This window comes from Anomalospiza imberbis, chromosome 2 (genome assembly GCF_031753505.1).
Source record: "Anomalospiza imberbis isolate Cuckoo-Finch-1a 21T00152 chromosome 2, ASM3175350v1, whole genome shotgun sequence".
Classification (NCBI taxonomy): Eukaryota; Metazoa; Chordata; class Aves; order Passeriformes; family Viduidae; genus Anomalospiza; species Anomalospiza imberbis.
This window is the reverse complement of record NC_089682.1, coordinates 7,862,927-7,974,954: the sequence shown is the minus strand read 5'-3', so window position 1 is coordinate 7,974,954 and position 112,028 is coordinate 7,862,927. Positions and strand designations below refer to the sequence as shown.

At 38.7% G+C, this 112,028-nt stretch overlaps 1 protein-coding gene across 3 annotated transcripts; it reads left to right on the top strand.

Moving 5' to 3' along the window:
- Positions 1–14,525: 14,525 nt before the first annotated feature.
- USP9X (ubiquitin specific peptidase 9 X-linked) lies at positions 14,526–111,174 on the top strand. Of its 3 annotated transcripts, none has more exons than XM_068179728.1 (45): positions 14,526–15,167; positions 38,682–38,935; positions 42,550–42,695; positions 43,000–43,079; positions 47,084–47,196; positions 47,533–47,751; positions 48,981–49,096; positions 49,346–49,597; positions 49,675–49,813; positions 51,280–51,432; positions 55,215–55,319; positions 56,816–57,022; positions 57,858–57,994; positions 63,130–63,263; positions 67,542–67,629; positions 69,214–69,556; positions 70,973–71,068; positions 72,673–72,884; positions 74,383–74,623; positions 74,822–74,971; positions 75,074–75,194; positions 75,670–75,800; positions 76,069–76,347; positions 79,621–79,746; positions 81,732–81,857; positions 84,510–84,676; positions 87,867–87,975; positions 88,590–88,736; positions 88,885–89,031; positions 89,833–90,040; positions 92,351–92,571; positions 92,970–93,160; positions 93,598–93,771; positions 95,645–95,786; positions 95,962–96,712; positions 97,219–97,342; positions 98,540–98,765; positions 99,565–99,694; positions 101,320–101,505; positions 103,137–103,357; positions 104,409–104,497; positions 106,837–106,993; positions 107,390–107,602; positions 108,048–108,143; positions 109,586–111,174. In XM_068179728.1, exons 2-45 carry the CDS (start codon positions 38,840–38,842, stop codon positions 109,718–109,720), a joined length of 7,644 nt encoding a protein of 2,547 aa, XP_068035829.1. In that variant the 5' UTR covers positions 14,526–15,167; positions 38,682–38,839; the 3' UTR covers positions 109,721–111,174. The 3 variants fall into 3 exon arrangements, with proteins under 3 accessions (XP_068035829.1, XP_068035830.1, XP_068035828.1); XM_068179727.1 differs by having other exon boundaries at positions 14,527–15,167; positions 89,833–90,055; XM_068179729.1 differs by lacking the exon at positions 79,621–79,746 and having other exon boundaries at positions 89,833–90,055.
- Positions 111,175–112,028: the final 854 nt, after the last annotated feature.

Below are 112,028 nucleotides of genomic sequence, written 5' to 3'. Positions count from 1 at the left end.
GAAGAGGAGACTATGCAGGAAGAATTAGGTGATGAGATCTCCTTGGAAAGACAAGCGTGGTTTTTGGGTAGTGGCTTTCACGGCACTCTGGGAGAGATTCACAGCTCCTTGACCTGCACTCACATCCAGTGGCTGATGCTGCCTTGGCAGTACAAATCTACGTGTCCTGAGTAGTGACTCTTGCTTCTGGGCAGCAAAGAAGCTCAGAAGATGTTGCTGCTCACGCTGAGGGCTTTGGCACTGGCAGGAGCTGTTGCCATGTGCATGTGCAAAGGTCCCCACCTCCAGCAGCACCCGAGCACACCAGGAACTCGACCGAGCCGAGGCAGCCAGGTGCACACCTGCCTACAACATGTGATGGCCACTGCTAACAATTCTGTAGCTCATTGAGACAGCCCCTTCCCGTTCTGCTGTGCACTGTGCACTGGGGGGAAAGCTCCCAGCACACCCATTTCATTCACGTTCGTAACGGGAGATTATAATTTTCAAATATTTGTCAAGAATTATCAAGAGCTATGCCGGAAATTATTTGTACATCAGAGTCACTTATAAAGTGCAGGAGAATGCCTGGAGAAGCTGAGGTTTAGATTGCAAATAATGTGGTATCATGACAGCTTTTCGCTGAGAGTTGCAGCACGTGCGTTTGCACTTCTATTATAAAACCTTATTCAGCTGCTGAAGGGGCTAAAGCCATTCTTAGGTTCTCTAAAAGATCTTTTTAATTTTCAGCTCTCCCTGTGGGAGGCTGGAGGCCAGCTATTCTTTCCACTTGAAGAGTAGGTACCTACAATTCTTGACAAGCAAAGTTCTTTGTAGGCAGACAAAAGTAGGCTAAAAGCAAAGATGCCTGTTTGGAGTTTTTCACCACATACAGAAACTGAGAATTGTTGGTTCTTAGCCTAACTTGTCACCCCATTTCTAACATATGCTAAAGATGGTTATTCTTGAAGAAAAGACTTTTATCAAAAGAAAAATACCCGTATTTATATTGCTCATAACAGAGAGTATAAAATGTCACTAATAAAACTATTCAGCAAAGGACAATAACATGTTTAAGTGCTCACCTATGACAATTTAAAAGATTCACTCATTCATGTGCCAGTGGATGAAAAGTAACCGCTCTAGAACAAGTTTGTAACAATCTTCTCCTGGTTTTGTGTCAATGGTGTTCTCAGGTATGTCCTGCACGTGGCTGGTAGATTTGAAAGGCAGCATGGTCCTGATGCGGAACCCAAACCTTTGTCCTCTGGATTGTACTCAGGAAGTCACATCTGAAGATCAAAGCAGTTGAAGTCCCGAAGAGCCAGGGACTTAGCTCGGCCATCATTGCAGTGCTAAGCTTCCTACAAAAACCTCTGAAATGTCCAGCCTCCAAAGAGAATAACAATATTCAATAAAGCATCAGAAAACTACCATTCTATACCTTTAACACAAACACTATTATACTTTTAAATACATCTGATTTTGGTTTAGTAGACAGAGTTTGTTCCTCAGTGACTAATTTTATCTTGGGAGACTTAATTGCCTAAATCAATATTTACTGCAATGATTCAGTAAAACCACCAAATATGACATGTTATAGAATCACAGCATCTTAATATTGTATTTTAAAAGACATTGGTTTTAAGAACTGGGATGTATGAAATGTAAGCCTGGAATTATCCACCCTAATTTTTGTGCACTAGGTAAAGTTTATTTCCATAAATGAATGCCTGTATAGCAAGACACAATTTTTATCATCCCTTTAAATGTTAGATTAACAGATTAGGAATCATTCAGCACGTGTCAGATAATAATATGGGGTTTAGGTTATAATAAAAAGAGGATTAATAGCACCAACATTATCCACATGATATATTCCTTATGCCACCAGCTCTCCACTACCTACGACAGCCTGGGCCTGACACCACAGACAGGAAAACCCAGTGGCAGGACTATTGCAGACTCAAGAGTCACTCTGGCTTCCCTGTAGCACATTCCAGTTTTTGCAAGTGCTCATGAGTCGAGCTGGCTCCTTACAGATAAGATATGAAAACAGTGACACAGTCCACTCATGGCTGAATAATCTTCCCATGGGCTTTGGGGACTGAATAATCATAGAAGACTCTCAGAAACCAAATTTTCCAGGTCTTAGACAATGTTCTTGATATCCTCCTTGTCAAAAGAGAAGAAAAAAATGAACCCTTTCTTTTCTAGATATTTTTCTTTATTTAACAGCTTTTCCCAACGTAACATTTTAAACTGGCCTTTAAGGATGAGAAACATCTTCATGTATACAACAGCCTTCCTAGAGGCAATTAGTGAATCCAGAGAATGATTTTTAAAAAAAAAATTATAACTATTATTTCAATTTGATTTCATGATCTGTTTGTTGCACATTTGTTGAAGACTGTTTGAATTTTTGTTTAAACTGGAATGCACTCCTAACACAGCATAAAATATTAAACATTTATATTTTCATAATACTATTCCCCTTTCCAAGCCAGATCCCATCTGTTATGACTTCTCAGATCTTTCAAATGTTCATCCACTTTCAAACCAAGGTTCTCAGAGTCCTGCTCCAGCATATAGAGGCATGCTGTGGGTTTTTTGTTTGCTTGTTCTTCAGTTCCTCTCTAGTACACAACATTTTGAGCTTTTATGTTTTAAGAAAGGCAATTTTGTAATCTACAAGTCCATCACATTATGCTTTTTTAATGCTTTTATTAATAAAAAGGCAAAACCTGGTGCATTTTCTTTTATGATCTAGGAATGAATTTTCCAGGATAAAGAAAAATGAAACAAACCTTGCTGGTTGCATTAGAGATATTTACCCTTGTCATTGCTTACTTATTATGAGCTTTTCTCCTGCATTATCTCATTTCTTATTGGGAAGGTGAACTTTTTCATGTTACTTTTTCCATGTTACATAATGTTCTCATAAGTTTTACCACTGACAAAAATACAGCAGGACTGAAGCTGGTGGTTTTGAGCAAACTCCTGTTTTACTTTCACTCTCAAGCAGAAATAGCTTTTTAAAGTAATAAGTTTTATTTTAAAGAGACACTCAGTGTGAGGACTTCTGACTGTTGCATACCTTGCCTTCTAATCTATGCAGAAAATCATTAAGTTTTAACATTCCTTAGAGTAGAAGCTTTTACTTGGTAAGATGGACAGAGCTGTCCATCCTTGCCTTCAAACCATTCTTCATTCCCACCAGGGTGACAGGGTGTGAGCAGAAGAAAACTCACAGTCTAAAGTAAACCAGTCACATCCAGACTGCACCCAGGCAAACAATGTGGAACTCAGCAATTCCTGCCCATCACCACTGCAGAGGAAATACCAACTACAGCAGAACAGTCTTGGATCCTATCCCTGAGTGCCCAAGAATGTGACATGTTTCCTCCAGTGCATGACTGAGAGAAAGTCAAGTAAATAACATTGTGACTCAGGAAGAATTCACACAAAATGCCCATAGGGGAAGAAACACCTGCTTGGCAGTCAGTGGTTGTTTCTCAAAAGGGTCATTTTGCCCTAATCCTTCAGTCTGGACCCTCAGGGGGAGCTTCCTGAGGATGAGCCTGGTAACTATGGACTCATTTATAACTCTTAAACCCATTTATAACTCTTAAACCTATTTATAACTTTTAAACCCAGAAATAAGAGGATTTTCAGAGATATATTTTTGACATTTTATAAACTCTCTTGTCCACTGCTAACCTCTCCATGCTGTACAGGTTACAGGGTACAAGTCTCTCTATTTTCTTTGTCCCAGGAGGGAGCAAGCCTGAAATTTCCCCATATCTCATGCATCCTCCTCTCTCCTGCAGTGAGGAGCCTCATTCTTCACAGGGACCCATCACCTGCACTATTAAGCACTACAACTAACCCAAGTAATCAAATTGGTACATGCCCATCTAAGCCCTGAACCATCATCCTCCATTCATCTTTATCTTACAGACTCAAAGAATCATGGAATAGTTTGTGTTGGAAGGGGTCTTTAAAGATCATCCAGTCCAACCCCCAGATCTTTGAAATCTGTTGCTTTTATTTCAGAACAATGGCTTTGTGTGTCTGAGGTACTTTCTGAATTCTTCAACTATGACATGTTAGAAAATTATTTCCTGTCCCTACAAGCCTCATAGCTGCAGCAAAATAACCCACACTACCTCTATCTGATGTTCCACAATCAATATACCTATGTCTTGTTAAGGTGCTAGAAAAGCCATGCCATACTTTACAGTTATTTCTTAGTTTTCAATTAAGCATGCCCAATATGTCCATCATTTAATAATTCACTGCATACACATGTATGACAGGGAGGCACTGAAGGCTGTGTGGGTTTTTCATATTTATTCCTACGTGAACAGATGTGTGGTTGTACCACTGCATTAAACACTCCTGGATATTTATTTAATACTTCTGATTAAAATTGACATGGACAGCTCATCTTTTGATTATCATAGGATAGATCTTTTTACTGTAATTTGCCTGTACAAAAGAACAGAAATTACAGATTAGTTCATCTTGCAGTGCTAGGGATCTCTATGAAGTCCAAGTTCTCTGCATACATGGAAGGAATAGCAAGTCAAAGCTAATTAGTGCAGTGAGACCCTGGGAGGAGAAGTTGCTTCGTGTCTTTGAAATTCTCCACATCTTGGGTGAGCTGATCAGGCAGTGAGTGCTTTGTGACAAGCTGCAAGGCAGATTACACACTTTGGTTTGCTATGTGTTTTAAATGATATTTCCACACTAATATGCAGTTTTTTCCTAAGTGAATATGTGATGTTTACTTAGGCAAGAAAAATACTCTTTTTTGTGTGTACAAGACAGTTGGCTTTAAAATTTTGCATTCATAGAAGGTGAGTAATGCACTTAATGGTAAGTAATTTTTTCCCTTTACTCCCCAGTAGGTTTTAGTGAGAGAAGCTTCCTTAAGAGATGTGTCAGAAGAGAGGAAAATATGCTGGTGTATTACAGCTATGTGGGAAACACTTATGTAGGTAATTGTAATATTTATTAAGCTTCAGATTTTATATAAGCTACAACTTTTAGCTTGTATTTTTCTTTCATCAGATAAAGAAATCAGGGATTTAGCAAGAATAACAGAGCTTTCTAGCACATTCAAAATTCAGCCTGTCATGTCATGGTGTATGAAATTGGAGATATTCCAAACAATATTCATTGAAAACCAGCAATTTTTTCTTACTTCACATTTTGTATCCAGCCAATATGAGTGTAAATATTATTTATCATAAATTTAGATGGTCTTTGAAGAACACAAGAAAGGGAAATGAGGAAGGAAGCAATGCCTTCCTTCTTGTTTCTCTGCTTCTGTTGCTGTCTCTGTATAATATGAAGACATTAAGTCTGTAAATGTGCTCCAAGTTAACTTCAGTAGTGTCACAAAAGCAATCTTCTATTTCTCACCTCCCATTTTGGTCTTTCACTGTGAGATTAAATAGTTAGGAAACAATATTCCTTCCAGAAAACAAAGAAATAGAGATCGAGAAAACTCTTTTCCAGAGGGTTTTGAATTAATCAGGTACTTAAACCAGATAATAAGATATAGTGGCATGACTTAAAATACTTGATACTAAATTTTGCCTTTGAGAGCATCTGTATAACTTTGAAGGATGACCTTTGCACACCATTAAAGGGATGCAAAAACTGTTCAGTCACATGTAGAAATTGAAAAAACCACAGGTATGATCTTGATGAATTCTTCACATATATGAGACAGAGACAATCCGTGATTTATTTGCTCTTGCAAGCACCTTTAGCATCTAAATTTAGCATTCTTAGGGCAACTCCAAGATTCTACACATGAAAAATGTGTGCAGTGTGATAAGCCCTGCATTTCCAGAGTGCACATGAAAATTTTTAAGCAATTCTTTGAAGAATAAATTTATGTGTGGCTCCCGAGAACAATTTGGACACAAAATTTTCAATCTACACATGAACCAATGATTGTCTTGTAATTTCTACTCCCTGATAAAATGAATTAATTTCAAGGAGGGAAATGAACAATAGTGAAGTTGAGCAGTGAGGATCTTCATGTGCAGGACAGACACCCACCTTGGAAGATCAGCCAGAAGAACAGCTGACCAAAGCTGGAATCACACAAATGTCCACAAACACTAAGCAAAGGGCATAAATGTGGTTCAGTCAACAGCTGTTTGCTATTAGAATGAGGGTTTTCAAGTACTATGTAGGTAATACTTGGACAGTGTAGCCCATTGTTTAGGATAAGTTAAAGACACCGTTCCTGGAAAGAATTGTTTGTGGTCAGACTCTCATTATCACATCTCTTTTCTCAGCCCATCTTTCTCTCTCACTGGCTGCCGTGCCACCTCATCTATGTCTGGTGAAACAGATGAGTGGTTGTCATGAAGCCCACTACAGGCAGCAGTCATTCCATGTGCCCCCTGAGCACCTTTGATGCTTGGGCAGCGCATTTCTCTTCCTGTGACCCAGGCACTTTGTGACCCACTTGCTGTGTGTGGCTGCCTGGGGGAAACTGTGGTGGCCTCACCCTGCCTGGGTGCCAGGTGCCCACCAAAGCCACTCTGTCACTCCTCTCATCAGCTGGGCAGGGCAGAGGAAATACACCAGAAGGCTCTGTGTGAGATGAGGACAGGGAGAGGTCACTCACAGGCAAAACAGGCTCAACTTCAGGAAATTAATTTATCACCAATCAAATCAGAGTAGGGTAATGAGAAATAAACCCAAAACTTAAAAAGCACTTTCACCCCACCCCTCCCTTCTTCCTGGGCTCAGCTTCACTCCTGATCTTCTCTACCTCCTCCCCTAGGCAGTGCAGAGGGCTGGGAAATGGGGACTGCAGTCAGTTCACTGCACATTTTCTCTACCACTTCTTCCTCCTCTGAGGGAAGATTCTCAAACTCTCCCCTGCTCCAACATGGGTTTTTCCCACAGGCTGCAGTTCTTCATTAATTGCTCCAGTGTGAGTACCTCCCTTGGGGCGCAGTCCTTTGGGAACAGTCTGCTCCAACATAGGTCCCCCATGGGGTCACAAGTCCTGCCAGCAAACCTGCTCCAGCGTGGACGCCTATCTCCATGGGGTCACAGCTTCTGCCAGGAGCCTGCTCCAGTGCACCTTCCCATGGGGTCTCAGCCTCCTCTGGGTATCCACCTTTCCAGCATGGGATCCTCCACGGGCTGCAGGTGGATCTCTGCATCCCTGTGCCCTCCATGGGCTGCAGGGGAATCCCAGCTCCAGCCTCTGGAGCAGCTCCTGGCCCTCCCTCTGCACTGACCTTGGTGTCTGCAGGGCTGTTGCTCTCACATCTCCTCACTCCTCTCTTTGGCTGCTGTTGAGCTACAGGGCTTTTTCCCCCTCTCTTAACTAAGTTATGCCAGAGGTGCTCCCACCATTGCTGATGGGCTCAGCCCTGGCCCGCTGGTCTGTCTCAGAGCTGGTTTTGACTCCGCAGGACACAGGGGAAGCTTCCAGCAACTTCTCACAGAAGGCACCCCTGTAGCCCCTCGGTACCAAAACCTGGCCCCACAAACACAGGGTTCTTCCCGGCTGTGTGGCCATTGCTCATCTTGCTTGCAGCTGCAGAACTCACTTCTGGGCAGACACCCCACTTGTTGAGAATCCAAATTTCATTCCACCTAACATTGCCAGGCTGAAAGTTATGTAGCCATTCACTTTTTCTCTGCACCTACTGGGGAAAGGAAAGCAGCTGTGGAGGGCGAAGGTGGAATGGGGCAAGCTGTGCTCAGGGAGTGCTGCCTTTCCCCATGGTCTGCCCAGAGATGCCAGGGAGCCACCTCTGACGAGGTGCCCTGTAGGTAGGTGGTTACAACCCAGCAAGATGGATACAGCTGAAATGAGTATTATTTACCATGTTAGGAGCCTCACTGTCCTTTGAACTAGAGACAGACTTATGATGGATTTAGCCCACTAAGTAGAGGCCGGAGCTGTGCAGTCGGCCGCAGTCTTTCAGCCATATGGTTTTGATACTCATAACATTCCTCGAATTAAGGTTCAAGGAAAACTTCAAAGTCTACTTTTACTTGGCGAAATTAATACTATTAGAGGCATTAATCTGTGGACTTCAGTTGGATTCTCCACCTGAGAAGAATAAGGAATTAGTCTTTTGTATTGATGTGTAGTCACAAATTAAAATCCTTAAGAACTGTTGGCCATTTGGTCCATCTTCTTCAGAGGGGAAAAAAGAGCACAAACATGGGTGACTTTAGATTTTTTCCTGTCATTTCATAAAGTAAAGGAATAATTACCTAGTCTCTGGGAAGTTAAAATGCATTATTTTGTCCATTTTTGTTTTGTTTTCTATTTCTGTTAAATATGTTAAGATTTTCTGTTATAGATTTAAAAAAAACAGAGGTATGTCTAACCATGTCTTACTATATCTGCATCTAAAAGTACAAACACAAGGAAAAAGCAGATAATTAAAGGGATGTTATGATATTAAATTTGATTCTCATTTAACCTGGGAAATAACCAGCAATAAGTTTAAAAGCAGAAGAACTCCAGAACTATAGTAGTTTAGTTTTCAAAAAGAAAATTAACTTATAGATATCAGATTTGTCCATTTGGTCTCAATTTGTAACTGAAAGCAGTGCAAACTACAGAAGTAGTGACAAGTCAATTGAACTTCTAAAGAGCATTTGCTTGATATTCAAAAAAGTCAAACCACAGAAATAATGCTCTGTTTACAGCATAAACTTTAGCTTTTGTCTGTTGATGTTATTTCCACATATTTAGATTCTGAATTATACTTACCTTCCCAAAATAATGGCATAGAAAAAAATAACTGGAAAAGAACTAGTGCGCTGAAAAAAGCAGATTGCCTCTGGATGATAAAAGATCTACTTAAATATTGTTTCAGTAGACCAACTGATATGTCTAGTAAAAACAGACAAGCTTTGATGCATACAAGCCTGTTTTCAGATCTAATAGAAGATACTACCCTCTTTACAAGTTCTGGCTTGCTTACTGCCTTATACCATCCTGGCTACAAAGACACAGCTATTGCTCAAACATTATTGCTGCTGGAACCTTCCAGCCAAAATAACACTACTGCTGCAGAAGTCCTAGTAGGAGTTACTTCACATTTATCCAACATATTTTAATGTAATCTCTCAGAAAGGCTACATAAAATACAGCATGGCATGCAGTTAATCTGCATTATGTTCTGAAGTGGCCTGTCACAGAGACATGATGGAAGAGCAATAGCAGTTATCAAAATTCAGTCCTTACAAATCATCCATGTAAACTGTCTTTTGCTTACTATATCATTTAATCAAAAGAGAAATAATGATTTTTTTGGACCATGGGAATTATTTTTGCAGGGAACTGGCAATAAAACAGATAGCTGAGAAAAACTTCTGGACAAAGTAAAAAAATGAAAGAGTGGAGTGAAAGCACATAACTAAAGGTTCCAAAATCCTACTAGTCTGCATGCTACTGTATGAAATCTCTCTTTAGACTGAAGAAAGAAAATCTTTAGTCACATGAAAAAAAAACAAAACCCTAGCTTTACAAAATTGCAAACTTTCTTCCTGTAAATATTTTTAGATTTAAGCCTTTCTCAGAAGCTATTTTTATAAAGCTCAGATAAAACTATTGATACAAGATGTGAAATGGATCTGTGTTTCTGTTCAAATCATGTTTGCATGTTTGTTTCCAAATCTGTGGTTTACTCTGAAATAATTTTTTCCCTATTGTTTCTGATCACACAGGTATTTTTATTTTTTCCATTCCAAATGTGTAGTGGCAACCCTTCTTCTTTCAGACTACCCTGTTTCGAAGTTTTGAAACTTCTCATGGTTCCTTAATGACACTGGTTTCACATGATCCCATTGTCTGGCTCTGCCTCTGCCTGTTGGTTCCCCTTGATTCTTTCAGCCAGTTTCAGTAAACCCTGAATGAGGAAAAAGGGCTTTCAAAGAGATACTAATTCCTACAAAATCTTAGGACGAAGAGGAAGAAATGCCAAAGAAACGCTTACTGTAGGAAAGGGAAGTACAACTCAGTTATTATTCCTCCTTCTTGCTATTAGCTAATTAAGCTCCTGCCTAACCCAGCATATCCCACATGAACGAGGCACTCCAGCACATGAGGGATGTAATTCGGGGTTGAAGGGAGATCAGGGCTGGAAGGGAGTAGGATGCTCAGCCCTAGGAAAAGAAGCTGCTTCCCTTCTGCTGCGCCCATAGCAACGCTCGTGTTTACAAACCCTGCTGGGGAGAAAATGGCCATGACGTGTGGTGGATGGGGTTTGTGAACAACAGGCTCCCTCAAATCCCCACCAGTTCAATGCCAAACACTCTGTGTGCAGAGAGGCTTTCAGAAAAGCTGAGGAAATTGCAGTACTTCACAAATCGACAGAATTTCTTGCTGTTTTTTTGAACAATGTCCTCATCTAGCACATTTAGGAACAACATTGACAAGTTTTAAGAACAGTTTCCCTTCTTCCCTCACTCTCCTCTTAAGTCTGGAAGGAAGTCAAACTTCTTCAAGGTTCATGTGGATGAAGAGGACCATATGGCTGTCAAATCAATTTTTTGAACTCTGTCCAAGTCCTGCGAGACGGATGCTTCTCACATGGACACCACATGGTTTATCTGAGGACAGATCAGCTAGGAATGAACTAGACAGGAAAAAAATTTTGAATTGCTCCCTCCCCAAAAGATAGGCGAGATACTCTTTTAGGCCTATAAACAGACTTTTTGACAAATGGTCTCTGCAACATCTTCTGAGCATTTGGTAGGCACACTGAGAATTTCTGTTCATGATGTTCTTTTAACCCATAAGTGCACAACTAAATGAATAACATCAAAATGCCACACCATGTTTCTCCATCACAAGAACTGTTCCTAATCAGATAACATCCTTTCCTCAATGTGAGAGACCGTAGGTCCCTACAAAATCATTTTCTTATAAAATTTCTATGATTCCTGCCTAAGCAACCATTCTTTTGTACCTGTAAGTATGGAGCACAAACTGGATTTAACTGCTTCTATGAGTCTTAAGAGTGACACAAACTGGATTTAACTGCTTCTATGAGTCTTAAGAGTGACACAAACTGGATTTAACTGCTTCTATGAGTCTTTTAAGAGTGACATTATGCCCATCACTGTTAATATCTCTTACAATCAGAAAACAGAAGTTGAAAGATGGAAAGTGAGTGATTACTATGAAGAGAAGTCTTACTCTGATGTGAGGAATGGTAATTAAAGCAGTCACATCAGGAGAAACTAAAATGAAATGTCTAGACTTGACCTTTATTTGCAACAGGAAAGAGATAGAGCATCACCCCAGGAGAGTTTTTACAACTTTTTGATACATCATTATCATGGGATTTTTTCCCTAATTTTGAATGTTAATTTATATGTAGAGTAAGTACTGTCACACAACCTGTTGTTTTCTGAGCGTTGGTGGGCAATGTGTGATGCAGCATCCAAGGGGCTGAACCGGAAAAAAAAGATCTTTTGTGGGTCTGTGGTAAAATTCTGCTTTCTCCCATCTGTTATTCCTCCTTTTGGTACCCCACTGCAAAACTCCACAGCTTTACTCTGCATCAGCAGCATTGTAAGTTTCATTTTTGTCTACTCATGGAGCAGTGCAGCATCAACCAGAGTTTAAGAACTGGGCATAAACACACCCATTAACATAGAGATTTTCTAAATTCTGAGTAATTCCCTCAGCAGAGTGTTTTGGTTTTCATTTTCAGCTAGTTCACAACTGGTTTCACTTTTTGTTTGATGGGCTAGCTGCAGTGCTGGAGCAGGGAAGCCTTCAGGGAAATGCTTCCCTTCCCCACATTTTCACACTGAATTAAAGATGTCATAAAAGCATTTCTAATCACACCAACAATTTCTAATCATACCAACAGTTGTGTACAGCGGGGAATTAACCAGAATTCTGTCACAGAATTTGGAGCACTTAGTCAGATTTGTGAATTCCTACTGACTGCTGTCTTCATCTCATGGGTATTCTTTAATCAGCAATTTATCTCACTTGTATTCTTTTGTTTCCACAGCTGCTGCACAAAGACAAACTGGTAACATTTATTTGTAGTGTTGCGGTGTGTGAACCTTTTCAGGCAGAAGAGTGTAGCACAAGGTGAGCCACAGCAATGCCCTCAGAAGCCTGAGCAAAGAGGGGCAGGCACAGATTCTTGTCTGGGGAGGAAGAGTTCCCCAGCCAGAAGTCCGTGTGCAGATTGCTGGTACAGGAACCAGACAGGGTCATTGCAGACCCAATACCTTCTTTTATTTGGTGCCATAAATAGCCATGTGCTTCAGCCTATCCTGACCTTTGATGAGCACGGCTTCAAGCAGCTGCTGGTCTGTCAAGGCACTCCAGAATACACCTTTAAAGCAGGCAGGAGGTCAGATATTAACAGTAGTTTTGGTTTTTTCCCCATGCAAGTGCAAAATTCCTCTAGTATTGCTGTGCTTCTGCAAACTGTACATAAAGTAGAATCTAAAACCTGAAAAGTACCACCAAAGGTCCCGGGGAGCTGTAGAGGAATCAGTTCTTCATAAGGCTTCAATTAAAAAAATCAAAGCTTCCACTCTTTCTCTTGGCTGAAGGAATGCTTCTTCACAAGAGGGAATTCTTGCTACAAGTTGTACCACCATTGTTTCCACAATTGCTGTTCATATCTTTGTTGTTGTTGTTGTTGTTGCTGACTTTTATGTGAACTGACAGTCAATTTATTGGTGGACAATTGCCCACATTATAAAAATCCACTGATGTGTCACTCTTTGGCTCTGCCAAAAAAAGCCATGGTACTCAGAAGGAACACAGTATTTGGCCTGTCATTAAAACAAGGGTCTACTTAACAATAAAAAAAATGACCATCAACAAACACAGCAGTTTACTGTTAAAGGTAAGTGCCAAAATATAGGCAACTACAGTTGTCTGAGGTGTCACCATGCCTCTGTATGTTATCATAAACAGTGAAAGGCTTGAGGGAGAATACTGTGGTAGCAAGGGAAGGTACAAGCATTGTAGGTGCAGCTATTTTAAATGCTCTCCTTGGAAAATAAAGTGGATAAATGGGAAATAGGAGGAAAAGCAGAAAGTAGTTGATAAGGGACAAAAAAGGGACGCCACAGTAACACGCCCAGAAGCATGAAAATCACACAGATAAAAGGGCTGTTTTGATAAGATTACATGTATTTTAACCCAAACACGAAAGACTTACACTTGCAAACTTTCACCATGGTTATGGCTTGTTTTTATTGTTGAAGAAAATGCACATACAGCTATTCCTTCAGTAAACAAAGTGTTGCATTTGTACAGTGATGAAGCAGCTGCATCCCTTGCTTTGTTTACTGAGGGGCTACCGCAGCAACATACTTCAGATTTCCATCCCAAATAATGCCATCTAATGATCAGCAAAAAAACTAATAACTCTGCTAAATTAGGAAGTATCAGAACTTATCACTGCTTGATTTTGAGCTCTAGCTTTTTACTGAAAAACACCAACCCAATGTTGTTCCATCTCTTGCAATGAGCAATTGTTTTTTTAGTTGTCACTGCGTGGTCCAAAAGATAAAACATTTTGCACTAAAGTAAAGGTTGTTGGCCTGAAACTCTTGAACAAATTCCAACCTGGGGAGCCTAAATTCCTCCAGTGCTTTCAGCTCAATATCGTATCTTTCACTTCCTGCTCTGAATTCTTGAATGATGTTAAAATGAGACTTCGATCTTGGAATACAGACTAACAAAACTTTAAGCACCACTTCAGGTATTCCTGAAGTCAAAGTTCGCCGTATCTGCCAAACTCCTGTCCTGCCACAAGGCATCCTTTCCCTTTTTTCCAGGTTTTAAAACCAGGCTTGCAGTCCTCCCGGTCGCTCTATGAAGCACACACGGGCTGCGGTTCTACCGATCTCATACTGTGGCCATATAAACGCAGACGTGTCAAAAAAGGAAAAAGAACCAAAGAATCGCAGACTATTCGGAGCTGGAAGGGACCCATGGAGCCCTCCCTGCGCAGGACACCCTAAGAGTCACCCCACGCGCCCTGCGTGCGTTGTCCCAACGCATCCCGAGCGCTGCCAGGCTCGGAGCTGTGACCGCTGTCCTGGGGAGCCTGCAAGAGGAACGAAAGCTCCGTTCAGCTTTTAAAAAGCGCCGGTGTCCCCGAGCCGGGTGGCAGCTCTGCGGGCCGTGAGGGACGGACCCGGACCCGGACCCGGGTCCCGGGTCCCGGAGCCGCCGCCGCCCGCGCTCCCACCGCGCTCCCACCGCGGTCCCGTCGCGGCGGGAGGCGGCCGCGCTGACGTCACCATCGTCACCGCCCTGACGTCATCATCCGGGCCCCGGCGCGCGCCCGGCGGAGCGGCGCGGGCCACAATGGAGAGCGCGCGCGCGCCCAACTGACGCGGAACAGGCCTCGCGCGCGCCCGCGCGCCGCTGGCCGTGCGTGTGCGTGTGTGTGAGTGTGTGTGTGAGTGTGTGTCCCACAGTCCCCGTCCTTCCCCTCACCGCCGCCCCCGCCCCGCACACGGACACACGCCGGGGCGCCGGCCGGGCACACGGGCAGCGCGTCACCGCCGCGCTCGGGTGGCCGAGCCGCCGCCGCGCTGGGCCGGGTGCGGAAGGCGCTGCCGGCGCCGCCATCTTGCCCACGGGGCCCCGCCAGACGCGGCTGCGCCGCCGCCGCCGGGAGCGCGAGGAGCCGCCGCCGCTGCCGCCTCCCTCCGCGCTGCCTCCCCCGCACCGCCGAGCCCTGAGCCCGGAGCTCCCGCCGCCCGGCCCGGCCCCGCTGCCCCCGCCCGGCCGAGCCCCGGGCGCGCGTCCGCCCACCCCCCCCGCGTGCGCCCGGTGCCCGGACGGGGCGGAGCGGAGCGCGCAGGCCCCGGCCCAGCCCCAGCCCGAGCCCAGGCAGGGCCGCCGCCGCCGCCGGGCAGCAGCTGGTGACGCAGGAAAAACGCCCCAGAGAGAGAGAAGCGCTCAGGGCCGGCACCCGGAGCGCGGGCAGCGGCGCCGGATTTGCCCTCCCGCTTCCCGCCGCAGCGCAGCCGAGTGGGAACCGGGGGAAGCGGAGCCGCCCCCTCAGAGCCGCGGCCTGGCATGAGACCGTGCCCCACCGGCCGCCGGGCATGAGGCAGCGCCCAGGAGGGCTCCGGGCCGCCGCAGCAGCCGCCGCGGGACGAGGGGAAGCGGTGCGGGGGTGAGTGCGGAGCGGTGCCCGGGCGGGGCCGGGCAGCTGTTTGTGCTCCCCGGGGATGGGGCTCCGCGGGCCGGGGCGCGGCTGGGGGCGAGGACGGAGCTCCCCGGGACCCGCGGGGCGTGAGGCGGCGGCAGCGCCTCCCTCGGAGCCCCGGCGTGTCGGCCCCGCACCGCCGTGTTTTGGAGGGTGAGGGAAAATGGCTGACGGCTCCTCATCCCCGGCTGCCGGCGGGGGGGAGCGCCCGGCGCCCTCGGGGGACTCTGGCCGCCTCTCCGGGGCCCCTCTGGCCGGACCCCCCCGGTGAGGAGGGCCCGGTGCGTCCCCGCAGCGCTGCACCGGCATCGCCTCCCCTGGCTCTCGCTTCCCTTCGGCCCGAACGCCATTACTGAGGTGGAGTGATTGGGGCCGCGTAGGCCCGGGCGACGCCTGGAAATCAGGCCCTGCCGAGGCGCTTTCCCGACGGTCTCAATGAAATCCGCCAGCAGCAGCTCGTTCACGCCCGCTGTAAACACTGTTAACACGTAGGCCACTCCTCTGGCCTCGGCTTCCAGCGCCCCGGCTTCCATGTACGAAAAACGTTCGTGGCTTTTTCATCTGTTTCCTACAGTTCACCGCGCCGCTTCTCCTCGGAGTTGTGTCTTAGGGCTCGTCTGTAGCGATTTATTTTAGGCAGGACAGTCCTCTTCCCTTGCCCGACGTGTACGGCAGAGGTAGTTGCGTGTAGTTTGGCCGCAGATACTCACTGTTATTGTCCTCGAGAAAACGGGCTTTCTCCAGTTAGATGGGTTGTTGGGCTTTTTGTGTGCTGGTTACCTCTGTGTTAACATGTGCCGTCCCACTTTGTGTAGCTTTGTTTGTGTACAGTGGGAATAGCTTTTGAAAATTACTTATTTTGATCTTGAGTGATTTTTTTTTCCTTGTAGAGGTATCCAGAAATGTTGGGGTAGTTTTAAAGATGCCATATTTAATTTTCAGCTTGCTCCCTCAGAAGTCCAGTTAGGTATTTTGAAGATTTGCAGTAGCTCGCAGCTGTAGAGGAAAAAAAGAACCTTTCAGAAAAGAGTTGTTCTAATTAAATGTTCAAAGGACTCCCAGGCTCGCTGCAGACATATTGTGTCTGTCTCAGCTGTTTTCATGTTATCTGTGCACCTCGGTTTATATTCGCAGTTTTGCAGCTGTGTTCATATCACCGGACCTTTGTATCAGCCCAAAGACCCTCTGAAGTCGCCGGCTCAAAGCCAGCACAAGGCCTGCTTTTGCTGACCTACTTGCAGAACTGGGGCCTGTATTTTTTTAAAAAGTTGTTGAATTGAGATACTGATATGCGTTCTTCAGTGTATTGTGGCAATACTTGCTATGACAGATCATGTAACCTGCGTTTTTCAGCAGCTACTCAGAGGCCTGACAAATGGGTGGTGAAATTGTTACATTTAGGAAGGGGCTATTGATAGGTGTTTGGGGGATTGACCTTTATTGATTATGGAATAGAAACAGTGTCCCTAGTTGGAGTTAGGGGTGAGTGAAAGCTGTAGACAGCTAACTTTATTATTCATATTGTACCTGGGATTTTTTTTTTCATATTTTACTTGAGAAATTGTCAGGCCTCCCCACCAAAAATGTTGCTGATAAAGTTGCATATTTATTTCAGCACAACCCAAGTCATACATGAGGGAGTTGGTTTGTTTGGGCTTTTTTTGTGTTTTGTTTTCTAAAACAGTGCTTTTAATTCTTGGAGTTGAAGTAATGTTTATTCTTTGAATCAACAAACTACAGTAGCTGATACCAGGAATTTCAGGGAGGCATACAGAATACATGTATTGATTATTCTGTTGCAATACACCGGACAACAGTGATGCTTAATGATAGCTGTGTACAAAACCCAAAAACATAATCATAAAGCTGCAGTGGAAGAAACTCAATTTATCATCATGTTTATGGGGAGGGAGTTAACTAGAAATAAATGTAAGATTGTATCATAGTAACTTTTCTCTCTCCAGGGGGTCTTGTACTTTTCTTCTGTGTAGTTTGTCTTCAGGGTGTTTCTTTTGAGAAGCTTCTGTCTTAATCTTGCCTGGCTGTTGCTTCATGCCTTGCAGAATTTGCCTTTGTGGCAATTTCTCTGCCCATGGAATTGACAGGAAGACTGCATCTGGAGGTGGTAATCAATAAAGATAGTGGTAGCAAAACTGTTTTCCATCTCTGTGGAACACTGTCACCCTTACATAAACATTTTATTTCCGACATTGTGGTGGTGCCTTTGTGCTCAGACCAGTGCAACTACTCTGTGTTCTAAAGGCACACTTTTAGGTTTATGCATTTTATTAATATGCTGAAATTCGTAGATGAGAGACTCAAAATAAACAAAAATAGTGATTAATGTCTGTTTTGCAGAATTAAATAGACTTCTGAGAAAATAAAGGCACCTGTAGTACCTTTGCTCGAAGACATCTTATATTTGAAATTAAAATTAGTTTAGGACCTTCCAGTGTGAATACAGCCTTGGGTAAGAGTGGATAGGAATTAATTTATTTATTAGTTTGAACAATTTATTTTTAAATGGCTTTGAAATTCTGTTTTTGTCAGGTGTGTATTGAAAATATATTAAATTCCATGGAAAATATTTCTGCCATTCCTGCTCTGGTTTAGACAAGTTCATAACTTATTTCAGATATTTGAATGGAAAGTACCTTTGTGTTAGGCAGTACTCTGAGTGTAGAGATATATCTGTATACGTGTATATAAATATATATGTTATGTGTGTATGTATTTACTCACCTTTTTTTTAAAGAAATACTATTTTATCTGTTCTAAGAGATCAAAAGTAGGTATATTTTGAAAACATCCAGATCAAGATAGCCTCATTTGTGAAATAAATGAATCAAAGGTGTCTCTTTCTGTTTTTAACTTAAAGCAGGATTTTATTTTTTTAAAAGGCAATCCAAACCCTGCAAAACCCTTGAAACTATAGTACTTACTTTAATTCTTTCTCTTGTAATCACAAGAGCCTTGCTTATCCAGCACTTGCAGAGACCAGTGTGAAGATGTAAGAAACTTTGCTGGATTTTGTGTTAATTTGAAAAGTTGTAAATGTGTAGGCTTTTGTGTGCTGTAGGCAGTTGTTTGCTGGGTGTGAGCATTAATAGGAATCTGGATGTGGATTCTCTTGTGCAGGTATCCCAAATTTTTCTTACATGGATGTGTCTTCATCCTCTGTGTAGCTTAAATAAATAAAACCCAGTTTTATTGTCCATATCACCTCTGTTTAAAGTCAGAATTCCAAGTTTAAAGCTGTACTTCAGGGTATGTTTTGGGAACACAGCTTGGTAGTCTTTCTTTGTAGTCCTTGTCTTTTGCAAAGCTGGCAGCATTGTGTGCTGTTCCTATAAGTCTGTCTCATATCACACATGTTATCTGTGATCTGTAAATACACAACATTACCTTTATTTTTTAACATAACTGAGCGTTGTTCTGATATTCCAGAGCAGAGTCCAAGAAAGTCTTCTATTAGCACATAGTTGCATGCAGGGAGACTCGAATTTTTCTATCTGGGAAGTTTGAGCTACTTCAGATTCTGTGTTAGAAAAACACTGTGACTTTTTCCCAGGTATTAAATCTTGGTTTTTTTCTCCTACTAATGTAGGAACATCTGAGAGTTCTCACACGCTTATTATGAAGGCCGTAATTCATTATGAGTTCCCTTTTTAGAACAGTTATGCTGTATTGGCCGGTTCTCTTTTGCTTAAGGCTAGAACATGACTTGAGAATACGGTTAACAGAGATTTCCTCTACACTTGGGGATCTAGATGTTTTGTGTAGAGTCTTCAGTAGATAGACATGGCAGAAAACTGTTGTGTCATTACCTTGCACCCTCAAGATGTCAACTGCTGCCTTTCTGATACGTTACAGTGCCCACCTCTGCCCCTTGGTGTTGAGCATGTTCTGTAGATCTGGGTTGGTAAAGTAATTTAAAATGGGGTGTTGGTAACATTGCAGGAGAGCTGTTAATAACTCTCCTCACTGTAGAGGATGGGAGGAAAGTAAATAAGGTCTTAATGTAGCCAGTTGTGACCTAGTATTAAATCTTTGTGCTTCTTTTTCGGTTTTTGGTGGTTGTTTTTTTTTTTTTTTTCTTGAGGGAGCTGAACAACCAGATTCTTCTACATTTTCTGTTGTGAATTTTCTAGTATTTGCTTTGTTTTATAAGAAACCATTAGTTGCTCATTTTATTTGAGAGTTGAATTCATTCTGCTTGTTATGAAGGCTTTTTGGTTGCTAGTTGCTGACATGTTTTCAAATAAAAATTACAATGCTTGAAATAAAAACCACTGGGATATAGGTATGTTCCCAGGCTTGCTTTTTAAAAGAACATTGTTGATACATGATTTTCTTAAAGGTTTAGTTACTCTTGACTGTGAGAGTGATTACTTGCTTTTGGTTGACTTTGTGTCAGTACAGCTCTGAAAGAGGTCCATGGGATGTAGATTTAAGATCTAGGTGTATTTTGAAAGCTGGTATTATCAACTCTTTTTCATGAAGTCAGATTGAAGATGCTTTGGAAGTAATGGGTAACTAGCAGGAATGTTACTGTGGGAAGCTTTTATTTGTAGCATCCTTGATCTGCTTACAAAACCACTAAGTAACCCTGTTTAGTGACTTTGTTTTCCTTACGCATGTAACTGCTAACAGAAAAATGTGATTTTCTTGCACTTAAAACTTTGCATGGACATTTCAGCAAGTCCTACTGTTTGGTAGTTGGCATTTAGCTGTGGATTTACTCAGAAGAGGGGAATTCCACATTGCATCATTCCTTAGAGATGTGCTTTTTTTTCCAAATTGTGTTTTTCAGCTAGGATTCAAGACTGTGTGGAAGGCAAGACATCCTTGTTGCATGAGTTTCCTCATATCCTCTCTGTTACAAATTGCAAAAGACTTCTTTTTTTTAACAGAAGTGTTCAAATGACAGCTTCAAAGTAATGAAAAATATGTGGAGGGAATTTCAGGGCTGTCTTTTCATTAAGCTTTCATGTAAAATACCCAAAACTCAAGTAATAGAAAATTGTTCCTAGAAGAACCTTTAAGACAAGTAGCACATTTTTGTAACAGTCAAATGGCACATGAAATGACAGAAAAATGCATGTTCCAAATTCCATAGGGTTCAGTCCTTAAGTAATTTAACTGTTGCTTAGCTTTTTCTCAGCTTCAGCAGGACTGGGTGTGGGAAGAGGAAAAGGTTTGGTTTGTCTTAGCTGTAGCAACATGAAATGGTGAAAGAAGGAATAAAGGTTTGTTTCGAAATGTGTTCAGTAAGAAAAATCAGTAGTGATGTGTGTCAGTTACGATCTCTCTGTTACCAGAGAGGCTTTTTTGGTTGGAGGAGGGTGTCAATGCTGTCACTGTGCTGTGGGACAGTGGGGACAGGCCTGTGTTGGCTGTGGGTGGAACTTCAGTTTTCTTGTCCAGAAATAAATTTGACAGTGGGGTGAAGAAAAGTATCTTTTCAAATATAAGATAGGAATGAACATTGTTGTCAAAACATACTGGCATCTTGGTAAATGAGCCTTGAGTTGTTTATGGTTTATGTTTTTCTGTTGCTTTAGCAATAAAGTACTTCAGTGTGTTTTTTAGTACATTTCAACAGGACAAGTTCATGAGTTTGAAAGTTAAATGAGAAAGATGTTTAACTTAATTTTTAAGTAAATATGTTGATGTAATACTGAAATTTTGATAAGCCAAAACATTAAAATATAGTTTAAACTATATTTTAGGCTTTGTGGATTTCTGATTTGGAATTAGAATATTAATTGTTTGATAATTTCTGATGTTTTCTTTGAATGTGTTTTCCTGAATCCTTTAGCTGTGAGGATTTCCTTTTTTTTACTCTTGAATTGTGACATAAATCCTCTGGAGGTTGAAGATATAACTCAAGTGGCTGGTTCTACAGTTTCAGGTTGCAGATTTGCACAGCTCTCTATGTGTGTTGACCTGTCTTTCAGACAGTGTTTTATTAACCACAGTGGGACCTTAAAATCCCAGGTGCTTTTCCTTGAATACTTATAGTGGTGTGTGTGTATATAGACACATGTGTACAGACACTCATACAGTGGGACTTTTTCTAGGATGATGTACTGACTTTTTTTCTTAGGTGAGGTGGTAATGTCAGATTTCTGAAGTGCTTTACACTTCTCTTGCTGTGCCAGGATGTCTTTGTGATAGTTTTGGTAATTAGGCAGGAACACTGTGAAAATTCGTACAGTGTGTGTTCTTGTAGCAGTTCAGCCAGGTTGCTGTGGTTGACAGTTTGTCACATGTCTAGTGAAGATGCAGCTGAAAACATGAATTCCCTTTGTGCCATTTGGGAAGCTTTTTTTTTTTTTTTTTTTGATTGGAAAAACGAGGGGTTTTTGTTGTTGTTTTTTTGAATGGATGCAGCACCCATTGGTTGAGTGATGATCAGTGAGTTCAGTGCTAGTGAAACCTTGCTGTAAGCTAATGTGTTATGAAAAAACCCCACTCAGTCCCAGCCTCTGGTTAGCAGGTGTATGGCTGGAATTTTCCACTTATCTGCACCCTTCTGAGATTTTTGACTAGATGAAGGAGGGTTTGGTAATTCATCCTGTCATGAATGTTCCTTTTATTTTCTATCACTTTCCTGATGGTATGAATATTTAGGACCCCTAGAACTCAGGATATGTTGCCTGGAGGCAGCTGGAGGAGGAGACAGTGGTTAGTTTAGTTTCATTGTTGGCAAGTGAGAGCCAATATAAGAATTTAATTTGGAGGTTCCACTGCGCTGTGTTGGTTGATCCTTAGATGGTACTTCAGAAGATCATTTTTTTCTGAAGATGAAGTAGTTCTGATACTCGATGCACTCTTTGTGTCACATTTACCCAGATACAGATATCACCTTGAAGGCTGAGGTGTTGTGCATGTTATGGACTCATGCAGGCCAGCAGTGAGTAACTCAACAGTTGAGAGCAGAGGATCAGACTCTCTCCTGCTTTGTGCTCTCAGGCATGTGCTTACGCTGTGCCACACCTGAAACACACTTTGAGGATTTGGTAGTGTTGAGGAGTCACTGCAGTTCTTTGTGGGTGTGAAAATACAATAAATAAGCAGTAGTTTATGCTTAAAATGAAGACTAACCCTGTAGTTCTATTTTCAGTTAATCTAACAGCAAAATTTGCTTTAAATGTGAGTTTATCATTGTATGTCACTTAAGTTCTAAATTGCAGTTGTCCACTAGAATTCTTTATTTCATGTATTTGACATAATCAGTTTCTCTAGTGTGTTTCATCAATTTAAATTCTTGTCTTAGAACTTCCTTCCAGAAATGGAAGTGGGAGGGGAGAAGCCTGAACAACCATGTTGACATTTAAACAGTTCAGTTGCAATGATTTTTCCTTTGATAGGAATTGTGAAGAAATTCCTTTGGGGATACATTTCTGTAGGTATAAAAAAACTTTGCTTCTTACATAGCCTGCTGAAGTGTTTGTTTTCTCTTAAGCTATTTTAATGATTTTTGTGATGATTTTCTCTTAATAAGAAAATATTGTTAAAATCTTTGTAGTTTGCTTCTACTTGCCAGTTTGGTCAGGTGTTAGTAATCTGCTTTCAAGGAGGGTTGTCTTGTCTCTACTGAATAGCTGATGTTCTGTTTCCCCAGAAGTGGTGATGCTGGGGGTATACTTTGGAGACACTTTCTAGCTGTGAATAACAAAGTGTCTGCATTACAGACAGCAGCTTGTCACAGGGTGCATATAGTCAGCGGAGTTTATTCTTTGCCTTGCTGCATTTGTAAATATGAGGTTGATGTTTGAGGTGCCTTGTTCTTGCACAGATTCTTGATAAATGGAAGTGAAAAGTTTGTTTTCTTCATATTATTTCATCAGGACATGGGGTTTGTATTTCAGAGTGGATTTCTCAACAGAACTAAAAGCTTATTTTTTAAAATGCGTCCATTATTCATCTTTTAGTCAAATTGTCAGATGGCTTAGTGAAGTTACTTTAAAATTGTGTGTGGTGAAAAACAAATGATGCAAAGAACCTTGGGAAAAAATTATGAATCATGGTCTATATAAGCATTTTATAATCATTTAAGAACCTTTTAGGGGGATAGTAAATGGATCCTGTGATCCAACCTGGCCTTGAACACTTCCAACAATGTGACATCCACAACAATGGGCAACATGTTGGAGTGCTTCGCCACCTTCACAGTAAAGATTTTGTTCCTAGCCCCTCGTCTAAACCTACCCTTTTCCAGCCTGAAGCCATTTGTCCTGTCTCTACATGCCCTTGTCAGAAAGTCCCTCTGCAGCTTTTTTTGAAGCCCCCTTTATGTACTGGAAAGTGCTTTAATGTCTCCCCAGAGCCTTCTCTTCTCCAGGTTGAGCAACCCCAGCTCTCTCAGCCTGTCTTTATGGTAGAGTTACTCTGGCCCTCTGGTCCTTTTCCTGATCTCCTCTGGACCTGCTCCAACAGGTCCATATCTTCCTTGTGCTGGGGACCCCAGGGCTGGACACAGCACTGACGGTGGGATGTCACCAAAGCAGAGTAGGGAACAGAATCCCCTCCTTTGCCCTGCTGCCCACCCACCTTTGAATGCAGCCCAGGACACGTTTGGCTTCCTGGGCTGTGAGTGCTCATTGCCTGGGTTATGTTGTGCTTCCTGTCCCCCAGCACCCCCAAGTCCTTCTCCTCAAAGCTGCTCTCATTCCATCCTTTACCTGGCCTGTACTTGTGTTTGGGGTTGCTCTGACCCACACGTAGGAGCTTGCACTTGGTCTTGAACTTCAGGTCCCTCTAAGTTTATATAAACATGGAAAATGGGGAAGTAAGAGAATGAAGCTTGTCATTAAACTGGTGTTTCCCTCCCCCCCCCCACCCCTTAATCAGGAGCTCTTCCTCCCCTTGGATCCTTGACTCAGATGGAATTGGATTGTCATTCAGTATTTTATCTGTGAAATTCTTTCTGTAAATGCATGTGTGACATCAGTCTAAATACTGAGTAGAATTATTCCTCTGTTAATAACCTTGATAGGTTCTTTAGGTTCTTTCCATTCTCATCCTGTACATTACCCAAACATGAATCAAAAAGCTTGTGTTGTCTTTGTGTTGTAGATGAAGAACTGTGACACAGAGGCTGTGAACTTCAGACCTACCTCCTGTCATAGCTTTTCAGTGGATTTTTGTTAGATATTCAGGTGTTACACAGTTTTGTTGGCTTAAGTGTCTGTTGTTCCTCCTCACTCTTTTTCAGCTTTCTCTTTCTCTCAATACCAAGAATGAGAGGAGGATGAAAAGGTGAATCTGAAAAAGGCCGGTGTGTTCTCCAGCAATGTTTTTGAACAAGACACAGAATTAACTTTGGGGAGTTCTATATAGCTGTCTTATAAGCCAGAGATTTCCCTTTTATTTCTGAAGTTCTATTTCTTTCCTTATAAAACATCATTAAACTTCTGTGACAAATAAGGTACAGACAATTTTTCTTCCTGGTGGCTCAGTTGATTACTGTTTACCCAGGGGACTTAGGTCAATGGAAATGAAATTACAGTGGAAACCAGATTACTCTGAAAATTCCAATTAGATAGGAGAAAAATTACAAATTCAGCCTTTGACAAATGCAGAGAGCATGTTGTGTCTGTCTCATGCAAAATGAAAACTTGTGAAAAAGTCTTAAGACGTTGACTGTCACAGTGGATGTAGCTGTTGTACTCAGCTATTCATGCTCTGTCATCTCTAGTTCTATTTTGGTTTTTACCTGAGTTTCCAGGTAATGTTTGAATTGTAGAGTTTTGCTTGCAGTTTCATAGCTCTGGCTTTTTTTTTTTTTCCCCTCTTGTCATCAGAAGTAAAAGTTTTGCCACCTTCTGTGTTTTACAACTTCTGTGTTACCTGCTGTGGCTTCATCATTAAGTTGTCTGCTTGTAGTGAGATTATTCAAAGTATTACTGCCAAATAATTTTCCTGACTCATTGCAATCTGCTGAGTATTCCACTGGCTTTATCATAATTTCCAGGACAGTTTGTTGCCTTCACCTTCTCAGACTTCTTGTACTTGGCATTATTTGCTGTGGCTGCTTGATATTTCTTTTATGACTGAACTTGTGCTGTTGGTGGACTGACATTCTTGGCATTTATCACCTGCTAAACAGCTTTCTCTGTGTGCATTTTCCTGTGATACCCATTATGCTTGGGAAGAATTTTGCTCTTTATGACTTTTCTGTGTTGTCATGAGAGATTTGCAGTCATGCTGAAAGAGTTGGTTCTATTCATGGTTATGTGTTCTTCCTGTTTCCTCCTGCATTGTTAGTGTTCATATGGCATATGATGTAGCTGAAAAGTAAAATGATTTTATTGCTGTCCTCCAGTTACCTTTCAGCCAGCTTGGCTTCTTGATCTGGCTGGTGATGTGGTGATGCAAGGGCTAATCCCATAGTGGTGAAAAAGTGGTTAAGATGGAAGCCAGCAGGATTGCCTTTCTTCCCTTCTTGTCGCAGTGGAGACTTCCCTGATTTCAAACGGACTGAGAGGATTTACACTGGGTGAAGGCTTCTCCACATGCAGAAATACAATGAGACTTATTTTCTAAAATTTACCGGGATATAATACTTGTACTGGGGGATGAGATTGCTGTTGCACACTGAGATTCCGACAGTAGAAGTGAATAGATCCACGCACGCGCTGTGGTGGCAAATCCACCTTATGGGAGTTCTGTCACTCACCGTGGTGCTGGTTTAAGCACTGTCCCTGAGAAGAATAGGTCCAATGTTCCTCTTGTCTCTCTGGGCCTGTTGGTAGGCTCAGCTCAGAAGTGGGATCTTTGTAAGCTGTTTTGTGATTGAAGGGAGGGCTCATTAGCAAGGGGGTTTATGGGATTGGCAGTTTATGGGGTTATTTCAGTGCAGGGAGAACAGCAGCAGTGTGTGTTGTGGATTTTTTTTTTATTTTGTGTGTGGTGGGTTGTGGTTTTTTTGAATGACTTTCTGGTTTTCAGATAGCTGCAACAGAATTCTTAAACCCATCCTCAGCCCTTAGGATGTGATAATAGATGATTATTTTCTCCTGCATTTCTCAGTAAAGATGGTTAAGACATGCTTTTCAATAGGCTTTATGGATACAGGAATACTGTGTTTCTGGGACAGTGGTGTCACTTCTTGGTTCTGTGGTGGAGAGTGAACGTAGTGGAAATAATTCTCTTATTTCCAATGCTGCTTTGTTCTTAGTGTACTTTCTAGGGGCTTCTTGCTCCTTTCCAACCTCCTCTGCTATGTATCTTTTTGCATTTATATCAATCTACAGCCTTTTGTGTTGGCAAAAGGAACATGAAGACAGAAGACAAAGCTGCTGTTCTGTTGCCACTTCTTGCTTCCCTATAGAGAGGCCAAGATTTTTAAGGGGAGTTGTTGCATAAGTTCTCTGGAGCAGGTACATAGTTTTCAGGAATTTCTGGGGCATTCAGTCTGCCTAGGAAGATGGGCTTGTATGAGTTAGGTTGGAATGGAGCACGTTTAAGGCAGACAATATTAAAAGACATGAGCTATCATCTTGTAACACCTCTAGGAAGCTTGTGCAAGCTTGATTTCTCAGGCTAAGCATCTTCTGACTGAAATGGTTGTAAGGCAGCAGAAAATGTCAAAATGTTTACTTGCAGTTATCTGGCATGGAACAGTATAAAAACCGCCAGGCTGAGTAGGCAGTTGGTACTTTGAAGCTAGTTGGAAGTTTGGCTAAGTTTATTAAATAGTTGTGAAGAAGCTTATTGAAACATGAATTTTAATGCTGGTGCCACTTTCTTCTGTATTAGGGATATTTGAATTACACTTGACAATGATAATGGTAGAGTTTGGGTACTTCTGCTTAGTTTGTGCTGATTAAACATTACATGAAAAGCAGAGTTTTAAAAAAAGTGAAATTAAAGCTAGTACAGTAACAGGAATGCTTAGATATTTGAATTTAAAGCATTTAAAAATATCTCAAAGTTTCACATTTCACAAAGTTGTTTTTGTCATGATTCAAGAATGAAATCTGCTTCCAGCTTAAATACCTGTGTTAGGTGCTGTATCGTGCTTTAATTATTTACAATTAACCAAGCAGTAAGTTGTGAAGTTGTGTTGGTTTTATACATTGTGTGAAAATTTCCATAATGTGTTGATAATGTCACAGAATATTAGATGTAACGACTACTATTAATTAACTGATTTTCATTAGTACAGTATTTAACATAGTTTAGAGAAGCCATTATGTTTTCCATAGGGAACATGAAGGGAGCCAGAAGGGCTGAGCCTTATTTTTGCAGGCCAGTTTTAAACTCCACTTTTCTACCAGAATCTTTACAGTCCAATTGCAGTGCTGGCATCGGGTGCTGCACACCACGGTGACACGGAGCTGTGCATAAGCAGGGTTTAAGAAACAGTGCACAAGTATCATGTAAAAATAATGTTGTAGTAATATCCCTAATTTACTGGCTGAATGACTTCAGCCAACATTTCAAATATTTACAGTCCTGAGTTTTGCAAAGCCTTAAGTGCAGTATACATACTATAAATAAGGCCATGTTTTAAAGCTGCAAGTGGGACAAATCTGCAAGATGCCATTATCCTTCCCTTCAGATACTTGAGAAAGCATGAAGGTAGCAAAAGTCATTCAGCACATACCATTTGCATCGTAAAATGCATGAATTTAATCAGAAATTACAGAATCTGCAATGTGTTTATGTATCTCAGGAAGAAACCAAGCCTAGGGATGGCACTGAATATGAGTGAGGATTTGGACCTCGGTATGGTTTGGCACTGTCTTCCAAGCATGGAATGTTGAAGAGTTACTTTATTTTTTACTCTGTTCCATAGGAAGAATTGGAGTTGTGAACACTATTAAATGGCTCTAGTACCTCAAAGGGAGTGCTTTGATTTAAGCTTTTTCTAATTAACTTTTTTAGATTTTTGTCAGCAGTTAGTAATATCTGTAATCCTGAGGCAGTTGGGCTACATGATCATTGGAGGTCCCATGCAGATGAACAAAAGAATTCTCTTCTTAAATATTGCTGTGATAGAAGGAGGAAGTAGATACCTCATGATTTTAGCTTCATCAATCCTGCCTACGAAATTGTGTTTTTAAAAAAAATCTGAACTTTCTTTGTGAGCCCTGCAGCAAAAGCATAATGGAACATCCAAGGAAGTTTCAGAGGTTTATCTCCTGTTTATCCTCTGCTAGAGCTAGGATACAAAAGTTCTTAACAATTATGAAGGGTTTGTGCCCCATTCACAAAAAGAAGTGAGATATTCTGTGGATATCTTTTGGAATTTACAGGACCCATGTTCTTCTCTAGTTAACAGTAGGACCTGACTTAGAGAGACATTATAGAATCTAATGCAACCTAAAATAACAGCAAAACCTTCCTGCATAAATTGCAGAGCAGAAGTACTATCAGTGGCTTCACCACTACCCTCACAGTATTGGATACAAACCCCAGTGTTTTTAGCAAGTTAAAAGTCCAAGCATTTGATGATGAAAGGAGAAAGGAGCCTTGAGCACTGCCAGGGTTGGGCATCCACAACCTCCATGGGCAGTGTGTTCCAGTGTCTCACCATCCTCAAACTGAAAAATTTCTTCGTAATATTTAACCTAAATTTCCCCCCTCTCAGGTTGTGCCCATTACGCCTTTTCCTGTCACTGCCATTCCTGATGAAAAGTTGCTCTCCAGTTTCCCTGTAGACCCCCTTCAGATATTGGAAAGTTGCTGTGAGGTCTCCACTCAACCTTCTCTTCTCCAGGCTGACCAGCCCCACTTCCTCAGCCTGTCTTTGTTAGGGAGGTGCTCCACTGCTCTTAGCAACTTTGTGGCGTCCTCTGGACTTGTTTCAACACTTCCATGTCCTTGTATTGGGGACGCCAGAACTGTATACAGCATTCCTAAGTGGAGTCTCACCAGAGCAGAGCAGAGGAGAAGAATCAAAAGATGTTAAGAGACTACCTGGATTTCAGTTGTTCCTGCATTGTAACACACTTGTCTGATTAAATTTACAGGAAAAAAAATTAAGAGTTAAAAAAAATGAACCTTTACTGTGTGAAACCAGAATTATCAACATGATTTTAACAAACAGGAACACATTCCTAGCCAAACCCTTCACCTATCAATTCACAATTTCATACTGTTAATTTATTACCAATTACATAGATAAAACTATAAAATTACTAATAAATATTGCACATGGCACCCAAATGAACGGGGTGACAAACAGTGAGAACACATCACAGAGTAATGTGAGTTATCTGGTAAGCTTTGCACAATAATATGTGCACTAGTACAGCCAAGTGTCAAGTCATTTGCCTAGAAAAGAGCGCATACAGAAAACTTTGTATATATTGGTGAACATGACAGAAAGCACAGTTGTTTTACAAAAGCAACTGCCTGTGAACACCACAATTGTATGTTTGTAGCAAGAATGAATCTTAGCACTGTTTTTTAATAAAAACATATAATTTTGGTCACAGAACTGTTAAGAAACTTATGAATTACAGCCTTTTACATCTAGAAAAAAAAAAAAAAGTAGCCAAGAAGTTCTCCCTCCACACCAATTTGCTGCCCCAGTGAGATGAGAGTGCAGTGGGATGAATCAAATATCTGAAGCCCATTACAGAACATGAGAGACCATCCATTGCCAAGGTAACCTGGCTCTTCTGGGGTTTGCAACTATTTATCTACTCCCTTGCAGTTAGGGAATAATGATGTCTTTTTAAGATTGCTATTTCTATTCTCTTTGACTTTTGGGCTTACCAGAGAAGAAAAAGAACTGAGAAGTCAGCAGTCAAGAACTACATAAACTGCACTTTTAACTGGCACTTTCCTTTCAAAAAAATCAGAACTGCCAATCACACACACAAACAAAATCAGGAAGAGCAGGAGAACCTACCTTTTCCTCCAGCTTTTGAGAAGAGGTACAGCATTTCCTCCACATGATGTGGCATCTCCTCCTTGGTTCTGAAGCCCCAAATTATAAATACGGTAAGGCATTATTTGGAGCTGGGAGCTTTTAAGCTGTGGACTTCAAGAACAGAGCCAATACATCTAAAATGTGTGTTTTGCAGGTCTTTTAGCTTGTGCTGCAAGAAACATTTGACTGCTTGAATAAGCACACAGAGCTGAGAAAAGCTGATACCACTATCACCTGTATATAGATACACTTTTAATTAAAAGTAATGTACCTACAGAGAAGCCATCTTTAAACAGAACTTCTGAAGCACAAATGGTAAAAGAGTAACATATTCAGTAAAAGTGTTCTTTGTGCAAGTGAAAAGGGAGGATGCCAAATGCTTTCCCAGAACACTGGGACAGTTTTGTGCTCAAGTGCATTGGATGATGAACTTTGCTCCATGGCTTGCAGAGGTGTAGCTGTCACATCCATTTTTGAATTGGATGAATCCAGGACCAAACTATGGATTTAGCAATCAGAAGTAAGGGACCAAGAGCATTTAATCAGTCTTCAGTGCAAACTTGAGACATACTATTTTCTTGAAGTAGTGACAGATGTAACAATACAATAACAATTACTCCACAGATGATAGATAACCAGCTGTGAATATATTCCTTGTCCTTGCCTGAACTGTTCTGTGGCTGCCTGAAAAGGACTGGGTTTGCAGTTGGACCTGAAGTATCAGCTCAATCCTAATTGTCTCTATTGCCAAGAACACGTTTATTGGGTTGCAGAAGGACAGTTTCGTTCATAAATAAACCGTACCATAATTGGAAAAAATATAACTCTGTGAATTGGGTCTGACTGGAACAAGTTATGTTCTGAAGTTGTTTGATATTTTTTGTTGTTTTAATTTTGAAGGTATTTCCTGTTGTAGCTCGTTCTGTTAATACAAGGTAAAAGGAAGTCTTACCCAGTTCTTTGCATGTTCATTGGGAATTCAAGAAAAGGGCTTTCTAATAAGTGAAAGTCATGGTTCAAAACATTTAAGCATTTTAAGATAGATTTTTGCATTTACTAGATAGAAGTCATTTAGTAAGTTTGCTTTACTTAGGTTCCAGTGTGTGCATTTACTAGTGCTTTTTATATTTACTGGATTCTGTTCTTGAAAAGTCTGGGTTTTTACTGTCACAACTACAATTTTCATCTCCCATCATAAAACCCCATATTATTTAGCTACTTACCAGTGCCTTGAATGTAATTTCTTCATTGCTGGGAAATGTTTAGACCAGTAGTTTAAATAATAGAATTTTAGGGGCTGTACATTTATGTCCCTCCTTCCTTCTGTCACTGAGATACACTGAATATCCTTGAAGATGTATTTTGATACCAGTTGAACCAGTGTAACTGCCAGTGAAAGCTCCTGAGAGTGGAGGAATGGTTGTACAGGATGAGAGGCCCAGTCTTGCTTAGCACTTTGTCTGTGGCAGCAGCCTGGGATGTGCACCTGTGGAAAAGCGTGACAGGAGGGCCACAGTTCCCTGAGGGGAACTCTGTCAGTTGTCTTAACATTTGGTGGGTTTTTGTGCAAGGCATTGACTGGCTGCTCTATATTTGGATTTGTCTCTGTTTACTGTCACATGAGCTAAACACTTCTTCAGAACAGGAGCTGAAACTTTTTTCCATCTGGTAGCCAGAACTAAGTGTGTGATCTGAAGGCCTGTCCTTTCAATACATTATTTGTGAAAAAGCATCATGTGCTGTAAGTAACCAGGGGTGCGCTGTCTGACTGTTACATGTCCCAAGAATTACTGTCAGGTGAATGTCTTTTGGAGAAGGACGCTTACTGCTGCTCTCCAGTTCCCTTTCAGGGCCTGGCCTTCAGCAATTACTGCTTTGAAGGAAGACAGTCCTTTGATGTAAAGGGTTTCGTTTTTTATTTAAGTCTTTTAGGAAGTTATTTCACATGGCAGCACCTCTCCTCTGAAGACACACTGACATGCTTGGGGCTGTTCAGCCTGGAGAAGGCTCTGGGGAGACCATAGAACCCTTCCTAGTGTGGAGAGGGGGCTTACAGGAAAGGCATGTAGTGACAGGACAGGGATAATGGCTTTAAACTGAGAGTAAGTTTAGAGTAGACGTTAGTAAGAAATTCATTCTTGTAGTGAAGCACTAGTGCAGGTTGCCCAGAGAAGTTGTGGATGCCCCATCCCTGAAAGTACTCAAGGCCAGGTTGGATCAAAGGAACAGCCTGGTCTAGTGGAAGGTGTCCTGTCTGTGGCAGGGGGTTGGAACTGAATGATCACTGCAGTCCCTTCCAACTTAAACCATTCTGTGATGCTATGAAAGAAGTTAGTATGTTTTGAGCGTATCGGCTTTGTTGCCTTGATGTGCAGAGCCCAATCCTTGGCTTGAATACAGTTTGTTTTGATTACAATTTCTTGGGCTTCAAGTTTGGAAGTTCTCTTTCTGTGCTCTTACTGCTTGCTTAAACTCATGTGAGTGCTGCATGTAGGAGCATCTTGTACAAGGTGAAGTTGGATACTGTTAAGTAGATGTTTCTTAGCTGAGCTTAGTCCCAGCACCAAGTTTTGAAATGAAAAAGAAAGGAATCCTGAAAGAGCTGAAGTATATTTCAGGGCAATTACCCTTTATTTTGTTATCTGAATTTGAGGGCAAATAGAATTGTATGTTTACATGCATGTTCTCAATGTTCCAGAAGCTCATGCTGCCAAAGGACTTAATTTCAGGTGTATTATGTGGAACGATCACAAAAAAAGGTTACTTGAAGTAACCTCTTTTTTAGTAGGAATAGTTTTAGTTTGTAACCATCACAGTTACTCAAATTCTGTCTTGTACTGTACGATTAAGACATTTATTGCTTTGAATTAATGTTGGAATCTGATGCACTTGACTATGTCTCCTATACAGTCACTTCTTTAGGAGGAGAAGGAATTTGAAGGGGTTTTTTTGGTAATATATGCTATTTGAGATAACATTTTCTGATTGCTGCTTATCAGGTTTTTTAAAATGTTGAAAGTCAGATGCTTCTTGCTCTACTGAGTAGTAGCCTAATGACAGGTTTTGCATTAATCATTGAATGCATTTCACTTTCACTGCATGTCAGTGTTAATGAGTGAAATGCCGCGACCTCCAGTTCTCTATTCTGATTATGTAAATAATTTCCTCCTTCCTGAAAGATACAAGGCACAGGGAGGAAAGAAAATGGAAAATGTGTGGGGGTGTCTATATGTTGTAACTACTGAATTAGGTCAGTGTTACAGATTTGGGGAGGTGTTTCTAGTTGAAAAGTCATTCTGGTTGAAATAAAAGGAAAGGGTAGAAATCTAGAATTTTTAAACTAGAATCACATCATAATCCTTGTGATGAGTCAGTACTTATTATGGTTTTAAGAAGGCAGTTCCTAGAGTCCTTTATGAAACAAATCAGTGATACCTTTAAACCCTAAATTTGTATTGCTGCTGTTAAGCTTTTTTGCAGTACACATCCCACTTGTGATGAAGCACATCCACGAGCTCCCGTTTCATGGGAACATCATTCTGTAAATAAATTGCTGTATGGTTGTTAGAAAACTCGGTTGTTACATGTTAAGCAACACTTACTCTAACATTTGTTGTTACCACATGGCAAAATAGATTTTTTGACATATGTCCTCACTTTTGTATAACCAGAATACTTTAGTTGAAGGAAAAATAGGTCTGTCCCCCTAGATAGGGCTTAGGTAATGCTCATGAATAATAAAATGTATTTTGTATTTTTATTTGCCTCTGTCATCTGGCACCTTGCATTTGCTTTTTTCTGAGACTCTGCATTTTAAGTAGCTAATTCAGGGAAAAGAGCTGTATGTAGTGGGGTATTTCAGTTACTTTTGAAGAGGAGACTTCGAGAAACTCAAGTGAAGGCCCTTCTAGAAGTCAGCTGTATTAGAAAAATGTGTTTGTTCCTTTATGATTGCATGCTACGATGCCATCCTTTGTGTTACCCTGTAACAGAGTATTGTGTACATATTTGCTTCTTGCCCACCACTTATCCAGGAACCCACATCTGATTTTTTCCCCCTGGCTTTTGAAAAGGTGCTTGATTTCTCCCCAAAACAAAATTAACCTATTCTGCTGTGTAGGCATGAGGTTGCAGACTGTGGAAGCTGAGCTGAGGTTCAGGTGTGCCGCTGTACTGGATGGTTGAGTCTGGAAGCAGAGGCCCCTCCTGGAGGAGAGTGTGCCTGGTGTCCTCTATATGGGCAGCAGGGGCTCTCTTGGAGCTCCTGGGTGGTGCCTTCTGAATGGGGACCATATGGAGCCAAGAAATCTATAGTTGTCTTTTTCTGGGGCTACTGAAATTCCAAGGAGTCATCTGGAGCAAATACTGGCTTTCACTTATGGCCAAGATCTTAAGACTTAGGATCAGGGTGACAAAAGGAGATGGGAAAAACATGTCAAATAGGAATTTTCTCAGTTGGTATCAAAAGCATGTGTCAGTAGGATTCATTTGACTCACTCTTCATAGCCTCATAAACTGCTTGATTAGCAGTGAAGGAGTGAGTTTGTCACTTAACAGGGTTCTGTGTCCATCTTGACCCTGTGTTAACACATCCATTCTGAGCTTTGGGTAAAGGTGGTCATTTTTTTAAATGTGCCTTGTTTTTCTGGTATAGGGCAACCCTGGATGTATGGGCAGACTGGGGAATGAGGTACTGGAAGGCATTGCTGCAGAAAGGGACCTGGGAGCCCTGGTCAATGGAGAGTTGAATGTGGGTCTGCAGTGCCCCGGCAGCCAGTGGGGACATCTGTGTCCTGAGGGGCATCAGGCACAGCATGGCCAGCTGGGCAAGGGAGGAGATTGTCCCCTGCTCTGTGGTGGCCTTGCCCTAACGTGGTGCACAACGATGTCAGAAAGACGTTCAGTTCATAGAGAATATCCAGAGGAGAGCCACGAGGATGGTGAAAGATCTGGAGGGAAGCTGTATGAGGAGCAGCTGAGGGCGCTTGGTCTGTTCAGCCTGGAGAAGAGGAGACTGAGGGGAGACCTCACTGCAGTTACAGCTTCCTTGTGAGGGGAAGAGGAAGGGTAAGCACTGTTCTTTGCTCTGTGGTGACAGTGACAGGACCCAAGGGAATGGCCTGGAGTTGTGTCAGGGCAGGTTTAGGTTGGATATTAGGAAAAAGGTTCTTCCCCCAGAGGGTGGTTGGGCACTGGAACAGTCTTCCCAGGGCAGTGGTCATAGCACCAGCCTGATACAACTCAGGAAATATTTGGTGAATATTTTTGGGCACATGGTGTGATGCCTGGTGATGGTTCTGTGCTGGGCCAGGAGTTGGACTGGATGATCCTTGTGGGGCCTTTCCAACTTGGCATATTCTGTTGATTCTAGGATAGTGTGCTGAAACCAAAATCAGAAATAGTAGAAATGAGTTGTCTATAAAAACTAATGTAGAGTATTCATTAGAATTCAGCTGGATACAGGCAGTTTGAATTGTTCTGTTGGGCTGTCTGTACACTTATATATACATATGTGTCACTGCATCAGTTTACATTTATTTATAAATTATCAAATTAATTATAAATAGGTATAAAGGCAATTCTTGAGCTGAGCAAAACTGTGCCTTGGTGCGTTGTAAAATTGAATTGAATAGTCTGACTTAAAGAAGTGATGGGAACTGAAAGTTTCATGCTTTATTAGTTCTAGAGAGGTTAAAGCAGTGGTGTGTTCTCCATGGGCCTGCAGTTTGATGTTTTCTCTGAAACATAAATGGTAAATGAGTGGCTGAAAACAGGACTGGTGAACCAGTGCCTTCTAACACTGTTTAAATAGCATGAATTGGATTATGATTGCATTTACAAAAGTATGTTTGTATATTCTATAATTAAAAGGAAAATACCTGAACAAGGATATCCCTGCAATTGAGAACATTCATCTGACTACAAGAAGCACTCAGATGATTTATTGGAGATGGAATGTTTTTAGTTAACTGCAGCATAGCTTGACATTACTATTGTGTGTCTTGAGGACGTCACACAAATTTGGAGGGAGAAGTGATGAACTCCCTTAGGAAGTTGGCCTTTTCTAATGCATATGAGTCAGACAAGTGAAATTCTGTGGAAGCCCTGAAATACACTTTCCTGGGAATATAATTTAAGTAATATGCATGAAGAATCATGATTAGACTCCTAAGCAAACAATCCCTAAATAAGAGGAAGAAAAAAATAAATGAGTCCTTTATGTAAATGTTTTGTGTTTACTAGCATCTACAAAATTCATACTATTTTTTCTTAGATTTTGTTTAATTCTATGAATTTGCAAGATTTTGAGTAAATTGGTTATTTCAGTAGTAGCTTTCTTGTATCTTCTGGTTAAGTTGTGCTGCTTGCCTTGAGCAGAATGGAATTTACAAGAATGCTTTGCCCACATCCTTCAGCTAAGCACAGAAGCAAAATCTGAGGATAAGTTCACACTAATGTCAGTCAGTCTGACAGGAGAGCTGCAGTTTGTCGTGGTTCCCTGGCTGGCATTAGGGTGAGTACTCTCTGGCCTTGCAGTGCACCACTTCAGATAATTGAAGAAACTGAAAAATAATCAGTCTTTGTACATTTGGTGGGGTTTTGTTGTTGTTTCCTTTAGTACTCTGAACCAGCTCACTTCATGATAATTCAGCCCAAAGCATTAGAATAGGTAAGAGATGAAATCAAGCAGCTTGCCCTTGGCATCAGCTCTTTTGGAACTGCAGCTGCTGGTGGACACTTCTGCCTGCAGTTTAAGCCATCCTGGACCAGGATTGCTGCTGAAATGAGCTGTTTTACCATTTTCCTGCTTCTTCGCTACCTCGCGCCTTGTGCCAGCACAAGTTTTTGATGTGGCTGTTCTGTGACCCAGCCCTGTTAAGGAAGAATGGTGGTGATTAAAGAAGGTTTATTGTGGTGGTGGTTGGCTTAGGGCTGTGGAAGAGTGCAGTGTGAGTTGGCAGCAGTTTGATTTCACTGGTTTATGTGAGTACCTCCAAACCTCCATCGGGTAGTGCAGAACTGACTGCATTGAACTGCAGCAGACTGCAGTGCGTGTGTGTGTGTGTATATATGTGGCAGAAAACTTACTCTTGCTTGTACTTCCTACTTAGTGATCTTTATAAACATCAGTAGAAAACTATTAAATACTCAGGAGGGCATTTTTTAAAAAGCACGGATTAAATACCAAATACATTAATTTCAAAAATCAGTTTCTTCCTAAAGAAAGTTTTGAGTTGGAAATGCATTTGTTCTGGACTTAGTAGGCTTACTAAGCCTTATGAATATGAGTTATGAAAGCTAGAGATGGATTACAGTTGAGTGTTTTGAAACAGTACAATTTTATTCAAAAGTAAACATTATTCTAGTGACATTATTTGAGATCTCTAAGTTTGTTGGTGTTGTTAATATTGGAGACTGGGTGGAGTAGTTACAGTGTATTCAGTAAATTTTTATTGTATTTGCAATGCCTTGCAAATTCACACAATATAAGAAAAGATTTTAAAGTGTCTTGGAGAAAGATAACAGCATTGAAACTTAACTTGAGATGAGACATCATAATAAAACACTTGGGAATATGCATAGTGTTACAACAGAAGTTTCACTCCAGTTGTTAACTTGAGGTTTTGGTGATTGGATCAGGAACTCAGCTCTGCCAAATGCATCTTCCTGGAAGCTCATACTTTGTATCACCTTACTTGGCTTTTTTAACTTCTTGGGAACTGTTTTGTTTTATGTGGTGCTTGGAAGTCTGAGTTGCTCTGGGAAATCACATTTCAGCTTCTGTGGTTATACAATGCCTGGTGGTATAGAGTGAAATTGCTGTTATAACTTACTGCATCTCTTTTTGTCTGTATGTAACACAGTGAATATGGAACTCTTGGTGTACCATTACAAGTTCAACAAATCTGATGTCACAATTTTCTTCATAAAATCTGCTTTGCTGGGATGTGATGGGCTTCATAGTGGAGCTGAAAGGCCATTGGACCCAGGCTTTCATAGGCACATGCTGGATAAAGGGAATACAGGTCAAATTCCCTGGGTGAATACTGATGTGCTAAGAGGAGTTTGGCCGCAAGGTCTCTATTAGTCTCAGCTGAGGTAGAATTAGTCTCTTAACTCCCACTGACATCTGCAGTTAGACAGTGTCAGGAGGAGAATATTGCAAAGATTACAAATTTGGCTTTTTAGGCTCTTAACCAGGTCATTTCTGCATAGACCTTGAGCAGTACCATGAATTCAGATGGAGAATCTACTGTAGGAATTCAGGCACAAAAAGAGTCAGAGCAAAGAGCTGCACACATTTACTCTGAACACAGAGTAAACAGACACACATTTGGAATGTGTGTCAGTTTCTCAGTGGTATAAAGGCAATTGTAAGTGTAGTTTCTACTTAGAACATTAAAATAATGTTAAATATTTCAAATGTGACTTTATCAGTTGTATTCAATAAAAAGAAAGAATAAATCTAAAACAGAAGATTCTCTGTAGGAGTGTATTTGTTTCTGTAATGTTCTTTTCCAGGTGTAGATTGAGTTTCCATGCATATGTTAATACAGGATGTTGTCTTTTTTTTTTCCCTCCAGGTTATGCAATGGTCTCTGCAAGATGGCATGTTCTTGAGTTGGAGCTTTTTAAGGCAAGCATATGCTGGTACTTCAACTTTACTAAGTGGACTATAATTTCTTCTCTCACATCAACTACATAAGCAGACAAAATTGCAAAGATCTGCCCTGTGTCGAGTATGACAGCCACTACTCGTGGCTCTCCAGTAGGAGGGAATGATAGCCAGGGCCAGGCTCCTGATGGACAGTCCCAGCCTCCCCTCCAGCAGAATCAGGTATGGTATTAACAATCAGTTCATCTAAAAATAAAGGAGTTTGTTCTCTAGAAATAGTGTTCCTGAATTATTTGAATTTGTATGCTTCTGGAGATCTGTAGTTGTTAGACATTTTTGTGTGCATGTCTGGAAGTACCACAACATTTTGAGGGATGAAGACGGTGGTATTGGCAAAGTAAATATGGTTAGAGAGCATGGCATTGCAAAAAAATGCTCCCTTTTCAGGCAGTGGCATAATTCTTTGAAGCATACCTATTTTGATGTGAAATCTGTCTGTTTTGGGTAAGAAGGCTTCTTGGATTAATACCGGAAGCTTCCTCAGAACTACGTTGTAGAACCTGCCACAGATTGGTAAAACCACACTACATCTGTGAGTTTGGTTTCTGCTCAGTTTTGCAAAAGCACTTTCTGGATAAAGCAGCTTACTCAGGTATCAGCCCTTCCAGAGCAGCTGTATCCGGGTCTCTGTTCATTGTACTTGACTTCCTGAACAGCTTCTCATGTTCCTTGCTTTCAAAAGAAAAGCAAAAGCTTTGATATATAACATCACAGTGTTATGATTCTTTTTTGCTGGGGAAAAAAATACCAGAGAAGATGCAGTATCATGTAAAGTCAAAATAATTTAAGAGAAGAACCACGCTTTGTTATTTTAATTCAGATGAAGATGGTATTTCTTTAATACCATAAGGTTTAGTGATTGCTCCTTCCTGAGAGTGAATTGTACTTTGATATGTGTGGTGGGCTGGCCCTGAACTGCCAAGGAAGTCTCCACTGTCGCTAACTCCTTCTGCCTCAGTGGGATGGGGAAGAGAATTGGAAGGAAAAAGTGAGAAGCTGTTTGGGTTGAGATAAATGCAGTTTAATAAATGAAAGGGGTAGGGGGAAACAAGTGATGCAAGTGCCATCACTCACTACCAGCTGATGATGCCCAACCGGTCCCCAAGCAACAGCTGCCTTGGGAAAAAAAAACCCCTTTGTTTTATTGCCAAGTGTGACGTTCTGTGGCATCGAGTGTCTTTTGGGTCATTTCAGGTCAGCTCTCCCGGTTGTGTCCCCTCCCAGTGTCTTGCCCTGCTAACTGCTGGGGGCAAAGTGAGAATTACAGCATGGGTGTGATTCGAAGGCACAACTGGTGGTCATCTAATCCAGGTTGCCTGCTCAAGCAGGCTTCCCTAGACCACCTTAATGGGGATTGTGACCAGACAATATATCTTCAGAGAAGGAGACTCCACAACCTCTCAGGGCAATCCATTCCACTGCTTAGTCAGCCTCATTGTTAAGTTCTTCCTAATGTTCAGGTGGAACTTCTGTGTTTCAGTTTTTGCCCATTGCCTCTTGTCCTATTGCTGGGCATCACTGGGCACAGCCTGGTCCATCCTCTGACACCTTTCTGCAGATATTGATGAGATCCCCTCTAAGCCATCTCCAGGTTAAATTGGCCCAGCTCCCTCAGCCTTTCCTTAGTGAAATGCTTCAGTTCCTTCATCACCTTTGCCATTCTCTGCTGGACCTGCTCAAGAAGCTCCACCTCTCTTCTGTACTTACAAGGTCCCAAATTGGACACAGCACTCCAGGTGATCCTCACCAGGGCTGAGCAGAGTGGCAGCATCACCTCCCTGACCTGCTGGCAGTGCTCTTCCTAATGCACCCCAGGATCCCATTGACCCTGTTGGCCACAGGGACACGGTGCTGGCTCAGGGACAGCTCATTGTCCACCAGGACCTCAGGTCCTTCTCCCCAGAGCTGCTTCCCAGCAGGTCAGTCCCAGCCCATCCTGGTGCCTGGGGTTGTTCTTCCCCAGTGCAGGAGCCTGCATTTGCCCTTGCTGGATTTCAGGAGGTTCTCTGCCCATCTCTCCATCCTGTCAAGGTCATTCCCAAGGGCTGCAGGGCTCTCTAGGGTATTAGCCCCTCCTCCCAGCCTTGTGTCACCAGAGAACTCGCTGCGGAGGCATCTGCCCTCAGCTGGGTCATTGATGAATAAGTAAAACAGTCCTGGGCCACGTATTGAACCTTGGGGGCCACCACTGGTGACAGGCCTCCAACTGGACCCTGTGCCACTGAGTAGCAGCCTCTGGGATCTGCCATTCAGCCAGTTCTCAATCCACCTCACTGTCCAATCACCCTGTCCTCGCTTCTTGAGTTTGTGAATGCGGATGCTGTGAGAGACAGTGTCAGAGCCTTGCTGAAGTTGAGGCAGACAGCACCCCCTGCTCTCCCCTCATCCATCCAGGTAGTTGTTTCATCATGGAAAGCAATCAGGCTGGTCAAACATGATTTACATTTAGTGAATCCATGCTGACCTCTCCTGATCACCTTCTAGTCTTCCATGTGGGTAGAGGTGGCCTCCAGAGTGAACTATTACCTCTCCAGGGGTTGAAATGAGGCTGACTGGCCTGTAGTTCCCTGGGTCCTCCATCCTTCCCTTATTGAAGACTGGGGTGACATTTGCTTTCTTCCAGCCCTCAGGCACCTCTTCTGCCTCACTGTGATTCCAGCAGTTCTCTCAGCACTTGTGGGTGCACCCCGACAGGGCCCATGGACCCGTGGATATGAAGTCTAATTACACAGTCTCCACCCAGTCTTCTCAGCCAAAGGAAACTTCCTTCCTGTAGACCTTCTCCCCGGTCTCCTGGCTGAGGCAGCAACAGGACCACATCTTCCCATGTATTTATTTTGGTTATGATGTATTTGAAGAAGCCCATGTTGTTACCCTTGATATCCTTAGCCAGGTTTAATTCCAAGTGAGCCTTGGCTTCTTCATTACAGCTCTTCATACTCTGATGACATCCCAGGTGGTCTTTCCTGCTTCCACCTCATGGTATCTCCTGCCTATGTGTGAGTTCTCACAGGAGTTATCAAAGAGAAAAACAGGCCTTGAATCTGTGCTAGCACTCTTCACCAACAGACAAAACACTGATGTGTTACCAGTGCCGTTTTGGTCACAAATCCAAAACCTAGCACCCTACAGGCTGCTGTGAAGAAAATAACACTCCCTGCCAGATGTGGCACAGCAGGTGAAAAATGTTCTTGAGGTTTTGTCTTCCTAAGTCTTGCTCTTATTGTCAGTTCATACTATTTCAGTGTATGAATAATAAGAGACATCTGCATAACGTGTTGTATTTTGCATGGCCCATCAAACTGGATTTAACAATCATGTTCTTTGAGGTTGATTAGGAGATGGTTATAGTAGTGAGTCACTCACGTTTAGCAAACTCTTTAAGAAAGTGTTTTTCACTATTATTTTCTTCTGTGCTTTTGTTGAAAACTATCTCTCTACTTAAAGTAATCAACTTTTCTGGACAACATTTATATAAACTGGAGCTTCAGTGCATTTATTTCACCTTCTGGAAAAATGATCTGCTGAAAGTAGAAGCTGTTACCAAAAGAACCCCACTTTCCTCACTGGGAAAGTAGCTTGATTTTTAAACTGCCAAGATAGAAAAAATATAATATATTTTATGCACTGTTTTTTGTTAATAAATCTGAAATCAATTTATTTTATATTGATAATACTTGAGATGATTCTTTGGAATACATTATGACAGAAAGCTACCAAAACAAGTGGAACACAAGTGCAGGTAGTACTTGAAGTATTTTCCATCTTAATTTTAGACTTCTTCACCTGATTCTTCAAATGAGAACTCCCCAGCTACCCCGCCTGACGAGCAGGGCCAAGCTGATGCTCCACCCCAGCTTGAAGATGAGGAGCCTGCATTTCCACACACAGACCTGGCAAAGTTGGATGACATGATCAACAGGTATTTTCACACTTTTTAAAAAAGGTGTTGATGATTTGTGCTTGTGATCTTGATAGTGGAATCAGAATTTTTATATCTTTGTTTCACTGGGCTTCTTGAAATGCTTTTTTTGTTGGGTTAAACTTGTAAAGAGAAAGAATCTTAAAGCAGAATGCATTTTTGTTTGGGTTGGTTAATGTAATACTTGTCAGGGCATTTAAAAATCTATGTACTGAGCCTATATTTAAAAGCATTACAATGGGGCAAGAATTCTTGATTTTTCAGAAACACAATTTCATTTGGGTTTGTTTGTTTTTGAATATAGGCCTCGATGGGTTGTTCCTGTATTGCCGAAGGGGGAATTAGAAGTTCTTCTAGAAGCTGCTATTGACCTAAGTAAAAAAGGTAACTGAAAGACATTTGATTATTGGACTGGTGTGCAAAGTTCTTTTTCTTTTTTGAATCCCTGGTGAAGGCTTAAAAATTGTTAATGATTTCTGTTACAACCCTGCTGTTGAAGATTGTATCAGAGTGCTATGCAAAATCTTCACAGATGAGAACTTTTAAAAAGCCATGAATGTAGTAGGAATAGTGCCTTAGCATGAGTAGGGAAGTTGAATAAGCTCAGAGATGTAAAAATCCTGTCATTCCTGTCATACCTGTTTTCTGTATTCACTTTGATATCAGACCTAGTGAGTTTGGTTTTTATAGCAGATGCTAAAACTCAGAAATCTAGTTGTTTTTATTTTTTAATTAGTTTCTAGTCTACCTTTCAAATGTCTTGCCAGAATTCTTTTTCAGATTTGGCACTTGTATACTTTTAAGAATATCAGAGAAAAGTTAGAATTTTAAACAGCGTGGCTTGGACTAATAGTCCTACCAGTGCTTGCTGGTGTCTGACTTAGGAGTAAGAGGGTTCCATATCAGGATAATGTATGTGTTTGTTAAATTATCCTGGTCAGATTGACAGGTTTCCCATATGTTCTGGAAAGTTCTGTTTTCCTGGGAGGTTGCTTGTGTTGAGTAATAGCAAGAGTCACAGCAAAATAATTTTTTAGGATATCAGCACTTACCAGCTCTTTGTGTTTCGAGTATAGCATCATACAAAGTGCCTGCTCTTTCTTCTGCATAAGTGCTGGCCCAGGACAACTTCACTTCCATGTTAATAAGTGTTATTCTTAGGCAGCTTTAAGACTAAAAAACTGATTGTGGTCATGATAGTCTGAGTTGTCTTGATTGTTAAGTCTTTTTTGCTTCGGAGCTCTCTGTGGAGAAACAAAAGTTAGGGTGCGTCCTCGTGATCCAGCAAGGATGATGACATATTGTTGCCAACACTGATTTATCAGCTGTAGTTGTGCTTGGAACTGGTGGCTTTGTGTGTAGCTGGGTTTGGCAGGAATCCTCAAGCAAGTGTAGGATGTTCAAGGGATCACATCTGTTCTGAAGAAAAATAAAAAGCCAGCTTTTCAAGAGAAAGTGCAGCCACCTTTGTGTCTGCGTTGTTGGAACAGCGCAGTAAAAAGAAATTATCTGCTTGTCATTTGTGAGAGAGGAGAAGTATGTTCTGCCAGCTGTTAAGTCATCTTTGAAAAGAAAAACAACCCAAAACCTAAAAGCTGTCAGTGCAATGAAGTAATAAGAGCACAATGAGATTTCTAACTACTCCTATCATCAATGTACTTCCCCAAAGCATCGGGCTTAGTTGAAAGTTCCCCAAAAGCAAAGCTTTTTTTTCCTCTTGAAGTTGCAAAAAACAGTGGAAATGTATCCATATGCTTTTGCCCTTTGATTTTAATTAAGCTGTTGGTGTGCAATTCTAAAAAGTACTTCTGTGTTGCTACTTAATTATGATTCCTCTTGCCCTCTAGATAAATTGCTATGTGTAAACGCTAGGATTATTGGATAAGGAAAAAACAAGGAAAGCTCTTAAAAGTAGTTGTTTACTGTGTTATCTTTACAGCTTCATCCTAGATTTTTGCAGGGTTTTTGCTGCTTGAAGTTACATGATGGCTAACATGGTTCCTTTTAAATGACTTCCAGTTCCCAAGGAATATGATAGGGTGTAACTGACACTGTCTTGGTAGCTCAGAGCTTGGCAGACTCTGTTTGAAAGTGGGGTATATATAGAGAAGCAATAGAAATGGTTTGGTTGTGTATATTTCTTAATAGGTTAAACTGCTCCATTAGCTCGGTAACATCTAAAATTCAACCCCTTACTACCTGTCTGTGGGAATTTTTCATATTCTGACAAGATCTGTTTCCAAAAGGAGGAACTGGAAGGACATACTGATAAATAACCAGCTTTTGAATTACTTAAACTCTGTATTTCTGACTGTATCTTATTTAAATTGTGAAGCAACAAAACCTAGAAAGACCCCACTGCATGTTTTTGCCAAGCACTATTTTCTTGTGGTTAGGGCTCTTAAAAAGCTTTTATTCCTAGCACGGCCCATGGCCATCAGCATTCTGGAGTGACTTCAGGGTAGCTACTTCTTTGTGACCCTGGCTATAAAATAAGTGTGATATTTGCATCATCTTTAAATCTTTTCAGGAACTACAATTGAAAGGGACACAACTAAACTAATTGAAAGTACTTACATGAATGAAATGTCAGCATTACCACCTTCAAGTGAAAGGAGCGAATTTGGCAGAGTAGTGTGAATCCTGTTAGACTATGACTTGCATTATTCCTGGCAGATGCACCCATTTATGGAAAATTCTCTTTTTATGTGTAGGCATCGATGTATTATTCTTTGTTAAACAATGAGCCATGAAACTATCAACAGATAGTCTGGAGTTACTTGCTAATAGAAGAAAACCTAGTTGAAAAATAGTGTTTAATAGCTAGACTGATGTTTATCTTCACAATAAATCTGGAATACTTATGGAGTGTTTTCAGTAATGAGATTTGCTCCAGAAATAAATGCCATGGTGAATTGGATACAATAAATTTAAAAGATAAAATTTTTTTTTATTCTAAGGTTTTGGTTTTTTATAGGCAAGGATCTTCTCCACTCTTTCTTTCAGGAGGATTTTATTGCTCCTATCATTTACACTCAGTTTTTAACGTGCTGCCAGAACTTTACAATGTGACACACACAAGCAAGATGCAACTTCTGAAATTTATAACTAACTTAAACTGAAATGAGATTTCACTACACAATATAAACTTTCAGACTTGATCCCAAATCTGTGTTTGATGAATTGCATGGAATGGGAGAGAGAAGGAGGTCCTAGGGACAAAAAAAAATTAAATCTGTGTGTGCATGGACACATGTGCATCCAAAAGTTGGGCCAACCCAGCAATGGGAGTTGTTTCCAGCACCCTCTAAAGACCATCTCCCTCTGTCTCAAGATGATTCATCTGCATTTCTGTGGGACCACTACTGAGTTCCTTACTGAAGCTGTATCTTCTGCATTTCCTTAAAATCGTTATTTTTACCTCTCTTCACTCACTGGTTTTGCTGTTAGCAAGTAGATAAGAGAGAACATGAAGAATGGAAGATAAAGATTGTACTTACTCTTATTTTTGCTAGTATATCTATTGAAGTATGTTGTAAACATGAGGGGAAAAACCAGCCCAAATCACATGTTTTTAAAAACAATTTAAAAATTATGTAAAGGAGTGTAATTTTTTGAGGTAGCTTTACTAGAACATTTATCCAAGGAGTTTTTTGTTCTTTAGGCTTATGTAAGTTTGTTTTCATCCAAGACTTGTTTAGAATCAGTTGTGAAACTTTAAACACCTAACCTTTGAAGTCCAAATGTTGTGATTTAACCCCAGCCAGCAGTTAAGCACCACACAGCCACTTGCTCACTGCCCCTCTGCTGGGATGGGGGAGAGAATCAGAAAGGCAGACGTTAAAAAACTCATGGGTTGGGATAAAGACAGTTTAACAGGTAAAACAAAAGCCTTTTGTGCCAGGAAAGCAAACCAAGGAATTCATGCACCACTTCCCATGGTTGGGCAGGTGTTCAGCCATCCCCAGGGCAGCAGAGCTCCATCACATGTAACAGTGGAGAGACAAACAACATCGCTTCAAACATCTCCCCCTTCCTTCTTCCTCGGCTCTGTAGGCTGATCACGACACCCTATGGTCTGGGATATCCCTGTGGTCCTTTAGGCTCAGCTCTCCTGACTGTATCCCCTCCCAAATCCTTGTGCATCCCCAGCTTACTTCCTGGCAGGGTGGTGTGAGAAGCAGGAAAACCTCAGATCTGAGAGCACTGCTCAGCAGTGTGTTACCAACATGGTTTCCAGCCCAAATCAAAACACAGCCCAGTACGAGCTGCTGAGAACTTATCAACACCAGGACACCAAATCTCTGCTTTCAGCATTTAAAACGTTCATGTAATAACTAACGAAATTCCATGTCTAATAGTTTATTGTTCTTTCTTATTTTAAATAGGCCTTGATGTCAAAAGTGAAGCATGCCAGCGATTTTTTCGAGATGGGCTAACAATATCCTTCACAAAAATCCTTACAGACGAGGCAGTGAGTGGCTGGAAGTTTGAGATTCATGTGAGTTTTTAAAGTTGTGTTTCTGAAGAGCCTGGTAATTTAAAAAGGAAGGAGACTGCCATTGTGATTAGGGGGAGACTGTAAAAACTGGATCTAATCTTTGAAACTCAGTAGTGAGTTGTGAGAAAACCCTTGTATGCATGGATCTGGACAGGCAGTGGGGAGTCATCTTTCTGTCAGTGTTTCACTTTATTGCCTCCAGAGTTTTGGAAGGAAATAAAACATGAGAGATGATCTGGGGAGGACTAGAACCATGTATGTTCCGAGTTTATAGTTAATATTCATTGTACAGTCCCCTGCCACATTCTTACTTGTTCTTTTTGTTTTTATTAACAGAGATGTATTATTAACAACACTCATAGACTAGTGGAACTCTGTGTGGCCAAGCTGTCCCAAGATTGGTTTCCCCTTCTTGAACTTCTTGCCATGGCCTTAAATCCTCACTGCAAATTCCATCTATACAATGGTACTCGTCCCTCAGAAACAGTTCCTGCAGGAGTCCAGCTCGCTGAAGATGAACTTTACGCCCGTCCTCCTGACCCACGATCACCGAAGGTATGAGAGCCTTTCCAGACCCTTGTGTTTTATTCTATGCAGTGTTACCTGATGACACAGCAGCTGTAGAGAAGTGTTTTAAGGGTGGGGCCAAAAGCCCTCCTTATTCTTCTATTGCTAAGGTGTTCTCTTGCTTATGACTCCTGATTTAATGTACATTTCCCCTTCCTACACTTCCTGTCTTTGGCCCACCATCAAACTGTGTCACGTGTTTCTGTGGTAAGCTGGCACAACTCTGCTGGAATGCCATTCCTACTGTGTTAATTGGCTTCCTTGCATTCGCCAGTTGATGGATTTACCTTCTTCCTTAACATGAAATTTTGTAGGTGACAGATTTTGAGGAGGAGATTATGTGATAAATTAGGAATTTTCTTTCCCTCACAGTTTCCAGTGGTGGAAGAAATGTTTTTTAATTGGACATGAGATACCACTGTCAGTGTGGTTTTCTCGGTGGCTTTGTTTTAGGGGGATGTTGAAGGTTTGGGGTTTTTGTTTGTTTGGGTTTTTGTTGTTTATTTATTTGTAATTGTGGTTTCTTGGGGTTTTGTTTTGGTTGTTTTGTTTTTTTTAACTGGAAGTGAAGATTAGCAATCTGTCCTGGTTCTTGAGTCTGAAGTTTTCAGAATTGATCTCCAAATAGCATTGATAAGACTTCAGGAGTTAATTGAATTTTATATACATATATATTTTATTTTTATATATATATATATATATATATATGTATACAATTTTTGGTTTTGTTTTTTTTAACGGTTTTCTTTTTTAGCTTTCTATTTTTTTTTTTAGTGTAACTGCTGACTATTGACTTGTAAGAACCAAGGATAGAAAACTCCAGTGTCCTTGGACTTCCTTTGCATTGCTAGTTGTGTTTAGAAGAATGTTACTTTGCATTCTTAATGTTTTTATATGTGACATTATTACATCCAGGACAATGAAAAAATACCATAAGTGTCAGACTTTCTGTAGTAATTTAGCCGCTAAAGCTGGACCTAAATTACAGTCAATTTTATTTCTAAATATATTTATTTGGATAGCTCATATACAGCATCTGCTCTTTGACATGATAACAGAAAACATCTTGTTGCCTGTTTCTGAGCATTTCCTTAAAACTGAATATGTAAACTGTGTAAAGATTATTTTAAAGCAAATGTTGTTATTAAAAGGTACTTTAAAGTATTTCTAGATGGTGCTTTGTAAATACCAGAAAATAATTATTTGTTTTATTACAGGGTTGGCTAGTAGATCTTATCAACAAGTTTGGCACATTAAATGGATTTCAGGTCTTGCATGATCGATTCATGAGTGGATCAGCATTGAATGTTCAGATCATTGCAGCTCTCATCAAGTAAGTTTTTTTCTAAATAATGATTTATGCATTTGCAAACGTTGGACTCTGTAAAATACTGTGTTAGCAGAAAGCTTAAGGCTTTTATTGAAGCACTTCATTTCACTCTATCTCTTCAGCTGGTTGTGTCTACCTTCACCATTTCATGTCCTTCTAAGTAGATATGAGTTTCTTTCATTGGTACCTTATTATCATAATATTGCATGACTACTGATTATGACACTTTCCTTTTTTTCCTTTGTTTTTTAGGCCATTTGGACAATGTTTTGAATTTTTAACATTACATACAGTGAAGAAATACTTCCTTCCAATTATAGAAATGGTTCCACAGTTTTTAGAAAATTTAACAGATGATGAACTGAAAAAAGAAGCAAAGAATGAAGCCAAAAATGATGCTCTGTCAATGATAATCAAATCTCTAAAGAACTTAGCTTCCAGAGTTCCAGGACAAGAAGAAACTGTAAAAAATTTAGAAATATTTAGGTTAAAAATGATTCTTAGGTAAGACGCTACTCCTAATATAATATGCCACGGGTGACATTTTTTTCCACACTTCTTACATTAAATTTTTCTCACAGGTTGTTACAAATTTCCTCTTTCAATGGTAAAATGAATGCACTAAATGAAGTTAACAAAGTAATATCCAGTGTGTCATACTACACTCATCGACATGGTAATCCTGAAGAGGAAGAGTGGCTCACAGCTGAAAGAATGGCAGTAAGTGCTCCTTTTCAGTGAAGTTCATTGCATAGATTTGGTTTCTCCTCTGTACTTCAACTGTAGAAGTAGCTCTATATTGTGGATCCAGCACACACTGTTTATTTTCATATACAGTGTTAGAAACATCAGGTATCATGTCGTGGTAATGAAGCACTTTAACAGTAGCCTTTCTGTGAAAAAATGCTGCATTTCTGTCAAAGCTGCTGTTGAGAATTACTTTTCAGTGCTGCTAAAATCGTGGCTCAAAATAGATCCTTGGATAATGTGTGTTTTAAAAAACACAGAGAAATCTAGATAAAACAAATGTGATTAATTTGCAACTTCAGTGTCACAGTAACTAGAAATGTAATGGTCATTTAAATAAGGATATAGTCTGGGTTTGGTGCTTCAGTTTTTTCTTGTTAGAGTTCTAAGTGACTACTCTGCTTCTCACATTTCAGAAGCTTGGATGCTTTGGTACAGAAAACTCTAGATACCACATTTTTGTTTTAACCAATATTTTTGTATTTTGAATACTGTTGCTTGAACATATGTATAGGGAAGTATGAAAATGAGCAATTACTGAACTAAAATAAGAGCTATTTTCTCTTAATTTTTGTGAAATCTAGTTGTGTTAAGTGATTTTTACACTGTTCTGCCCATCCTTCTGGCTGACCACCTGTTGTGAAGTTTGTAATCTGAAAAAGGACATCTGACAAGAAAAAATAACTGCAGTTTTGACTTCTTAAAGCAATAGGAGGAAATAGGTCCCTTTTTACATGTTTCCTACAGTTTGGCATCTCATACAAGACCTGTGTTTTTAACTGAAAATGTCGAGATTTCGTGAGACCAGCTTGAATATTCTAAGTCTGATCAAGGACAGTGTTGGAAGTGACGATACTGTGGATGTTTGTTTTCTCTTCCAGTGCTCAGAGCACATCCTGCTTTGCTTCACTTGGAACAAAACAGTCTGACTGTGTCAGTGACACCACTGAGAAAATTGCATCTCCTTAAATATGACTTGAATATTTGCCTCTGGTTCATTTAGAAACATTTCAAAAGCCCTAAAAGTGACAGTACTTAAATAATCATTTTTAGATGTCAATTCTTGCTTAAGTCCTTTTTATGGGGTATGCTGTAGGTGTGCCGGTAGAGTTAGACATGTCTTAAACAATTTGGTTTTGATTCTTAATGACTGTGAATTGGAAGATAAAAATTTTGTTGCTTGAATTGAAGAGTTAACTCTTCTTCATATTGGCTTCTTATGTTTGAAATTGTTTGAACATCTTCCAATAATAATCCAGTAATATATTGGATTATTTTAAATAGTGATTTCTTTTGAGAGGGGAAATGAAAGATAAAAGCCTTCCTGTTGTGCTGCATCTGTATTAATCTGTAACAGGTTGGATTTTTGTTTTGTAGTTTAAATATCAATAATGGTACCTGAATAATTTGAGATGGCACTACTTTCTTTTTATATTCAGGAATGGATCCAGCAGAACAACATTTTATCAATTGTATTAAGAGATAGTCTTCATCAACCTCAGTATGTAGAAAAACTTGAGAAAATTCTCCGGTTTGTCATCAAAGAGAAAGCTCTCACTTTGCAGGATCTTGACAACATTTGGGCTGCACAGGTAAATAATTCAACTGCTTGTCTGCTGCTGCACAGGAGGCATCTCCTTGTATGTCGTGTTGAGAAGAGAACCTCAGGGCTGCTTCTGCTCTGTGTTAGACAAAGCTAAAGAAAGAATTGAGATGAAATGGTGATCATTTTTGGGGTCTTGGAGCTTAAAATTGCCATCTCAAGTGTCTCCAGTGGAAGGGGTCAGCTACACATACATGTAAAGCCTGAGGGAGCAGTTCAGAACATGGTGCAGAGATGATCCTTTTTAAGTATGAGCAAACCTTCAATATTGAGCAGAGACGTGATACTTGATAGCTTAATATTTTAAAATGCATGAAGAAGTATGTGTTGCTAATCTCTGAGTTCCACATGGTTGTGTAAATTCTTCCTGGGCAGAGTGTGATTAGTAAGGCTTATAATAATGACTGTTCTAGGAGTTGTTTAACTGCAAGTTCTTTTCCTTGTGTTGCAATAATTATTTTTGAAAAATTATGAATTTTGCAATGTTGAATATTTTACTTCATGACTGGGGAGGTGGATTTCCCTAGCTGTGGGCTGCATGATTTTAATACACAGACTAGGCAGCTGGAGAGACAAAATCATTGAGAATTACTGAGTATACAGAAAATTTTAAAAAATAGGATTGAAGCATAAATAATGGGTAGTGAAACTTTTGATTGTACAAAAAGGCCCTCAGGCCAGTCTTTCAAGTGTGGGAAGGTTAACACTGGTCTCAGGACAGGGAGGGCTGTACTGGTTTGGGGAAGGGACAGGGTTAAATTTCTCCATAGTAGCTTCTGTACTAACTATGTTATCTCAGCTCTGAGCTTTCTCACTTTCACCCTTGTCACTCTCTTCCCCCATGGCACTGTGGGGTGGAGAGTTGAATGAGCAGCTCTGTGGTGCCAGCTGGCTTATACCTTGACAAAGGCCAATACAAGTTTGGTTATTTTGATTACAGTTTACATGTGTTCATGCTGTTCTGAGACTATAAGAGTTTGGCTTAAGTGGACTTTTTTTCAGGTTACATTTATAACACTTTAGACTGCAGGTGGTATAGGGGAGATCTCTGGTGTTGCAAGTAACTTCATCATGCCTAGCCTTCAGTTCCAGCATGGCAGTAACTGCACAGGATGAAACTCAATACAGTCTTTTCTTATTATCCCAAAGTCCTGTTAAGAAAATTTCATTGTGTAGCAGAGCAATACACAGATTACTTGAATTAAGGTCTGGGATTATACTGTTAGTTTTCAGTTTGCAGTCTGTAGACCTTTCCAAACTATAAGATACCTGTGGGGGAAAAAAAAAAGGACTTTGAGAGGCTAGCTTGCTGTTAGTAGGTCTCTTTCATCTATTTCAGAGCCTCACTTTTAATAAGAGGAGAAAAAATCTGAAATTTGGGAAAAAACAGTCTTCCAAGCAATTACCTTGCTCCTAGTGCTTGGAAAAAGGACATGTGGATAAGCCATTTTAAGTCAAACTTTCTACCCTTCCAGAAAAATGTGACTATGTCGTGCAACCCTTAAAAAATGGGGATAGTCCACCTTAGAAGTTGAAAAAAAAAAATTAGGAATAAATAGGAGTAATTTCAGAATGAATATTCATGCCTTTAAACACCCAGTTTGCTCTGCTCACTTCTTATGCTTTCAAGTAGGTGGCTACTTCAGTGCTCTGGCTGTAATTTTGCCCTGTATTTTTTTTTGTGTGAAAGTAACTCTTATTCAGGTTGATGGTTTCACTGTGGCTTTAGCCATGGGATTATAATGGACTAAAGAATACTAAAATCTGCTAATACAGAGTTATTTTCACCTACTTCACTACTCCTTGTGTATAGTAGTTTTTAGAAGTTCTTACTAAATGACTGCTCCTGAGAGCAGCTGGGGCATGAAATTCAGTAGTGAGGAGTTGATTTACTGTGCAGCTTTATATAACAAGCTATTTTAGCTCAGCCTCAGTGCAGCAGTGGGGGGGTTTGCTTTCAGGCTCAAGCACTTGTGTTGCTGCCTGGCTTTAGAGGGTGAGCATGCACCTGAGACTCTCAGTATTACTAAAAGTAATGCAATTATGCTGGTTTTGCCTTTCAAAGGCAACCTAAGTTTTAATTTTATTGAAGTGTTTTCATGTCTTACAAAGCCAGTGCTCACAATATGGGAGTGTATTTGTTTAAAGGAATAATGTTGGAAGGCTCTAAATGCAAGCATTAAGTTCCACCCTCTGGAGTTGCAGGGAAAGATCCAGCTGTACAAAATACAGAATGGCAGAGGTTGAGGTCTCATGACTTATGTTCTGTAATATTTAACTGGAACTTCACAGGCTTGGAACTTCCCTGTTCCTGTGCAGCAAGCTGGCAAGTCACACTCCAGGTTCCTTACCTCCTCCCACTGTCTGGTTCTGCTTCCCCAGACCCTTCAGTGCTTCACAGCTTCCCCATATCTGTTAAAAACCTGCCAAATCAAGGTTGTTACCTGCTTTATTCTTGCTCTTCTTGCTCCCCCCTGGAGCTGGCCCTACTTCTCCTTTTATTTGTTATATTACAGATGCTCTTTCTGCCTTGCATGCTCTCAGTTTTTCTTTCTATCCAGGAAATGTTCTGGTAAGAGGAAAAAAATTACATTGTTTTCCAAACTCAAGTGGAATTACGGGTTTAGTACTTCCTCTCTTGTAATCTGACCCATAACATGAAAACAAACATTACTACTTAAAATTACTTTCTTTAAAAACAAAAATTTATGACACCTTATAAAGAATTTAAGGCACAGCATGTAACAAAGCTATTAGTCTGCTTTTGGTTTTTAGTTTTGGTTTTAAATTTCTGATGGAAGCTTTTAGTAGAAGTTGAAATTCAAAAGTGCTTATACATGTATTTTTAATAATGTACAAGATTAATTACATCAGAACGTGTATTCTAGGTATTTCTTTTGCATTTTTTATTTCTCACAGCAAAAATTTCTACAGTTAATCAGCTATTGATTCTCATAGTCCAAATTTGTTGGTTTTTGCTGCAGATGTAAAGTACAGGAAGTGTTTTCCAGCCTGGGCAGAAAATTTTCTTCGTGATCGGAGTTAAATGGAACTAGCCTTTTTTTCCCTTCATTGTCTTCCTCCTTAAATGTCAAAATTGTGATGTACACCACACTCTCAGTTAAAACTGTGTCTAGTATAAAACTCAGCATCTTGTCCTTAGTTGTTTCATTGCTGGATTTGTAAGTTTAAAAGCTGCTGGACTTCAAAACATTGTCTGGTAACAAGTTGTAATAGAAGGCTTCAGTTGTCTGTGAATCCACTAACACAGAGGAGGTATTTCAGCCTGAGAAACTGGCAAAATACTAAAAATTGGTTTATACCTTAAAACACCTCAGTGAAATTCAGAAGTGGATTTCGAGTAATTCCTTATTAAAAACCCCCAAACCATAAAAACCCACACAAAACAACGTAAAAATACCAGTTTGTAAGTTAAAATACCCTTTTAGATTTTACTGTCCTCTGTTCCAGCTTGATTTTGTAGCAGGAACAAAAAAAAATAAATATTTTGATGCTGCAGTATTTATATTTATTTATAAATAAATATTTGTGTGCACTCACACAAAGCACAGTTAAATACTTACACTTAAAAGGGAAATCTAAATATTGTGAATTCCCAGTGAAGTATTCAGTTTGCTGTGCTGCTCCCACAGCATCAGCTTTTCTGGCTGGCCACCTTTAATAGTCTTCCTTATAAAAATTATGTAGAATGTCTTGCTGCTTGACTTAATATCGATTGTTGGTGGATTCTTTTTTTTTTCTTCCTGACAGGCAGGAAAACATGAAGCCATTGTAAAAAATGTACATGATCTCCTCGCAAAATTAGCTTGGGATTTCTCTCCTGAACAGCTTGATCACCTGTTTGATTGTTTTAAGGTAATTTTGTGTTTTGACTGTATTCAGGAAATGGGTTGTGAGGGTGTGTGTAAATTTGTGGCTTTTTCAGTGTCTTTCTCCTTTTAGATTTGCTCGGTTTCTGTGTGTTAAAAGACTCCTTAGTGTGTGGCAACAGTCTGTAATATTTAATTCTAGAAAGGCTGTTCTTTAATGAGCACTCCTTGTGAGATTTTCTGTCTACTTCCTGTCTAAAACAAAGGCCCCTTTTTTTTGTTTAGTAGACAGTTTTGTTTTCTGGTTTGAACACTTCTGGATAATGCAGGTCTGTGAAGCCTGTAGTATTAAAGTTACATTTAGCAATCCTAAGAATATAGAATTTTTCAAATAAAATATTTGTCTTAGATACCATTTTGCATTTATTCCAAATTAAGAAGTGTTGGTGATTTAGTAAATTATGTTTTTCTCCTGGCATTAGAGTAGCTTTTGTCAGGTTTACTGGGCAGTACTACTTTTGATCTTTTAAGTAGAGAAGATCAAGGACTTCCGTTCCCTGCTCCCCCAACTTCCCCTATATCATGTAATAACTTTTCTCCGTTTAGCTTACATACAAAATGAAACAGTCTCAGGAAGATAAAGTTGAATGTTTATAAACACATAGTGATTTGTTTGAAATGACAAAACAGCTTGTTTCTGAAAGTTTATTTTATTCACTGGCTTTTATGTATAACATTTAACATTTGCAGCTTCCAGTAGTGGTGCTCTCCGTCTTGTTTTACTGTTTCACTTTCAGGACATGATCTGCTGTACTGCTTGAAAATGCAAGCCAGCTTTGCAGACTCTGTTTTCTCTTTTTAGATAAATGCATTATAGTCGTATTTTGGCTTACATGCAATTTGTGCTTTGTTTAGTGTGGTCCTGTAGTTTGGTGAATGTGGGTCTAATGTTCTGTAGTTCAGATACTTAATCCAGTGCTCAGAAATGCTGTGTGTAAACTGTTGTATCTGACCTTGAGAGATGGATATGAAGTTATGGTATATTGAGAACTTATTCAGAAAAAGGTTAATGTAATGCAGGGACCATGTGTTTCAGTCTGATTCGGAGGCATGAATGATACTAAAGTTTTATTTATGTAGTGATTATAAGTTATTTAAGAAATCTTTTAAGTGTAAGCACAGGAGTTTTGTGAAAGCATTTAAAAGAAACAGATGAGTCCACTCTGATTGTTGGTGCAATTGTCAATGGCAATGTTACCTTTTACAAACACATCTGTGGTCTTTAAATAAAGAGACATTTTTTTTTAAGCTTCAAGGTGAATATGCTGTAGTTGTAAATACAATACTGAAGAGGAGAGCTCTTTAGTTGTGTCTGGCTTATGTATTGCTCTAATTTGCTATTTATTATTAATGACAGTAATTAATGTGAAAGTTCTTTATGTAGTTGCATCACTTTATTGTTGCATCATTTGTTAACAGTGCAGGTTATGTGTGGAATTCAAAAAAAAGACATTTATAGTATTTTTTTAAATACTGTCTTAGGCAAGTTGGACGAATGCAAGCAAGAAGCAGCGTGAGAAACTGCTGGAGTTAATTCGTCGCCTTGCAGAGGATGACAAGGATGGTGTGATGGCACACAAAGTGCTGAACCTTTTGTGGAATTTGGCTCACAGTGATGATGTGCCAGTTGATATCATGGACCAGGCTCTTAGTGCCCATATAAAAATCTTAGATTACAGCTGTTCACAGGTGAGTAAACCAGTATGAAATCAGTCTCTTGAGTTTCCTTCCATTCCCCACAAAAAATTCAAGCTATTTGGTAATTTAACAAAAGTGTTAAACAAATTTGTATGGTTCTGTCAATGTCCTAGTACTTCTAAAATGTTACAGGACATATTTTAATCAACACCATTGGTGTTTTAATGGAAGAGAGAGAGAGTGTAATACATCAGTTTGCCTGTCTTGTTGCAGTTGGTGACGTACTGTAACTAGCACACTGGAAGAACTGGAAAAGAACTTTACCAAAATAAATAGGGAGAAAGGAAAAGCAACCCCCCCACCCCCTTTGCTTTTTCCTGAACTTCATGCTAATTTGTTTCAGTGGGTTTTGTTGAGGTTTTTTTGGTGCCAGTAAGTCCTTATCTGTCCTGTATATTAGAAAAGATCCTTTTCATACTATTACACACTCTCCTTTCCTACCCAAACTTCTGTGAAAGTCTGTCAGAGTAGTAATTAATTATGGTTTGAAACGAATCCATTATCCATCTTGTTAAGAAACACTTTCTCATTGTTTCTTGATATTTTACAACAGTGAGTAGAAATAAATGGAAGAAAGAGCAAATTATTTAAACAATATTATTTATTGTTAAACAAGTAGTGCTTGAGTGCAGGGAGTTTGTAACACACAGGTAGCTTCTACCAGCATGTAGTGCTGCTCAGATACTTCTGTTAGGCTTTCATGCTTCAAAACTCAGGTGATCCGGTATTTGTTTGAATTTGAGTGCTCCATTATGGAAACAAAGAAAGGGAATTAGGATAGTTTTGCAATATGCTTCATTTTGATTATAAACTGCTGCTCTTTAAGGATCGAGATACACAAAAGATCCAGTGGATAGATCGTTTTATAGAAGAACTTCGCACAAATGACAAATGGGTCATTCCTGCACTGAAACAAATTAGAGAAATTTGCAGTTTGTTTGGTGAAGCACCACAGAACTTGAGGTAAGAATGGGATTCAGATAAAATTTTGTCTGTTAAAAGTTGGATGGGTTGGAATTTATTTATTTTTTTGCAAAAGGTCAAGAAAGTCTAGGTAAAACCATAACCTGTGTTAGAAGATGGTCTTGAGTTTGTTCTGGTGTGTATAAATAGTATCTAAAAAGTCAGACACCTAAGTTTGGTAAGAGAGCAATAACTGCTTCTTCATACATGTTTTTAATAATTTTTATTGTAATTTAGTGGAAAATCTGGATTTCTTTTTCAGTTATTCATGGAGTTTCCTGCCTAACAATGGAATTAGCTTACGAAGCATAAATATGTTTTACGTGCCTGTATGGCTGTATGCACACACATACATACACAAACACAGCCACCCATCCTTGTTCTTTGATGATAAATTCTAGCAGGTCATCTAGTTCATATGCTTAAAATCAAAGGTAACTTTGGGTGAAATTCTCTAATGATTTTGTCTCCTGAATGGAATAGATTAGAAATGTGTGGCATTTGTTTTATTGGGGTGAGGGGTTTCATTTGATGTTTGTTTCTGAAAGGAAGAAATAATGAGACGCCATTATCAGTTTGGACTTGTTAAAGTATACATGATTATTTTAATTCTTTTAAATGTCTTCTCAGTAAGAAAGACTGAGCACCTAATAGTATTTGTATTCACATCAGAATTTTTACAAACTCCTGAAAAATATTGTTGCCTTAGCAGTGCTGCACAATTGCTTTGTTTTAATTCTTGTAAGCGGATAAAGTATTCAAGTCAACGTTGCTATTACAGTCAGCTCACAAGAAGGATCAAATACGGGAAAGTTGAAGAAAATAAGCCACAGCTGGCACAACACTGTCTTCTTCCTGACAGCATTTTCAGAAGCTGTGATAGTGTTGCATTCCTGGGTTTTGGAGTTTTCTTTATTCATTTAGTTTGCAGCATACTTCTCAAGTTTTCAGTATATTTCAAGTTTTCAGTATATTTTAATTCCTTACAGTTTTTCATTAATGATTGTTTGAGGTTTATCCAAAAAAGTCACAAAGTTGTGTGCCAGTAAGCAGAAAAGTCTTCTGTGTAATGGAATCCTTAACTTTTTCATGCTGTAAGATCCAGGCAAACCAAGCTACCTGGTTATTCAAGTTGAATGCTTTTAGCACAGTGCCCTAAGAAAGATGCTTTGCTTTAAGTAATTAATTACTGAAGCATTTCAAGCATTCAAGATACTGATTTAGGTTTCTGGTCTGAAGTAGTCTTGGAAGGAACTGAACTTCTTTTGATTGTGGAAGTGTAGGTTTCCTGTATGGTCTGAGTACAGTTAAATGGTTTGAATGTGTCTACTTTTTTTTTTTTTTTTTTTTTTTAAATCTGACCATATCTTCCTCAGATTTCAGGGTACTTTGCATTGCAATATGTAATAGCACCTTATTTTTATGCAGAATTTGAAAACAAATACGGCAGGAAAGTGAACTTGGAATTTTAAGTTTTAATCAAGGAACTTAAAAACACTTTGTTAGCAAGATACGGTTGAGAGAGTTGTTTTAGTCAGGTGGTATTACTGCCCAGATGACTGGGAAATGTGCTGAGTGAAAACACTGTTTTGAAATAATCAGTGACTTTCCAGTCCTCCGAGTTTTCTCATAACTCTTAATATTGATACAGTTTGGAAACTGTAATGCATGCATGCAATACCTCTTCCTATCAGCTTCCCTTATCTGACTTAAAACTTTACCATCCTTCTAGAATTTGGAGTGAAAATAAGTCCAAATAGGTGTTTGTGACAACTGACTCAAAAACATGTCACAGAGCACATATTCTTTATGCTACTCTTTTGAGGTGGGTCAGCTGACTGGCACTGGCAATGGAAAGTTCAGTCCAGATCAGCAAGTGCTGCTGATTCTTGGCAAAAATCTGTATAAATTATCTTATGCCATTGGCACTGTAGAAATTCTTTTGAGGGGGAGGTTTTAATTGTTGCTAGTTATTCATGCAGTTGAACAAAGTGATGAATTGGTTATACAATTGATGTGGCAAAATTTAGCTCCCTGATCACAAATAAATGCTACATGTGTCAGGAAGTTCAGCTTAACCAGAATTACAACAGAAAATAATATTTATGTAAGTACAAGGACTCTTAGGGGTGCAAAGATGCTTATTAATACTTAGGAATAGTCACCTTTATTACTCATAATATTGACCTTTAGACTACAGATAATCATCGTAATTCTCTCTGTGTTGGGTGGTAGAGCCTCCTGTAGACCAATATCAAAAGTTTAAGTTTGACCTGTATCCACCTGAGCAGTAGAAGACCAATCTCTTAAATTACGTGCCCAGGAGAATTAACTGAACACTGGGAGTTCAGTGGTTTCATAGTGCTTTAGGGCAACAATGATGCTTCAAGTCACTTTTTAGCCTAAGTAGTAGAATTTGTGGGGATCAGTCGCTGCAATTTGGATTTTCCATCCAAATAATCTGCACTCTTTTAGTGGTACATAGCATTTGTTCAGTTGACACAATTGTCATCTTCAAAAGCTGAGTTACATGTATAGTATTATATTGGGTGAGTTATATATGCAGATAAATAATTCTTTTAAATCCATTTAAATTAAGTTGTTTGGAATTTTGCCTTTGCCAGTTTGCCAGTATTTTTCTAACAAATAAGCATTCTTGCTATGTTCTTTTTCATAATCCAAAATACTTTGTGATCCCTTTCAAAACGTTATTTTTTCTTTTTATACATTGATTTTTGGTATCTATTTAGTATAACACAATGAAAATATGAATTTTGCTGTTAACGTCAATTTTTCAAGCTCCTCAGTTATTGCACATTAATGAGTGTCTAGTAACTAATGTGCAAAATTAAAGGTTAAATAATTGTGTCCCAGGGGCAACATCATATTAGTCTAACCTTATATGCATAAGGAAAATTTTAATTGCATGTAGACTTTGTCTTAATACCAGAAAGCATTCTAGAAGCTCTTGTCAGATCAACTTTTTTTCCTGTGCCTAAAGACAATAACTTTGTCTTTGAGTCCATCCTAGCAATGAATCAAAATAATATTGGAAGTGTTGCTCATGTTCACTGTTATAACTCACAGCACATAACTCTAGTTATTTCAATTATTAAGCTTTTCAAAGTCATTGCTAACCAAGATGGATCCATGTGCAAATGTACTGTTTATGCATGTGGCTGAGAAAGGAGAGAAATAAAAAACATCCAGCAGAACATTGGAGTCTTCTGCTGATACAGCTTTGGTTTTGCTGTACTGTGTGAGATTGATACAAATGCATAATATTATGAATATAAATACACACTCTAATATCTTTGATTCCACAAAACACCCCATCTTGGTTCTGTTTGTTCCTTTAGTTGTTTGATCATATGTATTTCCCAAATAAGTGTTCTTATTTTCTGTTACCCTTTGTGAATGCAGTTCTCTGTCTAGAGGTAACATCTTGGGTAACCACTAAAATAGACATCCAGTATTTTGCTGGATTTGCTGCTGCTTTATTCTCAGTAAGGAGGTTGGTGGAGATGGAATGAAACATAATTAGAAAGTTTCTTAAAGTGAAAACAGAGAATGTTTTGAATATATGAAGTCCTGTATGTTTTCTTTCTTCGTGCTTCCATCCATTTTGTTTTCTGTCTGAGAAATGTCTGGGTATTTGAGTGTTTTTAACACAAATTGTGTTTGAAATGTTCCTTTCAAACTATTTTAGATAATTCTGTGTGTTATGAAATTTAATCTTTGAAAACCACACTGCTTAGCAGCCCAAAGTCTGCTGGTTGCAGATAACAAAATTATTGACAGGGTGTTGGTGGCTTCTGTCTTTTAAACCCAGATGGACGCTGATCTTTGGCCAATGAATCAATTTATCTGTTGCTGTTGCATCTACAGTGAAATGTGGTTATCAGCTGCAAAGATCACTGTCAGCTGATGCTGGGACTGGGATTTCATGCCTTCCCCACTGTTCTCTAAAGGTGTGGAGGTACTATGGAATGCTGTAGGCCGTGTGGTATGGACACCCTCTTTCCCAGGAAGGAGAATTCCTACTTGTAATCCATTCAGCTAAGTCTGAGGTCTGCTTGTTGAAGTGTCGCAAGAAAGGAGAACAGTTTTGAAATCACATCTCTGTTTCTTTAGGGCAGGCTATGGGATCAGCTGCGTGGCAGTGAGGAATGCTGCTTTTCCCCCTGACACCCGCTTGTTTTCTTTTTTTTTTTTTCTCTTTACCGTGGAAGAGCAGTACTGGGTTTTGCAGTCAAGATCATTGCTCTGATCTACAGCTACAATAGTTGAGACACTTTGAGAGTGTTCTGCAGAGTTGATGAGTCCTCTGGCTCTAGAATTGGATAGTGTTCATGGCACGTGGGTCTTGGCCACAAGCTCTGTATTTTCTTTTGCAGTTTGCTTTTGTCATCTGAATATTTCTAGTGTTGTTACACTTAAATTACAATTTAGTTATTTATTTGAGAGATTTCCTTTCTTGAACTTTTTTGTTGTTTTGTTTTTTTTTTAATTATCTGACCATATCTTCCTCAGATTTCAGGGTAGTCTGCATTGTTATATGCTCTGTGTAGCAATTTTTTTTGCTTGTACCAACATTTTTCCACATAGTTATTGTCAGGAAAAAATCAATACTGATTTTAGGTTTTTTTAAAGTATTGAAATAATTGGTGTGGTTATTGGCTTGTGTACTTTGACTATGGTATTGATTTTTACTTGGTGTTTTAATGTTAAGTATAGAAAAGAATATCAGGTGGCTGTGGGAGAAAACAGGGTTACACATATTGTGGTTATACTGTAGTTGAGGGTCCCTACTGTGCATTTTGGGCAGGTGTTTATTTATCTTCGGTCTTGCTGCAGATATTCTCCCTCCAGCACACTGAGCTGCTCACATTGCTTTGATTTTTTCCATACATATTGTAACCATATAATCCTCATAAATTAGGTGCTTTAGTAACTGGTAAGAACTGTTGATATGTCAGAAGATAGAAAAATATTGTCAGAAACTTAATCTGTGTTCTGTTTGAGATGTAGGAAAATTTGGATCTTGCATCACAGATGTGTCTCTTAAACTGATTTTTGAACTATTTGGTGCAAAACTTCTTTCTTTTCCTCTAACACTTGTATTTTAATTTCAGTCAAACTCAGCGAAGTCCCCACGTGTTTTACCGACATGACTTAATCAATCAACTTCAGCACAATCACGCCCTCGTTACACTGGTTGCAGAAAACCTCTCTGCCTATATGGAAAGCATGAGGCAGTATGCTAAAGGTGAGTTTTAACATCAAAGGTGCTTCGTGGAGCTTAGCAGAACTCCAGTTGAAAATGGAGTTAAAAGTAAATTCCCATAATAACTATTAAGTTTATTTGTTTAATTTTCAAGCATCTGTGGGGTTAATAGCCTTTGTGGTAACTGATTGGGCAAGAAAATACTAATCTTTTCTTTTTTATAATTGAAAGTGTGTGTTTTACAGCAGAATATGAGAAGTGGCAGCCATTTTTTATATGTGGATTGATAAAAATCATCTTGCCCTTGCCCTTCTTAGACTAGGGTAGTTTGTTTTGTGGAAGGTTCTAGTAGTAAACTTCTAGTTTTGAATTTTGAAGGCTCCTTTGACAAGTTTTTTAACCACCTCAGTTTGCAGACAATATTTGGAATTTGTCAGGGAGAAGGACTTCAAACCACAGGGATACCATTTATTTTTCCCATGTAACTTCCACGTCTGTTCGGGCTCTCTCACCGTGTTTGTTATTAGCAGCACTTGGGCAGCACATTGTGTTAGTATTTTTGTATTTTAGGCTAAATCCAGCTGTTTGCTGATGAATTTACCCTCTTACTCTGGATTAACTTTTAGCCACTGAGGTAGAAGCATGGAAGTGAAGGAGAGTGGTGGGCCATGAAACTTGGTACACTGGACCACAGTTCTTTAAATATAAAATTATGCCAACAGAAGTGAAAGGAGGAGATTTACACTCCTCCTTCCCCACCACTGACTTGACTGACTGGAACCAAGGACTGTTCTACCCTGGCCTCATAACAGCCTGGCAGCCTTTCTGTTGCTTCTCAGAAATGACACAGTATGTTCTGGAGGGATTAAATGTAGGTCATTCAGAGAGGACAGGATATTTACATGTTGGAAAGCTTGTATCTACCAGTACACAGGAAAGTGGCCTTTTTTGGAATTCATGTGTTTTGGAGCATTAAATATATATATATATATGTGTGTGTGTGTGTGTATATATATATATGTATTCCAGATAAGAGATATCCAAAATACATACTTGTGGACTTGTGTAAATAGTGATGCTCTGTGAAGATGATCACTTCAGCGAGGTGTAGGCCAGTGAGAATAACATTCAGTTAAATCTACATACTGCAACTGTATTTCTCTATTCAGGAATACATGGGGGGTTTACCCTAATTTAAGTACTTTAACTAATAGTAGCATTGCACTAATTAATGTTAGAATAATACTAAATTATTTGGTCTGTTCTCAGTATTAGTGTAGGAACTATTTTTAATTTATCTTGTTTCTTAATTTGCAAGCCAAAAGGTCATTTTTGAAAATATTGTTTACTTATCAAATTGTTGAGGGCAGAAGAATTAGGCAGATGACTTGCATGATTCTTTTCCTTTCCCAAAAACCCACATTGCCCTGCCCCTCCCCACCTATAGTGACTCAGTTAAGCAGTAGTACAAACATCTTCAATGCAATAGGAATTACAAGTGTGTAAAGGGTTTAAATTTAATCTAATTACAAAGCAATTAAATTGCTCTTTCTTGAGAAGAAACTGCTGCAGAACTTCACATTTGTATCAGAGTACAAAAGCAGAAGAATAATAGTGTGGGGGTTTTTATTAGGTACTTTATTACATTGTTTAGGGCAAGCAGGAAATCTCCCTCATGTTCCAGATACTGTGCTTAGACTACAATCCACAGTTCCTGTGCAAGAACTCTCTAATTTTCAGTTTTGTATACTAAATAGAGCAGAACATAGAATATTGTGATGTTTGTCTTCCATGCCTTCATGGAGAGGGAGAAAATATGCCAGGGGGGCATATAAATGAAAGGGAATAAATGAAAGGGGAAGAAAGAAGATTATGCATGTGAAGTCAGAAAGAAGTGGAAGCTGTAGAATTAAGGTTGGCTGGAGAAGGTGAATGAGACAGAGGGGGAAAATTCAAGGCAAAGTTCCAAACAGCACCGGTCAAATATATGCCATAGAAATAAAAACTCCTGTTGTTAACAGATATTCTTGGCACTTAACACTGCAATTACTATGTAATTTGGATATTTTAAAATTAATTTTGAATTTGCCATATGTTTGTTTTCCTTGAAGTCTTCCCTAGTTGTATTCAGTGATGGAAAACAGTGTTTCTGTTCTTCTGTTATTCACTAATGCATAGTGTTTTCTGGGATACACCCCTTTAATATGTTTGCCTTTTTAGGGTTAAAGAAAAGCCTAATCTGTGTTTCTGAATTTTTTCCATGCTCTGTGGTTTTCCCTTCTCTTGAACTCATCCTTTCCTTCAGCTCTGCAAAGTCCTCTATGAGATGAGACAACTGCTCTTGGATTTTGTAGTCCTGAAGGAGGTCACAGTTTCATCTTTTCAAAGATTTATCAAAGATCTTTTGAAAATTTCAATTCTCCTTTATTTCTCTTTTTCTGCAGGAATAAAAAATCCAAAGTGTTAATGAAATGGTTTTGTAGAAACTGTGCCATATGATCTTCTCTGTGTATTTATCACTAATTATACTTAAATTTTCAACCAGTTGTTTTCTGCTCCCAGTGTGCAAGAGGAATTCTTAAGCAGATCACACTTTGACTTGCTGTGGGATGTACAGAGTAGAAAATAAATCTGGAAGATATAGAAAGAATGTGATACAGAAAATATTTAGGAAAGTGGAATTTTTTTGTAGTTCAGAGTTTTTCAGAATTCTGAAGTACATCCACACTGCCTTTCTGCAGCTGGCTGGCTTTGAGTTCTCCTGTCATTGCCACTACTGATATTGTGAATTAAACTCTAGTCAGGAAGAAAAAGCCCAGGTAGTCCCTACAGTGAAAATAAACGAACACCACCACCTCCCCTTCAACAAATCAAAATGAAACAAGAAACCCATTCCCAACACCCAACACTTCAAGTAATCAATTTTAATTTCTCTGCAGTATGCTTATCTACCCTGATTTATTTTCTGCTGGAGACACAGCTTATTTTACTGGTTTTCTTCTTCTAAGTCTTAAATAATTTTTGTTTACTTACTTTTATATCATTTGTTCAGATTTTTTTTAACTTTTCTTCTTTTGCTAATTGCTCATTTATGATCATTTCATGAAAGTTATGATGTAATTTTTAAGGATTTCTCTTGAACATAATGTCTTAAGTTTTGCAGATATTAGTTAACTACTGCTCTTCTGTTTCCCCTGGCACTCAGTATTTAAGGTAGTGTACCTTTTACACTTGGATATAGAGAGGAGTATTTATGACAATTATTTTTCTCTTTATTTTGAAGCACTGATGTACTTCTTTTTACCCCCTCCCTGATGTAATAGGAGATACTGATTTTCAGCTCTGAAGATAAATTTTAGTATTAGTATTGATGTTGCCATGATATGGTCTGCCATGGCTGAGTCACCTTAGTTAAAAGCAATCTGTACATCTTTGCAAATAAAAAATAAAGCATTAATTAGTTTATAATGGAGCTGTCATAACGAATGTGTTGTGATGAAATACTGCTAGTACAGATGAAAGTAATGCAGGTGCAGGTCTAGATTGTATCTCTTTAATTAAAAATATCTAAACAACAGCCAACCACTAAACAGAACCATGTTCCTGTGAACAAAATTGCTGTTTGTTAAGAAAATATTATGCTGAACTTTGACAAAATGTAGGTAAAAATTTGATTTCATGCCTTACTTTCAAAAGACGACTTCTGTTTCAAGCTTGTCAGTATTACAGGCATTTGGGGTTTATGTTTGGAAACTTGCAGTCAATAAAGTTGTCTTATATTTTCTTCCTCTGAGTGATGTTGTGTGCATAGCTGTATAAAGGTGATAAAGAAATGGAGTCATGATTTCCTCTGGAGAGGAAAAAGCCTAAAAAACAGAAAAATGAAATTTTGGAAAATATGCTGTGTAACAAAACTAAAGCATCCTCAATTAAAAAAAGCACTGGATTGAGTTACATGCTTGGTATACTTCTATTTTCAACTGACTTCTGACTTCAAACTGACTACTTGAAAATAGGAAAAATTTATTTGAATAAGTAGAGTGCAAGTTCTTAATTGTTCTGTAACACTTTGGTTATACTGAACAATGAGCACACAGCAGTTGATTTGACTACAGAGCTCAGTGGCCTTTGCCTGCGTGCAGCATAGGAAGAAGCGTTAACTGGTAGCAGCTGGCTGCTGAAGACTCTTTCCATACCCCTCACTGAAAATGTACTGGGTTTGGATTATATTCAGAGTAACAAGTCTTCAAACACATCCTGTCTTCTGGAGTCAGCACCACTTTTCTGAATGTGTTGTCTAATAAAACATTTTCTTTGCAGAGCATGGCGAGTATGACCCTCAGACTGTGAGACCAGGGAGCCGATACAGTCACGTGCAGGAAGTACAGGAGCGACTGAACTTCTTACGGTGAGTTTTAACTTGAACATTGTTTAACTTCTTTAAGAATACTTTGAATGCTTTTTGAAGAAAAATACTTTGCATTTCTCTCTCTTCTATAGCTTTAATTTGTTAACTTCTTTCAAAACTCAGATGCAAAAATACATTGAATGGGTTTGGTTTGGTTTGTTTTTTGTTTTTTTTCTGGAGGACTTTTATGCTATTGTTGGAATATTCCAACCGTAAATAAAGTTTATTAGAGTCTTTGGAATCCAAGGCTCTTATTCTGCACTATGATTTGTATTTTTTCCTGTCTGTTTGCAGAACCTTACTGACTTAAATATAGTGTGTGGTGGATACAGTTACATTCCTATTGGGGTAACTTAGTTTAAAATCTAAAATGTTCCAAGTAGGGATATGGCCATGTGTCCTTACTTGTATCACACCAGAATTATATCCCTGATCATAAACTGACACATACTTTTGTCAGTCAGTGATGTTATGTTGGCAGCAACTGAGCCCCAGAAAGAAAGTGCAGTAAAAAATTATTTGGATGATTTTGACCAGCTCCTGTTGGAGTAAAATAAGAAAACGAAAGATCTCTGCTCATCATAGAGCTGCAGAATGCTGATGCTTTTTAGGCTAAGTCTCTCAGCTTTTTCCTACTTGGTTTTAACCTTGTTTTAAATGAGTAAAAATAATTGAACTGTCATGTTTGAATTATTTTTTCCTTGTTTTCTAAAGGAGATTTACTTTTTAAAATTTTACTGAGAATTTTCATTAACTAAAGTGTTAACTGTTTAATGAAATGATACCATAGCACATGGCTAGCACACTTAATATATCACTCCTGCATGTTCAGAATTGTAACTTCCTTAGATTTAAGTTCATTATTTGTTAATGTATAGAAATGTATGAAGTTCTGTGGAGAATGTAGAATATGTATGTAGCAATTTCTGAAAAGCAGTGCCATAACTCAGTCCCTGATTTCTTTTACATGAAAAAAACTTTTAATAATAAAAATGAATCTAAAGAACTTTGATTACCGTTTGGTCTTCCTGAAGCATCCTTAGTGTTAGCTCTTGGAATTGAAGTTCTTGATAATTGTTTCATAATAATTGAACACAAATTAAAAATTTGCTTAAATAAAAGAAAAAATTTCCAGTTCTGCTTGATTTCTGCTTCTGGCTCTGCTCCATGCTATTGATACCTTTTTTGCAATTTTGATAAATCAAGCCTTAAAACATAGTGAATAATTGCAGAATTAATTTATTCTCATATGTTGTGACCTGATTTTTAAACTAAACAGTTTACATTAGGAAATGTGCATTTCTTTGTATATAAAATGTAAACAATGCTTGGATTTTTGTGTAAGGCACTATTTTACTGAATTATGTTCCTTTTTTTGGAATTGATTGGTCTTGATTCATTCAAACTTACTAAGATATCATGGGGCTGATTCTGAGTGGACTGATGATGTAAATAAAGTTTTCTTACTTGTGATATATACATGTATAATGTGCATATCCAACTTTGTGCCTGTGCTTTTTACTGAATTATAACTCTGGATGTGTATTAGACAGTGCTGTTAATTGTCTCTTTGTTTTGCTCAAGATTTTTATTGAAGGATGGTCAGCTGTGGCTCTGTGCCCCTCAGGCGAAGCAAATATGGAAGTGTTTAGCTGAAAATGCGGTTTATCTTTGTGATCGCGAAGCCTGTTTTAAATGGTATTCCAAACTAATGGGGGATGAACCAGACTTAGACCCTGACATTAATAAGGACTTCTTTGAAAATAATGTGCTTCAGCTGGATCCTTCCCTATTAACAGAAAATGGAATGAAATGTTTTGAACGTTTCTTCAAAGCTGTGAACTGTCGAGAAGGAAAGCTAGTAGCAAAGAGACGAGCCTATATGATGGATGACCTGGAATTAATAGGATTAGACTACCTTTGGAGGGTGAGTTAATTGAAGGAAGCATCTGAAAGGTTAACTGCTAAGACTTTCTCAGTCTCTTTATGCTTTTAGGAATGTGTAATGTATTAATAATGGTCTGCTTTTTCCAACTAAATGCATGGCTTTTGACTCCACTGTCTTCCCAGCAAGTATGCAAGTTGGTAACTTTGCAGACTGATGTTAAATGGAAAGTTATTTGAAACATAAGTAAATTTATGTATGTGCATGAAATTAAAAATCTGCCAATACTGTTGAAGAAGAAAAGATCCTTCCAGGTGAATTATCTGTAGATTTCTCTTTTTTTCACATGCACATTATAATTAAGCTTTGTTTCATGCACTTCATAAGCTATTCCACGGCATTCCTTCTCGTGTGGTAAACTGGAGTGATTCTAAATCAGACCAAGTGATTGCTGGTCTGATTCTTCCTCTTATAAGTACAACATTTTGGCTAAATATGATGGTTTTCCAGGATATGTAGATTCCATGTAACCACCTATTCTCTATATATGGAATCTTCCTTTTCAATAGGAAGGTTGAAGTTTCCTGAAGCTTGCCAAATCTGTTGGTGAAAACCATCAGTATTTAAACTGTAACCTAATTTTTTCAGAGTATTTCTAGGTCTCAAGAGCTGCATTAGAGCCCACAGTGGTGCACTGTGACATGATTATCATGGCTGTGTGTCTGTAAAATGTGTACAGCAGGAGTCTTCAGTAATTTTGGGTGTGACTTGTTGAAGGGTTGGGTATTTTAATCCTGGTGATAATAGTTAAAACCAACGTAGATCCCAGTTTTTATACAAATAAATTCACATCATGTTTGTGAACAGAGTCTCCACAGAATGTTAGCATGTTTTAGTTTTGGAAATCAACTTACTCTGATCAGCATGACAGAAGAAAGTCATGAAAGCTTGAGCTCAGTGCCCTGCAGGGGTTGTCTGTAAAGCCTGCTGTCAGACCTCATGATTAGTAGTTAAAATCTAGATTATCAGGTTAGAAGCAGAATTCATTTGTTTGTCCCCCTTCCACCCATTCAGAGCCATTTAAATGCTTGGGAATTTTGTCTGGTGATGCAGATTGTTGAAGCATCTGAACAAGTTTTCTTATTCTCTGAAACAAGAGAAAATTTGGAATGTTATGTGAACATGAATATATAAACACTGCTTTTAGTCTTTATAGAACATCATCTTTTTTGCCAACTCTGAACTTCAAAACTAGTTAATTATTAATTTTTACTTCTATAATCATCTTCAGTGTAAGTTGTATTGATTGTATTTTTTAACTAAGCATTTTAGTCCCTTTCACCTCATAAGATAATTAGACATACTGTTGTGTTGAGATACTTATGTAGTAGTTTTGGTTTGCATTTTTACACCAGCAAGTTTTAGGAGATGCTAATGCTTTTTTTTCAATTGTGCTAGGTTGTGATTCAGGGAAATGATGACATCGCAAACCGAGCAATAGACCTTCTTAAAGAGATTTATACTAATCTTGGCCCAAGGTTACAAGTTAATCAGGTAAGAAAAAGCAACAAGAAGACTGAACAGAATGAATATAAAAATAGCCTTAAAAATAGTCTTTAAATAATAGTCTTAAACATCAGTTTGGTGATATTTTTGTAGTTGAAAGATTTGAGAACAGGAAATAGTTTCCGTGTTTTGGTGGGTGAGTCCAACCATCGAATTCTGGGCAGATGCAAAATTAAAGTTTTTTTCTCATTTGCAGACTGAACTCTCATTAATTTTTCATACTAAGTTCATCTGCTGTATTTGCTCTTGTTACTCAGAAAACAGTTAATGTTATCTAAGGAAAGTCTTTTGTTGCCCTGTGAATTGTGGTAGTTATACGAGTATGGTCAGTGGCTGGGTCTGTGGGGTGTTGTCACAAGCTAATGTAATCTCTTTTTTCTGGCATGCCCCTTACAAAGGGGTCACTGACCTTCTGTGTAGTGGCCAAGCTGAGGTCTAGCAAATCAGATATTATCTCCCTGCATTAATATTTGCTGGGAGCTGTAGTTAAGGGGACAGAGAAGAGGTACTAGGTTTCTGTAAGGTCAGGGAAGGGGATGTCATCCACAGGATCCTTGACAGGCTTGAGTAGTGGATCCTTGAGAACCTTGTGAGGTTCAACAAAGCCAAGTGCAAGGTCCTGCAGCTGGGCTGGGGCAACCTCAGGCGCAAATGCAGGTTGGGGGATGAACAGATCAAGATCAGCCCTGCAGAGAAAGACTTGGGCATGTTGGTTGAGAAGAAGCCCAGCATGCACTGGCAGCCCAGAAAGCCACCTGTGTCCTGGGCTCCATCAACAGCAGCATGGGCAGCAGGTCCAGGAAGGGGGTTCTGCCCCTCTTCTCTGCTCGGGTGAGACCCCACCTGCAGTGCTGCACCCAGCTCTGGGGCCCCCAGCATGGGAAGGACATGAACCTGCTGGCGAGAGTCCAGAAGAGGACGTGAAAATAATCAAGGCCCCTTCCAACCCAAACGATTCTGTAATTATGTGACTGCACAAATTGAGTGGAGGAATATTGTCCTTTGGACAATCTCCAGTTGATAACTTGCCAGGTGTATTTCTTAGAACTCTGATATTCTACTTGTCTTCAAAAACACTTTAATAATGTTCAGAGCTGCCAGTCTGCTAGGTCCAGCACAGCTGCTCTAGGTGGTGAATTCACAGCCATTCAAGATGTATTTTCCTGCAGTGGCAGATGGCTGGAGGCTTCTGTCTTGCTGTAGGTCTGGTCTTACTAAGCATGCATTGATTTTTCTGTCTGCACATGCTTAGCTCTGACACTTCTAGAAATGTTGGATTTACATGCACACAAGAATTCTTTAACATAGTCTGAGGAAAAGAGAAAGTGAAAGTCCACTTCAATGTCTTCTGTCCAAATTTTCACTTTTTCTGTTTACATACAATATGGTTACAGCTGCTGATGACATGAGATTATTGAATTGCACACTAAATTAGAGCTGTTTATTGATGGGGGTTGCTGGAATAAAACAGGTTTATTGAGTAGCTTACCTGTTTTGGTTTGGGGGATTTTTCTTCTCTACCATTTGGTCATCCTTCTGAAAAGATGGATTCTAATATGTCTTGTAATTATACCAATTTTTGATGTAATTAGGTAGTGATTCATGAGGATTTCATTCAGTCCTGTTTTGATCGTCTAAAAGCCTCCTATGATACATTATGTGTGCTGGATGGAGATAAAGACAGTATCAACTGTGCAAGACAAGAAGCAATAAGGATGGTGAGAGTTTTGACTGTTTTAAGGGAGTATATAAATGAATGTGACAGCGATTACCACGAAGAGAGAACTATTCTACCTATGTCAAGGTATGTGTGAAAAAGCAGTATCATGATTTTGATTTCTGTTAAGCTAAAACAGTACTATTATCCTTGGCATTTTTACATTCTAAATGGTTTCTATTCAGGAAATGGTTTCATGGTGTTTCACTTTTCTTTGCTAATACATGAAATTGTATTTAATAAAAAATTTTTGAAATAGCAGACAAATACAAGTATATATGAAAGGAGCAGCAGACCTAAGAATAAACTTGGTGATTTATTTCTGTAACTAGCACAATGTACCTTGAGACTCAGTTGTTTTGGATATCGTTCTTTATTTCAGATAATTACTTAAAAGCAGTACTGTTCTTTACATTAGTATTGGCAAAACATTTTTGTTTCCATAGTCTTACTATCCAAAAACATGTAAATGTATATATTCACCTTCCAGAATTGTTGGTAGAGATCTCAATCTTACTTTGCAAGATTAAATTTTTAATTATCTCTAAGTGAAATATTGTGTAAGCTTCTCACAAGAAGGGGAAGAAGAGAACCAGTACTTTGAAATATATTTATTTTCTGTACACCTTCACTCTTCTTATACTTGCCCTTGAGTGAAAACCTAGTTTAAATCCTTGGTGTCTCTATGAATTTATGATGCAGCTAACATATTTTTAAACACAGTGGAGATTTTTCATCCACTTACTTTAAAAGACCTTTTTGTCAAAAAAATTGAAGCAATTGCTGTTTCTTCATGGTATGTCAGTAATTTGCAGTGTTGCTACAGCTTTTTTACTGCATATATTGATTGATTGATGAGTTCTAACAAAGTTTTCTTGTTGGTTGTGGCTGCATCTTTTTTTTAATGGGCTGCTTATTTGATTAGACTAATCTTTCACAGGCCTTGTTAGCAAGAAGCTTTATGAGGAGTTTTTGCCTTTTGTTACATGGGATTAGTTTGTTGGATTTATCTGGGCACATCTTTCCTAATGAGCTCTCTGCTGTTGTGGGGAGTGTGATCACTGCTAATGTGAAACCATTTCTTCCTTTTTTGACCTCTTCAAACTTTCTTTAAAAGACTATGATTTTAAAAACTGGACTTCTAGCTTAAAACTTATAACAGCTTTTGACAGAAGGCATTAAGGCTCAGCAACCTGATGGATTTTTCTGATCTTGGTGTATTTAAAGCTGAAGTTGCTTTGCTAAAAGAGCGAAACATCATTGCCAGTCTGATTAAACTTTGCACATTTTGATCAGGAAGTTGCAAGACAGAGAAGAGATCTAAAACTTTATAAGAGACTTCTAAAATTTCTGTCAGTGTTCCTAACCTGACTGTAAATTTGACCATATGATTAATGCATTTGTACTGAGTGTGCCTTCTTGAAAGATTCTGTGTATGTTGTTGCCATAGTTGCTGGGGAAATCTTGCACTGGAAAATACCATGTAAAGATTTGATGTTGAAATACAGGGTGCAAAAAATGCAGGAAGGAAAAGAATTTATTTCATGAGGGCAAAAATAACTTTTGCTTTTCTGTTTATTTTCAGAGCTTTCCGTGGTAAACATATCACACTTGTAGTTCGGTTCCCAAACCAAGGCCGGCAGGTGGAAGATTTGGATATTTGGTCTCACACAAACGACACGATTGGCCAAGTGCGGCGTTGCATCCTCAATCGCATTAAAGCCAACAGTGCACACACAAAAGTAGAGCTGTTCATTGGGGGTGAGCTGGTAGATCCTGCAGATGACAGAAAATTAATTGGGCAGCTGAATCTCAAGGATAAAACGGTAAGTGTTGCAGGCTGGGTATTTGCATCAATTCAGATGTTCCTTCCCTTTTGTAAATGGTTGAAAAATTTCATTTATGGCATCATTTATTTTTGTGAAATAATTCCTCATGTTATGCCATTAACATTATATCAGATGTTTATTTGTTAAAGAATCTTAATTTTTGGTGAGTATTAAAACTCTGATTGTCTTTTTCAGCTAATTACAGCTAAGCTTACACAGATAAATTCTAATATGCCCTCAAGTCCAGATAGTTCTTCTGACTCTTCAACTGGTTCTCCGGGCAACCACGGCAATCACTACAGCGATGGTCCAAATCCAGAAGTTGAAAGCTGTTTGCCTGGAGTGGTAAGCATTTTCTGAAATTAACAGTTCAAACATGTTTTTTCTTACACTTTGTCTTTGGCTAATGATTTTAATTTTTTTTTTTTTTAATTTGCTTATTTTAAGATCATGTCACTGCATCCTCGATACATCTCTTTTCTTTGGCAAGTTGCAGACTTGGGCAGTAGTCTAAATATGCCACCTCTTAGAGATGGAGCTCGTGTTCTTATGAAGCTCATGCCACCAGGTAAAACTTAACTTGATCCTTTTTTTTATCTTGTAATGTGCTGTAAAATAATTTCTCATCTGATACATAAAAGTGAAGATAGGGGAGTATTTTCTACTTTCTGGTAATTTATTGGTACTTCATTGGAAATTCATTACTGTTATCCTAATTAGGACTGTAAAAGATTTCCCAAGTAGTTATTTCTTAACTGCTATATGAAGTTGCATAGTTTGCACTTGGTAATGGGGTTCAGTGCCACAGTGCAGTGAAAATGGGGAGCATTGTATTTTAAAGTGGTTTTGTAGCACTGGCTTTAATAGGATTACTTTTGACTGTAATAATCATTGGAGAACACTCTGTAGTCTGATTTTGTCTGTAAGTTTTTGCAACTGTTCTGATGCACTTAAAATTTTTCAGATTTATAGTTGTAAATAGTACTGGCTTATTGTGGAGTACTTTTGCTGCAAAATGCTTATAAGTTGTGTTTTTATTGCAGATAACACTACGGTCGAGAAACTAAGAGCAATTTGTTTAGATCATGCAAAGCTTGGGGAAAGTAGCCTTAGTCCATCCCTTGATTCTCTGTTCTTTGGTCCTTCTGCCTCACAAGTGTTGTACCTAACAGAGGTTAGTGATTCTTTGCCTGTTCTTTAAAAATTGTCAGTTCTCTCTGCGGCAGTCCTGTCTGTAACATTATGGAAGCCTAAGATCAAATTCTGGTTTGTAATTAACAGTTGAAAATACTAAACAATTTACTGGCATAAACGTGTATGGCCAGTGCTGTCAAAGCATTGCTTATGTAATATTACTACAAATTCTCATGTTCAATCATCTGTATCCAAGCTGGTGCTTGGATACTAACTTCCATTAGTTAACTCTGTATTTTCTTCTGCAGGTAGTTTATGCCTTGTTAATGCCTGCCAGTGCACCTCTGGGAGAAGATGCCAGTGACTTCCAGTACAACTTCCTGAAAAGTGGTGGTTTGCCTCTTGTGCTGAGCATGCTGACCAGAAATAACTTCCTGCCAAATGCAGATATGGAAACTCGAAGGGGTGCCTACCTTAATGCTCTAAAAATAGCCAAATTATTGCTAACAGCAATTGGATATGGCCACGTTCGAGCTGTGGCAGAAGCTTGTCAGCCAGTTGTGGAAGGCACAAGTACAATTTCACCGGTAATATAAATCTTCCTTGCTGCAGATAGCATTGTGCTCTGTGTTTTATAATGTGTGCAGCAGCATCTCCTTGCTTTCCATTGACAGTCTGTTCCTTGAGTGTGTTGCACATCAAGAACTCACGGTATTTTTGGATAATGTTTTGCAATTCTAAAAAAGAGACCAACTTACTAAACAAATCCTATTTCTTAGTGACTGTAAAAAGTTAGGTGTGAGATGCACTTGCTCTGTGTATGATTTTCAATGGTTTGCATGATTGACAGTGCAGGTAACTTCTAATTTTTTACTCTATTCATCCTTCTGGACAAAAAGTCCAGCACACAGCAGGATAAACACATCATGTGATGTGTGAGCAGCTGGCTCACAGGTTGGGCACAAAGGGTTGTAGTGAATAGTGACAGAGTGGTGACCTGTCACAGGTGGGGTTCTGCAGGGCTCCATCCTCAGCCCTGTGCTCTTCAACATCTTCATAAATGACCTGGATGCAGGACTGGAAGGGATACCAAGGAAATTTGCAGATAATACAAAACTGAGAGGAGCCGTTGATTCCCTGGAGGGCAGGGAGGCCTTGCAGAGAGGTCTCAACAAATTAGAGGAGTGGGCAATCACCAACCATGTGGAGTTCAACAAGGGCTAGTGCCAGATTCTGCACCTGGGATGGCCAACCCTGGATGTATGGACACACTGAGGAACGAGATGCTGGAAAACAGTGACACAGAAAGGGACCTGGGTGTCTTGCTTGATGCCCATTTCAGCATGAGCCAGCAGTGCCCTGGCAGCCAGGAGGGACATCCTTGTCCTGAGGGACATCAGCCCCAGCCAGCATCACCAGCTGGGCAAGGGAGGGGATTGTCCTGCTCTGCTCTGGGCTGGGGCAGCCTCACCTCGAGTGCTGGGGGCAGTTTTGGGCACCATCATATAAGAAAGATGCAAAGCTCTTGGAGAGCATTCCAAAGGAGGGCCACAGGCATGGTGTGAAGGGCCTTGAGGGGAAGCCGTGTGAGGAGCAGCTGAGGGCACTTGGTCTGTTCAGCCTGGAGAAGAGGAGACTGAGACCTCACTGCTGTTACAACTTCCTCATGAGGGGAAGAGGGAGGGCAGTCACTGATCTCTGCTCTGTGGTGACAATGACACATCTCGAGGGAATGGCCTGAAGTTGTGTCAGGGCAGGTTTAGGTTGGATGTTAGGAAAAGGTTCTTCCCCCAGAGGGTGGTTGGGCACTGGAACAGTCTCCCCAGGGCAGTGGTCACAGCAGCAGCCTGACAGAGCTCAAGAAGTGTTTGAGAGCTCAAGAAAAAGTGTTTGGACAATGCTGTCAGGCTCATGGTGTGACTCCTGAGGATGGTTCTGTGCTGGGCCAGGAGTTGGACTTGATGATCCTTGTGAGGCCCTTCCAACTTAGCATATTCCATGATAAATGTGAATTCCCCATTTGTGAGCTTCCATCCCAAATAGTTTATTGATCTATCAGCCTGTCCTCAAGAATACACACATAGCCCCACTTCAGAGCACTTAATTCCAAGATACTGAGATCCATCTCAGAATTGGAGAAGTACATTCCCTTTAAATCTCAAACATAAGTACCTGTTCTGGTTAGCTGCATCTGTTGGAAGATATATAATTAATTATTTTTCAAGTAAATCAAAACTCTTAATGATTACAAAGAAGTGAAGATCCCTTTTTATGTCTCATGTTAGAGTATAATAGGAATATATTAAGGCAGACATGTTTGCCACCCTGTCTTTCATCTGTTTAAAATGAATAAATTTTACAGCCCTGTTTTCTTACACCAGTTATTTAAAGGGCAGTTTGGAACATACATTGCATCACTTGAGTCTTGAAGTATTGTTTGAAACAGACTTAGGCTGACTTCTTAGGAGATAGTAACATTTTTCTGCAGTTGCTTACTTTCACTATTTAGAGTTGCAAACATCTGATTTAATAATAACTGATTTGTTGGAAAAACACTGTTACTCTTGCTGTCACCATCATCCTCTTTGAAGGACTTCAGTATTTTTTATTCCCCTGGGATGCAGGTGGGATTTGTTAAAACTTCTCATTTCTCTTACATAAAGCATAAGTACCAAAGCATAACTTCCTATCTTGGCTTTCCATCAGTATTTAAGAGAAGGAGGCAACCAAGGTTAAGTGTCTGTAGTTTTTCAGTTATTGGTCTGCTGCTGTCACTAGTACCTTTAAAATTGTTACTTTCTTCCTTGTTTTCATAGAAGGTTGAATTAATAATGTTAAATACAGTGTTCTGGTGCACAGAACTGATTTATCCCATGTATATTGCTGTTGATCACTTCCAATAGCATCCAATAGCTGATTGGCTGCGGAAGCTCTGTTAGTCTTCAGTGGAGGCTCTGTAACTTTGCTCCCTAAATCAAGTGTCTTAGTGAAGCTGACAAAACAAGGGACGTGACCAACACCAGACCTCACACAGCAGCCTTACAGTGTGTCTTTTGAGCAGCATTTGATATTTGGGCTTTTTGAATGAATGGCTTTTTGAGCAGCATTTGAGATTTGGGCTTTTTGAATGAACTGGTACAGGAAAATGAAGAAACTATTCTGTTTTAATTTGTAACCACAGCACACCGTCTTTTGTTTTTCTGTGAGAAGGAAAGAACCATTTCAGGTTTTGTAAAAACTATGGAGCTCTGGCAGACTAAGGAGAGAGTGATCTATGCTCAAACTAATACAAAAAAAAAAAAAAAAAAACCAAAAAAAAAAAACCCAACTTGTCTTGCTGTTTCTGTTTTGAAAATATTATAAAAAACAGGAGGGATAATTTAGAAGAGAATTCTTCAAGAGTAACTTAAATGTTTAAAATGTACTTCAGTATAATAAAAGCTGCAGCTGTATTCTGTCTGGACACTCTTATCTAATCCAGAGTTTGACCAAATCCTTTCTTTCCCACATCTACTGAAAGGGAAGGAGGCATTGTAACAGAAATAATTCTGTTAGCTTGAAGTAATCTGATCAGTAATCTGATCAATAAACAAGCTCCCAAACCTAGTAAGTTTTGAGCAAGTGCCTTTCCTTTTGACTACTTGTACTCTGTGATTGTTCACTGCAGCATAGTGTCTTCAGGTGTGATGGTATCTGTTAAAAAATAAGGAGATTTATTTATGTTGGCCTTTGCACTAAGTAGTTTTCCTTCCAAGGTCTTTATCTACTTCTACCAAACCTTTCCAAGTAACTTTAGATCTTCATATCTTTCTGCTTTTTTTTCCCATGTAAAAGTAAGTATGAGAAATACTTTCTTCCAGATAAACCAGGCTACGCATGACCAGGCAGTGGTGCTACAAAATGCCCTACAAAACATTCCTAATCCAACTTCAGAATGCATGCTGAGAAATGTAGCAATACGTCTTGCACAGCAAATATCTGATGAGGTTGGTGAATTCCTTTCTGTATCACCTTTTTCCTTATAGCATCTTTTCTATTTTCTTAAACCTTAAATTTATTGCTTTGTAAGACGCAGATTTTCCTTTTAAAATGTTTTTGGTAATGGTCATATAAAAGAGAAAAATTTCAAATCATTGCCAGTGTATCTTTATATATTGAAGATGCTTTAATGACTCAAATGAAAACCTCAGTAAGGCTAAACCATGTGCTTTGCAAACATTGTGGTCTTATGTGTATGGTGTAGCCAAAGCCCATTTGGATCTGGAATCAGGAGTCTTGTTAGAGAACATGTCAGTGAATTCAGCTAAGTTCAGCAGGAGCTAAAATCATGACTGCTTTACCTTCCTCTTCCACGTGCATCTGGATCCCTTGGTTTCCAGGGTGGAAGCCATAAGTACTGTGTTTCTGTACAGCATATCTGCAAAACCATCTCCAAAACGTTTCTGAGATACCTGGATAGAAGATATTACTGTATTCTCCTTCTTGGTGTTGACAAGTTCGCTATCCTTTGAGAACAAAGGGCAGTGTCTAAAGAAAGCACAACATGCTGCACTGCAAGACTGAGCCATCTGCCTTCTGTCGGTGGTGGTTTTGCATCCATAGGTGTAAAATCAGCCAATTCAACTCTGATTTAATCAAATTTCTTCTATAGAAGAAATATCTTTTGAGCTGAGGTGTGAGGAAAGGTTTTTCAGTTCTGCCTTTGTATTTCCTAGAGGCCTGCTAATAAATAAATAAACTATTTTTCTTTCACCAAGCACATCAAAGCAAACAGAATCTGAATGTGTTTAACAGTATTGCTGTGGAAGATTTGTCTGTAATTTTCTGAAATTATGAATACTGCTGTAGATCTAAATTTCATATGTATTGTAGTTTGTCTTTAAAAGGTTTTTTTTTGCCTTTTCATGTTTTGATGGTCAACGGATCTCACAATTAAAAAAAAAATCTGACAATTTCCATAGGCCAGAAGCACAGAGAGGAATAATTCACCTTTCTTAAAAATGTTGATACTTAAAGTCTTTGAAACTTCAGTGTTTTTAAAAAAAACTCTGTTGTTTTTCTTGTGGCACTGTTGCTGTAAGGTTGCTTTGCTTGTGAAAAATATAAAATAACATATTTTCTTGGAAATATGGTTAATGTCCATATCAGTACAAGAATGCACATTGTTCAGGTTTCCTGATGCAGACACCTAACTAGCTCAGCTTCTTAAGAGTTCCCTTTTTTATTGTCTTAGCATTAGAAAAATGAAACTTGAAATCCATCTGTCTGCCTTCTGCTTTTAGAGATTACCTATTTTTTGGACAATTCTGTTTTGAATACAGACTTCAGATAAGTTTGGTCGTTTTTTTGAAAGTTGATGTGAACCATAAATAATAGCAATTGGAGTATGTTTTGTAATGTGTGTATAACAGTGGAAACTACTGGATGTTAACTCAGACCATGCCCAAAGTACTGAAGATTGACTCTGCATTCATTTAATACACGAGCTGTGTTCTTATTCATGTTCAACCCTCTGTGTCTTGAACATGAAGCAATCCCTTTATAGAATGATCATACTTGATAGCATCAATGTGTTCAAGCTGGCTATCAGCTAGCATGGGGAGAAACCCTGAAATAAGTTCAACTTTTTGCATTGCTTAAGGGGCTGCCTTCCAGATGAATGCTTGGTGGTTTCTTGGGTTTTTTTCCTAAATAAAGAAGGTTTCAGCATTGAAATTGGTAGTTTCTACTAAATCTTAGAACCCGAGTTGCCTACATCCTACTTTAAAAAATTTAAATTTTACATAAATTAAGTATAAATACTCTTCAAGATACATCACGTGATTTGTATTTAAAGAAAAATAATCTTTATTTTAACATTTTAAATCTTAAATTTTCTGTGAAAAACATTTGTGGGAATTTAGAATCCATTGCAGTGTTACTTGCAGCTGTATTTTATTGTTGCTTTAGTTAATTTCTCTTTTTTTTCCAGGCTTCAAAATACATCCCTGACATCTGTGTTATCAGGGCAGTACAAAAAATTGTTTGGGCATCAGGTTGTGGATCAGTTCAGCTGGTTTTCAGCTCGAATGAGGAAATTAGTAAAATCTATGAAAAGGTAAGACTTCCTGGACTGCTACTTTTCTGTAGTACTGTTTGTTTCTGTACAAAAGGGAACATTGACCTGGTGAGGTTTACAGTGGGACCTGTATTTAGGTGGATACAGTGATGTATATCAGAGTCTAGCATGTCATTGTCATAACACAGCTTAATTTTATATTCCAAATTCCTTTCCTCATTAACTGGTGAATTGTAACTTGAATCTGGTGTCAGCCGAAAAACGCACCAGTTCTGTAACGGCTGTAACATATTTTCAGCCCAGTTAGATTCTGCATCTAAATAAGGAATAAGCATTTCCTGCAAGGCTAATTTGTCTAGTCCTCAAACTTAAAAGGTCTGTTCTGCAGAAGTGATTCAAAGCATATGTGCGGTCTAAAATGAGAAAGAAGAGCTAAGGGATGTGAGAAGCATTGGGGAAAAAGATTTAATTGCTAATTCTGTGTGGCTTTTCTTCTTTTATTCATAGTTTCACATGTGGTTTACACGAGTTGGGAGTTCTGTATCAGTAGGTTATCACACATCTTGTGTTTAAGTAATGTTGCTTACAGGAGATAACAATCTGGATTTGGACAGTGATATTAAAAAAGCATTTCCTATTTTTGTCTTGTAAAATCAGGTTTAGTACTCATCAATGCTTGCCTGAGAGTGAAAGGAAAAGGAATATGTAGGGAGCTTAATTCTTGGTGTACTTCCTGTTGTGTTCAAATGATCAATTGAAAGAAGGATATTTACTTCAGCAAAATGCAGCACCTCTCCATTAGCTTTCATAGGGTTATAATGGCATCTGCTTCTGTTGCTGTGACTTCTTCATGAAATAAATTGGGGTTTGGGGTTTTTTTAGGTAATCCTTCTATATAAAACATGATTTAGTTCATGTGACAGTCCAGGCATGTGAAGCTAAGCTCTTACATCTATGCATGGGATGTTTTAAGAGCAGTAATGCACTAGAGAAAGTATACCTAAAAGAAAACAGACCTAAATGTGCTTTTTTAACATTTTTCTGGGTAAAAATTCTACATTTAAGTTCTATAAAAATACTTTGAGGTAATAGAAATTTTAAAAGAGGTGAAATCTAAGCTGTGCATTATTGATCATCCTTCACATGATTTTGTGGGATTTTAATTTTTGTTATTTTTCTTTTTTTTCTTATTGGCACTTATATGGACTTCTGTAATAAATGGCAGCTGCATTTGGTTTCTACTATGCAAAATGGAAATAAAAATTGAAGGGAAAAATTGGAAATTCAAAAGAGGAAGAAATTGTAGAAGTAATAAGAAGGGGAAATAAAGTACCCTTTGTTAATGTAACATTAAAAGAGAGGAAAGTATCCTAGAAATAGAAGAATATCATGGAAGGAAAGACACAGTTTAAGAGAACTTTATCTGGTTATAGATTACAGGAAGCAATTTTTATGATGGCTTTGTAAAGATCGAATATAACAATGTACAGACTCCCCAGCTCTGGGTGCCCAAGTGCAGAGAGGTATTGACTGCATGTAAAATGCACTTTGCCTTTCTGCTGGGTCCCTGCAGCTGTGCAGAAAGAACTTTCCCTTCTAACCAGGGCTTCACCGCAGAGCAGGTGCGGTTCTGGACTTGCTGAAGGCATTCTGTGTTTGCTTTCTGATCTTGTGTCAGAGCTGCCACATCCTCCTGCTGCAGTGCAGTGACTGCCTTTGATGTTTTAGTTATTGTGCATAGACAAAATTGTGTTTGTTGCCAGAGTGAGGCATATTTTGGCCTGTTCACAATTAGTTCTCTCCTCTGCATTGTAATCCCTTCTTTCTGCCTAAATAATCTTGATACCTTTCCCCATATAAAACAAATATTTGATGCCTCTAGTTAATGTGGCTAACCTGCACTCATACTTTATAAATGATAAATTGAGTCCGGCTCACATTCAGTTTCTTTGGAACTTCTTGAACATAATTACTTCTAGATGGAGGAGAGGGTTTGCCATTGTTCTCAAAGGATTTATTTTGAAAAAATGTACCAAAATAAACTCAGTTAAATCAAGTGTTTAGTTTAAGAAGTAACCTCTGCACCAGTTAGCAGTAATATTATTATTTTCTGTGTCAAAAATCATGACAGCAGCTATGTTTAAAACTTGAACAGCTCTTTCATGTTTCTGAAAAATAGCAAAGTGATTAATAAATTCTAGCAATATTAAAAAGCTTTTGGTCAAAAAACTTGTGTCAAAGCCTTGTAAAACTGGATTGATGAATTAATTATACAGCACTATAGCCTTTCTCTGTTTAAGTAGTAGAGTTTTCCAAATTTTAAATGCCATTTTTTGAGCAGTAAAGAAAAACAAAACAAAAAAACATCCCAAACAAAACCCCAGATGCAAACCAAGAAAAACTCCCAACAGTACTAACTGATGTAACTGTGCCTGCAGTTGTCCTATTTAACTTCTGTCTCCATAAGTTCGTGCTTGGAATCCTCCTGTGAGAAGCACAATTCTGGAAGCTTAAATCATCCCACATAGTACTTTGGCTCAGATCTGAGTGCATAAAATACTTGGCACTGATAATCACTCAGTATAAAAAGCTGTGGTTTGTGTTTGTGTTCAGTGATATACCTTGGAGCCAGTTGGGTTTCTTGGGATTGTTTTCTGTACCCACATTGTACACTCTTGTTTGTTTTCACAGACAAATGCAGGAAATGAACCAGACATGGAAGATGAACAAGTTTGCTGTGAAGCACTGGAGGTGATGACCCTGTGCTTTGCTTTGATTCCAACAGCACTGGATGCACTCAGTAAAGAGAAGGCGTGGCAGACATTTATTATTGATTTACTATTGCACTGTCACAGCAAGTAAGTTTTGGTCACATCTATTATTTTACAATTCAAAATGAATATAAAGCCTAAATGCAGAGCAGTGGCTTCAGCCCATCTGAAATTGTGATGTGAACACCCCAATAGGGTATTTTCAGAAACCATCCAGGTGGAAAGTTGTTAATATTTTATTAAACTTGGTTGCCAGTGCTTTGATCTGTTACTAAAGAGTTAATTTTAAATTTTTAAGATACTGTTGTTTCATGAATAGTCTAAGTTTTCTTTGAGAAATGACAGACATCTGAAATTAGTAGTGTCTTAAGTTTATCAGTATGTTTTAAAGGGAGTCAGATTATGGTGCTCTCAGATAAATGGGGTCAGAATTTGTGTTTTGGGGTTTTTGACTCCTAGATAAACAGGTTGAAAGGTCTTGTGTTTAGGAATATTTGCCTTAATGAAAGAATCAAGTATCATCAGAGCATCTCTTTACAGTTAACTTTTTGCAAACATTGGTGAAACTGGAGGGTTACCAGAAATACCACAAGATTTATTAGTTTGCAGCCTGTGGTGTAGGGTGTTGAATTTTCAGTTTCACTGAAGCTTGCATGTATCACTCATTATATGGAAAAATAGTTCATACTGTCAGTACAAGAAGCTACCACTTCTCTCATATGCCTATAAAACTTGTGATAAACATGATAATCTCGCTTAGAATGGTGCAGCTGTTCATTGTTACACGATAAAATAGCATTAGCATGAGTGGAAACAGAAGACTGCTTTGTAAATTAAGATGGTGAAGTTGAACTAAGCTGCTGAAAAGTTCCTGTTCTGAATTAATGGGGAAACAAATCAGTGTTTGCAGTGCAGAGAAAGTTTAGCAAATACCAGACAGAACTCAGAATATCCTTCCACAACTATTGTTCTCTAATCTCCTATGAGTTTCAGAGAACAACGTGAGCAAAAATATACATGTGCACCATAAAAGACAAAGAAGATGACCAAGTTCAGATCTCACAAATAGGATCTTCCTAGAAAAGATCAGATGGTTTGTTTGTTTTTCAGAGTTTGACTGGGACTTCTGTTTCCTCAGATCATAACCATGCTACCTCTAAACTGAGAAACAGAATGCAAAATGTTTAATACTAAATGCTAGAGTAGTTCTTCTCCTACAAGGTAATTGATTTTGTAGAGGTGTCCTCTGAATGCAAGACTGGCTTAGTTAAGAGGAGATAGCTGAACAGTTAGTCCTAAATAATCCTGGAACCCAGAAGTATTCTGCTGATCTCTGCAGAGTGTTTGGTGGCCACATGTATGTGGCCTAAATACATTAAAATTCTTTGTGCTGGTGTAAAGCAATGGCACTTACACCCACTGAAGAGACTTTCTTCTATTAACTGTGTCCTGGAGCTCTCAAGGCAGGATTCAGGTTGCCAGCCTTAAGGGAGGTACTTGACTTGCAGCTGTTCCTCCTGCTGAGTGTGAGTTCATTGTGGAGCCCATGTCCTGTGTGCCAGGTCTGTGCTGTCATCATGTGTCTAAAACAGCAGGAGCTGCCTGTGCTCAGGCAGCTGCATCCCTCTCATGATTCCTTAAGAGCTCTAAGATGGTTACGGCTTCACAGAAATGTAATACTTGTGTTCAAAGACTGCATACTCAGAAACATAACAGTGTGAGGCATGTCACAACGGTCACATTTCTCACTGGAGGAAAATATCACCTTTGTCTATTTCATTCTGCCTTCAAGTGCACAGAGCTGAGGAGTGTCTGTGTGATGTATCCCAAGCAGTTGAAGGATTGTGTCTTAAAATAACTTTCTGTGAGAGGTTCTACAAGAACATGGGCTCAACAATCAGGCCCCATAAAATGTCAGTTACTGTTAAGAACAAAACAGACCAGCCCCACCCCACAGTCTGCTGCAACTCAGAGCAGAGTAGGAGAACTTGCAAAGATCAGGGAAGGGTGACAAGGGAGATCAAAGCTCTGCAATGACTTCCATCTGAGGAACAGCTGAATAGCTGGAGGCACTTCATACTGGAGGAGAGATGAATGGTGGGAGGAGAATACTACAGAGACCCTTAAAATCAGAAGTAGCAAAGGGACAGCAACTGGAGATCTGTGTTTCTTTGTATAAGTCCTTCTTGAGCAAAACATTTAAGCAGTGCAAACCTTCAGTTTGGAAATGATTTGAGGGGTTCTTTCATGAACTTGTCCAGTGAGGGCTATGCAGTACTGCTCTTGGTAGTCTTCTTGAACCACAGATTGTTAGAAGCTGAGAGAATCATTCTGGAGAAGTGTCACTGTGTGATTCCTCGTTCTTGTGTACTTCGCTTTGTGCATGGTAGCAGAGATGGGTGCTCAGCCAGGTGCATCTTTGCTCTGACCTCAAGGTCATCTTTACATGGCTTTGAAATCACAGTTAACCACACATGAAAAAGCTCTGAAGGGAATAGGATTCTTTGGTGTGCTTTCCACCCTGACACCATGGGCACAAAACAGACAGACACTGCAAAACTCAGTTTTTCGTATGTTGAGATACTTTCATAAAATCATTCATTCAGCATTCATTTGTAGTCTCTTCCCACACAAAAAGTGTTGTTCCTAACAGTTTTTACAAGGCAGTTTTTACTGCTCAGACAATTAATCATACAACTTTTTTTTTTTTCTTACTGAAGCTTATCCATTCCTGCATTGCTCTAGTGATTAGATAAGGTTCTAAGGTGGAAAAATTCCTTTAATTATAGTCACTTGAATTTTCAGGAGGGTCATCATCTCTCACATCTTACTAATGATAAATTTTGATCACTTCAGAGGTTCTCAGCAAACTGCTGCAGTGGCACATAAAAGCAGTTATACTGGAATAGTTCTCGTTTGTCTTACCAGGTACAACTGGTGCTTGATTAGGAAAAAAAATTACTTAGGATTGCAAATTGTTGTGTTATGCAATATTTACTGTCAGTTGCAAAGGTGTGGTGGTGAAGTATTTCTGAGTTTCTTTTTCTTTTACCTTTGAATATTTGATTTGTGGAACAGGTTTTGTAATATAATTCATGCATCTGAAATTTCACTGCAAGGAGAAATAATATTTTGGGTAGGGAATAATTAAACTATTCCTGTTTCCTATGTTATGTTCAGTTTTAGAAAATGGCATTAAGCAGATAAACACAAATTTAATTAATGTCCTGTTTGGATAGGGAGATTGAATTTAATGTTTCCATTAAATTACTTCCAGAACCGTTCGTCAGATGGCACAGGAGCAATTCTTTTTAATGGCTACCAGGTGTTGCATGGGACAGAGACCTCTCCTTTTCTTCATTACCCTGCTGTTTACTGTTCTAGGGGTAAGTTTTCAGAGATAAAGTATTCAGTATGGGAGTGTATGTAAAAAGTAATAGGACAAAATACCTGCAAGAAAAGACAAATTGGTATTAATAACAGTCACTACAATATGGATTGCTTCTGAACTACAGATTGCTTCTCACCTGCTTCTAACAAGCAGCAGAGATGATTTCCATTTGAGCTAGATCAGGGGAAAAGGGACTCTTTTGCATTTTCTGATAAGAACATGAACAATAGGCTTTGATATCTGCATTTGATCTTTGGTGATTGCTAACCTTTAAGTAAAAATCGTTAGCAAGTTAAGAGATACCTACAGTTAGTGCCTTCTCCTACTGGTCCTGCTAGGGCTTTTCAGCTCCCCATGCTCATGGCTTTCTTGAACATTTGATCAAAAGTTTTGATTTGGTTTTCTTTTTCCCATTGAGGTATAGAAATTGCTATTAAAATAGTTGAGAAGTCATTCATTAGCAGCTAAATACAATTTTAATCTTCTGAAAGGTTAAAAATTACCTTACACTTGGTTTCTTTTATGTTTACTGTGAGATTCAGGGGAATTATGTTGGTGTTGCACTGTAAGTAGAAGCATGTATGAATTCATTGCTTTTGGTTTGCACAGAGCACTGCAAGAGAGAGAGCTAAGCATTCTGGAGACTACTTCACCCTCTTAAGACATCTTCTTAACTATGCTTACAACAGTAATATTAATGTACCCAATGCTGAAGTTCTTCTCAATAATGAAATTGACTGGCTTAAGAGAATCAGGGTAAGTTTCAGGATCTAATTAACTGATAATTATCAGTTTATTCCTGATAATTAGGTTTTTGCTGCAAAACTGTAAACTTTCTTGTATACTGCAGTTCTGATCTTAATGTTTGCTGTTTGGAGTATCCTAACTTCCTCTTAAATGGCAGGATGAAGTAAAAAGAACAGGAGAAACAGGTGTCGAAGAAACTATCTTAGAGGGTCACCTTGGAGTAACAAAAGAGTTGTTAGCATTCCAGACACCTGAGAAGAAATACCATATTGGGTGTGAAAAAGGAGGTGCTAATCTCATTAAAGTAAGTTCAAGTTTTTTGACCTCTGGAGGGGATTTCTTTGTCTTTGTGAGGGTTTAGGTTTTTTTGAGGTTTTTTGAGTGGTGGATTTTTGGGGTTTTTAGTTGTTTATTTTTATCTATAAATAAGTAAAAAGAAGCTTGACATCTTGTGGGCTGTATCCATAAAAATGCTTTTGATTGGAGATCAATGTTTTCTTTAAAAATAATTTTTAAAATTGTATGTTTCATTAATAAAGTGTTTTTAACATTCTCATTCTTACTGTATTCTAGTACTTGACAAACATCACACAAAGATAGTGAGCTAGATACATGAGAGTCCTGTAGAGGACTGCTTACTTTAGTTATCTCTGTAATGGCTTTCCTGCACATGTTCTTAATTAGTGCTATTAATGCTTAGGCCAGGTTTGAACAAATGTATCACATCTGAGCATCTCTTTAATCAGACATGTTTTCTTTGTACCTCTGATATTGTAGAGCAGGAGTGTTGGTTTTTCAGCACTAATTGATAAAGAGCTTTGTAGATAATATTGGTTTTGCAAAAGAAATGTTTTACCAATGAAGAACAGTACAGATTTATTTTTAACTTACACTGGGGAGGTGGGTTTGCAGAGAGCCACTTTAGAGTGGAGTTCTTCTGTTCTAAATTTAAAAGCTCATTATGCTATTGGTCTCAATTTTTACTCTTGGTTTGTTTTTTTTTAAGTACCCCTCTGGTTCTCAGACATTCATTTATGTAATAACCCTTACTCTCTTATAAAATAATTTCCATGGTAACAGGTGATTTATTGTCTTTTTTTTTCAGGAGTTGATAGATGATTTCATCTTTCCAGCATCCAATGTTTATCTACAATACATGAGAAATGGAGAATTGCCTGCTGAGCAGGCCATACCAGTCTGTAGTTCACCAGCTACTATTAATGCTGGCTTTGAGCTCCTCGTTGCACTTGCAGTTGGATGTGTGCGAAATCTCAAACAGATAGTAGACACATTGACTGAAATGTATTACATAGGTACAGCAATCACTAGTATGTAATACTTTTTAATTATCTATTTTCTACTCTTTAATGTATATATCATGTATAGATTTTGTTTATATTATCCACTGAACCAAATGCTGAGGTTTTTTTGTTCATGGTTTGTTTGTGGTTGCTTTTAATGTTGCAAAATCAGTTTGCCAGTGTAGCCTTTGTTTTTCTTTATGCAGTAAATATACTGACTTGCATTCCATGGTCACATCCAGATTCCAGCCCCAGTCACAACCTGACCCTTCCTGTCCCAATCTCTAAGTACTCCCCTCTGTCCATACCAGCTCCCAGGAGCCTATTCTGTCTGTATCTTCTGCTTCTGTCTCATCATATCAGGCTCTTGCTAACCAGTCCCAGAGCCTCAACAGGTATCTTCAGCTTAGTTTTAGAGCCAGTTTCTTGGTTGCTCACCTGATTCATCATCATTGTTCACACACAGATACAGGTCCTCTGTCCTGCTTCTCTTTTTAGTTCTGAACTCATTCTCTGCTTGTCATAGTCCTTTTTCAGGCTCCTTTTTGGCCTTGTCTTAATACAGCTCTGCACTGAAAGAACTTTCTCCCTCTCACTGGAGAAAGGTTGTAGTGATTGTAGTGTGTTCAAAAACTTGCAAATGTTAGTGCTTCAAAAGCCAATAGTCAAGTGAAACTTGGGCTGATTTTCACAAGGATGGCAAAAGGCTTATTTTTAGCACAGATTATTGTCATAAAAAAAGCATTTCTTAAAACTTTTCAAGCAGGAGTATATTTTCACCAGCCCTAAAGGGAGACTGAAACCATTCTGCTGTAATATTAACAGGGAAAGAGAAAAAAATCAAAAACCACCAAACAAAATCCAAACACCATCAAACCAAGGAAACACAGCTCATATGGTGAGAAAGGCTGGGAGAGTTGGGGTTATTCAGCCTGGAGAAGGGAAGCCTCCAGGGGTACCTTATTGTGACCTTCTTTACTTAAACATGGCTTATAAGAAACGTGGAGAAAAAGATTTGTTCCGGGGCCTGTAGTTACAGGACAAGAGGCCATGATTTTAAACTGAGAATAGATTTAGATTGGACACAAGGAAGAAATTTTGCACTGTGAGAATGCCGAGACACTGAAACAGGTTGCTCAGTTGTGGATGCCTCATCCCAGAATTGTTCCAGGCCAGGTTGGATGGGGCCCTGAGCAATCTGGAAGATATTCTGGCCCATAGCAGGAGTTTGGATGAGATGATTTTTAAGGATCCGTCCAACCCAAACCATTGTGTGATTTAACAGATGTTTAAACTCACAGAGTTGAGCAAAACCATAAGCAACTAAAAATAGTATCCAAAAGTGGAAATTGTCCACTGCCTCTCAGAGTGTCAGAACTACTTGCTTGAATGGTGCTATCAGTGAGTCACTTGAGGTTTTTCAGTCTCTTCCTGTTCAGTTCCATCTCAGATGAATAAATTAAAAGGGCAGCTTTATGGTTTTTCCCTCTGCCTCATCCTTCTTTCTTCACCCTTTTCTATTGGGAAGTACTGTATTTCTTGCCACCTCACAGTTAGGGAGATTTCATGGCATTCCCTTCCATTCAAGTGTTTGATAAGCACAGCAGAACACCAGATCTCTGTGGTGTGTCAGAAGAGAGAACACATGTATGAACTGTGCGTACTCTGGGATTCATATACCAAATCTGCTTGTAAATAAATATGCATGCTCTCTTATATCAGAATTTCTTGTGTTAAAGCTACAGAGAGAACAACAGGTTAGCTTAGGTGATCATAAATGTTCTTGAAGAGATCTGAGGGACCTGAAAGAGAAGACTCAGGAGGAAAAAATATATATCAAGTTCTATAGGCAGTGTTTGCTAAAATTGTTTCCCATCCTGGCAAAAAAATGTGAGGCTTAAGTGAAATTCTATAATTTTTTTAAGGATTGTAAATTTTTGAGAGTACTATAATTTTTTGTAGGGTTATAAATTGGTTATATATATTCTATATTCATTCAGCTGAATTCTTCAGCTAAGAAACTTGCTGGTATTGAGGAACGATTTCTGTTTCATGTATAAATAGACTAATTTTTTTCCTGGCCACCTCTTTAGTTATGGAGTAGAAGAAAATGTTACAATAAGATTACAGATAGAACTGTCCTTCATAGAAGCTGTGTTAATTTTAGCAATTAGGTTTTCTGATGGAACATTGTTTTTTATTAAATTGCAGTATGATACAAACTAAGAATAATTTTATGCAACTGCCCTTTGTACTGCAATGATGCCTTCTTTATTTTATAACAGAACAGTTCCCTGACCACTTTGTGCTGTTTCCTCTTAGCTTGTGAAGCACTCACAGAATGGGAATATCTGCCACCTGTTGGGCCTCGGCCGCCAAAGGGATTTGTGGGACTGAAAAATGCTGGTGCCACTTGTTACATGAATTCTGTCATTCAGCAGCTGTACATGATTCCAGCCATCAGGAATGGGATTCTGGCAATAGAAGGCACAGGCAGTGATGTAGATGATGACATGTCTGGGGATGAAAAGCAGGACAATGAGGTAAATTTAATTATATAAAATAACTTAATCTTTAAATTTTAATTACTTTTTAAAATGAAAAGGTTATAATAAATTTCAGTTGCTAATCAATCAATTTGATTTCCACTGATACCTGTGGGGAAAATAGGATAATATTTCATACTTGAATAGGTTCACTGCCAGAGGGGCACCTCAGAAGATCCAGGTGGCAGGGTTTGCAGAATTCCTTCTCAGGCATTTCTCCTGGAGGGCACTACACCTTATTCCAGCCACCACAACTTTGTTAATGGAAACAAAGACAATATTTGGGTTTTCAGCTGAGTATGAAACACCTTAGATTGTCAAATTAAACAAAGGATAAAACTAACTACGAGACAGCTACATCTGAAAGTGAATTGCACAAATCTTCTGCTTTTCAGAGCAATGTTGACCCACGAGATGATGTCTTTGGTTATCCGCATCAGTATGAAGATAAACCAGCACTGAGCAAAACTGAAGATAGAAAAGAGTACAATATTGGAGTTTTGAGGCATCTCCAAGTAATTTTTGGCCATTTAGCAGCTTCCAGGCTACAGTACTATGTACCAAGAGGGTTTTGGAAACAGTTCAGGTAAGTAGAAAATTGAATATTGATGTTGGTTCACTGGATCACTGAAATGCAAGAAAACTAATCATAGTAGAATGGCAATGATGTAAAGTGTAAATTAGCAGAAGCTTTATCTGCCTTTTCACTATTCTGTAGAAGTCTGTTAATAAACTAAATAATAATAATAAACTAAAGTTTACAGCAGTGTGATTCTTTTGAATTTTAGCAGTTTTTGATAGTGAGACTTCAAATTAAGTATGAAGTTATACACAAGAGCTTGTTTTTACGTAGCAGAAAGTGTCAGGGACACAACAGCAGATCATATAGTACATCAAAACCCAGCAGTTTGGCTCTTTAAGGAGGAGGGGTTAGGGGTTAGGCTTGAACAATATTTTTTTTCAAAAAGAAATTGTTGGCAAACAAAACAAAAAATATTTGACAAAATGTGCTTTCATTTTCAGACTCTGGGGTGAACCTGTAAATCTGCGTGAACAACATGATGCTTTAGAATTTTTTAATTCGTTGGTGGACAGTTTAGATGAAGCTTTAAAAGCTTTGGGCCATCCAGCAATGTTAAGTAAAGTTTTAGGAGGGTCCTTTGCTGATCAGAAGATTTGTCAAGGATGCCCACATCGGTAAGTGTTGAAGATTTTAATATTTTTTTAATAGAAAAACAGCTCATGTTTGTGTCCTTATTAAAGTAATTAGAGTCAAGAGTGGGCTTTTTGTGTTGGTTTTTTAAGCGAATAGATTTTGCTACCTTGTTTTTTCTACAGCTGAACATTCATTTGTCTACAAGTGCCTTGAAGTACTTAATCATTATTGCTTCTACTTCACAGATTGTATGTGAAGCATTGTGTATTGATTGAGGCAGGAAAAAATAATGCTTTTTCATATTTAAAGTGAAAATAATTGTAGGGACCAAGTGCAGTGTAGAAAATTTTAATACCTAGCCAGCAATTGTTGCTGTCTTTGGTTTTCCATAATGTGTGTTTACAGCTGAGCCAAGTAGGAATCTTCAGTTCCAATGAGTAAAACTGTTTGTAGTCACCATGTAACCTGTAATTAAGGACAGTGGTGTAGAAAGTTCATCTTTTTTCTTAAGACTTCTGCTGTATTTGTAGTTAACTTTAAATGTGAATACTGAAATTCAGTTTTGTAGAAGGCATGTAAGAAACAACCCATGCCAAATCAGATTGCAAGTCTGTAGCTCGCTGTTCTAATGATTAATGAAGGAATAGAGCTTGGTATTGTCAAGTTGTAATTCCCCAGACTTTCATTTATCTCTCTTTCTGTGATGGATGGTTGCATGCAAAATTCAGGATGGCTTAATGATGAACTTATTCCTTTTAGCATTTGGCTTTTTTTTTTATTGTGTTTATTTCTGTCACTATCAGTTGGCCTTCTTACTGTTGAGCTCATGTGTGATTCTTTAACAGTACATATCTCTGTACATTGCCATTGCAAATCCTCTTTATTTTGAAAGCTGACCATTTCCTTTAACCTCCAATTAGCAGTTCAAATACTGGAAAAAATTATACAAATGGATTTTATTGTGGTAATCTTTCAACTTCAATTGACCTAATCTATGAATAAGAATAATTTGTAAAGTGAACATCTTAGGTTTCATGGGTTACAGTGAGTGACTAGAATTGAGTAGAAATACTGCAAGGTAAAATGATAGCCCTGATTTCACCTTACATGCAGTGGGTAATGAAATGGCAGATCCAGACTGGAAGCAATACGAGTTCCCATTCATTACTGATATTATGTATTATCCTGAAGTATTTCCGTGGTTTTGAACTCTATTGGATTTGCATAATGTTACTTATTAATGAAAATGTAGTTTAGGGAGGAGAGAACTGATAATAACCAAACTGTGGATTTGTGTATGGCAGATTAACAGCCTTTCTCTATTTTTTGTAAGCTGTTTATTGGATGAATTAATATTGCTGTTGGTTGAAGTGTTTCTAAATATTTATTTATTCAGCCTTTGAATGCTTGGTTGCATATCAGGGAAACAAGCCCTTCAGGGTTACACTGGAATAGATGTGGCATTTAAAATTTATTCATCACTTCTTTATCTTTAAAAAGTTCCTTCCAGGATGTATCAGCTGGTTGTCTCTCAAGCACTGGTGGTTCATTGCTAAAGATTTGTTTGTAGATTATATTTAGAACACAATGTCAAAGCAAGTCATAAACATTCAAAGAGGTTTTATGAAGATGGTGATTCCAGGTTTTTTAGATAGAAAACAAAAAGGCTTTTTGGGGTTTTTTTGGCTGAATTGGCATCTGTTTTGAACTATTGTCTTTAGGTGTGATGCAGTATTTGTGTTTATCACTCTAATTCCTGACCATAAAAATACAGTGTGCAGATACTGTAATGTACGTGTAGGAAAGCTGCAGTTAAAAAGAGTTCAGTTCTTTCACTGCTTGCACACTGTAGCCATGTTAGACATAAAAAGTTGAACACATTCCTTTCTCATACATTTACCTGTTCATTGCTAGGTACGAGTGTGAGGAATCCTTCACAACTCTGAATGTAGATATAAGGAATCACCAAAACCTTCTTGATTCTTTGGAGCAGTATGTCAAAGGAGATTTATTGGAAGGTGCAAATGCATATCATTGTGAAAAATGCAACAAAAAGGTAATGATTCCTTATATATTAAATGTGTGTACAGCTGTGATGTTACAGCTATACTAAGTGCAGTCTTAGTTCATGTTTGGGAAGAAAAGTCATCCTTTCATTACTCAGTTTGGCATTTGATGAGAGTATATGAATGGAAATTTGAGAGCTGGTAACTGTATGTGTCCTTTCTTAGGTGGATACAGTGAAACGCTTGCTAATTAAGAAGTTGCCTCCAGTTCTTGCGATCCAGTTGAAACGATTTGATTATGACTGGGAAAGGGAATGTGCAATCAAATTCAATGATTATTTTGAATTTCCACGAGAACTGGACATGGAGCCTTACACAGTGGCAGGTGTAGCAAAATTGGAAGGGGATGATGTGAATCCTGAAAATCAGATAATACAAAACGAGCAGTCGGAAAATGAACACTCTGGGAGCACAAAATACAGACTTGTGGGTGTACTTGTGCACAGCGGCCAGGCCAGCGGCGGACATTACTACTCTTACATTATCCAGAGGAATGGTGGAGATGGTGAGAAGAACCGGTGGTACAAATTTGATGATGGAGATGTGACAGAGTGTAAAATGGATGACGATGAAGAGATGAAAAATCAGTGTTTTGGGGGAGAGTACATGGGCGAAGTGTTTGATCACATGATGAAGCGAATGTCCTACAGGCGCCAGAAGAGGTGGTGGAATGCTTACATTCTTTTTTACGAACGCATGGACACGATAGACAAAGACAATGAACTAATAAAATATATTTCAGAAATCACTATCACCACTAAACCCCACCAGATTAAAATGCCCTCAGCCATCGAGCGAAGCGTGCGCAAGCAGAACGTGCAGTTCATGCACAATCGGATGCAGTACAGCCTGGAATATTTCCAGTTCATAAAGAAGTTGCTTACTTGTAATAGCGTCTACCTAAACCCTCCTCCAGGTTAGTATGCTAGTGTGATAATTATGGATTCATTTCTTGCAAGAAGAGTTTTGGTTTGTGTGGCCAAGGATTTATCTGGCCAGTGAAAATTTGGTGTGCCCTGCTTTTGAATACTCTTGTCCTCCTGCAGTTAAACACCTCTTGTTGAGTTGTTCATCAGTGATAACTTGCCAGAATATTTAGCAAAAAATGCTTTGATAAACTATCAGCTATTACGCAGTTGCTGTACTAAATCAAGTTAAAATACTCAAGTTTGAGGGCTCTTTTGTTGAAAACAGTTCTCAGAGGTGAGATACTGAATTTGTAAAAGATATATATTAGCCTCCAGGTACCTGTATTGAAGCTTACATTTTCAAATTATACATTATGGAAGCTAGAGGCTATTTTGATCAACTTTCTTCTAAAATTGGAACACCGTATCAGACAAAACAGTAATCTGAAATCAGTTAAATTATTAAAAATTGCTTTTACTTTGTCTACATGTGAGTATTCTGATTTTTCTTTAGGACAAGATCATCTGTTGCCTGAAGCAGAAGAAATTACTATGATTAGTATTCAGCTTGCTGCTAGATTTCTCTTCACCACAGGATTTCATACAAAGAAAATAGTCCGTGGGCCTGCTAGTGATTGGTATTTTGTCTTTTAACAACAATTACAGTTTTGGAAGTTTGATGTCTGTTAAAAGATTCCATTTAGTTACATGGTGAAGGTGCAGGTGAAAAGAGGGGAAAATTTGAATAAAAACTACTGGGAAGAATTTGAGCCTTAAAATATTCTGCTGATCTGAATAGCTTCAAATTTCATTTTCAAACAGAGCTTAACTGTCTTTTTGTCTGTCTTTTAAAAAGAATAAAAGAATGGAAGTTGTCACTAGCACAGAACTAACAGGTTATGTTTTCTGACAAATTCAGAATGGTTTTTACATTGTTTTAGTAGTTTTAAACAAAGCTCTATACAAGACATTGTTGCAGCTTATATTTGATTTCTGTTTGTGAAACATTTATAATAGTCTTTGAGACACTGTTGGCAGAGTACTTTATGTACATTGCTATGTAATTCAAATCCACACTGTAACAGTCCCATCTTACTCGTTTTAGTCCTTCAGCTGGGTATTCTCTGCTGGGGAGAGGAGTGTGGGTTACTGCTGGTCAAATTGGAGAGAAAATCTGGTATTCATGGCCAGTAGTTTACCAGCTTACTAGTAAGTAGCTGTGTAATAATGGCAAATTGATGCCCCCAGCAGCAACTTCCAGAGTAGCTTAAGTTACTCCTTCTAATTTAAGAGATCAAGAAGAGTTCAAATATTCCTGCTGAAAGGACAGAGTAATGCAAGGCCCTCTCTGAAACAGATCTTTGGATATTGGTTTTTCTTTTTGTGGGGTTTTTTAAGATCTCTAAATGAGACTATAAATCCTTGTTAGGTTGCATCTTGTTAGGTTATATTTAGTTGTGTGTTGTATACACACACAGCTTATGAAATCCACCTGTGTTCTCTGCTGCTCACCCTTTCCCCCAGTTCCAGTGCAGAGACAATGGTGGCTGCCAAAATAGGACCTGTTTTGAGGAGTAGTTAGGGGGTGTAATGCTATCCTAATTCTTAGGAGTGATAGAAGTAAAATGCCGCAGTTAAGTGTTAGGTTTTTAATTGAAGGGTGTCTTCCATTTCTGAGTGCTCATCAGAGTATCACTATAGGAACTACAAAGTATCTAATTAGAATCATTTTGTGAACAAAAATGTTAGGGAATCACCTTTAATACATATTTTCTTCAAACTCTGCAAAAGAACATGTGTGCATTTGGTCATAACTGTGCCATCTCCTGTTTCAGGTATGATGCCCTGTGCATCCTGCTCCGTCACAGCAAGAATGTACGCTTTTGGTTTGCACACAACGTCCTTTTTAACGTTTCAAACCGCTTCTCTGAGTATCTCCTGGAATGCCCCAGTGCAGAAGTGAGGGGTGCATTTGCAAAACTTATAGTATTTATTGCACATTTTTCATTGCAAGACGGACCATGTCAATCACCTTTTGCCTCTCCTGGACCTTCCAGTCAGGTATTTAATCTTCTAATGAAAAGCTTTTGAAACTTATTCTTACTTCTTCATGATAAGCATTTAATGTAAAGTAAACTCTGGAGCAGATGCATCAGTGTTGGCTGTACAGCCCATTTTGCACTACAAAACAGGATGCAACTCAACCGGTTAGAGAGTTGCTGTCAGAGGGCTCAGTTTCCCCTCATTTGTAAATCCCTGTGAAGGCTCAATGAGAGCTTTGAGCTGGGAGTGTGAAATCTGAAAAACAAAAACAAAAAAAAAGCAGTGGTTATTTTAGTGAAGTAATGTCTAGGGAGGTGAACCCTTGTTTTTATTTAGAACTGTAAAACAAACAAACACACTAACCTGAAAACCTGCAGGAGTTCCCTGCGTTTTAATTGCTTGTATCTGGCAACAGTGAAATTGTCAAAAATTGTAACCTAGTGTGGGAGTAGACAGTGAATTGCCTGATTTTGCACACAAACAAAAAAACAAAGCCTGCATCTTATTCTGATACTTGTGGTAGCAGTGTTAAAAAAATCAAGTATTTTGAGCCTTTGCTTTGTCGTGTTTTAATGTCTCGTTTTGGTTACATGGTCCCATTTACCTTCTGAGAATGTTTTCACTAATGTGTCCAGCAAAAGAATTTGTTAAGAATTAAGTTGAAGCTCCATAGGCTTAGGAAGTGTTCTGTATTGCGAGGTATTTGAGATACACCTGTAGAGGTGATTTGGTTGTCTTAGTCTACAAAGTTAATAGTGGAATAAAAAGTTAAAAAAAATAGATAAAAGTTAATAGTGGAACTTGTTTCTTTCTGCAGGCTTATGATAACTTAAGTTTAAGTGATCACTTACTGAGGGCGGTACTGAATCTTCTAAGAAGGGAGGTATCTGAACACGGGCGCCACTTGCAGCAGTATTTCAATCTGTTTGTGATGTATGCCAATCTAGGTAAGCAAATTGCTTTTACTGACAGCACTGTAATAAACTGGGGCTTTATTGATGATCCACTTACAGAGATAACAGCAGGAAGATCCAGTTTTCCATCCTTAGGCAGATTGTTATAGTTAAGTGTCATATAAATACTCCCTAGCATCTGTGTTCCTCCTCTTTGGAGTTTGGGGCTTCAGTCTCCCTATCATCCATGGAAGATAAACACGAGAAGCTTGGAGCTGTAAAACAGTGTCCTGCTGAGAGAGGATGGGGGTGAAACTTTATAAAATACTTGACTGTTGCTGTTTATCAGCTCATGCAGGAAGCAGACAATTTTAAAGGAATTTAATTTCCTACCTCTAAAATTAATCTAGACAATTGTGTTAATTTAATTACACCTGTAATGTCTATTGCTTTCATATACTTTGCCTACCAAAGCATTCTCTGTCTGGCAGGTCTCTGTCATGACACCAGAGTAGAATTAGTGTCATGGCAGAGAAGAGAGATGCAATTCTTCTGCTCCAGCTTCTCTTTTCTTTTTCACTAGCTTTTCATAGTCAGTGCAGTTCAGGCCTCTGAGTAGAAGAGCACTCAGAGGCCAGATAGGAAAATATAATTTATAATTTTACTTGTGAGTCTGATAATTATCACGATCTACCCTGCAGAGATAAACCTGCAAATACTAATACAATAAGCAGTTGTCCTTGTCTTACTACTGTTACCTGAAGGCTTCGGTATGAGTGTAAAGTCCATTCAGCAAAAACCACAATAACATCATTCCTGCATTCTGTGGAAAAGATTAAATTGTCTGACATTTGGAGAAATCAAATAGTAGATTGTTCACATCGAAGTAAGTGAGGTCAGTTCTGCAGAGAATGCAACTACACAACTATCTAGCATAATCAGAAAAAATGCCAAAAAAAACCACTTACACTTCTCCTTATCAGAAAAATGGAAGGTAAGGCCCAGTTGTATTTCAGAATAAGAAAGACTTGGAAATGTATGAAAAATCATTACTTTTAAGCAAAATAAGAAACAGAATGCAAGAAGGGATATAGTGAATTTCCTGGTGAGTACTTGTGTAGTATATGCTCAGTATTCTTGCACTAAAACCTGGTATGGGTTTGGATTTTTTGGTTGGTTGGGGTTTTGGAGGTTTGCTTATTTATTTTGTCACTTAATTTGCATTCGTTACATTGTGTGGCACAGTTAAAAAATGTCTTAATTTTGTGATTGATGTATCCAGGACATGATAGAAAATTAACAAAATACACTGTGGGAGTTGTTTTTCCTATCCTGGGCCTCACAATAAAAGGATTAGTTTATGTCCAAAAGACTTCTCTGAGGCTTTACTATTAACACAGATGCTACTTGTGAATTACTTAAGTGCTAATGAGCTCTGTGAAGAAATGGTAGTAATTTACAACTCTCCTTCAATGTGATTTTTCAGCTGTATATAATGTTATTGTGCGTCTTTATTAATGTGATTATTTTTTCCCCAGAAGGTATAAATGAGGGTTTAATAGAACCCAAGAACTAAAAAGCTACGAGTCATGTAAACTATTGTTATTTTTCTTCTAAAAAATTCTAAAAATATTTTCAGTGCCAGAAACAAATTTTTTTTTCCTCCCTGCCCCATAAAGGTGTAGCAGAGAAGACACAACTTCTGAAACTAAATGTTCCTGCAACCTTCATGCTTGTGGCTCTGGATGAAGGTCCAGGCCCTCCAATTAAGTACCAGTATGCTGAGCTGGGGAAGCTGTACACTGTGGTGTCACAGCTGATCCGCTGTTGCAACGTCTCATCGCGGATGCAGTCTTCTATCAATGGTACAGTGAATCCTAAGTTTGCTTTAGATCTATTGACTAAACCAGTAAATGTCCTTTCGTGCATGTTTAGCTATTATTTATAAAGTGGATCAGCTGGAAAAATGTGTTCCTTTTATGTTTAGCAGCTACTTTCACTTAAAGAAACAAATGTGTTTGTCGTAAGCAAAATTGATTTGGTATAGTAAAAAGTATACTATGCTGCTTGGCTTATTCCTTAAAAATATAGGGGAATAATTAGTCAAGTAGGAGGCTGTTCATTACAAAATAGTAATGCTTTTAGAATAGTTTAAGTCCATTGTAAAGAATTGTCCTAAGGTGTTTTTATCCTGAGTCGGTGATGAAAACTAGACTACAGAAATAATCTGTACAGGAAAAACACCACAGCAGGTTTTGAGATAACTGATAGTGCTTAGCACTGAAGAGATGTTGCATTGTTTTGGGTAGCTCTTGAATATGATTTGATGCTCATTCACACTCAAGACAGCAAACAGAAGCCAGCGCTTCAATTTATAAAATATAAGAATCAGTTAGAAATTGATTAACCACAGTGTAAATCATTAACATTTCCAGTAGCCGAATAGAGTGCAGTTATTTTTGAAGAGTGGTGACAGGATATTGGGCCATGTGGACTTTATAGCCTGTATCTGTGCACGTTCTGCTAAGCATATTTTAGAAAACCTAATTAGAAATCTGTAGAGAAGCTATTTAATGGGAAACTCATTACAGCTTGATGTGTCAGGCTATAAAGTCAATAGGCTAGACTGTGCTATAGTGAGATTAATGAACTGAAAATTTTACTGTGCTGTAATAAGCTTCAGAATCATGTGGCAATTTTGGTTGGGTTTTTATCTAGTGCATTACTTGAAGCTTAAACTGAAAAGATACTCTACCTGAGAAAAATAGTTCTATATTCAATATATTCATAATACTGTACTAAAAAAATTTATTTAGATGAACTTTACTTTGACTACTAATTATGATTACTGTTTGCAAAATAAAGTTATTTTTTGCTTCAGCTTATGAATCTAGGAAAGTTCTCCCTAGTCTTCTGGGCATCTTCAAACAATAACTCAAAACACTGCTAAATTTAGAAACATCAGGAGCAAATCAACATTCTTACACTGCACAAAGCGAAGCTGACTGAATAAGATACATTAATTGCAAAAGTATATTTATTCTCTACATTGCAGAGATTCAAATAGGACTCTTCTGACATAGATACTCCCCTGAACACTTTTGCATTGTCTTGTGAAGTAAACAGACATTGTGTCCTTAAAATATGACTTGGGTTGTGTTACACAAGCAGGGAAGTAGATAAATGCAGGAGATAAGAGGGTTTCTCTGAGGAATCTCTTGCATGTGAACATGTCTCCAGCTGTTCTGCTTTGATTGTCACTGCATGATCATATCAGAGAGGGAGAAGTAGCTCTCTCAAGCAGCAAGGGTCAAGCTTCACAAACATAAAAATTAGCTATTTCATACTATTTCTTTCAAAGAAAGTCAGCTGTTAAGGGAGGGCTTGTGTTTTTTCTCCTCTGTATTTTTTGATGAGTTACACCAGTTTGTATTTTAGAGTGTCTACACTGAAGGTACTTCACCACCTTTTAATCTGCAATAACTGTTTTTTCCAGGTAATCCCCCACTTGCCAACCCTTATGGGGATCCTAATTTATCTCAACCTATAATGGCACTTCAGCAGAACGTAGCAGACATTCTGTTTGTGAGAACTAGTTATGTAAAGAAAATTATTGAAGATTGCAGCAACTCTGAAGAGACCATCAAGTTGCTTCGTTTCTGCTGTTGGGAGAATCCTCAGTTCTCTTCCACAGTCCTCAGTGAACTACTTTGGCAGGTAAAAATAAAAAGCTAGGAGAAAGATGGGAATAAAAATATTAATGATTCTGCATTTATATGTAAGAATGTTGTATTAAATACTGAAGGGGTGCTTGATAAATAAATTTCCTCAAGATGGCATCCTCTGTCAGTATTTACAGTCTTTGGTCTGTACATCACGTTGGAGCACTCTGGGAAGTGCTTCATGAATTTAGGGAATTTAGGAATGATGTGTTAAGGGTGGAAAGTAGACCGAGGTGGTTTTTGTGTATTTCAAGAGCATCTGCTAAAGCTTCTTGTCTATCCATAAAAGAGATTCGTAGATGACATGAAAAATTGGAATAATTTCCTAAGATCTCCCTTGTATTTATTTCAAGTATGTTTGTTTGTTAAGTAAGGTTTTTTTACAAGTCTGCAGAACATATTTGCCTTCAGACTCAGCAAAGATTCTTTGATACTATCTCATATTTCCATTGTAATCTCTGTAAGGTCAGTTATACTTTTCCACTCCGAATAAAATTCTTTACTTCTGATAGCCCATCTTTATATTGCACTTTTTTTTCATGTAACATCACACCTGTTTATGTCCCTTTGTTTGACACTTGAAAGAATCATAATAAAAATCATTTTATTGATATTTTGCTAGCCATGTATTTTACATTTTAGAATAACCTGTGAAGTCAACCTTTGTACACATTGCCTAAAAGTAGCAATATCAGTGAAAAGTGCCATTTTAAAATTTTGCTTTTCTAAAGGTATTTTTAAGGTACTTTCTTCAGCATATCATGCCTGGGGCTTCAGATCAACTGTGTCAGGAAGTCATAAAGAGACATTTTGTCCTTTACAGAACCTACTGTATTTAAAAACAAAACAAATCAAATGAAATTGCAGATTTCTTTGTGTCAGATTCCTGACACAACCAACATTTCTAGAAAAGAAGTATTGTATTGTATCTTGAAATACCCTTTGATTACAGAAAACTAGAAATGAATTATGTTCTTATATTTCACTGTGTAAGCTGCCTGCCTCAAGGAATGCTTTCTTGTGTTCTCTGCATTTTCTCTTTTTAGGTTGCATATTCATATACATACGAGCTTCGACCTTATTTGGATCTGCTTCTGCAAATCCTGTTAATTGAGGACTCTTGGCAAACTCACAGGTCAGTATTTACCTGTCCTTTTATTATTCAGTATTGTTCTGTACAGATTGTTTTTCCAGTGGTTCTGTTGCTAATCCTTTCAATAGGTTTGTTTTAAATAGGTATTAAATCAAAATTCACATATAAAGCAATTTCTTGTGGTTTTATCTGAACTTTTAAGATAAGTACAATTTTTCATATTCCTTACTATAGAGAAGTTTACTATAAAGCCAAGATTTCTCACATACATGAGAATGTTTAGGTTAAACTCAGTGGTCTTCCCTGTGAAGTGCTCAGATTGATTCATAGAAATGTCCCCTTGAGGTGACGTGACAGCCTGGGCTTGCTCAGGAGCACATCAGATGTAGGAGTGGTACCAAGACACACATGAAGTGTGAATGTGGGAGGAAAGAATATTTCACATTTAGGTATTCTCTGTATGATCACATTTCAAGAGAATTATAACTTCAGCATATTAGATATTAATCCAGTTGAAAACCCAATTTTTATATGTCTACAGAATAAAGCTTTTGAAAGTTATTAAAAATTTTAATTACTGCAAATGCTATTTCTGAGAACAGTCAGTTTTTCAGGAGTTTAATATAAAAGTAGGTGAGATAACACAAATGTCATCATGTTGCAAAATGTCACTGTTTCATAATAAGCAGTTGTAGGTAGTATGGGATTTACTGAATCATTTTCAACTGTGTCTCATAGGACATTTCAAATACTTTCAGTTGAGAGCACATTTGTTGGGTATGGGAGTGGACTCCCGTCCTTAGCTGTGGAAGCAGACTGTTCATTAAGAATGTTACCAATTGCCTGGGCTTATTTTAGGAGGGACTCAAAGGAGATAGTGCTACGGCTTAACCACACTCCAAAACAGGATGACTGAGTTGTAGGGATTTGGTAATTCTTTTAATGGGATTTGCTATGCATATATCATGCAGTTAGCTTATATTATCTTCTTGATAAACAATTCTGTGAAGTAAGTCCACAGAATGCTGGAGGATGGGCATACTTTAATAGATACGAAGTAAAAGAATGGATAATTTAGGGCTGAACTGCAGGTGAGAAATCATGGAAGTGGTTCTCGGGGATAATGCTGTATTTGGGAATATCAGGGTATGAAGGAGGTGGAATGTTGTGGTGTGGCTTCCCTGGAGAAGTACATCACTCCATGTCCCATTGCAGTGTCAGGAGTAGCTCTGCTCCCTGGAATTGTGTTAGGCTTCCACAGAAGGTGTTAAATGGCCAGCTCCAATCATCCACTACTTCTTGCTGCCACTTCTGGCCATAGCTTGAAGTACTCATCTCTGTCCTGTTCTTGGTTTTGTTGTGATAATCCATGAGTTTTAATGATATTTGTCTTCTCTTCCAATTAAAAAAAAAAAAACAAACCACCACAAAACAGTGAAATTGTCCATTGTAAATGGTGTCTTTAACTCCTGGAAAATGAGTCGGATCTGACCCTGGGCAGTGTGCATCCCTTGGAGCAACTTGTCCTCTGGTACTGCAAGATCACTGCTGCTGGCCCATGGCATCAGACCCACTCTCTTAAATTTCTCTTGATTTGACGGGTTCAAGTGCCAAATTTGGAATGGTGCAAGTGCCGTTCAATGAAATTAAGTGAAGTAAAGCTCATCATTGGTTTACAGATGGAGCCTGGGCTGACAGCTGCCAGGGCTGTGAGGAAAGAGGGCAGCTGCGTTCCCTGCCATGAGTGTAGCTCTTTGAGACACCAGTGTGGGTTCTGTGCCCCCTCTGACTTTTTTTTCAAAGCCAAAAGTATGTCAGTTCTCAGTTTTTGCACAGTTTCAGGGTAGCAATTAATTCCTCTGCCCTGTTCAAGAGCAGAAGGCATAGAAACTGGGCTTAGTTCCAGGGAATGCCCAAGTCCCTTATCCCATGCACAAATATGTATCACTCATTCCCCTTCAGAGGAGCTGCATGTAAAAGGGTGTCTCTGAGAAGCTGAGTGTAAGTAACCATTCTGCTGAGGATTTAACTGTTCCAATTCTGTAAGGACCTACTGGGTTAACCGGGCTGATTTGTAAATGCTGTAGATACTTCAGTAATAAAATTGAACTGTTAAAGTTGATTACTATGACTAGAATTAATCATACTTACATTTTTTATATATCTTGTTCAGTTATATTTTGAGCATGTTTGGTAATTTTTAAAATAAGTTATATATATGACATGTCAGGTTAATTTTTTGATTTTTAAAAAAATCTCTTGACTAACAACAGAAGTCATAATACAATTTTATAATTACACTGTATATAGAGCCTTCATTCAAATGCTAAAACTCTTTAACACTTAAAGTTTTGTTGTTGTTTTGGTTTGTTTTTTTCTAGGATTCACAATGCACTTAAGGGAATCCCAGATGACAGGGATGGACTCTTTGACACCATTCAGCGCTCGAAGAATCATTATCAGAAAAGAGCTTACCAGTGTATAAAGTGCATGGTAGCTCTCTTCAGCAACTGCCCTGTAGCTTACCAGATCCTTCAGGTGATACCTTTTATTCTGTTTCTTGCTGCTTTTTTCCCATTTCTGTGTTTAAAAAAAACCAAAACAAACCCCACCATTATTCAGCTTTTAACACCTCAATTAAATTACAACTTCTAGGGACAACTCATTTGAACCTTCTGTATGAGAAGCTCAGTATAAGGGATTGAAAGCAATCTGGTTAAATTCATTCTACTTGCAGCTGTGATGGGGCTGCAAATCGGAAGACTTCATTTCAAATTTGAAGTTTTCTTTGGGAAAAAAAGGATATTTGTGACTCCTTTAAAGAGCAGCAGATAGGTTGTTGGTCTCTGACCACTGATGTATAGGAAAGGAAAAATACTTCTGTTTTCAAGAACACAGGAAATAATTGTGAATTGTTCATTTTTCCTTCTGCAGAGCAATGGAGATTTGAAGAGAAAATGGACCTGGGCAGTGGAATGGCTTGGAGACGAGCTGGAGCGTAGACCATACACTGGCAATCCCCAATACACCTACAATAATTGGTCTCCACCAATACAGAGCAATGAAACATCGAATGGCTACTTCCTAGAGAGGTCACACAGTGCTAGAATGACTCTTGCAAAGGCTTGTGAACTCTGCCCAGAGGAGGTAATGAATTAATTTGACTTTCAATTAAGAAATTGTGTAAAGTGCTTCTGTAAATAATTAACTGTAGCAACAGTCTCCACTCATTTAAGAGGTAACATATTTCATATGTACTTTATAAGTATGGATTTATATTTTTATTTTTCAGTTTTTATTACTGTTCCTGTAGACATCTGTCACTTAGAGAATGAGTAGTATAAAATTGAAATTGTCCGTTTGAAGTAGATTATGAATGGGTCTGTATTTCCAGTAATACATTGGCAGAAGGAATTTTTATTTATTACAATACAAGCTATAGGTGACAGGGTGGGGTGGAATTTTTCTCTGAATGTCTAAAACATGACTCTAGCATGACTGAAACAATCATTTGCACATATGATTGGTTTGGGCTAGAATAATTGTAATATGTTTTTAAAAAGTGAATTAAATGGGCTGTTTCAAACTTTAGGAACCAGATGATCCTGATGCCCCAGATGAACATGAGTCTTCTCCACCTGAAGATGCCCCACTGTATCCCCATTCACCTGGTTCCCAGTATCAACAGGTAAAAGCTCTGAGATGAACTATTTATTCAGAGTTTCAGGTTTGCTTTTTTTAGCATTTATGGTGACTTAAATGGTAGGCATTTAGCCAGAAGCATGTTATTGTCAAATACCATGTTTGGAGGAATAAAGGCACACCTCCATTTCACCAGGAGCAGTTTGACCATCAGAGCTTCGGGTGAGAATTTTATCAGATCAGGGATTAATCATCCACAGAAAGAGCAGAGAGATTGATGTAATCATAGCCTAGTGCATACTGAATGCGATTCTGTTGTATTTAATGACATTGATAATATTTTGTGAGCTGCTTTCTTGTTTTCAAATATAAAATGAAGTCTCAAGGCCTGCAGCTGGATAAGTGGAAGGCATTTGGAAAAAAGCAGATAGCTTTGTGGCCATGTAACTCATGCTGTGAACAGTGATCTCTAAATGTTAAGTACATATAAAATCCAAATCAATTTTTATGTTAAATGGCTGCTTTGTTAATACTTTACAGTAGAAAGCCAGATCTGGAAGAAATCATAACCAGGGTCTTCTTAGTGAATTGACTAAATTATTGGATCCCTCACTTAGTTGCCATATTTTGTTCCAATTCATTTTGTATATTCCAAATCTGCTAATTTAATTTCCTTTCCTGCCCAAATCCATTTTCCCCTCCATCTTGCTTTCCTTACTTGATGTTCTCAGCAGAGCAGTTGGTAAGTCATGCAGATTTTCCCACTCCTTCCTGAGCTCCTGAGTTCAGACACATTCTGTAACCTCACCATTGCCCTTGTCATGTGTTCACTTTCTTGCAAGAGATAGCATTTCTCACTAACACACGCCCAGTCCTCATGCTCTTGGTTTCTCCACAAACTCTGCAAAACAGTAGATAAATGAGGTGGTTTTGTTTGCCAGATCTGTTTGTGACTTTTTAAATTGGGGCAGAGCATTTGCAGAAAACTGCTGGTCTAGATTTCATTCAGTTCTGTGACATTAAGGTTTCCCCCTTGAAAAGTAAAGTATGCTGCATAAACACAGGTTTACTTTTCCCAATGTTTTAGGGAAAAAAAGTCAACTGATTGAATCTGTTAATAAAGTATGTGCACGGTGTAATGTGGCAGCACATAGGCAACCTCTCTTGGTCTCCTTTTTTCCTTTCTTGCTGCTTTTGCTTTGCATGTAAATGTTTGTGATTCAAAAGCTGAGATTACTGTTTCAACTGATTCTTTTATCTTTGCAAGTTGAAAGTTTGTTTCCCTTGTGTGTAATTTGGCAAGGTAAGTGAAAGGTGTGAATCAGAGGAATGAAGCAGCTGGGATGTGTGTTCATATGCTGTAGTCACACGAGAAGTTGGTGTGCTTGAGGATACTACCCAGTGGTCTGAGTGGAAAGGGGGAAAGCAGGGAGTCAGGAGACAGCCCACAGGGTTAAATCCCTTTGAAATGTGTGTGCTTTGTTGCAGAATAACCACGTGCATGGACAGCCATATACGGGCCCGGCAGCACATCATATGAACAACCCTCAGCGAACTGGCCAACGAGCACAAGAAAACTACGAAGGCAGTGAAGAAGTTTCCCCGCCTCAGACAAAAGATTAGTGAAATGCACATAATAATTAACTTGCTCCATCAAGACTGTGCACCCAGGCCTTACAGTCCAACTTTTCTCTGTGTCTGGCTAATATTTAAAACTAGAAAAACTATTCCTAATCAACATGGAGTGGAGAGTCTATTCACTGTCTTATCTGCAGAAAATTGCTGTCAATATATAACCCGCCTGCAGTGGAAAGTGTATAGTGTTTTGTAATAAATGGCCTGATGCTAATGTGTAAATGGCAAAGGTGTATATAGTATATTAATGTTTGACTGTTAATTCTTGAGCAAGAAACATTTTTTTTGTCTTGATGAGACTCACAGATCTACAAAAACAAAAAAATAATTTCTTGATATATCTGCTGCGCTCTGCAACCAGTGTTGCCTGCCTCATGGCAGTTGGATCAACTCCTTTACGAAAAAGCCTATCCATGTCAACCACAAAAATAGTTTCATGTTAATTCTTTGCCACTGGAGTCGATTTTACTATGAGCAACGTAATGGCTGGTAACCTTTTAATTATTTGGTTGATGTGGAAAATTGGTGATGTAACATTGTTTCTAGATCTTTTTTCATTGCCTTTTTCATTCTGGTATTAGGTTAATCACTTTGAAGCTATAGTTATGCTGTAACATTTAGCATGGCTTCACACCAAGTTAGTGTAGCCAATGAGGGGAAAAAAAAAAAAAAACAAGCGTGACAGCAGTTGTCCCAATGTGACAACTGTATTGCTCAGAACTTTTTCTTCTTACACCTAGACTATAAAATGGGGAGGGAAAATGTGACAAACAAGTGGTTTTCAGTTTCACATATGTTCCTCACATCTGATGTTTGACAGTTCTCTCTCTGGGTGGGATAAAGAACACTTAGTTTTCAGTAATAGGAATTTAAAAGATTTAAAACAAATATGCAAAAATTTGCTATGCCAGGATGCCTGGAGCATAATAGACTGTATTTGGTGTGCTTGTTTTGTTTCTTTGGTAGAGCTTATTAGAAAAACTTCTAACACTTTCCTTCTACTGCATCCCAGTGAAGTGGAAGTCAACAAAATCACAGAGTACTTGTGAGTGCCACTGCACCAAGTTAACTTGCTGGTTTTCTGCTCGTTCACAGTTCTACTTGAAAGCGAGAATTGTCTTAGCTCTTTATCCATTATACAGAAAATCTTAACATTAGAAGCAGGGTTTAAATATAAAAGAAACTACTGGTTAGTCAAATACAATTCTGAGGTATCTCTATTCCAGAATAAACATTTGTTTAAAGATTTAAACGCATCAGTAAATACTGTATTTAAATGAAAATTGGTAACTTGAATGTGTGTAATTTTTTGGAACCTGTCTAAAAACCAAATACCCCTGCAAAACAGATACAGCCCACCCTATACTATTTAAATATTTTGCTGTTTTATTTTATAGAAATTATTTTGCTGAATTCACAAATAGAATTTGATTTAAGAAGAATGTTTTGTCCTGTGGTGTGTGTTGTTTTTTGGGGTTTTGTTTTTTAATGGACTGCACAGAAAGGTGAATTCTGTGCAGTGGCACTATGCTGAATTCTGGAACAACAGTCACATTGAGATTCTGTGCACAAAAAAAAAAAATTGGCCCTCAAGAATAAAATAATCAGGACAATTACACTGTAAAAGTTTCTTAATGTGATTTATCTTGTACTTTTTGTATGTTTTTATATATACATATATATATTTAAGAGCACAAGCTTGATGGTGTTTTTTACAAATGAGTTGATAGAAACAAAGCTGCTTATCAAATTAAAGGTCTGTAGTTTTGAAATGAATAATGGAGAATTCAGTCCAAGTGCATTCTTAGGGATTTAATGTAAGGGAGAGACACAGAAGATTTTTGAATATGCTGTGTAGCAATGATCACTTTTATGCTTCCATGTTTTTCCTAGTGCTCAAGTTAATTCAGATTTTCTTCATAGTTTTTTAGTAATACCATTTTACCTAAATTTAGTAAATTTGGATAACGTGTTCCCATTTATGTTTGGGAATGCTTGTTGGAGGTTTTAACTACAAAAATTCTACCCTGAGTTCTCAAGTTGAAATATTTATTTGGACCAGTAATTGTTAAACAGGCTATCTCAGAGGCAATTATTACGTATTTTGTACTATATAGGAAAAATGTAAAATGTGGTAGTTCAGCCTTGCCAAATGTGTTTGCTTTTAATAGTGCAATGATTGTAGAGACATGTCAAACCTGTGACACTTTAAGGCTGTGGCTTTCTCCAGCCATACCCAGCCCTGCCCCAGAATTGGGAATGGCTGCAGTGGCAGTTGTTTTCCAGGCAGCAAACT

Bases quoted from the DNA above. Each gene is read 5' to 3' on its own strand.
- USP9X (XM_068179727.1), top strand. From the start codon at position 38,840: ATGACAGCCACTACTCGTGGCTCTCCAGTAGGAGGGAATGATAGCCAG. The intron at 49,814-51,279 runs GTAAGTGCTCCT...TTTTATATTCAG, and splicing joins TCACAGCTGAAAGAATGGCA to GAATGGATCCAGCAGAACAA. The intron at 51,433-55,214 runs GTAAATAATTCA...TCTTCCTGACAG, and splicing joins ACAACATTTGGGCTGCACAG to GCAGGAAAACATGAAGCCAT.